The sequence below is a fragment of the Mugil cephalus genome, chromosome 17 (genome assembly GCF_022458985.1).
Source record: "Mugil cephalus isolate CIBA_MC_2020 chromosome 17, CIBA_Mcephalus_1.1, whole genome shotgun sequence".
Taxonomy (NCBI): Eukaryota; Metazoa; Chordata; class Actinopteri; order Mugiliformes; family Mugilidae; genus Mugil; species Mugil cephalus.
The window spans coordinates 12,612,206-12,755,576 of record NC_061786.1 but is presented as its reverse complement, the minus strand read 5'-3'; the positions used below and the strand labels follow the sequence as shown (position 1 = coordinate 12,755,576).

The following is a 143,371-nucleotide window of genomic DNA, read 5'->3' as shown; positions in this document are numbered from 1 at the left end:
TGTGTTGTATAATATGCTTTGCATCTTGTAGAGCACTATGTGACTTCAGTTTTGAAAGGAGCTGACGGTTTACTTGCTTTGATTTATCCTTATTCAATAAAGGAACGTCATGTTATTCTTTGACGTGTATTTATATTTCTATGGGATGTGTATTTTATATATAGTCTATGGGAAACTAAACTATCTGCTGATTGCAAATCATCTAAAATGATTGCAGTTAATCATCACAAATGTTTAAATAATGACAGTGGGTCTAGTTGAATGTGATAACAATGTGTAGTGGGCAGTGGAATAAATATTGGTTTCCATTTGTGGTGACTGCTGAGATAAGGGATGAGAATAAATAGATCCTGGAACTTAGCTTGGTCTGGAGCAGGCTAGCGCCACAGAATAAATCTCCATGGTAACAGACTTAGACTTTAATGATCCACGAGTGAAATTACTTTGTCACCGTAGTTTCATTGCACATAAAAGTAAACACTCATCACAAGAAAGATAAAATAAAATGAGATTAAAGTAAAATTAAAATAACTTAATTAGCAATATAAAATCAACAGTGTGATTAAAAAAAATACAAAATTAGCATTATGAACAAATATAAATAAGTAGTGGGCGAAACAGTGTCCAAGGTGATGTGGTTGTTTGGCCAGTTGCATAACAACAGCGGCATTGATCATGTTGCATGGTGTTTCCTTGTCCTTGTCGCTGACGGATGGATGTAAACGCCAACGGAGTGCGACCGCATCAAGAATCATGAAGCCGGACACAGACGTACTGTGGTCGGTATGGACCAGGTCTCCAAAGCATTTCTCATGGCACAGTCCCTCTGGGTCCCACCAAGCGCACACAGTCCACCCATTCTGCCGCCAAAGGCCTCACGTCCCCCGTGAATACAGACGGACGAACCTCCTTCTACGCTCCTCCACCTTCCCCTCCCTCCAACCCCAGCCTGGCATCCTGAGCACTTCTTCTGAAGTTCAGTGGGGAATCTCAGGCTCCACTGAACTCCACAGACAAAAACAAAAAGTCCAGAAAAAAAAAAACAGAATAAAAATGGCACAAAGAGACAAAAATGACTAAAAACGTGTATACCTATTTTTCTTTTCTTCATTATAACTTTATTGTATCATTATTTTTACACATTGTAAACAGTATGCGGTGTCTCAGCTGGGGGCGTTGCATTACATGATGGCGTCAGCTTAATCCCTTATCCTGGTTTTGTGCAACAGACCCCAGATAACAAATGGCAAGCAGTGCATTCACATAAACATCACACCAACAAATAAAAATCAATAGTTGATTTACAGATCAACAGTATTTTACTGCAATACTACAAATGTGTGTGTGATTTAATATATAATTCTTGATACAGTTTAGATTTGAGTAGAAGTAGCAACAAAGTCCAGATGAAACAATCAATTGACATCGACTTGTTTCTGTCCCTCATTATCCAACAAAATGAGTCATATTTATTACATTCTCTGTTTGTTCTAATGTCAAACAATATATTCACATGCACTTTTATATCACCCATATCGTAATACGTTTGGTTTTTTGCTCCTCTTGCAGATTTTATTATCAGAGCTTGTTTGTGGGTGGAAACAATTATCTTCCCATATGGACCCTGATTTTACCCCGAGGCTGAACTTGACCTCTCGTCTGCTAGCTTTTCTTCAAGGCAGTGTCATGGAATTATGGCACATGGTTATCCAAGTCTGCAAGGAGTTTCAGAGCCCTTCAGCTGATCAGAGTTCAATGTCCAAATCCAGTTAGAGGTTCAGAGACAGGCATAGGCTGGGGAGGAACAAGCCGAGGCTGTGGACTGTGAAGGCAGCCGAGTTCCTGACTTTGATGCGGCCTTCCACTGCAGGGTACACGCGCTTCATATCCGAGATGTAGTCGGACAATACAGAAATGTCCTTATCACCTACAAGAAATGGAGGAAATAGTTAACATATTTGGTGTTTTATGCAGAAGTCGAGGACAGATGTATGGGCATTTAAATTAGACAATAAGCAGAGAATTGTACTAATATTATAGAGAAGGTCATGCACAAAATAAATGATTGAGAAGCTGTATTTGAGCTAAACGCTAACATCTGCATGCAAACTGGTTCGCAATGATAACTAACATGCTGTCTCTCAGCAGGTATGCGACTCTGCCATATTAGTTTTGAGTGTCAATATTGCTAACATTTGCTAATTAGTATCAAATTAAGCTGGCATTAGTGCCTGTACCCAATGAATGCAAATCCATTTAAACAATGTTCTGATTCAAAGTCACAAGAAAGATCAGGGGAATCGCCAAAATGATACGACCATGAAAATCTGGTATCCAACTTAACGGAAATCTATTTTCTGCCGACTGTTTAGACATTTCAGTCTCGAGTGAAGGAGGATATTTTAACGTGACGTGCAGTGTCAGGTTTTATTTACAAGAATGCAAGAAGGAAGGAAGTCAGAGAACCAGCTTATTGTTGCAAATCTACAAGATTGATCAGTTAGGCTAGGTTTACTCCTCTACAAACTTCCAGTTTGTGGTGACTCTGTCTTCTACTCTGGTAGAAAGTGCAGTCACAGAGGTTGCAATCTGAATCACTGACTAAACGGAAAGGGCTGCCAAGCCTATTTTAAATAATTTTTTCTAAAAATAACAGTAAAGTACACAGCTTAATTATATCGCATTCCAACACAAAAGAAACGGCTCCCTTATGACCTTTTTAACTTTTTTTTCTGCCAAATCTAAAGAATAGGTTGAATCAGAAACACAATTAAGGCTGTTTGTTTGCTTAGCTAGAACGAGATAGTTTTCAAGTAACACACAGTGAGCCGTAACAGCAAATGAACTTTTCTCTCTGGTTATCTTGAAGCATATCAAAAATGATATCATGTCTGCCCACCCTTGTTGTGCTGCACCAACTCCTCCTTGACCATGCCATAGTTATCGCCTCCATTAACCATGTATGAAGGCATGACCACGGTGTACGTCTTCTGCAGGTCTAGTGGTTCATACTTCGGCACACGGCACTCAGTGCAGAGCATCGACAACGATACCACGCGCTGGTTCACTGGCTTGGAGATGTCAAACTCCACATGAATACCTGGAAGCAAAAGAATTACTCTTAGACAACTTTTGGGAGCTGGAGACCACGACCAGTCTGCATGGAGTAGCTTAGCATGAAGCCTGTGAAGCTAGCTCACAACTACCTGCACAAAATCTCTAAGTTGTCACGTTTTACACATTGCATCACAGCTTTGCCATTTTTCTGTAGCTCTTCTGAATGGTTGCTTGGCTCCTTATTAAACCTCACAGTCTTATTTTCCACTCCTGTGTTATTTTCCGTGTCACTTTGCCAATCACTGCAAATCAAGGAAGTTACAGGTGCTAGAAAAATGTTGCTGTTGGAGACAACCAGGCTAACTCTTTTCCTTTATTTCAGTCCCTGTGCTAAGATACGGTAAGATGAGCTAAGCTAAACTAAGCGAAGCCCTTGCTGGCAATGGTTTCAGAACTTACCCTCTATTTTTTTCATCTTAAGTTGCTGCTTTTAACTTTCCATGGGCATCAAGTCTACATCCTTTTAGAACAGCATGGAAATCATTTGACCCCTCAGTACTTTTTAATGCCCCAAATACAATCTTAAGCAAGCTTGTAAATGCTGGAACTAAACACAGCCACTGTCTATTCATGCAAGCGGTAAAAAAGTCAGCAGCCACAGTCTCTGCAGGTGAGTACGTAAGAATATTCTCTTCCAAAACTATTCCTTAAACACAAAACCTGAGCAAAGTAGAAGGCAATCAATGTGATTCTGTCTGTCTCTGGATTATCAAACAGCGTGTCGGTGTAGGAGCCAGGAGACGAACCTGAGACTTGAAGAAATTCCCCCGACTTGCTGCCATATCTGTGGACAGAGTGTTCGAATGCCTTTTTCACCGTCGATCCATTTATCTGGACCAAGTCGAAGGTTCCTCCGAACGGCAGCACGGTGAGGATCTCCTCCATCGTTACGGAACCTAGACAAGAAGGTAAATGCCAAAGAGAACTGAAGCCAGTGCAGAGTGCGATTAACAGTGAAGCAGTATTTCAGAATAGAAAACACAGAAGTACCGTTTTTGTAGCGCTCGTCTATCGCTGTCCTTATGGCCCCACTATTCAGCATACACATGCTAACGTGATTCCACCGCAGATCGCTTGAATACTTTGTATTATGATAAATCTGTCGATGAAAAGAGGAGATGTTATACGGCAGTAAAAAATCCCCTCCGTTGCCAACCTCCTTAAAATACCCGTATAATTTCCACCTTAGGGTGAACGCTGAAGGTGCTTGAGCATGACCCGACAAGAGATGACAACCATTGTGAGATTCCCCACCCCCCCTCTCAATGAGGAATGCACCGAGTTTGTGAACAACTATATTTTAACATCTGGGTAAACAGTAAAAGAATGAGTGAATGTTTGGATGTGTAACGTTTGGTGTAATTATTACCATAGCGTCACAGATTAGGTTTCCAAGGTTACACTCCCGAAATCGACACTCTTCGAATGTCCCGTTCAGGTAGACTAAGGTTTGTCCAATGTACTGCGATGAAAACTGAGTTACGTTTTTCCTCCACTTCTCGACTTCAGCAAGGACTCCAGGGTCTGAAAGTTAGAAGGATTGTAATGGAAAGTGAACATGCTGTGTTTTTATTATTTTTTTTTTTAATCACGCTGCAACATGATGAATCGTTTAGTCTCTGAATATTTTCAGGAATCCTGGCCACAGTTTATGTAAAAAAAAAAAATAATAAAAAAATCTAGAGCATGTTGTTGGAGAGAGATAGCCTGGGAGAGTGGTAACCCGTTGGACTCCAGGCTGAGCTCGTTTTAGCTTTCGTTTTAGACATCTCAGACATTTAAATCAGATATGTGGGAGTGTGTTTGGATCCAAAAAGTAAACCTTCCTTGGTTGACTGAATGGTGAACTTTTCGACTTGTGACACAGCTCTTGAAAAGTCAAATATATGACATGTGTAATTATTAAAGTGCGTCCTGTTACTGTGGTCTACCTTGAGCTATGCTGCTGTCCATTAGGATGGGGTTTCCAACTGCTTTTATCACATTACCAGCCTCATCAAAGGTGACTTTTAAGTATCCAAGATACTTCCCGAAGGCAAAGGCTTGGACCACGGGTACATCTCTGTTATCGTTAGACCTTACCCAAACTGGATATGGACCTTCTGCCTTTTCAGTGGATGGGGGCGTTCCTGCAGAGGAAACAAAAAGAAAACAAATGTGTAGGTTGCAGTGCACCGCTTCTCTTCCTCTTACAGCGAAGCTGCAGATAATTCGCGGCTTTGACCTGGCTTAAAAAAAACAAAACACTAAAAGAGATGGATGTAAATACCGGTGTAGAGGAACGTGTTGGTGTGTCCTCCAATAACAACATCAACTCCTCTCACGCGCCTGGCAATTTCTTGATCCACTTTAAAGCCGGAGTGTCCCAGGGCAATGATTTTATTGTAGCCCAGAGTCTTGAGCTTATCGACCTGAACCTGAAGCGACTCCACCTCATCCTCAAACTTCAGGTGCTGTCCTAACGCACGGGAGAGAGGAGTCCATATAGTCAGAAACTACACTCTCACTGTTGGATAAAGCTAAAACACTGGATAGCAACATAATACAGTTAAAAATAAAATCAGTTAAAAGTTTTAAAAAAAATCTCTATAGTGCATTTGAAAACATGTCTTGGACAAGCAAAGCTTTACCTCAACAGTGCGTGACCGTGTGCCAATTAAAAGGTTCAGTGACACGTCAAAAGATTGTGCATTTACCTGGCATGGATAAGAAGGGGGTCTCTGTTGTGGTGTAGCCAACCACGGCCACTTTCTCTGAGCCCACACTGAAGACTGTGTAGGGCTGATAGTAGCCACTAAGATTTGCAGCCAGGGTGTGGTCAGGTTTGATGTTGGAACTCACCACGTCGCACTTGACATTCTGGAGGAAGGGCTCGATCAGACCCTCCACTCCATTGTCAAACTCGTGGTTTCCAAAAGCCTACATTACAGCAAATAATAATAATGATAATTAACTCTATTTAATCAAAGAAAAACAACACTTCCCTTAAGCCTTAAACATTACGCTGGGGCGTAATGAGTAAATGCATGCAATGTCATTTTCTTCTGATTTCATTGATAAAAGCCATTATAGGATTCGACCAACACATTTTTACAAAATAAAATAAAATAAAAAATTCAGGTGAACCCAACTACTTCTTATTTTTTTAACTATATGTCAACTTTGATTACTCAAGAACAATACTACTTGCAACGATTCTAACTTTTGTGATAGAAACTTCAGAGTCTCGACCAAGACAATGCATGAGCTCCAAAATGTTCAAGAGCAGCATTCAGTTTACTTAAACAGACACAGCATATTCAGATGTGTGTGACTGCATTTAAAACAAACCCCACTGTTCCTTACCATGGCATCATAGCCAAGTTTGTTCATGAAATGTGCTGCTTCAGCGCCTTTATAGTAGTTGAACCAGATGGTTCCCTGGAATTGGTCCCCAGCATCCAGAAACAACACATTTTTCTCCTTTTTCCGAATCTCCGAGACTTTCGTGAACCTCCTTGCGACCCCGGCGAAGCAGCTACCCTGCTTTAGGCACTTTCCCGAGTCCTCGCTGGTCTCCTCGATGCGTGCGTGATTGTCGTTGGTGTGAAGTATTGTCACCTCGAAGGTCGACGCTGCGCTCCAGCAGCTTAAAAGCTGGACGAGGCCGAGCCAGCTCCGGAGAGCGCGCGGACGAGACCTGAAGCCCATCGTGTCGCTGTGCGTAAAAACGCACCAGTGGACAGGAATGTATAGCACATGAAAACGGAAGGCGTGCCCCCCTCCACCCTCAAGTGGGATGTGGTAAAGCACACAGGAAGATGTTGAGGTAACGCCAGATTAGGAAATTCCGACTAAACAGTCACACAAAGCCATTTAAGTCAAGAACTATATTTAAGGCTGGAAGATTGTTATTATCAGCGCCTGGGCCAAAATGTAAGTTAAAACACGAGCAAAACTGATTTCACTGAACGCAAAAGTTGTTTTTATGTGTTTATTACTTGCTCTAGTCAATTCGTGGTCAGTGACAATACTTATGATTTAAACTAATTTATAAAGTCTGTCCCAAAACCTATTATAATATCAGTAATAATGACGTTACAGCCTTATGCCAAAATTGATTATTTATTTATCTAATTTACTTCTTTTTTGAAAATGTATTAAAAAAATAAACTAAGAAATTCCATGTACATAAATATTCACAGCCTTTGCCATGAATTGACAACTGAGCTTGGGTGCACCCTGTTTCCACCGATCATCCATGAGATGTTTGTACAGCTTAATTGGAGTCCACGTGTGGTAGTTGATTGGACGAGATTTAAAAAGGCACACACCTGTCTAAATTAGGTCCCACAGTTGACAGTGCATGTCAGTAGTGATGGCCAATGGAGGCTGTGTTGAAGCCTCCACATGTAACTCTAAAAAGGGTTCAGTGCTCTATTAGGACATCTAGTGGACAATAAAATATAGTTCAATCCAAACGTGTCTATTATTTGTTCCTGCTTTGGGGACTGGATTTATGCGCACTTTCCTCTATTAAATACAACAATGTTTATGTTACAGCACTAACATCAACTGTTTTCCTTTGCTGTTAGTATCATGGTAGTGGTATAGACTATTTGTACTGAATGCAACAAACCAATCAAACCAATTCCCTCTCCACTCAGTTATTATTGACTTAGAAAACTCCAGCCAAGACAACCAAAGACAACCAAACCACTGACATGGTTTCGATACTGAATGAAGCAGCAAAGTGGTTCATGCATCATAAAACACGTGACCAAAACACCATAACCATACAAGCTATATACTGTCTACCAAACATATGTGTGATTGCAATAGACTAATGTATGGTTGCAAGTGGATGGTTTTTATTTGGGATGTCGTTTTGTAACCCTATATCCTCTTCACTTATATTATGTTATGAAATATTTAAATGGTGCTGCTACATTCATGGGATGTGTACTACAAATACAGACTGGTGTAATTTTTAACCTGGGACAGGTGCAAATACAGATTATATGATGAATTCTGGGGTTCATTTCAGGCTCTTTGTAGAGTTAAATGTGTCATATATAACTCTCTGAGGACAAATAGTCGATGTCAAAAAGGAAGTGTTGGTGAATTAATTCTGTGTCAGTGCAACACATATAAGTCCCTTTATTTCTACGTCGAGCTCTGAACCTGGATATGACACCACAGGCATTCATTTATTAGCCCCGCTCATTTATTGATTATATGCGTTTACTGATGAGAAAACATTGTTTGGTGAGTAAAAGTGATTTGTTTTTGGTGATGTCTGATGTTAATATTGACTGTTCGCATGACCCAGGGCTGTATCAGAACACCAAGCTAACGCTAACATTTGATTTCCCCATCCATGCTGAAGTCAGTAAACTCATGGACAATTACACGGTTAACATGGGTAGGTTATCACAGTTGTTACAGCTGATGATTAATTTTGAGCATAGCTCGATTAAGCTGTGCATGTAAACATACTGAATGAGTCCTACACTCAACAGGGGTGCTCTTACGTAAGCAGTGTTTTGCCTCATTCATTTACTAACGTCAGGGTGGAGGTCAATAAATAATAAGTTGTGTGTGTGTGTGTGTGTGTGTGTGTGTGTGTGTGTGTGTGTGTGTGTGCCGGTACACGTTGCATACAGAGCACAGAACTGAGATGGGATCAGGGGAAGCATTTGGAGACGCACGTTAATGCTAGGTCTGACCACACTTAAAGATGGTCACTTGCGATCCAATAGTCCAGAGCGGCTCTTAATGCAAGATCTGAAGAGGCCCTAAGGAGCGGATGACATTATGGAGGTCATGACTGAGTGGTGCTCGAAAACCTAGACAGGCACAGAGAGAACGTGCCTATTATTATAGAATAAAAATACTATAAGGGCCACTAACTACTGCCTGGCTGGGGGCTACACCGTAAGCATGAGCTTCAAGGGCGGCGATGGGTACGCTGTCTCTTCATTTAAGGTCTTCTGAACCGTTCTTTGTCTGACTCTTCGTCTAGGACCAATCTGCCTTGGGAAACCCTACCAGGAGCCAAATGCCCCGACAGCATAGCCCCTAGGGTCATTAGGGCAATCTCAAACTCCTCCACCACGATTAGGTGACGGTTCAAGGAGGAGAACATGCCTATTATGATATATAGTATAAAAATACTATAAGGGCCAGTGATGGCCTTCCACTGCACTGGCTGGGGGCTACACCGTAAGCACGAGCTTGGTGTCTTGAGGAGGCTGATACCTCCACCTGCAGCCACAGTGGGCTGATCATCTGGCTGTTGGGTTAAAACAGACCAGAGTTAGCGAAGGAGGTTGGACTGAAAGGTCCAACCTCTAAACTATTAGTGACAATGAGTAACAGGTCCTATATAAAAGCTCCTGCTGGTATTTTGATGATGTGATGATGACATCATCAGGAACAAGACCATATGTGGCTAATAGCCACGCCCATAAGGGGACATTGCTGTGTCATCATGACATCCCCGATGACGTCACGATGACATCATCAGGAACAAGAACAAATATTGCTAATAGCCACATCCCTTATTGGCATGTTCAGGTGTTTTGATTTTAAAGGTTTATTTGAACCTAGGCAATGTTATCAGAACTGGAGACAGCACTATGAGGTCTGTTTAAGGCAAAATCACTCAACGACTTCAGACCTGTTGAAAAAATGTGGCTTTGAGACACATTTCTTCTTGTTCCTGATGTCATCATAACATTGCTGTGACATCATCAAATTACCAGCAGGAGCTTTAACATGCGTCTCCGAGTGTTTCCCCTGATCCCATCTCAGTTTCGAGCTCCGTATGCAAATAAACCCCGACATCGTCTGGGGCCCAGTAGAATATTTTAAAATCTATTGTCTCTAATGGATCTCTACCGTTGCTCCAGAACCAAGAACAGCTCTGTTTTATGTGTGTGCGTCATGACTTGCAACACACACTCAACTTATTATTTATGACGTTAGTGAATGAATGAGGCAAAACGTTGCTTACACAGGAGCATCCCTGTTGAGTGTAGACAGTATTGTGTTTCTATGAGCAGGAATTCTACTATGACTGTGAGGCCAATAAAAAGAGTCAATAATAACACAGGAGTGTTAACATACCAACACTTCAAAAAGAGTCAAATTCACAGTCTGTGGTAGACACTTTAAAAGTGTTGGGATTCACTCTGATGGTGTTGATTTTGCTGTTTACATTGTTAAACAGTGTGCGCTTAAAGAACAGGAGGTTATTGTTAATGAGTTTTTATTAGGTTTTCAGACTACCCATCTAGTGTTCTGACATCTAACTATGTAACAAACTTATCTATTTCTCTCTGTAACTTACTATCTGTCTACAATGATTCTCCACAAAATACGCAATCAGACACACTACTAACTCTCAAAGGAACTCAGCAACGCTCAAACGCTTCAATGACGTTTGAAGCACTTGAACTGCTTCGAACATCACTCAAGTGCTTCAAACGTCGCGTGACCAAACCTTGCTTTGCATGTGTTGAAGCATGTGTTGAAGCCTCAGGTGTCAGACCACCATCACTGCATTTCAGAGCACAAACCAAGCATGAAGTCAAAGGAGTAGTCTGTAGACTTCTGAGACAGGATTGTCTTGAGGCACAAATCAAAATTCTCTGTCTGATGAGACAAAGATTGAACTCTTTGGATGAATAGCAGGCATCATGTTTGGAGGAAATCCAGGCACCACTCATCAGCAGTCCAATACCATCCATATATTGAAGCAAGGTGGTGGCAGCATCATGCTGTGGGGATGGTTTTCAGTGGCAGGAACCTGGGAGTTTAGTCAGGATAGAGAAAAAGATTAATGCAGTACCTGAATACAGTACAGAAAGGCACAAAAAAAATGTTTTTTTGTTGTTGTTGTTGTTTGTTTGTTTTACAAATACTTATTTCGAGTTTGACCGGGGATAATACATTATACAGATGATAAATTAGTATTGAAACGTCTGCAGTCAGGTTCTCTCATGTTAGCATTCTTCTGGTAGCTTGGTGAATCCGACTATTGTCTCCTGGTAAATGGTAAATGGTCTTTTTTTTATATAGCGTTTTTCTACCTATTGGTACTCAAAGCGCTTTAGAGTCACAGACACTTCTACCCATTTGCTCACACACTCGAGTCCAGCCTAAATCACCTATATTAACTGCATTAAAACATCAGTCAACATCCATAATTGTTATAATGGCAAATTAAAGAATACATATTTTTATACTTACATATCCCAAATTATATGTAAAATAAAATTATATAATATATAAAAAAATATGTAACTCAAATAATGGATTTTACACCTATTTTGAATTTTATTATAAATACAAATACTGGATGCTTTGCACACCCCTAGCACACAGCCAAGATACCAAAGGAGTAGCTTCAGGACAAATGGCTTTGCACCGACGCTTCCCACCCAACCTGAAGGAGCTCGAGAGGTTCTGCAAACCCATGTGGCATCATATTCATTAGGCTGTAATTGCTGCCAAAGATGCATCAACAAAGTATTGAGCAAAGGCTGTGAATTTTTTGTGAGTTTTTTATTTTTAATAAATTTACAAAAATCTGAAGGAAAATTAAAAAAAAAAAATCAAGTTGCCATCATTGGCTGTTGTGTGTGCAAGCAATGTGTAACACTGATCGCACGTCTATAAAGACACAAGTGGGCACCGTTCATCAAAACTTTGCTCCACAGTGCCTCTAGTGATGAAACCCTTAACAGCAGCTTGTAGAGTACACTAGACCGAGGCTCAAACGTGCATGTGATGTGCAAAAGCTCGCAGTGCTTGCCAGGACCGGCAGAGTTTGCATCTGGTGCAGTTTGACACAGATAGACACACACACACACACACACACATACATGCACAATGATGTTCATCCAACCTTTTGAGATGCACTAAATGCCGCCCTTTTCTTTCATCCTTCAGTCCTCCTGTTGAGGACAAAAAGCACTTTGTTGTATAGTCTTCACCACCTTCATGGAAGTGAGCCAGTAGATGATGTGCCCATGCACTCTCTGCAGTGCAGATCCCACCACAACCCTGCATTTGTACATTACATTACACTACAAAGCTTATAGGCTTCAATATTCAGATACTGCTGACAAGCTGATGAAGTTTCAGTGATGCTTGTTCTGAGCATGAACCCTGTGCCCGTCCTGCTCAGTAGCCTCTCCCTTTCACACCCCGTGAGGCATCACCCACACCAGCAGCAACGCGTGCTATTAGCACCTGTCTGCCCACTGTGGATTAAGCATGGTCACCTCCTCCTGCTATCACCTCGGGAAAAACATACAGTCACAAAATGTGACAGCTTGTACCTCCAGGAGGAGATAAATCTCATCTCACGCACTTATATTAGCAGGTCCCCGCCTCATATCTCTGAGCAGCATGTCAATTGCAATATTTGCAGTCTATACCGCCGGGTAATCTTCTTTTATTGTTAAAATGAGGCCATCTGCGATACTGTAGTTGCATGAGAGAGAATGATCTGCATTATACAACACGACCTCGGTGAGTGACACAATGGTATCACTGCAGCATCGTCACCGTGTCTTAATAAATCAATTCCACGCTTGCTTTTTCCTCCTCAAAACTGTGCACCGCTGCCAGCTTTTGAAAGTGCTGATAAAACTCCCCGCAGTGTGTTTCTCATGTGAACGTCTCGTTTCTAAATGGACTTGGCCACTTCTGCTCAGGCCAAGATGAGCTTGACCGCGGTAACACCAGCCCGCTATCAGTCAGCACTCATCGTCCCCACTTAGCTCATTTCCTGTCACGTGCCATCCTCCTGGGAAAGAGAAGCGGCTCCAGGGAGTTTTAATGCACGCGTTCTGCTTTCTCCCATGTGCTGCAATGCTCCACAAGTGAGCAGAGACTCCGTCGAATGTGCACAGCGTGGTCGCCCTGAAAACGGGGCAGAGGCCTCCAAAAAGCGGCACGACGCCCCAACGCAGTGGGGGCAATGGTGACTTCGTACGATAATCAGATTTGGAAAGTTAGAGCCCAGAAAGCCTCGGTTTGCAAATAGGAGGCCATATCTCGCCCGATAACATTTTTAGCCAGGGGCCTCTGAGAGCTTGTTGGCGGAGCAAAAGTCGAGCGGTCTCGTCAAAGCAGGGAGACGGGTGCTGTATGTCAACACGCGTCCTATATTTGATTCTCCTCTCATCTCATCTCCTACTACCACTTATCCTCACTAGAGTCGCGGGGGGTTCCTGGAACCTATCACAGCTGTAATCGGGCGAGAGGCGGGGTACACCCTGGACAGGTCGCCAGTCTATCACAGGGAAAACATGCAAATAAAATACATACAATAAAATACAGAACGTGCAAACTCCACAAGAAAGGCTCAAGCTGGACTCCAACCTGGACGTTCTTGCTGGGAGGCATCAGTGCTAACCACCGCCCACAATTAAGAGTCTAAACAGTTAAATATCTAATATATAGGAAGTTTACATGACTTGAAACAGCATGACAAAACAGCCTCTTTTAGATTGTCAAACCTTTTGTTTTATGTTTGATCAGTCCAGAAAATTACATCTGAATTAAGATTATGAAATGTGATCATTAAAAAGAAAAAAGTAAATATATGGTTTAAAGAATCAAATATCAGTATAAGTATTGACCTAAAATATATTACGCATTTTGCCAATTACAATTATTAAATATAAATTAAACTCTCACTGAATTTGTTTTGCATAATTGAATCTCAACTTGCAAAGTAACTGGTAATTGTTGCAGTCGTGTAAAATTAATATTTTTAATATGATATAAATAGTTTTCCATCACACCCACTAATACACGGGCACATAACATTTCATTAATTTATTTGTTCATGTTATTAAGGCTTATAATGCTTTATGTGATCTCTAATCAGTTTCTTATTACGCTGTAAATGACTTGGAGCATGTCAGGTCTAACGATGACAGACCTCCCTCTTTGAATCTGTAATATCCACTTAGGCTCAAACACGATTCCAAACGTGGCTGACCCAGCTGCTCAGCTTGCTCACTTCTCTCCCATTTTCCATCTCGCAGACACTCGGATAAGATGGAGCCGTTCCCCACGGCGCTGGGTTTGGGGTAGGTGGAGCGGGAGGGTTGAATGTCATAACAACAGGGGATCTGCCCTGATTTGGGTTTGCCCTATTTGGTCTCAGCCGATGCAGATGTCAGTTGTCAAGGAGAGAGGGGAGACGGCCACAATAACGAAAAGGTTGCCCCAAAAAAGATGTGTTTAAAGTTCTCTTGGTGAAATTTCAGACTATGAAAGTGCAACAACGCTTATAACTCGAGTACAGACTTAGACTTAGACGGACGTTAATGTCAACTGGGATCAAACTTTAAAGGTGCAATTTGGTAAAAAAAAAAAAAAAAAACACTAAAAAATTGAGTGAAATTATGGAACAAAAGTAAAAAACAGTATAATGCGTTGCAGAGATGTCCACTAAAGCTAAGAACTAATCATGCTAACTAGCTAGCGCCCACCTGCCACATCTTGTAATATTTTACCACAGGATTGGAAAGCAAATGCAACATCTCATCTGTCCTCAGTCATTAGACCAAGAAGTCAAACATCTTGTCAGTCATGTTAACTCTCATAATGTGTTAGAAAGCTGCCCACATCTTGTGTGTTGACGGGTCAAAACTGACCCATAATCCAGTCCAAAACTGTCAAAAAACAATCATCATTCATCATCCAATATTATTTTTCACCTCACATCTAACATGCTGTGCATTCATATCCATGTAAGCACTGTATTATATGTCATTTTTTGGCCCAATAGCCCTTTTATGTTTGACTGCACCACTCGTTCTCATGTAAAAGAGAGTGTAAATTGAGCCAAATTTGATCCACAGAGCGACCTTAGATATTTTCTGTGATCCATGGGCGCATGCGACACCACAGACGTCACTTTATTTTTTAGAGAAAAATGATGTTCTTGTGCTAAAATAACTGTCCCCGAGGACATCGTGAAGCCTTGTCTCTAATACAAAATAAGGGTGAAAAGACAGGACGGTGGTGACTAAAAGTGAAGTGTGATGGTAGAAGCTTTTGAAGCTACCTGAGGAGCAGGATGGAAGAGGGACATGGAGTCTGTTTGGGTCTGTTTTTTTGGATTACGTGAACATCTCTACTGTGCCTGTGCTTCCTCACACAGGACTACCCTACCCTCGGACAGTGGCCTGGTCCCTGAAGCAAGCTGAGATCACATATCACACGTAGCAGACCATCATGCAGGTTGGTCTCTTGACGATTTCTGTAGCTTTCCTGTGTGTCATAATGTGCCTGTTAAAGGAAAACACCTGTTGCTCTGATGTCCCTGTGCAATAGAAATTTAAATTTTAATTAAGAAACAAAACCATCATCTTTTAGATCTAGAGTCGCTCCTGCCTCCCACGTTGCCAATTTCACATTTTTCCATTAGCCAGGGCTGATTGGTTTTACATGGATTTGTTCCTGACTCTGATCAAATGTTTTTTACACAACTCTTTACAAGATGCTCATCTAAAGACGCACAATTTTTATTGTAAGGAAAAAAACATTGCTTACAGTTCACCTCACCTCTATGACAAATTTTAGTGTGTTTCGGCAGCTCATTGTTTTTGCTCCAGGTGTTCATTCGACAAATTTCCATGAAAATGGAAAATGAGGAGCCACATATTTCCCGAAGGAGTTGGTATAGACTAAACAGCTTAAAGGTAGAGAGAATTTTTATTTACTTTGACCGCATGGCTTAACCTGGAACACAAAGTGCAGCACAAACCTCAGACATCTGGTATTAGACACCAAATATTTCCTCCCATTGATGCTTCTCAGTCAATTTATTGTACAAATGTACATGAAATATGACAGAATTGAAAGTGAACATTTAAATCTTTTTATTTGCACGATGATTTGAGGATCACTGAAACGTTTTATTATCTTAAAGAAAGTGTGTTCCTAAAAATTATCCGCACTTGGCCTGACTGCCTGTATCACCTTTACGGCTTGCCTTATTACACGTCTAAAAATAGGACTTAGTGGGCCTTGTCAGACTGGAGGTCGCTGCTACTGTGCCGTGCAGCGGCGAGTTTGGAGACGAGAGAGGGGAACGGAGTCACAGAAAATCACCCCTCGACGCCGCCGACGGCGAACTGGGTCACGCTGGAGCTTTTCCCACAGAAAGCTAAAAGGAGGAAACAGAAATGAAACACCACTTCAGGACTTATTTAGTAGAGCCTGAAACACAAGTTTGTGCTTCCTCCTAATTTGCCCGTAGGTTTCTAAGCTTCCCTGCATATCTCAAGAGTGTGCTCCTTCTCCCTCGCGTGTTCCCGTCCTTTCATTGAATTCGAGGGTGTGAAAACACGTTTCTTAATTTATTTCGTGGGAACTGTGGTAAAGTTGGCTGTTTTGTGCCCCGTGCATTAGAGGTGCCAGACATTCGTGATCAGTCAAGGGGTACAATCACGAACACACAGGAGAGTCTGTCTCACCGAGCCCTGCCTGTGGTTACCCTCTGCTGAGCGCTGACACGGACGAGCGAGTGCTGCTTTTTTTCCCCAGCCTATATATGGAATTCTTAAAGCCTTAAACCGCACAGTTCGTACGCGGCTCTAAGCTGGGTATTCATTAAAATGCCAAGAGCTGTAGCAAAATATACAGCGTTATTAAGTTTGAGCACAAATTCAATAAAGCTTTCTTGCGACAGATGCAGTCAGTCCCCCCAGAAAGAATCCATGAATAGCATTAACGCAATTAGCCGGGTTCAGAGAAAAAGGTAATTGCTAACGTAGTTTACAGAGGTATTTGTGTATGGATTATGAGCGGGTGAAAGATGTATTCCTGAACTGTGTCACGTTCAGTCTCCTCAGAACATTCTGTTCACTGCTGCGTGAATTACCTTTTCAGCCTTTTAACTGTGGTTTAAAGAGAAAATTGTTCATTTCAGGGTCTGAAACACACCTTTATAGAATGTTGATGCAAACATCTGCACTTATTTACTATACTGGTTTAAAAGATAAGATAAAATAACTTCTATTTTTTATTATCATGTTTCACTACAGAGCCTTAATTCACCCTCTGACCAGCGGCGCATTATTTTTCTACCCCACTTGCTGGTTTTCTGCCATAGATCACTCTTCAAAACTCTTTAATACAGTACAAAGGACCTTTTATGGCCACCACCAAAAAGTCCTCCACTGTTCCACATCTGTCCTCAGAGCTGCGTCTGAGCCAGACATCCGGTCCCATTTGTGCCACATGTGATGCGGTGGAAGGGTTCCAAGATGATGATCTGCTGACAAGAACAGCTTACTGACCTATAATCTGAGAACACAGGACTATAACATGCGACCGGTCAGAAAGTAAGCCAGTTCTTACATCAAAACCACACAGGCTACAGTTTATACAATGCGTTTGTCGCCATTAAAACACTGAAACTCATCACTTTGTGGGTTTAATGCTACGCAAAAGATTTAAATTAGCAGAAAAAAGACCATTTAGGAAATATGCTTTTCATTGTTATGCCCCTCTGCACATCTACTGGGTAGGCTTGTGCTTAATGACCTTAACCAGCCACACCTGAGCAGACTGAATAAAAGGCCTCGTTGAGGAGGTGGAGAGGCTCACCGTCCTTCATCTGGTGGCTTTTTGTCTTTGTTTTTAATGGAATATCCCTTATTTTTGTGACTACCTTCCCACAGCTTTGTGGGTTATATTTATTGAAAGGCTCACATATTTGTTTCTGGGTGTGATTATGCTTCAAATCCTAAACTTATCTCTCCTTAAAAGTAATTAACCACTTAAACAAACTGAAAAAGTGTTTTGATACAAAAACTGATTGGAAAAAAAAAAAGATTAGATTTGTTTTAAAATATTAGCTCCAATCTTCCCTTAACCAAACCAGCTGAGACTCACAGACGTCAGTCAAATGGGAATCAGAAACCCGGTTGGCACGATGTCAAAGTCAATTTCAATTAAAAGTTTCTGCTGTAGGAAGGTGTGTGACTGCTAGAGATGCTGGAGATGAGAAAGTATATATAACAGCAAATTCATTACTTATGGTTGCTTGAGTTCCTCGGTTTGGAAAAGGGCGGCAGATTGCATAATTTATATCCTGTATACATTCTTACCAGGCTGAAAGTGATTTCACGAAATCGTCCAGCTGTTGGACGGGTTATTGCCCACAGCAGCCTTAGTCAGGGAGAAGAGTGCACCTGAGCTCTGATACGATGCACTGAATAAGAGCAAGAGGTTCAAACGCCGCCTCGTGTGTTACTGAGGCGGCCCGACGCCGATATCTTTGACAGCTGCTTTCACACATCAGACGTGACAAAAGTGTCAGGATTCACTGTGTGAACTCTACGTGTAAGTAAATCTTCCAACCATGAATTGACAAAAGTATCAACACCTCGTAACGTCATGTCTGATGCACCCATTTATAGCACGCCGTCTTAAAGGATTATAATATTCAATCAATGACCTTATCAAATGATTTTATAATGAATATAATAAATGTAATTTGACTGCAACACTCTGAAATGCCTGAACTGTCTTTTGTACAATAGTGACTTGATGATTTCATATCAGTTCGTACAGTTCAGGATTTGTCCGGAGCGGCAATTAAGCCCAGTCTTCTGTTTTTGTTTTCTCTCCTGATTACATTAAATTTGAGCTGGGGTGGGCATTGGTGTTTTGGTGTCACTCACTTGCCCCCACTTCACTCACGCTCTTTGCCTTTTTGAATTAGGCCCCTTGGGCACTTTGGGGCTAGAAAATGATGCCAACGCAGAGGTGCCAAAAGTTGCAGTTCCTCAAACGGCCACTCGAGGCATTCTGTCCAACTTTACAGCAGAGTGAAACATGTTTACAGTCTCACCTGAGCTCCCACTCACACACCACCTCTTTGTCCGTCATTGATTTAGGCTGAGGAAGCAATACAGGATGTTAGCCAGGATTCCCAATTGGACAAAGTCTGCACCAGTCTGGGGGCAGTCGGAGTGGGTGGTTGGCACAAAAATCTCTGTCACAGTCAATCAATACATGTTTGAATTTTTTGAGTTGAATCTGGACGCAGTTGAGTAGCGTGGACTGATTACCGACCCAACTGCCAACACGTGTTTCCACCAGCCAGAACCAGAAGACCACGAGGAGTAGTGGGCTGAACAGCGAAAGCAGGAGTGGTGACAAAGCAAACCTTGAGTTGAGATTAATCAGTTGGTGGCAGGAGCACGAGTGCCTGTGTTGTCGCCCTCGCAAAACTTTGCACTTGAGTTTGATGCATTCGGTTGGCTTTTGTTGATTTGACAAATCATGTAATCAGTGATTGTTCCTCAGGTGCAGTTGTTAGGTGTGTGATCCCCAGTCTTTCAGTCCTCATACAAAAATCTGCTGAAGCCAGTCTGCTAGTGTGTACTACTAGTCAAATCTATAAGTCAAAATCGTGTTTCCTATATAATGTTAATACTATGGCGGCCAGCCACAGTCCAATTTCCTCCGCCATGGCCTCTTGACAAATCAGCAATACTTTTGCACGTTTCAAACTACACTGAGCTGCCTCCACACACACCAGTCGCTCACCTTCTCTGTATTGAACCTCACAGAGGAAACACACAGACAACTTACTTAGCATGTGAAGCTATTTTTGTTGTTTACTAATAATGTTGCAGACACTTCTTAAAACTTTATGTCTTGGTTCTTTAGGCCATGAAGATTTACAGTTTAGAGGGAGTAGTTCAAAACCTGGAGGAAAATACCCCAGATGTAATGTGAACTAGCTTAACGTTATAATAGCTAGCAAAGTTAGATTGGACGTCAACTGTTTACTATAAAGTAGATTGGCCGTATCTCAACAGCGTATGTTTAGTATTCCTGCACATGAACTGATGCACTGATGAACACAAGCTACTGCTATTTTAAACACAATATCTGCGTGTTTGTGGAACTTTAAAGAAGGACTAATACAAATACATGCTCTTATTGTACGTGCAGACATTTCATATACAGTATAAATAGTTTTTTTTGTTAGCTATTAATTGTTTTAACAAAAAATAAATGCCAGGTTCCCATGAAATCTTGTGGCAAACACTAGACTGGGAAAGTTCTTGTGTAGTATGTCCCCGGCTTTAGGTGAAGTCACGTGCTTCCAAGATGGCGACAACCGCGTCACTCACATTGCGCTTCAAAACTTCCTGTTTTGAAGCGCCCTGTAGCAGCATCCAGTCAAATCACACTGTCTTATAAATCATTAAATCACTTATTAACTGTCTATAAACTGCTTAAAAATGGCACTGGACTGTGAAAGAAATGTGGTTGTCAGCGCCTTAATGTTTCTTGATGCAGTAGTATTAATAGCTTATTGAAAGGTTAGAGGTTCACGGTGTATCAGTAATGTCAAACACTGGCATTGCTATTAATTAAGCTATTAGTTTCCTTAAAATATTTACACAGGTGGTACCTTTATGTTACAGTGGCAACAGCATTGTGTAATGTAATCACTCTTTGTGGCGTTGAATATAGATGACAGATGAGAACCTCTGGGCGCTATGACCCAGCAGATAGCCTAATCTTCATGAAAGAGGTTAAAAAAAAAAAAGAAAAAAGAAAAAAAAAGGCTGTGATCAGTGGCGCTTGTTTGATGTCAGAGTCTGTATAAAACCGAGACTTTCGGTTGGCTCTCCATACATCCACAAGGGGCCCGAGGAGGCGCAGCTCTGGAGAACTTGTGCCCTACATGCGGATTATCTGTGGCATCTTCCCAGATGTTGGAGCATCAGGACGCACTGCTCAACGTTTTCACAGAAACCCTGTCTGTTCTCATGTGTTGAGCGCAATCCCACGTAGGACGTTTCGTTTATGGCTAAAAGACGGAAAAGTTTCAAGCCCTGCGATGAATGGAAATTTGCGTCCACATTTTCCCACCTGCGCGTTAAAACCTGCGTTTTTTTATATTGACCGGATGGCACGGATATTACGACGTTCGCGGAGGGGAAGGGTCCCTTAGATATCAGACATCAGAGTGTGAAATGAAACATGCCAAAAAGTGACCAAAAGTGATGGAGCTCTCCGGCCAAGTCGAGCCAACTCTGCCGCTGAACACCTCGAACGACAGTTTTGTCACAGGCGCACCAGCTGTGGATGAGAGCGCAGAAAGCCTCGCCTATCAGGTCAGCCTGGCTGTGGTTCTCTCCGTTATCACACTAGCCACCACTTTATCAAATGCCTTCGTCATTGCCATAATTTCACAATCTAAGAAACTGCAAACTCCCGCGAACTTTCTGATCGCCTCTCTGGCCGTCACCGACCTCCTGGTGTCTATTTTGGTGATGCCCATATGCGTCCTGTACACGGTGATCCACACCTGGACCCTCGGCCAGATCGTCTGCGACATCTGGCTGTCCTCGGACATAACGTGTTGCACCGCGTCCATCCTCCACCTGTGCGTAATCGCCTTGGATAGATACTGGGCCATCACGGACGCGGTGGAGTACTCGAAAAAGCGCACGACGGGACGCGCGGCCGGGATGGTGGCCACAGCCTGGGTCATCGCCATCTCCATCTCCCTGCCGCCTCTTTTCTGGAGGCAGGTGAAGGCGGAGGAGCTGACCAGCTGCAGCGTCAACACGGATCACATTTTCTACACCATCTACTCCACTTTCGGGGCTTTCTACATCCCCACATTGTTACTGATTGTCCTCTACGGACGGATATACGTGGAAGCTCGGAAGCGCATCTTGAAGCAGTCCCCCAAGAAAGTGGGGAAGAGACTCACCTCTGCGCACCTGGTCACCAACTCCCCCGGATCCGTGGCGTCCACAACCTCTATGCAGTGCGGGAGACACGACACCCCGTCCAGCGACACCGGGTCGTCAACAAGCGAGAACCAGGTGAAAGTCACGGTCTCGGATGCGCTTTTGGAGAAAAAGCGCATCTCAGCAGCCAGAGAGAGAAAGGCGACGAAGACTTTGGGGATAATCCTCGGCGCTTACATCGTTTGCTGGCTGCCGTTTTTCATTTACACCTTGCTGGTGGCCACGTGTGAGACGTGCTTTAACCCCGAGTTGTTTGACTTCTTCACCTGGCTGGGATATCTGAATTCCCTCATCAACCCGATCATATACACCATGTCCAACGAGGACTTCAAGAAAGCTTTTCACAAACTTATGCGCTTCAGATGCTGCAGGTCGTGAACTGTCCATTCGGGGTTCAGAAATATTTATTTCTATGTCTTTAATTATTTTTTCTTAAAACGTGTTCAATAAACGTGACAGTGTTGGGTAAAGACATGGAATATTTGCAGGTGTTTGCACAAATCCTGACACTTCTGCGCACGGAAAAAAAAATCATCTTTTATTTGGCTCAGTTAAAAAAAAGCAGTTTCAGTAAAATTCTTCTCCCACATTCGTAGGATTAAATAAATTGATAAAAAAAAATACATGGCATAATGAGGAAAAATGCATAAAACCCTTAAGCATGATAGCTTGAGCTCAATTGTGAATGTGTGTCATTTAAGATAATGATGGAGTAGAACCACTCACACTCACTGAGTACCTTGAACGTGAACTCATTTTGATTGGCATATCCAGCTTTGCAGGAGGAGGAAATGGTTTGTTGAGTGGTTCTCTATAGATAGTACAGAATGCAGAGCACAAGGAGTTATTCCCATGGTATAACTGACCCAATAAACAGAGTAAGCAGCAGGATTCATGTGAACATCTGTCACGAATGTATAAGTCATTAATATATATTGGGTGATCCAACATGTGTACAAATAAGAAGTCTTTTTTTTTTTTTACTCATGGAAAAATAAACATAGGTATATATTTTGATTATGACTGTAGACTGCTGCTATTCATGTCACCTTGTTCTAAAAGAGGCACATTCATGCGCTTGGAAAACAAAATCCAATGTCTGCTTGCAGAGCCGGGCACCGAGAAAAAAGATTCACACAACGTCAGCACGAAACAAAGAAACTGCAGCTGATATTTACCCAGCAGGGCCGTCCGCTCATGATAAGTTCAATTTTGCTGAACAAACATCGCCTCGTTTCGCTGTGCGCGCGCGGGTCTGTTTGCTGCTACATCAAATCTGTATCCACAGCATGTTGCATTCATGTGCCACATGGTTTGCCGCCTCGTGGTCGCAAGAGACGGGTTTGAAAACAAGAGTCTGGGCGTGCGGAGAATAACAGGGCAGGGGATTTGTTTCAGCTTTTGTGTGGAATAAAAATGCCTTGCTCTAGGAACTGATCTGTTCATGTTCAGAGACGCTGTGCAATAAAGGCTTTCAAGTGTTTGTCTGGTGTAATTGTTCTGTGTGAGTTTTGCAGCGAGTCATGATGAAGACCAGGAGCAAATGCAACCTGTTTTTTTTTTTTCAGTTTTGTTGGGATGTCAAAAGAACCACTGAGAGGTTAACATCAGGAGGTCAAAATAGAAACATCCTTGTCATTACAACACTTCCTCCTTTTGTGTGTGTTACCACTTCTCACTTTTGCTTGAACTATTCACCATCTTACTGCCCTTTCAGTATCCCTGCTGCCGCCCCCTGCAAACTGGGGACGACGCATCTGAGTTGTGTCAGCTCAATAAGTAATGAGAAAGAGAGCGGGCTATCCTTTTAAGTGTACTTCACATACAACGGCGGGGAGCACTCATATTGTCAGCCCGTATGGAAACACGCACACACCCTCACTTTCCGTATGTGAGTCTCCGTATGGTTTGCCACGCATGAACGACGATTGCACTTGACCAATTTAAATAATTTTCTACGTCAGTTACAGACATGTTAAAGTCTGAAGACGCGGTGATTTCTTCTGACACGATGCACACACATGCTGTACATGTTTAAATACACATAAACACACGCATCTTTTCTTGTGAGTGCGGCCTGTTAAATAAACCTCTAGTTTTGCAATAAAATAAAAGGAGAAGCTGTTTCCACATGGAGGTTTTGCTTGTGGCTGCATGGTCGTCGACCTGCAAACGTACATGTTAAACCAAAGCAGCGTGTCATGTCCTGGTGTTGCTATAGAGTATATAGCCGTTTGGATGCACTGCATGTGTGTCGCTTGGGCTATTTGCATTGCCATTTCTGTTACACAGGGGTCTTCAATGCTTTTCAGGCCAAGGACCCCCAAACTGATGGAGAGATTAAGTAGGGACCTCCTAACTGATATATGCGTTCTACATTAAACTCAGCCTAGTGCTATTTATAAATATACATTATTATCATTTTGCATTTAATTTTAAGCTATCCCTTGTTGCTTTACTACAATGTGTTGGATTCATGTTGATGCGAAATTAAATTAAATTAAATTTGTGGGGGAAATTAAAAAAAAAATATATAAAAAATACCTAATCAACCAAAGTTTTTTTGCCCCCCCCCCGCAGTACCTCCGCAGACCCCCTAGGGGTCACGGACCCCCCTGTTGAAGACCCATGCTTTTGCAGATAATGCAGGTTGTGTGATCTCCCGACTGCAGTAGGAGCTGTCATTTTTTTGTCTCCTTAAGTTACATTCTTATGCTTTCGTCAGATTCGAGATGGACAGTCAAACCTATTTTCAGAATCTATCTAACAGGACCTTCCTGCTGTCCAACCTGACAGTGGGCACGTTAGCCAGCCTGTCCTGGTGGATCAGTGTTAAGCTTGGGGTCTGATGCAGTGTCAAGAAACTGTCCTCGAGCAGAGAAGAGGAGCAGGCTATATAAATCTGGTAAGCAAACCTGACTCCTCACGCCTCCAGATTTATTTTCTCGTCGTTTATTCCTACCAATAACTTAAGCGACATCCTTTAATTATCAAAACAATTGTCATAATTCATCAGACTTCGGTGAGCTCACACATATCCCCCTGTAGCATATGCATGTACTGCAGATATCCTGAAAAACATGGAGAAACTGCTACAAAGCTGACTGATAATGAAGCAAATAAATCTTTAATGCTGGATGATTGTCGGCGTGTAACAAGCAGGGCTTTCGACTCCGCGTATGTGCGACTCTGCATGACTCATGCAGGTAACACCGCTGCTCCATCTGCAGAGTAGTACACATTATCCTCTTGTTGACACGGGATGATTGCACCGTGCAGGCAAATACATTAATTATACAAACCTTTTCTTTTTTCTTTTAGCCGAATGCACTGCATTGCTGTCTGTCTGCGGAGTGAAGGCCGCTGCTGATGTAACAGCCAGCAAGGCTGAGCACATGGATAATGAACCTATAAAGTATTCTTTCACTGAATGCAGTTTTGTTTAGCAGCTTTATTGTTTCACCTTTTCTGACGGAAGCCGGTCCGCGGCATTCGTCACCCGAAAAATGGAGGCGCAACGGGCCATCTGCTATTAATACATGACCTCACCGAGGTGATAACTATTTACCCTGGCAGGAAGGAAAACAAGTCAGCAAGTCATCTATTAGGCGACGTGGAAAGGTAAGGAGATTTTGGCAGAATAACAATTGGCATATTTGTTTGTCAGAAATCCTCACGTACAAAAGAAGGTTGAGCGTGGTTTATCCACTTACATGTAGGTTTGGATATTATACATTTTCCTGGATCAGTTGCAGGTTTTGCCTCTTTGTCAAACATCCGTGTCTGGTTAAAGTCTTGTAATTGCACAGACATTACAGCCAGAGTGGGTCTGAAAAAATCAAAACCCGCTGCCAGCACTACAAATCTGAGCCTCTTCAATTTGTGCATCGATATTGAGCTAAAATTGCAAAGGAGAGTCAAAGGTGAAGTCATTTACCGTCTTATTCATGCCCACAAACACTCCAGCTCATGTGTGGATCAAGATGGTGCGTGTTATTGGATGAGTACATGTCCTAAATCGCAGCCTTCACCCATGCGCGTTCTCTCATTGCTTTAGTCGATCCATGGCCACAAACATTTTCCTTGCCTTTCACCACAGTGGATTAGTTCAGAGTCTCACAATATTCTATATTAGTTTCTCCTCTACCTCACCCCCATGTCTGTTAATGTGTAGAACAAGCGAGAATCTGCATGTGGATGCTTTTAATAAGAAAAGTGGGTAAAATAATCCGTAGATCCGTTTGACTGGCCCTGTTTACGCATGTGGGAATGTTAGTGGTGGAGGTTGGTGAATCTATCACACTTAACAAGAGCTCTGGCTTGACAAGCAATATATCATCAAATTAGGTGTTCATACTGCTGAGCATTTGGTTGGTATATCCAGCTACACTGTGCGTGCATCACTGGTAATGGCTACTCAATTCCCAAAGGGAGAAGAGTGTCCTCTTTTTACAGACATGCTGGCCATGCAAAAAGTTTAAAACTTTTTTTTTTTTTAATGTTCAATCATTACTCAAGAAAAGCAGATTATCTTACTATATTCAATAGCTGTAATTAAAAAACTGCTAAATGGGGTTTCTCATGCAATTTTCAAAAAAAGTGACATTATCATACATTTTTAGACAAATATCGCTCAAAACAAATTACATTTTCTAGCACTAATAAAATATACATAATAAAATACACCTATTCACTTTCTACCCAAAATAGACTAGATGATTGTTACGACTTTTGTATCCATGAATAGACCCAACGCTAACACCTGATTAGCCTAGCTTAGCTTAAACCCTCTGGAGTGGGAACCATATTTTGCCATTTTTGACTATTATTGGTTTTACCCTTATGTTTAATCTTAAAAACGGTTTACATTGCTATGTCTTGTATCATTCTTTTCACCACAACCTCACCTGTGTCATTTTACAATTATTTTTTAATTTTGACAAAGTGTATTAACACATTGGACCTAAAACCACACTAAAACCATAAAATCCAAGTAGGAAAAAGTTAGATTTTTCACAGTGAAAACCACAAACATATTTAACAAAGCATTTTTGTAACTAAGAATGTAAATCTAAAGTGTAACTTCTGTACGTGTTTTTTTTTTTTTATTTATTTGCTTTTGAGCACTTGAAGCTGGAAGGCGATCTCTGCTAGCGTTATCACCGTTTCTCCCCTGCACCAGATGTGCATCAACATGACGGCACTATTGAGGAAAAACTGTGCGGTAAACTATTTCTAATAAGTGTAGTGTTACTTGGCCTAGCAACACAGTTTTAAAAAAAAGTATATAGTTTGAAGTTAGCACTTTCTACAAAAGTTGAAACGGAGATTCAGTGACACTGCGTCTTGCTGGTACATCGTCTTAAATTGGTCATGTGATTTGGTTGGTTTGTCGACTCAAGAGGGTTAAATTCAGAATGTCAAGCATGCCTGTGTTGTGTGATTTTATGAATTTTATGTGTGACTCATGCAAAAAAAAAAAAACAACAACAACAAAATACGTGGCAGTGCCAAAACTGCAGTTCCATGAACGGCCACTTGAGGGTGGCTCTGAAAGCGAGTCATTGCCTGTAGAACTCCATGTTAAAATTACCAAATTTTCAGCAGAAGTTAATATGTCCACAGACTGGCAAAATGAACATTTACATTTTCTAAATAACTTATAATTAAAACATAAAATAAAACGTAAATTCTATCCAGTGTTGCATAATTTAGAGCATGGCTGCTTTGAGTAACAGGTGGTTGTCACCTCTTATCTTTGGTGACTAGTACCAGAGCCTCCGACACTGGGCTTCAAAGCCAAAGTTCAAAAGCCCAGTTGGTGATGCCACAAAAGGTCTGTTTGTCTTTATACACATTCAATGTCTTGAACTCATTCAAGATTCAAACCATGTTAACTGTCACTTTCTCCTATTGCCACTAAGCTACATACATGTACAGACGTGATACAGAAAATACTGTTACTACAATTACTACCGCGGTACTTTCTCCTACATTATATTAAGACACAGAATACACAAAAGAATATACAAACAGAATGAATACTAGTGGAATATAGTGAGCAGAGGTGATATTCATAAGCTAACTGATAACCTTAACTAAAATGGTCTGTTGATGCACAACTTCTTGCAATTTTAAGATACGTTGCTGTACTCCTGCTCAGAGGTGAATCCGACTATACTTTATTCAGCCTTTGCTCAAAAAGCACATAGCAGAGACCTCTACCAGAGAGAAGATGTCAGTTCTTCATAAGTGGTTGTTTTATTCCTCCTTATTTCCCTCCTTCCTGTTCTCCAGTCTAAATTATATTAGAACCTGCTGATACATTACTTGGTATTAGAGTATTAGAGTCTGCTATAACATGTACAATTACATACGTGTTTGTTTTTGTTTTATATTTGCCTGCACTATTGCACCTTTTTGCAACACTGAATAAGAACACCACACTCCAATGGATTTCATCCAGAGCTCAGAAGAATACCAATGAGGGTTTCCCTTTACCTCTGGCGTAATTTACATATTGTCTATTAACCTTTTGATATTAAGCATGAGAAGGTGCATTGAGATGGAAACTTGACTAGCATGTTTGTAATTTCCTGTTTTCACAGGCAATAACAACACAAAATGTCAGTGGAGCTATTTGCATGAAATTTGCTTGACACAACCTAATTCAGACCCCCCCCTCCTCGCTCGTCTGTAAACCCTGAAGCCTCGTCTCACTCCAACTTTCTCCTCCCACAAGCCTGTAAATCAAGCTCCCTGGTCACATCAGATAATTTAACCCAGGTTTGGTATTTAAGGACTCAAAATAACAAATAAACTGCAAAGTTTCCTTTTTTTGCTTCAGTCAAAGAGCACAGTGGGCCAGTGACTCTGCCTCTGGAAGAGGAAATGAGACATAATTAAGATATTTAAACAGAGGAGGTCAACACAGACTAGCCGATTAGTCGGTTTGTCAACTTTGATGCTGAGCCGTGTCATCATGTCGACATGTCAGTGATCACAGGTGAGGAGCCCAGTGGGTCATTGCAGCAAACTAGAAGCGGTTCACCAAACGTGTGGAAATGCTTCACAAAAGATGAAGCCAACAAAAATGTGACAAATATGTAAGCCGGGCTCGACATATAACAAAGGTGCTACTGCAATGCACACTCATCTGACAATGCTGCATTGTTGGTGCAGTGTTGCAGTCTGTTTTTATAGAGGCTGCACACACCTGCAGCTCACAGTATGTAGCACACGAGCTGTCTGTTCCCAGCATATATATTTAGGTCAGTGATGCAGATTTCATTGTGGCAAAGCATTACTTTCTACTGCATTTTTATCAGTGACTTCATCAGCGACTAGCCGGTGTCGACTTGATTTCCATCACATAATAGTCAAATTCAAAAAATTTGACCTCCTGCAACACCCTAGAACATAGGTCTTCAACAGGGGGTCCGCAACCCCTAGGGGATCCGCGGAGGTACTGCAGGGCGGGACACAAAATCTTTGGTTGATTAGACATTTCAGATATATATTTTTTTAAATTTTCCCCCACATATTTAAATTTCTTTAAATACACATTAACATGAATCCAACGCATTTTAGAAAAGGGATAAATGGAATCAGAAGACGTCTTTCAGTTGTTTCACGCAGAGCACGACATTAGCCGAGACCTGTCAATCTAAGCCTCAGTAGGCCCCACCCCTATTGCTGCTGAGCCAACAATGAGGCCACATATTACAGACTGACTCTGTCCCTGCAATTAGTCAAGAGCCTCTTCAGTTGTGAGGGGGAATCCATGTTGCAATATTAGCAAGAGAGAAGCTAATAGTGCAGCTTGCACGGCCACCATACTGTTGCATGTTTAAAATTTAAAAAATGAATATTTGAACCTGCGTACTAATTGGATGTCTTAATGCTGAATGCAAAATGATGATAATTATGTATACCGGGCTTAATATAGAAAACCTATAGACAGTAGAGGTTCCCTACTTAATCAGTTTGGGGTCCTTGGCCTGAAAAAACGTTGGAAGACTCATGACCTAGAACATGCCTAACTAAAATAGCTTTTATAAATAAAGCTTTTAATATCCACAACACTGGATAGAATGTGTTGCTAACAAACAAACCATCTTAAATTTGTGGCTCCAAAATCATAGCATTTGAAGATGGGGTCACAAGGCTGCGTTCGAACAATCAAAAATCATTTTAAAACAGGAGGTGTTTCAGAAGACATCTGTTACAGTTTATTTAACCAGAATAAAACTCACTAATATTAAACATCTACCAACATCTATCTACTACAACAAGTTACATTAGCAGCTTTTTAAAGTCGACCTAAACAGGTTTTGTTGATAATCTCATGTCAATGAAACTAAAAATGAGGGGTTGTAAAGCTAATTTCAATTAATAATTGTATTTTATTACGGTTTCTGTCCTTTAATGTGTTAAAATATTAGCAAATATTTGATCTGACTCTACAGGGATCCTGGATTCATTCCTGTACTACATGTATTTTAAGATAGAATTTAAAAATGACAGAAAAAAAACTTGACAAATAATAATACTATGGCATGAATACACTGGAGCAATAGTAAAAGTAGAAAGTTTTATGTTGTTTTTACAGTTCCCTGACTAATACAGTTAAATTTGTATTAGTTATGTCTAACTGGCTTCTCCCGGTGTTGCCACTAATCACTAAATGAAGCATGAGTCTCGCCTGTCAGTGTGAAATCGTCTGGGAAATCCTGTATCTGTTTAAGACGAGGCAGGTACTCACAGCGTCATTAAATCTGGAGTTCAGACTGCGGCGGCTGTGTCTGAACCCGAGACTCAAACTAAGCCCCAACACACACTCAATTAACCACAGCAGCACCTCTGACTCGTAATCATCCATTATAAAAGCTGTCAAAACAGGATGTGGATGCAGTGTAGTTTGTTTGGTGATCTTTCCTCCCATTCCAGAGAGTTCATGATTGTAGATGCCAAACATCTAAAATGTGTCAGTTCAGTTTGGAGGTGCAGGTCCTTCCTGATTATGGACCGTGAAGCCACGTATATTTTTATAGCCCATGCTTAGAATCTGACTGGCCAACCCCAATGCTTGTCCTTAACATATTTTCTGACTATGACGGGTTGGTATGTAACTGATTTGACGTGAGTGAAGCTGGAGGAACATGTAGGTCAACAGGAAAAGGACCTAAAAATCAAGTGGAAGTAAATATAACAGCTTGAGGTCAACATATTCTGTGACACTGGATTGAATGGTTCTGGTTATCGTCCAGAGCTCATGGCTGCCAGCTCTGGGATGATTGACCAGTAAAGTCACAGCTGTGATTTAAAAAAAAAAAAAAAAAAAAAAAAAAAAAGTGAATAACTGGGGTCAATTTCTCCCAGAGGTCTATATTTCCCACAAAGCTCCACTCTCTGGGAAATTAGCATGCTGCCATGAACTTTAAATGTTAAGTTAAAGGTGAGCATTTAGGTCACCCCATCATTTTTCTTTCTTTCTTTCTTTTTTTAATCTGAAAAATTTTACATGAATAAGGAATGCCACCTTTCTGCACACGGTGTTCACATGCAGGCAGGCATAAATCAGGGCATCTTCAGACAAAGCGAGCGCTCTCTAATCTTAGCAAAGCTCCGCCTTACGTGATTAAAAATGTCCGATCCACTTAATCTCGACACAAAAACATCCACAAATGGGCACAGATAACCTTTCTTACATCCCGCGCGTGCTTATGTACGTTGACTGGCGTGAAAACCTGACACATTAGCCTCTAAATTAGTTTTGGTCAAGCCTGTCGAAACCCGGAACTCTACTCCGACATATGTATTGATTCAGTTTTGATCGGGTTTATATTCTGCCGTTGATTTAGTCGCGGTTTCCGAGCTGCCTCTGTGCCCCTGCTGTTGGCTGTGAGCAGGTGTGGATTAATATGCTGGGACAGAAATGCATCCCCGTTGGGCTGTCAATTGGCCTGACCTCCTTCTCTCTGCTCCTCACCCTCGACCCCGACTCTCCATGATTCTTCTGGTTTATCGGGGCTACATCTCGTCTCCCTCACCCTCTATCTTTTCTTTACTCTCATTCTCTTTCGCCCACTTCATTTGTCTATGTCATCTTCCTCCCCATCACTGTCTGTCCCGCTGCGTGACTCCCTAGCTTTCAGGTGAAATGAAACCTGCCCACTGGGAACATGATAGACGGGCTCCATTTTATTGGATTCCAGGAGTCACAGTTCCATCTCCCTTCTGCCAGCATGGGAACGCAGCCTTTTATCTCTTCAGCCCGGCCAGCTGGAGGAAAGCCTCCTGGGTTTCTGCACCGGCACCTCATCCGGAGAACAAAGACGTAAGAGATAAATCTCTAGACTTGCACCTGTCAACTTTAGGGAACACAGTGAGGTATCCCTCTGAAGGCCACAAGTCCTTTTAAGCTCTCATTACACTTGACATATTTAATAGATCTCACCTCAGAGTGAGCTCACTCAGGAGTTTCATCACGTATCACGAGAAGATGACTCGGCCGTTATTGTTAATATCATTGTCTTTTGAGGACTGCATCAGCACTTTTTTACGTAGTCAGTTTGAATGCAATTTTAAGGCCTGTAAGTGAGGTAAAAATTCCGCCGGGAAACCTTTGAACCTGGCAGCTGTGAGGGGGACTGTAGTACACTGAGGTGCTGCTGTAAAAAGCAAAGGGTAAAGTGTATCTCTGCCTGTGGAAACCGACTAGCCGGATGAGACAAGGAGTGAGGCGTTGGATGAGTAGGGTGAACGACTAATATACCGAAGATACAATATTGCACATTTCTGTTGTCAATGTGAATTTACATTGGTTTGGCAAAATTCCATCAAAATGCGTTATCATGGAAAGGGACTGGTTTTTACTTGGAGCAAATGGTTGCAAAAGATTCAGCACCCTTGAAAACCCCCAGTTAGACATACCACAAGCTAATATTGGAATTTTCTTTTCTTTTTTTCTTTTTTTTTCATATTTTTCGCTTGGACACCTTAACTTTGACTGTCTCTCAGGAACTTTGTCCAAGGATTTTGATTTGCATAAATTGAATAGTGTTGACAGATGTTCATAAAATCTTGCTAACTTTCCCTAACTAATTCATGTGGATCTTAGATCTTAAGTTCACAGAGGCCTCTCCTTTCTACCCATAGGCCCCCACTAACAGGGGTGGGGTCGTCTGTTGCCAGACACCCCTCTGTGATGAGTCACAACTGTTTTTTGGTGGCACAAGGACAGGATGACACAATATTAGGCAGGTGGTCATAATGTTACGCCTGATTGGGGGCTATGTGTTGGTGTCCAAATGTCTATGGAGCTCACTGTATAAGTGCTAACTTTCTCAAATCAAAATGCCAGAGTATGTGATCTCGTTCTTTCTCATCGTTTTGAGCTGTTAACACCTAAAACTGCATCTTGTTACTAACAATTTCTGCTGTTATTGTTAGAATAACAGAATCACTGAACTCTGGTGCAATAAATGTAATTTTAGACTCTTTAAGGGAAAACATCAAACTAAATAATTTTCATGCTGTAATTTCATACACTAATCCCATGTTTAATACATGAAGTAGTACATACATAAAATATAATATACACAGTAATGTCAACATTAAATACAATGAATTCTACCAGAGTAAAATGTTGGTAGTAATGTTTAGCTAGTCTGCGTTAGCAAGAGCTTAGCTTGTTTTTGCCCAACATGGTTTGGTTTGCTTATCGTCTCATTGTAGATAATACCAAAGCAACTTATCAAAAATATAGAAATGTGTCTTTAGTCAGGGGTTAACACGTACAAAAATTAAGTGAATTTAGTTTTAGACGTAGCTACATTAAGTTAGCACACTCGTCTCCACTGCTAACTACCTTATTCATAATCTGCTTTCACGTTGTCTGCATTTTTGTAACAATCTCAAAAAAATTTCATGGCACATTTACGCATTATTAAACTGATGGCAAAAGTTCAAACCATTTTTTTCCTCTTGTGTGGCCCCTTACTTAGGGTTTTGTTAATTACAACTAGCCTCTTATGCAACAGTAAACTTCACCATGTCTCCGTCTGAAACTGGTAAACCGGTTTATTATTTTCCATCTCTTTGACAACAATATCAAAACTGCACGCATTTATTTGCATCCTATTCTCTTCTATTGCATTACTCCGGACACAGCAGTGAGTGAGCAAGACATTCATTCTTGTCACATTTCTATTTGGTGCTTGTATTCTCAATTGCATCAGTCGCTGTCCAGAGTCATTCTCAGCCACCACTTTACATTTTTATAGTCTAAGCATTTAAGGAGAAACATTATTATTTGCTTGATTTATTCATGTTAACGCTGGCTTTAGCCCGTTTACTACATATTCAACACCCTTTTATTACTGTAATTTCCCAAATCAAAGCGTGTTATGTATTCCAGAGAGAATCCGGTTTCCATTAGCCCTTCTAGGAAGTCATGCCATCACTGCACGCCATTATCATGGCAGAGTGATGCGAGGCGTCTACTTTGCCAAAAGAAAAAAGTGCTTGCTGTGATTTCCAGCATGGTTCAAGCCTAACAAGCCTCTGGGGGTCATCTGTTAGCATCACAGGACCATCAGAGAGTGCGTTATGGTAGCCAAGGACAAGAGGACACTGACTATGTACTTTAATCACAGCATCATCAGTTTCAGTCTCGGACCTTCGGCGCATCTAATCCCCTCTCTCTCTTCAAATATTTTCTCTTAGCTTAGCATTTGGAACTTCTTAGTAAAAGCAGAAAATGTTGAAAAGGGATTTAATTTTGCATTGCACGCTCGCTTACATTGGGAATCCGTTACGAAATGAATCGTATGAGAGGAAACGCTGTAACGCCTTGCTCCAGATTATTATATTATCATAGATTATTTTCAGCATGCACTTCTTTCAGAATAATTTCATGAACACCATCCAATTAAATGTTTTAGCCATGAGAAGTAACTGATTATTCCGCATCGTTCTAAATATTTCTTTTACCGAGTGCTTAGAAAACAGAGTGGGTCATGGGATTTTGGTAAAAGTAGATTTGGAAATAAGAGGTTTATTTCTGGATAACTTATTTGTGAATCTGCAGAGTCTCAGCATACTTTTCCTTCTTGCTGACCCCAAATAGTTGAGGTTTTGCCTCCTGCTGGGACTGTTTAATATGCTGCCCTCTGTTGGTGTTTCACGTAGTAAATACTATGTGTGGAGTACAGGCCACACACTGGAATCTTTTAATATGAGCAGGGGTGTAGGTAAGTCAGGTCCTCCTACAGGGTGTATCACCCACTCCAGTCTCGTTGGGATTTCTATTATTGTTTTCTCCTATGGGTCCAGACTTATGGGACACCCTGTGGTGTAATGGCCACCTCGACTGCTTCAGAATAGTAATGAAATGTATAACATTGGCAGGTAAAGCTTTGGAGATTTATTAAACCTGTTAAATAATGCTTTGATGTTACGTGTCAGGCACAGTTTCTGATCCTGTAGGTGTTGATTCAACAATTGGATTCTACCTGGGGAGTCTGGGGGTGGCTACTGATTGGTTGGTTTGGCTCCAGATCGTCAGAATTACAATCCAGGGCCAACATTAAAACGGACCCAGCCATAGGATCCACTCTCTGCTGCTTGCTCTGCTTGTTATTACTCAACCAAACCGCTGCCTATTTTGATCCCTGTACCCTACTTGTTGTGTCGACCTATGAGTTCCATTTATGTTAGTTGACTGATGGAGAAGATTAAGTAGGTTCCCCCTACCTACTATATGTGTTCTATGGTAAACTTGGCATAGTGCTATCTATACACATACATTATTACTATTGGCATTTTGCATTCAATGTTAAGCTATTCAAATAATTCACAGGTCCAAACATGTGCAACAGTAGGATGGCAGTAGGGGAAAATTTTAAAAATGTATAAAAAATGTCTGATCAACTTAATACTTTAGCTAACTCAGACAAACAACCATTCACACTCACCTAGGGTCAGACACACTGTGCCGCAGTATAATATAATATTATATATATATATATATACACACGCACAGTGTAATATATATAAGTATTTTTGCATTTCAGATTTTTTTTCCTGATATAATATATTTTTATATTTTCCAAAATATCAATACTGCTTTGATATCCAGTCATATTTCTTATATATACATATATATGTATATATATTATTAAATTTCTTAGTTGACCGTGGTTTAGGCCTTGGCAAGAAGGCTATGATGGATACCAAAAATGAAATCGAATTTTCACTTTTTTTTCAAATTCATAAGAAATAATGCACCAAGGATATGTTACAGCTAATACATATCCAAATGTTTAGCCACGAAAACAAGCCGACCTTTAACGTTCACCGTCCACACAGCTTCCCCCTCATGAGCCGACGTTCATCCTAGATTATGTAAGAACATCAATGAACTTCTGTACCAGGTCAGAGAGCTGACATTAGCACTTGGTACAGACTGTGGAACTTTCACTGCTGCAGGTCCATAGTGGAGTAGATCACAGTGATAATCAGCCCAGAGTGGATTTTCCCAAAGAGGAGTGTTACGACAAACGTGACTCTAATATTAGACCGCTAGCCTCGAGGCACTCATCTTCTCCGCTCTCTGAGGGAAGGTTAAAAACCAGGACCTAGTGGAAATAAGTCACACAGGTTTTATATGTTACGAATCTGTACGAACCTGTGAAACTGCTACTGAACACAAAAATTCAATCATGCAGAAATGATGCATTATGCCAATACAGAGACTTCAAGGGAAAACATCAAACTAAATATTTTTATTCTGTAATTTCATACAATAATCCCGTATTTAATACATTAATTAGTACATAAAATATAATACACAATACATTAGATTTAACAATATCATTAAATACCACGAATTCCACTAAAGCAAAGCGTTAACGGTTAGCTAGTGTGCGTTAGCAAGAGTTTAGCTTGTTTTTGCCTAACATGGTTTGGTTTATTTATTGTCTCATTTTAGACAATACTAAAGCAACTCATCAAAAATACAGGAACATGTCTTTAGTCACGGTTAACAATAACAAAAACTAAGTGAATTTAGTTTTAGATGTAGCTATGTCAAGTTACCATGCCAGTCTCCACTTGTGGTTTTGTAATCTACTTTAGCGTTGTCTGCATTTTTGCAAAAATCTCAAAGATTTTTCATGGAAAGTATTTATACATGGCACGTTCACACGTAATTAAACTGATGGCAAAAGTTCAAACCATTTTTTTTCTTGTGTGGCCTCGTGTTGTGCTCTCACGTCTTGGTCGCTCACATTCAGAGGTTAAATTTAGTTTGAGAGCATTTACTAAAGGTTGTGATCAAATCAAATATCAAATGCTGTGATAATTAATGAATTAATTAATTTACTTTTTTTCCCCCTGTGGATTCTTTAATTTTAGTTTTTGTTTAGATATGGGGAAATATTTGTAATATAAAACTTGCCATCACAGCTTGAAAGACAAAATTGTGGTCCTGGACATAACACTACATAGATAGCTATGCAACACATTGTGTGCACATCCATGTATTCAAATGTACACCTTTGCGAAAGCAACAAATAATGGATCCAACAGCAGAGCTGTGTTTTGCTGTTTCAGTCTCTGCCAGCCACAGACGTCCTGGTTCTCTTGCTAATGAAATAACCCTTTCTGACAGATGGCAAGTACCACTTTCCCACCGTTGAATAATTTAAAGTGACCTCTCTAATTGGACAATGATTCAAGTCATCAGCCAGTGGGAGAAGGTCAAGCTTGTCTGATATAAGACCCTGGTTGGTTTGTTTATCTTGGGAAAAATATCAAAGGACTCATGAATACAGAGCAAAGCTAAAAATCAAAAAAATACATTATTCATTTACAGGCCTTTGTTACAAGATTAGATTGCTTTTATGCAAAAATAATGGTTTATTTATTTATTTTACAATATTGATGCATTGGTGTCGGTTTATTTTAGAATTGAACTTTAACTCATGTGTTAAAGTTTTTCCTAATCCTCACTGTGAACCGTACATCTTTGGCTTGAGCTTCACTGGGAGCTGATTCGTGACCCTGACCGTAATCCTGAAGGATTTGGGTCATGGTCATAAATGGAAAAGATATACTGGAACTGCTGGGTTTCATTACACAACACATACAAACAGCATTTGTGTGCAGCGGACTCAGCAGTGTGTTATTTGATGCAGAGCTTCTATTTTTGGAGACAAAATTTTGTATGGAAACAATTTAAATGGGGGTATTCTGTTGATCTAGTATTTTTAGAAGTAACTTATGTGGCGCGGTAGAGCACTGCTATTGCAGAAGACGGTAATTATCATCATCCTGACCGCTGACCATTGATTCCTGTGAATATTATTTCCTACATAATAATCATAGTTTGGAATGGTCCACAAACTTAAAGCTTGGCAACATAGGTTGTCGTAAAATCTCAGCGTCTCACTCGAAAGGTATGATCATTGAACTCTGCAGCTCCATTCAGACAAAAAAAAAAAGAGCATGAGAAAAAGCTGAACTTTTCTTTGTGAGGTTTCCAGAAACACATCTCCAAATAAACTCTTCTGTTGTTCCACATCTGGCAGTTGTGTAAATAAGCCTTTATTCGCTGATGAATTTGCCATAAACACTTTCTGATGTGGTGCAATTTCAAATTAGTTCTGCTTCTAGAGGAAGTGTGCCCCTAGCAGGACAAAAAAATAAAAGAATACTGCTTTAAAATGTGCCACTCTAAAGTTGAGCAATAAAATCACAAAACCACCTGAATGGATTAGGAATATCCTGAAGAGGCTTTACCGCAGGAAATTGCTAACAACCAATTTGCTTCAGCTAATCCTCTTCACAGAGGGTGGAGGCTAACACGGATACACCCCAATACACCACTCTGCTGTTTCTAATGACTTCTTTTGGTTGCAACCACGTCTTGAAGGAGACTGCTTTATTCTTTGGTCAAGGAGAAGAAGAGAAATGTACATAGTGTAAGTGGAATAGCTTGTTTTCTATCATGCAGAATTAGGGAGGAGGAAGATCAAATAAGAAGTAGGTAGGAGGTAGGATAGGTGCAAACATTGGTCTTTACAGGCAGAGGAGCAGACTTAAAGGCTGAACTTGGATGTGCAGCTACAAAAAGAATGAAGTTCACTGTTTGGCCGGTGAACGGGACAGCAACAAAACTGCAATCCTGACCTCTCCCGACGTCCAAAATCACTGGCCTGAGAGGCACAGATTTGCTGTGGGCGCCCCAGAGGGAAGGGCTCTAGACTGAGGCAGAATAGAGGAAGAGTTAGCCAGTGTGACAGTGGCATGTAGAGGGGGACAAGAACACACAAAGAGGCTCGGTGTCAGCCATCAAGCTGCGGCCACTGTGTGGAGTAGTTATCCGGTCTTGGCCAAGTTTGTCCAGATGAGAGTCCAGAAGGTGACTAACAGGATGAGGCCTGGCGGCCATGTGGTCCCGCAGGGATTACAAGCAGCAAGAAGAAGGTAAAGAGATTAGGCTCAAAACAGGAGCCTGCTTTTTTAACCTCGTCATTGTTGTCACACTGACAGCGTAGGAGGAAGCTCCTGAGCCAAAATTCCATCTCCTGCGCTCCTTCCCTACCTTCCCACTGCTCATTCATCCATACGGCCACGCCTGTCATCTGCAGGACATCCAGGAACTAGCCACTTGGGAAACTGACCAGGAACTACAAGTATAGGATTGGATTGGAATCCCTGATTTGATGCCGTTAAGAGCTTGCCAGCACGCATGAAGAGGCTTGTGCACACTCTGCTAATGGACTTAAGATAAAGAGACTCTGGATTTTATTGTTGTGGTTGCTCGCAACTATCTCTTCACAAATGACAACTTCAGGCTTGAACAACACATAAATTAGCCCATCATGCTTTTGAAGTCGGGACTATTCCTCACTTTGTGTCTGTTTACGCTGCAAGCAAGTCAAATCAAAGGTAAGGATCCCATAGAGTATGTGTTATAGGTTTATGTTTTTCTTTCATACAGCACATTTCAATGGTTGCATGTGAGGGTGCCATAGAGAACAGTCCCTTGTTATTTTTAATTAGCTTTCCTCATCACATCGGCCTCACAAGTGACATAAATTTGGAAAATGAAAGAGAAAATTACACTATTTTGCCATATATTTTTAAGAGTTGACCTTCTTCAGGAGCAACTGTGTTTTCCAGTTTGAAGTGAATGTGTCTCTCCAATCTAAGGAACTCCTTTGTAGACTTCATGTAGATTCCAAGTCACCTTTATGATCAGGAATACTCGTTTAAATGATGTACAAAAGATGTTCTCATAATTTCACCGGAGATAACATTTTTTTTTGCCGGCACTGGGTGTCTCGTCCGGTGTGATGTGCCCGGGTGTGCTCATTATCCTGCAGGAAACAAAAGCCATTCTGTTCCTAGTGTCGCAGGACGCTAATCTTTTCTGGCTTGTAATTCTGCTGCGAGGCCTTTTTGCCGCAGCACCAGGCATTAAGGCCCGCTTCAACACTCCCTCCTCTCTGGCAGGGCCCTCGTGTCTGTGCATGTGCGAGTCAGGCTTCGGGCTTACAGAACCAAAAAAACAAAAAAAACAATTCAAATGCCTTCTCAGTAGTGTGTTTCTTAATAATGACGCACACGATTTGACAAAATGTCAGGCTTCCCCTTAACCTGCTGAAAGGTTTGGAAAACATTTCTCTGAATGGGTCTGCCTAGCAGCCACTAAACCGGGGGGACGTTTACCCACAAAGCTACAGATCACAACGTGAATGCCCACGCATTCTTTGCATGTGCTTGATGTCTGGCCAAATTTGGATTAGAGGAAAACAATATTATTCATTGTTGAGGTTATTATTTATGTATAGTACGGTTTTTATGCGAAACATCAATGGACAGCTTTGTCTGCGGCCTTTTTATTTCTGAAGTTTTATTCTAATTCCTCAGTAATGCCTACTGAAACATTCGTACTTTACATATAGGTGTCTCTTCAAAACATTATAAGCTTCACAAACATCATTAGTAAAGCAGCTATTCTGTCACAACACATTTTCTATGTGAAGTCAACGTAACACTGAGATCAACACAAAAATCATTTACTTGGGGTTTTCTTTGCAGGATTTAGTCAGTTAACGCTACAACATCACACATGTAACATCTATTTTTAAACAGGTGAATGCTACGGATAAAATATTGCTCTGTTAAAGCTTAATTAAAAATAACTTGGAAGATCCTTTTAGATATTTTCTGTTAAAATTTGTCATTATTATTGTTGTTATAGCCATGTACAATATCCTCACTATAAATTTGTCGTGTAGTAAGTTGTTTTTAACATTTTATAATCACCCTACCATCTCATAACAGATCAAGATCGGCCAATAGCGCAGGTTAAATGTCAATTTTCTGCTAATATGTTGCTGTTTTCGTTGGTGGTCTCGTTCTGCATTTGAAGACAAAAAGGGTGCTCACATATGAGGAAAAAGTTTCCGTAACTTTATCAGGGATAAGCATCGAAAGGACAAGCAGGCATATACTCGAGTAAAGTGGGTCCTTAAAAGAGGTCAGCAAAACTGAAGTCCACCCCGAAATTAGGGTAAAGGCACAAGACTCTAACTGAAATGATTAGCAAAATAAGACTCAAGGGATCATGCAGTATATACTGAGTGAGATTTGTAAACACAGACATAACTGAAATTCAATGCAAATAAATACTAGGCGTGATCTTTTTCTTGTGCATCTGTATCTGACTAACATTCATTATTACACAGGATGAGATGTTATAATCCTTTGTGCCAAGATCAGAGGAAAAACACATTTAAAAGCCCAGCCCAAGTGAAAAAAACGACCAGCAGGCTAGCTGTAAGCTAGCAAATAGCAACCAACAAGAAAACACCAGCTAACTAGCTTAGCCAACAGTACGAAGTGATGGGATATGTGACTACATGTCAACCAACACTTCTCGCTTGTGCCAAGATTCGGGGCAAGACACATTTGGAAGGCCAGTCCCTCAAGAGGGTTTAACAGTGAGTTCCAGTGTCCTGGTGTCACCCCCACTCCATGCAGCCACCACACAACCGTGTGACTTTCAACCAAGAGAAAGTAATACTCAGCTACATATTTTGCCAAAATTGCAACATAGCCGAGAACTTAAAGACATGCAACTTACTGTATCTAAATGAACAATGTAAGTAGTTGAATGTACCAGATGTACACCACAGTGTCAAAATGCTACATTAAGCTTATAAGCTAAACTTTTATATCAAGCGTGTTTTTTTACTTATATTTTTACTCAGTTGTGTGGCCGTAAATAACAAGAGGACACATCACAGGTGCAGGACTAAAGGAGAATCTCAGTATCAAAGTATTTTATTGATGATCCCCGAGCAACACTTGCATCAACAGGGTACAGTCTGTAGATGTTTTCAGCTGACAACATGCTCCCGCTAGGTCTTTTTTGTTCTTTATCCAGTCGAATGTGGGCCAGTTTTGCAGTTTTATAAAGAGGCAGACACATCCTGGCCCTGTTGTTTATTGCCCTAGAACTGCAGCATATTTAGCTAAAAGCTCTGTGTCAAATACTATTGCAACAGTAATCATATTATTTACAGTTACTTGCTCTTTTTAGTTTTCTGTTTCATTCTGTGTCCTAATCCCAACGAGGCACCATTTATTATTTGGGTCCGTAACCTCTAGTGTGTGTTTTGGGGCTCATAAATCCTGGCTTATTGTCTTAAGAAGTCCTCTGAGGTTTACCACCTGGCATCACAATGAGTGCCTTTCTTCTAAACTAGCTGTATTCGGCGGTGAACGAGTGTTGATGGGCACACTGGCTTTTGTAATAATGGAGAACTACCAGTCTGACTGACCTTTGCTAAGGTGATAAAATGAGGGCAGTTTCCTTGATCCTGTGTGCAGCATCTCCACGATTTGATTTTTGGAAACAGTCATGCCTGCTTTTGAACACGTATTTCCTTAATACAAAGGTGTGTATTTCTGCTCATTCACCAGAATACTGCCCAGTAAAAAGCCATTCTTACCTGTTACACATCTCTAGTTTTCTGCCATTCTTAATAATATCCACACACACTAACAGGATTTCTTTGTCCTAAACGGTCCTAAATAAAGAACCTCCATGTATAATATACTCCTCCCAGGAAAGCTGTTGCTGTTTATAAGCAGTGGCAAAACAAGCAGTAGTTACAGTAAGAGACCTGGACAATTGCCATGAGGCACCTTGCTGGATTTAGTATCAGTCAAACTGGGTAATCCTCTGCGGGTGTAAGTGTTAACTGCCTGATTTCCGATAGTACGAGACAAACAAAGGTTATTATCTAAATCGACACTCCAGTAACTCAGCATTTCACTTGTATGAATCTGTGAGGGTGGCAAGAGACAACAAAGTACACACTAAAGTGTAAGTTTAAGGAAGCTCAAGACAAAACCATTCCACGTAATTTATGCGCAGTGTGTCGCTAACTACAGAGCATTTAGTACACGGAGAGCAATTTTGTCTCGTCACCCCTCAGTTGTTAATTACGCCAATCATCACTTCGTACTGCTGAGTGAGAAGCCTCACGGTAACAGCTACTTATCATGGAGTGTTTAATTATTCATGTGTGGTGCGTTTTATGCGTGACGAGTAAAAAATAAATAAATAAATAAATAAATCCTGTCTAACTTTGTAACGCTGACGCTCTTGCAGACCTTCGTGACAATGGCTTTTCTGGACTCAGGGATGTGAGGTACCGGCACTTCCTAGAAGCCTCTAGGCCGATCAGGCATGCAACCAACGTCAGAGGAGAGCAGGATGGCCGTCGGACGAAGAGGTCGGCGGTCTTAACCACGGGTGTCAAAGTGTGTCCTCAGGAGACAATGAAAGCAGTCATTGGTAGCCACCGGGCCTATTACAAGCTCAGAGGTAAGAGATAATGTGGTAAGATTTTGAGGAATATCATTATGACCACGTCTCCCTTGTGCATCCTAAACAGTTGTGACTCATCAGAGAATGGACATGGACCTTCTGAGGGTGTCCTGTGGTGTCTGGCAACAGAATGTAATTAGTGGGGGTCTTTGGGTCCTATTGGTTGAGGGGAGGGACCTCTGTGTTCCAGTGTATCCCACAGATTCTTGATCAGTTTGGGATCCCAAAGATTTTGAGGCCATGTCAAACACCTTGCGCTGTTTTTTGAGTTGTTCCTAAACCACTCGATTGGTCCCATCTAAGAGTGTCATTGCTATGGGGTGGGGGTGCCTGGTCTGGTCTAGGTGGGTGGTACATGTCTAAGTAACATCCACACAAATGACAGGTCCAAACGTTTCCTGGAAGAACATTGCATTGTCACAAGATGGTCAAAAGAAGTCTTCTTTGATGTTTTCTGGAGCATTTTGCAAAGATTATAAAATGAGTTTAATTCACTCAAACATGTGTGGTTCTCTAAACCTTATCAACGAATGCAAACACACGACTATAGCTGACGTGGATGTTTATTTTAATTATTTAAAGCGTGGCACAGATGGAAACGCTGAAGCCTTTTGAAGACACAAGGTTTAATGAATTCATATGCAAGCATCCCTTGAACGAGAGGCATGGACTGTGGGTGATTTAAGACGCTAAGATTGCCACCTCGGCTGTTATAATTGGTTTGTAATACAAACTGTTCCGTGGCAGCTGCTGTGGCATATGATTTTAAAATGAGGCGGATTAATTAATTTGGTGTATTGGAGGTAATCACATCGCTCCAGAAATGAGTTTGTTGAAAAATAAATTTCCCACAGGCATCAAGATATTGGACAATGTGTTTGCTTGTTTCACCCACGGAGGCAGATAAATACATACTGTAGCTTTGGGGTTCTTTCTGCTGATGAATTTAAACACACAAGTTCACATTTATGAGCAAAAAATGAGCAATATTACTTCTTTGTACTGTCCCCATTACATCCGTTACTGCATTCAGTGCTGCGTTTTGGGAGTATGTATGAGTCATATGTATGATGTATAGTGTGCCGTGAATTTGTTTTTCCAAGGGAGTAAAAAGCCAATTACGATCCCTGAATTATTACTTACTCTGACCCGCAGGGATGCCACAATCGATATCAACAATTCTCTTTATTCTCAGTTACTTGACTTCTTCATACTGAATACTGCGTTCAAGGAAAGTGCATCACAGATTTAAATACGCAGAATAAAAGGGGCAACAAGGACTGGCAGGGGTCATCACGGCCACAAAAATGAATTGTCATGCAAATATTCTGTGCAGACCGCACTGAATATGATTTGCAAGAATAGGTGCGAAGAGCACTAAAGAACAAGATCTCCGCAGGCATACCTCTGCACCTTTAAGACAAATGAATACCGTGCACAACCCAAAGGCACCTTCACTGCCACTGCAAGGCCAGCGGAGGTCCAGAGCGACACATCGGCGATGCACTTTCCTTGAACACCAGTGTAATTTTCATCCAGTCTGTCCCAGTTTCATCTACATAAAGCACTTCTAATAACCTTTCCTTTTTCTTTGTCTGTTTCACACGAGATTAGATGGCATGTCACGTACAGACCCATTGCTACTTCTGATGCATTTTTCTGAAAAACCTATCTTCAGTTTGCCAAGAAGCGATTTGGGAGGCATTTCGAATCTTCTTGGACAGAGTCCCAAACTCAGAGGAGTACAGAGCCTGGGTTTACACCTGCCAACATGAAAACCTGTGCATGGACGACCTGGCCCAGAATTTCAGCAGCTCTCAGGAGCACCTTGACATGGTGGCCAGGGTGAGCCACCGCCATAACAAAACCTCTACAAGTCCACTTTACATTAAACTGTAATGGCTTATACCTTTTGTTTTTTTCTTCCCAGAGAGTAGCTGAGGAGTCTGGAAGTGAAGGGTAGGCACAAACTCACCTCTGTAATTTGGATGCACATGTGAATTTCCTCTATGTGATTATGCACTGTTGTGCTTTGATGGAAGGCTGAAGTAAACTTTCTCCACCATAGTCAAATAATAATATTTGTCATCTATTCCATGTCCTCTAAATCTTACTCTAACTGGATTATTTATTAAAAAGAAGATTCCTAACAATCAATATTCTTTCATTTTCAGGATTGAAGCTGGAACCATAGAACCAGACAGGGAATGTAAGCTCGACACATGAATGTCAATACTGTTCAACTAAAGCTGTTAAAGGCCTCCATGAACTCCAAAGGTGTTGCATTGTACCTCATAATATTAATAAGCTGCTGTTTCTCTCAGGCACCTGGACTCCTCCTTTCATTCTGCTTCCAACCGAGACAGACGTGGTCAGTCAACTGTCAATCGTTTTAAGCTTCAATGCCCCATTTCACACCTTTAAATGTGCATTGGAATGCATAAACATGTAAAATCAACCTTGTTTGCCAGATTGAAGAGGATCCCAACATGATAAAAGAGAACTATGAGGAATACATTGTGGAGTTCAGCGTCACCATTGTGGACCGGACGTACAGCGAACTGCTCAGCGACCCCGAGGCTCCGCAGTTCAGCGACGCGACGAGAGAGCTCACAGACAAGGTGAGGTTTTACCTTTCCAACAAAACTTTCCAACCTTGGCAAACAAACGCCTGTTCCGCCATCATCCTGCATCCTCTTCTCAAACAAAATCTTCTTAGTCTCAACAATCCCCTCAAACCTCGAAAGCCTTTCTTGATGGCAGCGTCGGTGACGAGAAAAGGAAGATGACCAGCTTCTATTTTATTATATCATTAGGTGTAAATCTCTCAATATCCCATCAAGTGGCTTAAGTTAAGGCCGCTAAATGACTGTCAGCTTGGAATAGTGTGATCTAATCATATAGATTATCTCTAAGTAAGAAGGCGCTGACAGACACTTTAACCACAGCTCTTAAGAATGACTTTTGATGGTGTAAATGGCCGAAAGCAGAGCACCTGCTGATGGTGACGATTACGTATTGAGATCAATTACCTGAAAAAAAGACATGTTAGACATTTGCTGTTAATGTTATTGTGCAATGAAAACATTCAGTATGTCCAAAAAAAATCCTGTATTATGATTAGTGACACCCCAGATCTTATTTTATTCAGATGGTTTCTACCTAAGATGTAGGAATAACGCAGAACATAAAATCTTTTTAATTTACAAAGAGGTTCTAATACTTCTTTCATTTATTCTGACTTTATTTTCTTTCCATAGATGCTTCATGTGTTCAAAAAAGTTCCAGGATTCAAAGACATCCGTGTTCTGGGCTTTCGGTGGGTTTTTATTAAATACTTGGCACAATTTATTTGCTTGGCAATGGTGCATGATTTAGCTAAAATGCAAAACAGTAAAAAATAAAAGAGCATGAATTTCTTGTTTCTTTCTCCCTGAAATTACTTTTATTGAAGCAATTCATTGCTCCTGTCACAAGAGAAACTATGACATCCCCCAAAGTATTGTCTTTCTGTGTGCAGCTCAGAGATTTCTGCCTGAGTTAACATCCATTACCAGTGCAGTCTGTCTGCTGTGACGGTTTCTGACATGATTTGTTGTGTTGATCAGATCGGAGGACGTGTCTGTGCGCTACGCTGTTGTCTTTAATGGAGAAACGGAGCTCAACGATGAACCCGAGGGTTTGGAGGCGGCAGACACGGAGAATGGCGAGGACATCAATGCTCCTAAGCTCAAGTACATAATCGTGAAGGCCTTAAAAGAGGAGCCCTCGCTGCCTCTGGATATAGAGACGCTCAGCTTTGAGGCTGGTAAGCAAAATATCATACTCGCATTCAACTGAACAGACACAAAAGTGTGCTGAAAGTGGGAGTTTAAAGGTGTACAGGTGTTCTAACTCTTCCTTTGCAGTAAACACAGTTTATCCGGTTGCGGAGCTCGGCATGAACCATCTTGAGACAGTAGTATCGGACACTATGCCGGCACCGACAGAGGACAGCACTCCCACCCAAAGGTTCTTCCCCACCGTGGCTGTGATTGGGAACTCGTTAGAAGCCTATACCATCGAAGCGGAAACACACACCTTCGTGCCTTTTATCCCCAACGTCACGCCAGAAGCCACATCGGCTGCGGAGAATCCTCTAATGGCGGCAGTAGAGGAGGAGGAGGAGTCTGCACAAGAATCTGCCGAGGAGGCCGAAGACGTTCTGCCACCAGAAGAGGAAGCAGAGGCAGAGGTGGAGGACATACCACCGACTGAACAAGACGAAGGAAGTAAGGCTGAAACTGAGGATCAGGTGACAGACGGTGAGTCTGGTTCAATGTGGTTTATAAAGCAGGATGTTAGGCAGAAATACGTTTTAGTGTTCAAAGCTTTATCGATCAACCCAACATCCGGCTGTGACACGGACACCATTTACAGCTATTGACAGGGAAAACCTCAACCTCAACTTAGCCGACTAACTGGTTTCAATGCCTTGATTCGACTGACGGGAAGTGGTGATTAAAGCGGTCGCAGGATGAGCCGCTGTTATTACTTTGAGACCCAAGACACAAGATACAACAGCTCAAGTGGGTACATGTAAATAAAACAGTTGACATAAGGACATAAGAACCAAAGACGACAAAAGTTATATGTTAATATAATAACGCAAACTCTGTGGATGGCCTTTTATTTAATAAATCACCACATCCACATTTATTTGTGATTACTAGGTGACTTTGTTTGTAGTTTCATTTCATTTCAATTTCACCTTTTTCACTGTAACATTTTGAATCCTTTTCCCACATCTGAGAGAAACTTGGTCACAAATAAACAGTACGCCAACTTTTGCTCAGCCACAAACCTCTCATAAACATTCAGATCTCACAGGAAACGGGATTGGCGGAAGAGGTAGACTTGGTAGGTTGGTGTCACACATGGAGATGCTCCCTGCTGGGCCAGTACGTCCTATTAAAACCCAATAACAAGCAGCAGCCTGCCCATGGTCAACTCACTACTAACTCCTGCTGTGCAGACGAACTTTGTCAAACTAGCAGAACTCCATTTTAAATTCTGTGGAGTTTTCATTAAAACCAGCTCAACCTTTGGTATTTACCTCTGTGCGGTAAATGATTAGCTTAGGTTAGCGCAAAATCTAGCTAGCGTATCTTATGCTGACTTATTAACACATTACACATTATTTATTTAATTTGTGCATGGACAATAATGTTCAATATGAGATTTTAGGGGAAGTTTAAACGTAGTTTTGTTTTTCATAATAACACATTACTTTCCAAATTGAGGAGTGTCTTTGCTAGCTACCTTAATACCTCTACAAAACTCTACAAAATGATTGCACAAACATTGTTAGCAAAGAGAGGTTTAAGTATATACTCTATTCTTTGTAAAACCATAAACTGATGTTACTGTATGTGGTACGTATTATATGTTGTTGCTACATGCCTCCAGTACATAAATGGCTAATAAATGCTAGGCTAATTACTTCAAAAGGGAAAACATGGAGTCGGTGGTAAAATGGGTGAATGGAGGTCAACAACAACAACAACTGAAAACAGAATAAATGTGGTTGACATGTCCTTGAACAATCAGTCAAAGGCATAAAGATATAATATTTGTAACATATCATGATGACTGAGTGTCCTGTTGTACTGCAGACATACCTGCATGTAGCAGTTAGGGTACATATATTACAATATAACTCCTTCTACTTATAAATTCTTTGTTTTATTTTACAAGAACCTAAACCAGCTGAGGAATATCCAGACAATGAAGACCTTTCTGTGGCAACTCCAGACTCCCAACCTCAACCAGTGCTTACTGATGCACCTGCTGAGATTACCGTTGACCTACCACAGTCTACAGAACCCACAGTTCCAGAGGTATCCGTCACGGAAGCAGCAATCCCAGTTCCCACCCCATCATCGAAAGAAAACCCAGTTCAAGCCATTGAACCAGAAGATGATGAGGAGCCACTGCCAGACCCAGTGGAACGCGAAGAAGGCCCACAGGATAGTAATGATTCGAGTGGAGTGGCCCCGGGAACAGTGGACCTTCCTGCTGATACATCCGTCATTCAACAGGATGCAGGGCCAAGTCGAAACGCAACAGAGATGGAACTGACCGACCAAGAAAATGGCAGTGGATTCGCTTCTGAGTACGATGAACGCCCGTATGAATCCACGGCCGCCCCAGCCATGAGACAAGCCAGCACACCTCTGATGGCAACAGTGGCTAAAAACAAAGAGTTAGTGGTTTTCTTTAGCTTAAGGGTCACCAACATGATGTTTTCTGATGACCTGTTCAACAAGAGCTCCCCTGAATATAAGTCACTGGAGAATACGTTTCTTGAACTGGTAGGTACACAAGCTTTTGTTCTGGATATCATGCTTCTCCATGCTTCGTTGTCATACTTGCTTTTGTAAGTCACAAGCAGTTAATATGTGACACATTTGTGCAATGTTTATTGTTATGTTTTGGTTTTAGATCAAATCTTATAAGATAATAAAAAAAATGTACTATTTACTACTTCTATTTAAGAAATGGCCCCAATTTGGTGTCCCAAATTCTGTTGTCCTGCACATGTGAGGATGCACTATGCAAGCCTTAACCTTAACGTCGTTTTATTTAAAACATAAAGATATTTTTTGATCAATACATTTTATTTTTTATGAACAATCGCCAAATTCCAGGTCAAATCTGCAGTATCTCATGCTTTCATTTCAGAGGAGCCATTCTGTCAGCAGTATAAAGATGGTGAAATTATTCTGTTTCACTTAGACACAGCACTCTGGGTCCAGACACTCGCCAAACCCTGGAGCTTCCAGTAAATCTGGGCCTGGGAGACAGACGACTTTAGCCTCCATACCGGTATTTTTTATTTAAAATTTCCATATTGGAACTTCTATCTAAAATGCCTCAGAGAGAGCACGATCTTTTCGCTTCTCTTACTAACCTTTTCCGAATGCAGTATCTAATACATTCTGAGAGCACCAACATTTCTAACATTTCCAAAATGCTCCGCTTTAGTTGTTTTTTTTTTTTTTTTTAGGTTTGCTTTCATCTTTTCATTAATCAGTAGGACATCTAATGCTTATTGGTTTTTATCTGTGAGTCTGGATGTAATGTTGGCATGGTCTTTGTGTGTTTTGCCTTAATGTTCTGAATTATGTTACAGTTTTTGTGTTTTCATGCCCTGTCTAGATTATTTTAGGGCTAAAATCAGATGCAGTCGTTGTTTTTTCAATCCGTGTCAATTAGTGTCCGAAATGATGAAATCCGATAGAAATTAGGAGAAAAACAAATTTTTATTTCAAATTCAGCAACGTCCACTAGTTGTCCATTTTGTGTGTGTGTGCTGAATGTGTAAAAAAGTGGCTCAATGCACACAACACTGCTTGTATCCAGCTGCAATAAGCAAGTTTTGAGTATTGACTTCCAGAGGTTGTGTGCTGATCCTTGGAAACCATCTCGCCATCTGATTGTTAGCATCTTTACTTGTTGTGTTCATGCATTTTGAGGGCGCTTTGAGGGAGCTTTTTCTTTTGTAATTTTTGTATGTGCTATGCCCTGTTTGCCTCTATAAGTAAACCAAAAAAAAATAGTCAGCAAGAAATCAAACGCGCATATTATTCCTTTAAAGGAGTTAAGCATTGTACAGTTAAAACTTCTGCTGTGGTGTACTATAAATGTTGCTATGTATCACAATGTAGCAAGCGCTTGTGACTATGTGTCAGACTATAAAATTAATATTTACGTGCACGTTGTTTTCTTCTTGAAAAGTCCATATAGGCTGATTATTTTTCCCCAAAATGTGCAGAATTGATTTTTGTGCACCTGTTGGTCATACTTTGTTGCACGTCTGGTGCCTTCAAGACAAACATGCAGAGTGAATGAATGAATAAATTCATTCATGTGGGGCAAAACAATCTGATAATGTTCTTAGCAGACATAATACAAACATTACACAGATTTCAGCGTTTTGCGGCCGCTAAAAGTGTGCTGCCTTGCACACAGTTGAGAGTAAAGTAGTCTGAATCATGAGACCTGGGTCTGCCTTAGTCATTGGTTTGTGACTGGAAGTAAGAAGCTTTGAGTAATTCTGGTCAGTTCCAGCACCACACAGAGTGAGCTATTAATGGTTAAATCTGCTTAGTGGAACGTCAGTCAAGTTTGTGTTTGCATGCAAGCTGCAGCAGCTGAATGGGTTACTTGGTTTAATAGTCTGTATATGTACAACTATATAATATATAGGGAATGGGAGCAATTGTGTGTAAGGAAAGCGTACATTTCTCTGTTTTTGCAAGAAGGGCGTTTCAGTTTGTATTAGTTGCAGGCATGCAGAACATCATGTCTCTTTCACGCTGCACCTGTTAGCCTGCATCAAAGAAAGACGCATCACTTGACATTCCCATTTAGTTTCAAGGCTTACCCCCAGGTTGACAGAGGGGACATATTTTTAGGTTTGCTCAGAGGTGCCCTGCAGTGTGTGTTACGTAAAAGGCCTCAAACCGAGGAGATGCATCGATATAAATTGGATTTTGGGCTTCGACGCAATGTCAAGGAGCAGAGGGAATGTGAGCTACTGGGGCAAGTGGATAAATGGGATATGGTATATAATAGCCATTTCTATACACTTGATCTTTTAAAGTCGAAACAGGACAAAATGTTTTGACACAGACTTCACCGAGTCAGGGAATAGAATGAAGTACAATACAAATCACACTCAAGGACAGACATTACAGGCAAATAAATGCAATGATGACAATAACTCTCCATCTCCAATCTTTAATGGTTGCCCAAACTGTGGTTTCTGCAGTTCTCCCTATTAATTGATTTATTTAGCTTCCTGGCAAAGCTAATGGTGTCACACGTTTGAACTGGTAAGTATTTACTGTATACTATCTATTGTCAGTAACCCATTAGGAATCAGCAATAAATCTTCCTTTAAATGGGCTTTTTAAGAAAAGAAGGAACGCTCTGAAACATACATTTCAGACCTATATAAGGTGGTTCATATATCACTGAAAAATGGGTGAAGGTATACCGAATACATGTCAAATATTATACATTATGCAGCCCATTTAAATGGACATAGTCTAATGTGTTGGTGGATACTGAAGCCCATTTGTGACGGTGTATATTTACTGTCTCTCATATATTTATATATATGTGTGTGTGAACCATTAGCCTACAGTAGCTTGCAATTCCCCTGTTTTCTTCTGCCACACTCCTCCATTACTCCTGTACCTACTGGTTTGTGAAGCAACCAATAAAAATTGGACATGGAGGTTGGAACGACTTTCTGCAATAAATCTGAAAAAAATATTTCATGGCAGCCTTATATTTCACTTATTTCACTTTAGCGAAAGGGACATTTCACTGGCTTTTCCAGAACAAGAACCAGTAGATACATGTGTAACCATAGAGAAGCAAATGTGATGCTGTAAAAAGTAGGAAATGATGGATGTGTTTGTGCCATTTTTTTTTTGTGCCATTTCTGCAAAGGTTTAGTATATAAAGGCAACGAAGGGTTCTATAGACGCCTTCGTGGCCTTACATCACTGTGATGTCACAATGTTAGCTGGAGGCAGGACAGAGGGAAGCTTGAGGCGAACACTGTCACTTTCATTTGTGAAAATGTCATCTTTATCACACTGCCAGTCGTAGACAACTTTGGTTTGGCTTTGCCGATTAAAAGAAAAGACTGGAGTGAGACAATCAACAACGCACACACTTGTTATCAGATAAGATTAATGTGTTATGGACATATCTGTTTCTGCCAGGATAACATTATGCGTGAGACTAAATTGTGACTGAAATTATGCTAAATTAATACTTATTTAGGGGATTCTTGTTACACATTAATGCTAATGCATTAATGCTAATGCTACTGCTAGCTAACGCAATGTTAGTTGTGTCTTTCAGGCGTGTCCAGGCAGAAGTTGCTTTTGCTACAGTGGCGTCACTTACATCTTGTAATGTCTTTGTAGGAGAGACTTCACTTCACTTACAAGTTATTTGTATGCCTTCAACTTTTATTTCATGTAGATGCTGGGTTTGTCAGTTAGGTCCATGTAAATGTCTGGCCATTGCATGGTGGGTAGTCCTGTCAAATCGTCCATCACTCACTGGATGGATGATTACTTTTTACTTTATGACAAATTACTTAAAGTTAGTCATTATTAGGGGAATTCTTGTTACATATTAATGCCAATGCTAACCGCAAGCTAACATAACTTTAGTTGTGTGTTTCACGGGTGTCCAAGCACAAGTTGCTTTTACTACTTTACCCGCAGTGTTTCCACTTACTTCTTGCAATATCTTTGTTGGAAAGACTTCACTTGGTAAAGACAGACCAGACTTCATCCCCTCTGTGTCCTCCTTTGGTCAAATCGTCCATCCAGTGAGTTGGAGTGTAGGGGTCGGTGAATATAGTCCTATCAGTCAGTCAACTTTTTGAAATAGCACAGTCTCGGGAGTGAGCATATTAGTATATTCTCTAAAATATGCATTTTCCTTGTCCATTCTTGACAAAACAGTCCATTGAAATATGCTAACCGCCATTTACAGACTATAGTGTTTGAGATGTGATGCATCCAGTTAAGCCCCGCCCATCAAAAAAACATCGCATTCAGTGCATTTACATGCAGAACTTAATTCAGCTATGCTTAAAATTCGACTTTCTCACTACAGTCCTTGTCCCAGTTTACATGCAGCGCAAGAAAATCGAATAACTTTTCCACACTAGGTGGCGATGCGTGTCTTTTCAGCGGGATAATACCATAATACGGCCCGATTTCCGGGTTGTCCTATTACGTCATATAATAAACAAGAGTCGTTCATATGGCGGACCGGCATTTCAAACAACAACCAGACGAATAATAGTATTTTTTTTTTAAATCTTATACGTAATGTTCGCGCTACTTCTGGTGCAGGTAAGATCCGCGCTATCCCTCAGACGGTTCTTCTAGTGGCTTTGTTTCTCTTCTTTCTTGGACGATTTTGTTCCGGGGTCACACGACAACGCAGTGGTGGTGGAGCATGCGCACACGCATCATCCAATTGAAAACTCCCGATTCCAATCGCATGAGTGTCTCAATCGGATATTGAGATCTCCGATTTTAAGTAACATGTTTGCATGCACTTAAGTTCTCCTGTTATAGTCCGATTAAGGCAATAATTAGTTTTTTTTCACATGCATGTAAACGCACTGATTGTTTACAAACCGTGAAGGGGTCTGTAGTATCTCTGAATTCAGCATTCTGACTCCGCAGAGGATTGTTGTGAAAGAATGAAAGAATTTGACCTTGTGTGCCAGTTCTGCCAATTGGGACAGATTGGTAATCTGCAGTGGACATGTATAACTTCCACAATGAGACAAATGTACGACCAAACACCAAGCCGTGCGTCCAGTTGTATAGAAGCTGCTGCTCATTTTATTCAGGATGTTAAACCCTCTTGTAGTTCGACTCTCCCCTGGGAGACTGTTCGCTATAGGGAACTAGCCCTCAGTAAAGTGTTTGTCAGTAATAAGTGAAGTAACCCAATCACAGCAGAGCTCCTTAAGGCCTCCTTATCTCTCGCTCGACAGCCAGCCCTGCTAAGGCATCGTTATCTCTCCCTCTCACACTGTGGTAGGTGATGTCGGCCCCCATCTGTAGTGAACATGGTGGCTGGAAGCAGCGCGGTTCAGATCGATGGACATCGGCGCAGTTCCATTATACGAGCTGTTTGACTTCCCCTCCACCTAAATTGCACCACCGTCCTCAGGAATCTGTCTTAATAGATTGGTTTCTCGGTTATCTGAGCTGCAAGTCTGAGTGAAAAGTTAAGCTTAAGTTAAAATGTGGCTGTGGAGATATGTTTTTTTTTTCTTTTTAAAGCAGGTGTTCCTCTGCAACAGAGAAGCAGGGAAGTGCAGTCTGTACGAAAGTCGCAATTTTTCAGCCATTTATATTTATGAGCTACTTTAACACATTTTTCTGTTATGTAATTCTTTTAATTTGCGATTTAAATACAGCATCAAGGTAAATCATGTTCGCCACAGCAGCGTCAGACGGTGCAGAGATGGCAGTCAGTGCCAGCTTGAAATATCCTTTTCTAAATAAGGATTATATTTTGATGTTTTCAGTTATTAAAACCAGTAAAAACAGATACATGAATTAGCTTCGTCTCAGGCTCATCTCTGCAGCTAGTGTATAGCCAGACTGTACTTTGTTTCACCCCTAAAAGCTTCCAAATCTACTAAACTTGAAAAATAGTCAAATGTACTGATCACTCACTGTAAGGTACGGTGGTGTAAGGCGCTGTATATAATAGATTTCAGTTGGAGCTGAGAGAGTTTTATTTGCCATGCAAGTATTTCTTAAACTCCTGATCTTTTCTGGTGTTTTCTCCAGCTCCTCTGTGATTGCTGTGAGCCCATTCCGTGTTCATGTGCTTATAAACCCAACCCCAATTCAAGTTCTGTGTCTGATTACCCACCCTCGCATCAAAATTTAATTATGAACTATTCATAGCGCTCGCGCAGTAAAATGTGACCCGAATGTTTAAAAATCAGCCGTGAAATGACGTCCCCGGGTTTTTGTTGTTTTGTCAGGATTTAGAGTGTTCTCTGCTCCACCTGGTCGTCTCCTCAGGATGATGCAGATCTTTACTGACACATGACGCTGACATGCATCCGGCTTTAATTTAATTAACCTAAATATCAGTGATGAAATCAGTCTTTGTTTTTGCAGTTCCTTTTCAGCTATGTACAAGCAGCCAACCAGTGTGTTTCTCTCACTGATCCACTAACTGCTCTAATCACTAAGGAATTTAAAATCGAAAGGTAAAACTGAAATTGCTCACGAACTGATCAGCCTTCTCTTTCATTCCCCACAGCTTTTGCCATATTTACAGTCCAATTTGACTGGGTTTAAGCAGCTGGAAATTCTAAACTTCAGGAACGGAAGCGTCGTGGTGAACAGCAGGATGAAACTGGACAAGCCGGTACCTTATAATGTCACGGAGGCGGTTCACTGTGTGCTCGAGGACTTCTGCAACGCAGCATCCAAACGGCTCGACATCGAGATTGACAGTCGCTCCTTGGAGGTCGAGCCAGGTGAGGTGCCCTTGCTTTACACTGAATGATCACTGTCTGGTCCAGAAAACATTCGGCCGTAGTGATTTTCTTTCCCTCTGCTCTATTATTGAATGACCTTAGATGTGTGCGCCTTCGAGCGAAAAGCGCAGCCACATTTGAGTCCCCTGTTGGATAAGTGAAATATTGCCATTCTGGAAGATGTGATTGCAGGATGTAGGCACCCGCATGAAGAGGAGAAAAAAAAAATCCATAGTCCATGCTTGAAGTGAATTATGCTCATCCATGCCACAAGGTCGTAGTGCCTGTCCCCAGCTCACACCTGCACCGTGCAGCCTGTTTGCGGCCTGTAAATCTAATGTATATGTTTGGGTTGGAGGAGCTCACGACTGCACGTGGCCTCACTATTAACACACCTTACTGAAGGCAGACACAGCCAGTCACATCAATCAAAACGCCCTTGACTGCATTCGTGTTAATGCTCTTTCATCTCTCTTTTTCTCCTGTTGCTCTCTTCTGGCCCTGGGCTCTCCCCGTTTGCTTCAGCTGACCAAGCAGATCCCTGCAAGTTCCTGGCGTGCAATGAGTTCTCGCGCTGCGTGGTGAACAGCTGGACCGAAGAAGCCGAGTGCTTGTGTGATCCTGGGTACAGCACCGTGGACGGCCTGCCCTGTCAGAGCACCTGTGCGCTGCAGCCGAACTACTGCCTGAACGGGGGCCAGTGTGAAATAATCCCAGGGCACGGAGCCACCTGCAGGTACACATGAGCTGATGGGTGAAAGGCAGTGACCTTGGACGGGATGTCATTGCAAACTGTTTTAAAAGCATATCTTATTGTTTTTGCTTTTTTTTCCTGTCTGCAAGCAATTACTTTTCGTGTCATAATTTGCAGAAACCTAAGAATGGTCATCCACCATGTTTTTGCTTTTTATTTTTTTTCCAACGATCCAAGAGAGTTGACTACTGAGAAACAGTGCATTCTCAAAATACACTCACTTGCTACTTAATTAGGTACACCTGGTACCTGATTGCTTGTTAACACAAATAGCTAATCAGCCAATCACATGGCTGCAGTTCAGTGCATTTAGGCATGTAGGGGTGATCAAGACAACTTGCTGAGTATTTCAGAAACTGCTGATCTACTGGGATTTTCATGCACGACCATCTCTTGAGTTTACAGAGGATGGTCCAAAAAAGAGAAAATATCCAGTGAGCTGCAGTTGTGTGGATGAAAATGCCTTGTTGATGTGAGAGGTCAGAGGAGAATGGGCAGACTGGTTGGAGGTGATAGAAAGGCAACAGTAACTCAAATAACCACTTGTTACAACTGAGGAATGTAGAATACCATCTCTGAACGCACAACACATCCAACCTTGAAGAAGACAGCCTACAACAGCAGAAGACCACACTGGGTGCCACACCTGTCGGCTAAGAACAGGAAACTGGAAAAACATTTCCTGGTCTGACAAGTCTTGATTGCAGCTCCGGCAGGGTCAGAATTTGACGTAAACAACATTAAAGTGCAGATCCATCCTGCCTTGTATCAACGGTTCACAAATTGAGCATGGTTTAAATGCCACAGCCTACCTGAGTATTGTTGCTGGCCATGTCCATCCCTTTATGACCACACTAGACCCATCTTCTGATCTTCTAGCTACTTCCAGCAGGATTATACACCATGTCACAAAGCTCATATCATCTCAAACTAGTTTCTTGAACATGACAATGAGTTCACTGTACTCCAATGGCCTCCACAGTCCACATCATAGCAGTATGGACCAAAATCTCTGAGGAATATTTCCAACACTTTGTTGAAAGTATGCCACAAAGAATTAAGGCAGTTCTGAAGTCAAAAGGGGGTCCAACCTTTTACTAGCAAGGTGTGCCTAATAAAGTGGCCGGTGAGTGCACGTTATCATAACCAGATCGAACTGAAAGAAATGAGTCGCTAATCACAAAACTGTACGGAGGAGCGTATTTATGTATCAATGTAGCCAACTAGCAATTGGAGCCAACTCTTAAATCTTACATGTCGGCATACACGGTAGTCTCAAAGCTAATGTATAGTATATGGATGTTCCTTTGAAGTGGCTTTGTGCACATGCGTATTCACAGTTTTAATTTAGGAGGTTTGGTGAAAGGTTAAAGGTCACCATGACCCCACAAACCATGTCTTTGGTCATAACTTCAGTGAACGCATATCCTTGGAGGAGTTTCCTTAACTTTGGCACAAATATTCAGTTAGACTCAAGTATGAACTCAGTCATGTTTGGTGGTCAAATTTTGCCCAACAAAACACCTGTTTGGCTCTGACTCATCTTTCCAATGCAAAATCTCAGGAACATATTCACAGAATTTCTTTAAACTTGCTTCAAACGTCCATTTGCCCCCAAGGAGGAATTGATTAGAATTTGGTTGTGAAAGATCAAAGATCACCATGACCTTACAAAACATATTTTTTAATCATAACCAACAAACACAATATCTGTCTTCACATTTAGCATAAATATTCACTTGGACTCAAGTCTCAAACAACTGAAATTTGTCAGTGAAAGGTAGCTGTGGTCCAACAAAACACATCCTCGACTCAACTTTTCAATGCAAAAGTCCAGGAAGACCTTTATGTAATGGCGTTAAATTTGGTACAAACTTCCTCTCGGAGGAATGGATCAGCATTTGGTCAAAAGTCAAAGGTCACCATGATGATACAAAACATCTTTTTGGTCCCAACTTGAATTGTTGGCGTAATATCTCAGGGGCAACTTTACAGAATTTCTTCAGATTTGGCACAAATGTCTTCTCAGACTCTTCAACTGGTTGGAATGTATTGGTGAAAGGTCAAAGATCACAGTGACCTTACAAAATATGTTTTTGGCCACAACTCCAGTGAATGGAATATCTCTCTGAAGTATTCAGTTAGGCAAAAGCTTTCTCAAATTCTCAAAAGTCTTCACTGCACATATTATGTGACTCTGGTCCAGATGGTGGAGGCATTACCGCCTTATCAAGGTGCTACATGTAGTTCAACCTATTATCTGTTCTGTTTCAGGTGCCCTGTAGGTAAATACTGGCACTACCATGGAGAACGCTGTCACGAGCTGGTGTCGATGCCTGTTGACCCTCAGCTCATTGTGATCTGCCTCGTGGGGAGCCTCTGCCTCGTCTGTGCCGTCATTGGCATTTTAATATTCATAAACAAGAAATGCGTAAGAACCAGGAAGGCTGTAACGTTGGTGTAAGTATACTTATGTAACTTGTACAACGTTTGCTGCCCTTACGCCAGCATTTGTGTTCACCATCTGATCTCCTCCACACCATCAGGCACACCCTCGCTCCGTATGCCTTTGAGAATACTTTGAGGGTGAACCCGGTATTTGAGAATGACGATGGGGTCTTAACTCAAGTGTCCACATTACCATGTTCTTCAAGTTCTGCCTCCTCCCAGTCCCAACACTCTGAGCAAGAACATTTTGCCTCAATCGAAAACATACGTCTCAGTATCGAGGTACACCGTCTGTGCCTAACAAATGACTAAACCACTAACCTCAAACCTTAGGCTGACATAGGCTAATCTGCTCTAACAAACTACAATATTTTTCTTGCTCACAAGCAAGATGAACAGATGAACTATTTGTGTGGATGGTCTTGAGTATCTTCAGCCGTTTCATAATCAAATACACTTGTGCTGTGCAGTAGTCGCTGGAGGTAGAGTCTCCTGCAGTTTTTGGGGAGTGCTTGCTTTCACTTGAATGCCCCCCGGTTCAATAATACATTAACGAAGCGCACTGTAAACATTGTCCCTGTCTACTCTCTGTCTCCACAGATCCCCAGACAACTCTACACAACAAGATCAGAAAAGTTAGTCTCAGAAATGGTGGATTTTCACCACTGTATACCACACAATGAGGTAAGGACCGGAGTAAACCTCAAGCTCATTTAAAGATGCATAGTTCATGCATAGTGGTCACTGTATTGGACAGCTACTCAAGAGCAGTTTTTTGTATTAAGTGTTGTAAGTGCATATCAACCAACACAGTGAACGTTTGTCCATCGCTCTATACACTGCCACCCATCGGCCAGTTGGTGGAAGTGCAGTATTTTTTTTATTCAAAATCAAGATGGCCGACAGAGAGCCAGCAATGCCAAGTACCTCAGGAATTTTGTGTAAATACTCCCATAGCAGGGCTAAACGAAAAAATGCTGGCATCAAGTAACATCCAAGAATTAATAGAATTGTTAAACTTTCTGAATATTTATTTTGTTCTAGGAGAAATTTGTCATTAATCATGTGAGTGGACAATTTTGTAACATCATGAAAAATTGGTTCCTGAAAAAAACATGCACACAGGGAGAAAATCTTGACTGAGGTTCTCATAATCCATGCATGAACAGGCTAAGACATGCAATAGTTTTAAGGCCATTTGGCTTTAAATGTTCAATACCTTTATGAGCATTCAATAACTTTAACATGAACTGTTTTACAGATCTATGACATATGCCAAAGGTAAAACATCTTTATGTGGAGCTGTTGTTGATTTTTCACTCACAAACCGAATCATTGGTGCATCATTTATGCATTTAACGTAGTACCAGAAATATGTCCTTAAAAGGATTTAAAACTTTAACCTCATAGCGTTTCAAACTTGTAGCTTGGATTAATGTTTCTGCAGCTTTATTATCACATGCAAGATGATGATTTATACGCAGCAAAGGCTTTCTTTTTATTCCTATTCTTTCTCTTGTCTCTTCTAGACGTGGCAGCTACCAAATGAATACAGAACATGTTGTCTTTTAAGGGCATCAGATAACGAGTGTTTCGAGGTGACGGTTCTCTAATGACACGGCGTTCGTCTGCGGAGCCGCCAGCACAGACATGAGTCACGGGCAAAACAGAGACTGATGTCGCTGGATGTTGGTGTCATGTACAGATGCAGATACAGTAGACCAGTGAGTTCATAGTGATCAAAGCGTCTCGTTAGACAGAGAGCTATGGATATGAAGGTGGACTTAGGCTGTGTTTAAGTGGAACCTAATATTTATTTGATAATGGTAGGAACATTTCCTGTATAGCCTTGGCAAAAGGTTGTTCTTTCCTCACAATGAGGTATTTATTATTGACACACTGATACACTCGGCGGTATCCCGTGTTTAGGGTTAGGGTTTAATACTGTTTGTTCTAATGTCGTTCTGTAACACTGTTGGGTCCCAAAAAGAGAATGAATGTATAAGCTGTTGACTTCTGACACTGTTTATAGAACTACTTGCATCCATCTGACCTTTTCACAACAACTTTCAATCACTAATCATTTGTGTATTGACAATTGGACTTCTTTTCTTTTTTTTTTTTTTTTTTTTTACATTTTACATTTAAACAAGACAATAAAATGTTTTTTTTTGCATCAAGAAAATAAGTGTTTTCTTTGTTTTGGCTGAGACTAAATGCTGCTGTCAAATATCTTGGGGTGAAATAAGGTAAAAGACACGGGTTGGAAGTCAAATAAAGGACGGGTCTGTTTGTGTTTATTAATATTTATGACGGAGCGATAATGGAAATTCACTGTACTAGCTGAAAATTATACAATATGAGGGAAATGGGCAGTAAACCGTCTATTTCAGTTTGTTATTGTTAATGTCATAACAAAAGCAGAAGTTTTAATCCTGTCGATCAGCTAACTTAAGCTCAGTGATGACATCTGCAGTACATTAGTCCTTGGAGTTTAATTAATCTACACACTAATCTTATAAGCTCATGTTTGCATTAAGATGGCAGATCCCTTTACACAGCACTGACCTCCTAGCTCCCTTGTAAAGTGTATATTCAAAAGGAAAAAAAAAGCAATCAAGAACAATCCGGGAATGTGTTTATTTTCTCCAGTATTCCAGTGCAAAGGCCGACATACAACAGAAGATTAAGAAACGCCTTAGTCCTACTACAACATTCTTCAGAAAAATACGACCAAATGAGATGACTGAAATGTTCCTCCACTAAACGAGCACAAGAGTCAAGTAATCCGCTTAAGAAAATCTTACATGGACAAACACACTTTAACACACACGCGCAAATGACATTATGGTCTGTAAAACAAACCCCAAACCCACAAAACTGCAACCGTGAAAATGTTCCCCTCTCCCATAGCACATGAGCAACGATACAAAAACTTTTTCAAGGGTCGAGAGGGCTGTGAACAAAAGATACAACGAATGACATAAGCTGTTTTATGGGCTCTGCTGAAAAGGACCTAAGAATTAGCCAGCTTTTTTTTTTCATCTTAGTTTGAATGTCTATTCACAATTATTGTATTTGAATACTTTATTTTAATCAAATATTTTTTTTTGTCATCTCATATAAGCTGCCTATATGTGAAAAATATAATTAGTCCTTATCACATCAGATATATTTATAGTCACTAAATGATAATTAGTTGTGTTATTCATAAAAACAAACCACAAAGCGTAACTTTATGACATGACAGGACAGTTAACAGCATCTCTGTATAATGCATCGTCCCTTTAGCAGATCACAGCTGCTAAGGCTATGAACCAAGGCTTTCGTGGTGTGGTGATATTGCTTAAGTTAAGGCCTCATATTCCATTAATGCATACACTGAGAAGAAGGCTAAACGCAAATGCTAACCCTACACCAACAAGGTGTTACACTGCAAAATGTAAAGATATTTAAAAAACTGAAAATAAACAACATACAAGGGATTATGGAGAAAACCTTGGTGCCTACAGGAGGGTTGGGAGAATCTTTGTCTGTGGATACACGCGACAGGTACGAGGTGCTGCAGCTCTTGAATGTGCATGTTTGTGTTGTGTAGTGTTTCAGCATGCAGAGCCGACGCTTGCGCCCTTATCTCGTGCGCCCTTATCTCGTGCGCCCTTATCTCATGCGCCCTTATCTCGTGCGCCCTTGGTTCACTTGAGCAGACTCTGGAGCATGGCGGTAGCGTACGTCGGACGGGCCTGCTTGTTCTCGATGGCTTTCTTCAAGTACTGGATTCCATCGCAGCGCTCCCAGATTTCCTCAAACTGCCTGGGGAGGATCTCCGCCCCTCTCTTCCTGGTCAGACCCGTCTCCTCCAGACTCAGCTCACACATCTCCATGTCGTCTTTGCCTGAGCGTGACAGAGGAACGACACACACGCTCAGCAGGTGTTGAAAATATTAACATATAATGTTAATTAAGAGGTGTTCGCTCACCTGCGACCAACACGATGGGCTGCTTGTCCGGGTGAAGCTCCATCTGCCTGGCTATCCAGGGCCCATCAAAGTGGGCGTACCACCAGCCCTTCTTTTTGTTCTGGGGGTCCTTGTACTGGTCGGCGGGCCGGATGAAAGGAATGCGGAAATAGCGCTGCTGCCGGTTCATGGCCACTTCCTGATGCTGCGCCGTCATCGGAGGAGCTGGGTTCTGTTCAGCTGCACAGGAAGCAGAGTGCGATCATTAAAATATGATTTAAAACATATATATACGCTACAGACCAAAAGTTTGGAAGCAAGGTATACTTTGCAACAAAATAAAGAATATAGAGTAACTTATCAGAAGACATTTTAACTATAATTATCAGAGTTTTTCTTGCTTAGACTTTTTTCTGCCTTAGCAACAGCATGGCATGTATGAGGTATTCATTCAACAAAGGATGTGTGTATGCAGACTCTGAAAAGCCATAGAGTTAAAGTGAATAATGCAAACTGTGATTTGTTTTTTTACTTTCGCACTGAAGTTGTGACTCTTGCAAATCTTCTTGGCCCTAAAACATGAGCCCTACGATGCTCGTTTGCAGAGCAGCACTGCTGGGAACATCCACAACAAAGCCTCTGTTATTTGAGATGAAACCTTACGATAACTTTGCTAAGAACAGAAAACAAAGGAGGAGGCTTTCACAATATCCGACATCAAAAAAGACCCAGGAAATGTCCAAGTAAATACCATGTAGAAAAGGCAGGTAAAGTAGCTTTTAGATGATAAAAATGGCCTCGGTAAGACCCCTGCTGCTTCACTACGGGCCAAGAACAGGATCCAAATACAGTAGAAGGCAGCTAAAGTACAGCCTTCAATAGCTATAATATCAAAGGAGAAAGGCAAGTAAATATAGCGAAAGCAGAAGTAACATCTAATGTCCCCGTTGCCCATCAAGCCTAATGTTTTTTTTCTTTTTTATATATATATAATGAAAAAGAAATGGAGCGCACCAGTGAGCTTTCAAGCAGCTACATAACATTTGTGTGTCTGTGTGTGCTTGTGGCAGAAAGTATGCTTGGTTGAGCCCAGAATGAAATGTGCAAAGCAAAAGCTGTCATACCAGCAGCCACCGAGCCTAACAAGGCATGGCTGGCAGTTACCTGCTAATTAGGACAAATATTTCTGACAGAGTCAGACAGAGGGAGGCTGAATTTTTTTCTCCTGAGCGTTTCGTCGGCTAATTGAATGTTGGAAAACACGGGCAGGATATTTGCGTGCAGGACATTAATACCTGCCAACGAAGGCAGAGAGAGGCTGAAGACCTGCCACTAGAAACATTATGTGCCTGCAGCGAGGTGTGGATGCCTATTTACTGTTCATGTGCAGATTTGGACTTTATTCGTACGAGAGAAATGTGGAGGACGATACTTGACTCACCGTAGTCAGTGACAGATTTAGGAGCCCGCTGATCACTCCCGTCGTCGTTACGTTTCTTGTTCTTGGACTTCCACGCATGGTAGACCTTCAGGCGACGGTGGAACTCCTCTCTGCAGGCGGCCAGCAGCTCGATATCTGTCCACACAGCATGACATAAGTAAGAAACCACTGCGAGCACAAACTGATGGCACCACAGTGACGGTGATACACGTATGACCTATCACTTCTGTCCTACATGTCCCACTGGCTGGTTATGTTACTACATTACTTTTGTTTTACAGCACACAATATCTAGTATTTTACGACAGAGATGATTAATCTCATATGCAGAAAGGAAGACTTATTTTATATATATATTTAAAAGAAAAACTGCTTTAAAGGTGAATTCCAGCCATTTTGTAATGAGCTTCTAATATCAAGATGTAATCATACAATGTCACAAGACATTCTCAGTATCTGCGTACGTCAAAAAACACTTCCAATAGTTTTATCACGATGTTAATCAGTGACTTAATCAGATGTGTGGTGAGAGATGTGTTGAGCTCGACTTCTCGTCTAGTCTGTTACTGTAATGTTGCTTGTCTTGAAGTAATATTATTTCAAATATATGGTTTTGTTCGATAAAAATTCTCTCTCTCTCTCTCTCTCTTTTTTTTTTTTTACTTCAGATTAAGGTCAGCTTTTAAAAGCTATGGGGTTCCACGGGGGGCGGATTTGAACGACCATCCCATTTTTGACTGGATATGGAGTTCACCTCAACAAATAATGACGTATATCTACGACAAATTTAATTGATGTACCCACTCCTGGGATGAAGGCCTGGGATAGAGATATGACTGGATTGGGGCGGGATTTGGACTGAAAAAACAATTTGGTATAATGTTTCGAAAAACCCAAACCACCAATATATACATCTAAAATTTTGTCATAGAGCATATTTAGCATCTAATGGGGCTGGCTCCTGACCCATATTGTTCGTCCTGCCCTCATGGAGCCATTGTCTCCATCTTATTTGGGAATGTCCAGGGGTTGCTGAATTCTGGGAGAAGGTGACTGAAACTACATCAATGCTGCTACAGTTTCTAACAGATCCTGCAATAAATGTTTTAAACGATGACACCCAGCTGTCTCTTACTGAAAAAAACATGTAAAATCTGGTTGATTAGCTTAACTGCAGCCAAAAAGCCCAACGATAGAGACCCCCTCATGACGCTCCCAGGGCTCACTGGCTTCTGAACATTTCGTATTTGATTCCCTCCAAAGAATAACTCTCCAAGGATACAGTGTTTTTTAGCGAACAAGATGCTACAATCAGTTAAGACTTCAGGTTTTTGGTAACACCACCCAACACTATCGAATCCACAAATTAGCCAGATGTCCTTGGAATCCCACAGGGGATATCTGGAGTGTCTAGCGGTGATCACGATACTGTATACAGTGGCAATTATGGAGGCACCGGCAAGCCAGCCAGCAGAAAGGCATCTGCTTTTCATGCTGACTGATGAGAGGTTTGGCTGGGAACGACTAGGGAAGAGCAGAAGTCAGCCATCCTCTATGATGGGCGATAATTTCCCCTCTCCACCACTGAAACACATGAGCCACAGCAGCTGTGGGAACATCCTCACATCTCTGTACAGCTGCAGTCTCAGCTTTTTAACAGCCACTTTGGCAACTGCAAAAAAAAAAAAAAAAAGACTGAGTGTGTACGAAAAGCATGTGCTTAGTGTTGCGTGCTTTCAGCTATTAGAAGTGGCAAAACATGAGCTGATGCCGAACGTCTTGGTGTGGGGAGCTGAAAACCGTAAATTAATTCGATGCGGAGGTGAAAAGAGGTGTACCATGAATTTCAGAAAGAGTTTCAACGCTAGGATCTGCTTGTAACGTTTCGCTCCAGAGCACAGGCGCTCTGTTGTGTTGGCGGAGGCGACATGGCGCTGAAGCGGTGGCGTGTTTGTGACTTCTCACCACAGGAAGTGTTGATGACATCTCGCAGCTCAGCATACTTCCACTTGCTGAGGTCGTACTTTTTCACACCAGCGGCAGCTTTGGTGGCCTGCACCTGAGGGCCCCTGTGGCAAAGGACGAATGAGCGTGGGTGACAGAGAAACAAAAAGACGCTGAGTGTGCAGACAGTTGAGTGTGACAAGGTGGGAGCGTCGAATTTTAGGAGATTGAGCTTTTGCGACTTCAACGCTGAATATGATTAGTAAGTTTCACGTTTCAGGGAGGAAACAAATCCGGAATCTACACAATAACTAACATCAGAGGACTACGTAATGTGGTATTATCATTTTCAAGCACAGTGATAAGTATTAGAAAAAAAGTGAATTTAACAAGACTCTCACAATCTACTCAATCTATTCATCTAACATTAACCCATAAATAGGAAGTGTCCTGTAAAGAGCAAATATGATACGCTGATATTAGTTGGCTTTGACGAGTCTGGACGAGTCTCTTGCGTAGTAAACTAAAAAATAACACAACAAGCCGACAGTTTGATAAGTTGAGGGTTATAAGGAGAATCTACACATCCTAACTTTTACTGTAAACATGATGAATGGGCGTGGATGGGCCCACATATTTTATATATAAATGGCATGAATATTAGTGGAATGCTATTTTTTATTTCATCACTGTCATGGTTTGGAATTTAGTGTGTTTTCTGTGACCCTCTTTGGTTTTCCTTGTGTTCCCAGATGTTGTTTTTTAAAGTTCTTCGTTCCTGTGTTTCCTCCCTTTGATTGTTGGATTGGTTTCTCCTTGTGTGCGCCGCCCTCATCGGTTTCACCTGTGTCTCCTTAACCTCTCTGGCCATGTGAGTGTATAAAGAGCCTCTCTTGTTGTTCCCCATCAAGTTGTCAGTGATGTTACTCTGATTGTCTTGCTGGTCAGTTCCTTGTGCGTCCTCATGTTTTGTCCTGTTTTTGACGTCGTGTTTTTTGATATCCTGCCTTTAGTGTTTTGTGTTAGGGTCCCACTTCACCAGAAACTGTGACAATAGGCATTTTAGTAGGGATAGGGTTCGTATTGAGGGATATCATGTTTTTTTTTTTTGGAATGCAGTAGGTCCTATCTCAGTGTATCCCCACTAGCTGAAGGCCAGTGTGCTGAGGAATTGAAGAGCAGACTCCTGCACAAAGCTCTTCTGATGTTACGACTTGCTACGTACTAGTTTACTTCTGCTGGCACTTGGAAGTTTTCTCAGCTCGTGTTACAGCTGAAAACAAGGGCGAGACGATTTAATAAATAAATGTCATTAATGGCACTTGATGGAGTTTCAGCAACTTAACTGACTGCTGCAGAGCTCTGAGCTCATGTCTTCAGCCTCCCTGCTGAGCTGAGGCTGCTAATTGAATAATACACAGGATTTAGCCTCCTCTATTTACAGTTGGCATAGCTGCTAATGTCTCTAAGTAGAGGATTGCTCGTCTACCAGTCATTAGCTAGATTACCACTACCATTTATATTTCAGACTGACTGGAAGTGACTTGGACTCATTGTTTTTCTAGCTGTAACATGGAGTCAGTCTGTTAATGGTGATAAACTGGAGAAGAAGCTGTACTTTTATTGCAGGGATGGAAACTAGAAAGGGCTTTGCCTTTTGCAGCAGGTAAATGGGAAATGAATGACTGGAGGAAAAAGAAGATGGAGGGAAGCCAGAGTCTTTTAGTCCTTCCTTAGCTATTACACCTGCAGCTTATTTCTACCGCACAGCATCTTTAATGTACATAAGCTCTATGCTTGGCACACACAATAAACATGTTTTGCAGCAGACCTGCCTCTGTTGGCTTTAAAGACACAGGGTAACAAATGAAAACATATTAAGAGCTTTAGTTTAGAAGTAAGTGTGTCATTGGTAGATATGACAATGAGAATCATTAAACATTCAGTAGCTGCAGTAAAGAGTAGAAACACTTTTCTCAGTCACTGGCTAAATGTCACTCATGATTTCACAACTGAAAGGAAAGAAGTTCTGTCTGCTTTCTGCTAACAACCCCACAGTGCTGTGACTTTTAAGTTAAAAACTGCATCTTGTAATCATCAACTGTGTGAAATCCACATTTTCAGTTTTTTTTTAATGAAAGTAAATGAGGAATTTCATTTGGATACAGTTTGTTTTGTTTGCACTGATCACAAAAAATGTTACCAAGACACTTGTTGATGAGGGAACACAACTCTCTGTAATAAGTGTAAATAGGATGTGTCTGATAATACACTTCTGAGGTGTTTTGATACAAATAATAATGAAACATTCTTTGCCTTCACCCTTTTTGTCATTTCTGTTAAGAAAAACATTAATATAACTGTTGTTAGGAATAGGAATATGTTAAAACATCAGAAAGACACTTAGTAATTAGACACTGATTTCACTAGAGATTTAAGAGACTTGCAGTAGAATAAGTTAACAGGCTATCATGTAATCACCTTCTAAGCTCTACCTGTAACTAGAGGTAAACATGTCAATTTAGATAAAATACGCAAACACAGAGAGAGAAACAGATGGTGTGTGTGTGATATCTATGCACCAGCACCACAAAGGCTGCAGACTCACTTTAACTGCTGCAGAGCCAATTAACATCAGAATGAAAAAATATCACAGACTCACACATTCTCATCCACTTCTTATTTTGGTTTGTTGTGAAATGCTATTTTTTTTTTTTTTTTTTTTTTTTTCTGAACCATATCTCAGAGTGAGGTTGTGCAACATACAGGAACACATAGAGATCACTGATATCTGACAGGAAATTAGTTGAGGATCAGATTGTAGTGGTGGCTTTGCATCGCTGCTATACTCTTGAAACTATTTCAAGCAACTGAGAGATTTAGGACTACAGCGGGGATTAAGAGAGTAAGGGGAGTGAGTGGCTACGCTTGCTGTCAGATGTACTTGGTGTACTGATATCTTACATGGCCCTGGCTGAGGACGAAGAGATAGGAAGATCTGCAAAAGACTCATCGCTGAGAGAAAACACAGCAAGAGGAAAAAAAGGCAGTTACGCACGCATGCACAACGAGGTGGATGCTTATTGACTGTGCACTGCTCACACGTGTCGCGCCAAGGTGTGCGCTGCCTTTGCCTGTACGATACCTGCGCAGGCTTGGATCTATCTGTCCTTCCTCTGTGATGAGCTCGGCCTCGCTCTGAGCGATCCTCATGGCTAACTCCCTGTCCCTTCGCTCCTGCTCCAGTACGGTGGCGCGCTGGACCTGCTCCTCGCGCTCCAGAGCCAACTGGACTTCAAGCTCCGCCTGTGAACACACACACACACAACAAAGCATTTCCCTCCTTAATGCGACTGCATCAAGTCTACATAAACCTCGTTCGAATCAAAACACAAGTGCTGCTTTGTGTGCCAGACGGTTCATAACAAATAAAGAGCTGCTGTGTGGCCAAGCCTGATTAGACCTATTTATCCAGTTTGTTGGGCTGCTAATAAAGATTTACTGGCCATTTGTCTAGACACAGTAGGGCGGGAAAGGTACAGCAGAAAAAGCTTCAACAACAACGGCAAGATTTTAAATTTAATAGGATTAACCCAATTTCTGGAGCCCTTTTTTTTATGTTTTCCATGCCTATTGATTCAGTTATATAGAGTCTGAATCGAAGACAGGAAGACAGCACTTGACGATCCTTCTACATAGCAGATAATAGCAGAGAACATGGGGCGAATGACACTAAAGTCACCCCCATGAAAAGTTTACTGGTACGGTTTGTGTCTTGACTTTGCAAAATAGTCTCCTGAGGACTTGTGGCGTACGGCAGCCTGCTGAATAAAAAGTTCCTGGTTATAAAGGATGAGATGTACGAGTAACAGATGGATGATTCAACGCAGCAAGTTAAATGTAGAACAGGAAGAACTGAATAAAGATGATAAAATGTAGATGAGATTAAGAGGCGTGGTGGTGAAATGAAAGATAAGTTTACTGAGGAGAAACTTAGCAGAGAGCGACCCCAGCAGAACAAATTAATTTTATATATATTCCTTCCTGGTCTTCTAATTTTTTCAACAGGAGTGCATCAAGGCTTTCTTAGATCGTGTCTTAAGGAGATGTGCACCTGCATGGCCTTCTCTTCCTCCTCTCTCTTTTTTCTGTCCTCCTCCTCCTGTTTTCTTTTGTGCTCCATCTCTGATTTCCTGAAATGGTAAAACAAAGGGAGACGAACATTTGTACCAAGGCTGTTCAGCGCTGACGCAGCAGCTGGTGACACCGTCTCCATCGCCACTCACATCCGTCTGTCCTCTTCCTCCTGTTTGCGTCGCTGCTCTTCCTTCTCCCTGCTCTTCCTCTCTTTATCCATCTCCTCCTCGATGCGTTTCAGCCGCTCGCCCTCTTCCTCCTCCCGCTTCTTCTTCTGCATGGAGGAGAGGAGCTGCTCCGAGCGTTTCACCAGTCCCTGGTACTCTGTGTCAATCTCCTTCCAGGTCATTGTTGTGGCCTAAAAGTCAAACAAATATTTAAGACGGGTCAGGGTTTGTTTTTAGAGGCTTGCTCTAAAAACTGACGGGATGCTGTTCAGAGTTTGTTAAAACACCGTTGAGCCCTGTGCTAACTTTCAAGGAACTCTCTGGAACTCTGAGTTCAATTCACATTTCTCTGCACACACTCCTGTGTTTCCGTGCCACAACCTTCCCACGTGGCGAGAAGGAAGACACCGGCTGACACTGTGTCTGTCACTGCCACATCACGGGACGCAGTGCTCAATGCTCCGCATGCTCGGCTGACAATCATAGGCAGGAGAAGAGGTCACTGTATCGTGAAGATTCATTAGTGAGAGTCTCTAGCGGTGACGCGGCAAGGGAAGATGACAAGGTCTTGTCCCCGACGTATGGGGGTCTGAATGACAGCCACTGGCATCTCATGCATTATTCAGTCAGAGACGCCGTGCCAGGAGCGATTTCTAAGCATTTAAAAAGTGTTGACAGCGGGGATGCTAATAGGCTAACAGACGAATATCAGGAGCAGCGGAGGGGAGGCTGATTAGGAATGAGCGGGGACAAAGGGCCAAGAGACGCAGGTCTTTTGGTGTCAATCACAATTTCTTTTGAAGCTTACGTGCGCTCTGATCACACTTGTTTACTGTGTACAGGTGATTACGGAGTAAAAAAGAGAAAATCAACACTAATGGAGAATTCAGACCAAAGTCTGAATGTGAGTTTGGGATGTTTTGCTGTATCTAGAGGGTGCAATAAGATGGGTGCTTATTGCACAGGGAGAGCTGGGATTCCTCTAACCAAGTATGATCATTTAGCAAAACAACCTCGCTAAATTAAATTATTGGAGAGGAGAGGATTCTGCTTCACCCAGCTCTTCTTTTTTATCCGGAGGTGATTGAAAAAATTGATTCGGCGAGAAAGAATGAGAAAAGGGCACTGCAGTCTGACAAAAGGCCATAGTGTACTTCACCAGGATGAGCTCTTTGTTTTCAAGTCAGATAGTGCTGCAGGTGTTAAGGCAGGTAAACTTATAAATATGAAATTGTGAAGCAAGGTTTGTGTCCTGAAAATTTTACCTGGTTAAAAAAATCAGAAAAACTTAACTTTCCATATATAATGCATCACCGTTCAGATGGAAAGGTGTATTGAATCTGTAAGAGACATCAATGTCTCACCTTTATCTTTGCTAACAGAGCGTCTACGGAGGCGGCCAGCTCCTGAACTTGTTTGGCCATCTCCTGTTTGCCCTCCTTCAGCCCGTTCACCACCTCATTGAACCGTTCCATGTGTTTCTTTAGGTGTCGAACCTTCACCATGCCGTCAACTCTGTGAGAGGAGAGGAAATGCAAACATTTGTCACCAGTTTTTATTTGCTGTATCCTCCAAATCCTTTTTTTTTTTAACCTATTGAAGTTGTCTGAAGTTCTCTCTCTGATTTCTATCTAGACATGTGTGAATGCTGGTATAAAACGCATCTCCCCGACAGGACACCACTCACAGTCATAATCTAATTCTACAAAACTATCTGAAATCCCATTATCTGAAAGATTGCGTTCACTGAAGCTATTCTTCCGAAGGCAACCCAAAACAGCAAGACACGTTGCATTTCCCAAAGCAGTACAGCGAGACTTCATTTCTCCACAGACTACAGATGACTTTCTAAATTGATTTGAACTTGTAAAATGCATGATGTGGAAAAACCATCAAAACCCACCCAGCGTAAATCAGCTTAAAAAAACAACACAGAAAGGCTATTAAAAGTAAAGCCAGAGCAAAGGGCACAGAAAAACAGAAAGACGTCTCCTTTTGCGTGAGAAGGAATATACATGTGTTTTCGTGTGGGCTGAGCACTAGAAAGAGGAGGAGACTCACCGTGGTTTATGCTTCTTCTTACACAACCACATGCGGACCGTCTTTTGAATCTTAATGCAGGCCAAAGCTCTGTACCTCATCTTGTTCCTGACTGGAAAAAAAATGAAACAAATTAAAGTGTAAAATGACTTTTTCATGAAGGACATGCACACACAAATACTGCGCAACCTGAATGGCTACATTCCTAAATTCATTTGCATGCTTGTTTGCTCTTAAGGTCGTAGAGATTGCGTCTTGAAAACAGGTATTCAGTGGACACGGTTTTGCAAGATTCAATCAAAATTTAAGATGTGATATTAAAAACTACCATTTAAAAAAAAAAAGCCACTGTTTACCTGGGAAGTTAAAGCTAAAATTAGGATGTAAATGCTGGTAAACCAATATATTAACTGATATAATAGGTACTATTTATCAGGCATGCACAAATAGGTATATATGCTGTGCACAGTCTCTCACATGCGATAATAAGGTACTGAAGTAATAAATGACCGGGAGCTGGGGCATAAATTTGCTCAGGTCTATGATACAGTGTGTGGCTATGCAGAGGTAAAACTGTATTCATTTTCTCTGAGCGCTTGTCCTCAAGCGGGGAGAAAAGTGGGGGCTGGAGCCTGTCCTTAGGCGAGAGGTGGGGTACATCCATGATGGGTCGCCAGTCTATCACAAGGCTAATGCTAAGAGACATGTGTCTCTTGCACATGCATGCACACCTATGGTGGACTGTAGAAAGAAGCTGGAGTACCAGGAACGAACCCTCTGCAAACACGGGGAGAACATGGAAACTGTGCACAGGAAGGCCTCTGACTTCCTATCCTATGGTACTATCAAATGGTTGAATATAGCACCGTAATTACAGTATATCTACTGTAGTGCTAAAACCTAAAAGGAAGTTTAACCATGCATGTGTCCAAATAAGATGGCAAAGCACTAAACAAGTTAGTCAAAAAATGTCTGTGTGAGGTCGGTGTGTGTGAGGTTGTTTGAGCTGTGTTGGTGGATTGAACCTACGTTTGATGACGGACAGGCAGCACCACTGCACCTTTTTCCAGAGGCTACACACCAACCACTGGTTGACTTTCTTCAGCAGCTCTGCGAGGTGGTCTGGATCGGACTTCATGATCTGGTCAAACTCAGCAAACTGGTACGCGCACACACAGTCACACACATCAAGCTAGGTACCTTGTAGTTCAGTGCATGACAGTAGTGTATTATACACAGCAAGACTTAAACACAACGACCATCAACGACAACATTGTACCTTTCCGGGCCGGAAGAATACTTTGGTCAGTCCAAACTTGAAGTCATTATCGTTTAGTCCCAGGGCTTTGAATAAAGCCTAGAGAGGAAGAGATTTACACTGAGCAACGCAGTAATGTTACAGTTTAAACCACTAAACTGTTTATGGTTGTTAATCATTTCCCAAATGGGTCATTATAGCTTCAGGTGTTTCTTTTGCACTGAATACATTACACAACTAATAAGTTTTTTTTTTTTTTTTTTTTAAATAGATTAGCTCGTTATTTAAACCCAACAGCACACATTTATTTAATTATGTAAACTCCACCTTGCAGAAGAGTCTTGGATTTAGCCGTGTAAGTTTATCCGGCATGTACTGCTTGTACATGTTGTAGAGCTCATGGAAAGGGGCCCTGGAGGGAAACCCGCCCTGCATCAGGTCCAGCACAGACACCATCCCTAATCGAGGGAGACACAAAAATAAATAAGAAATAGCCTTGACACAGAAATGCTATTTTGAAGAAAAATAATGCCTCTGTCTGTTGTGTGCACACATTTATGAGAACACATCCTTTTCTACACAAGAGGGGCAACGTAGCAGAAACACTGTAAAGTACAGCAATGACGGAGTGCACTGTTTCTAAAACATATAAAACCAGTTTTATGATTTTATAAGCAATACAGAGCAGATACAAGAGGTATTACTGTCATCTCCAAAATTGGAGGTGAGGCAAAATTATTTCTGTTTTATGGGACGGGATACAGTGCAACATGAAATATAATGTAATAAAAAGTCAAATGCCTTCCAAGGCTTTTCCACATAGGGCTGTTATACAGTAGTACAGCCTTTCCTTTAAAGACATTACATTTTTGAGGAAAACAAAACCCAATTCAAGCAGACTAAACCTGTTTAAACCATGATCATCATTACTGTACTGGTTCTACCTGAGCACTGCAGCTGTGAGAGAATCAGTGCCCCTTCAAACTGATGGCTGACCATCTTCAGGTTGGGTTTTACGCAGCGGATGAAACTTGAGCCCTGCACACACACACAAATAAATAAGGGAAAATGTGTCTTCACAGTCTTCTGCAACCATTTTTCTAATTGGCATCTGAATAAAACATGCGCGTCATGTATGTAGTGGTGCTGGAATAAATACGCTGCTGTTGTATAGGCTGATTTGTGTTATACTCCAAATTAAAATTTTACTCACAGTGCTGCGAAGCTTCTCCAGCAGCAGGTTCAGCTGGGTCTGGGTGTACAAGCAGGCAAAAACAAAAAAGTGTTTAAATATTAGTTTTTGTAATGAAGATAGAATAGGTGAGATATTTCAAATGAGGTGCACGTCCTGGTCAACATGCGAGGGTTAGAGATAGTCAAAGAGGCGCATGCTCACAACCAGGCATAAACAGGAACGTATAAAGGAAACACTATTTCCTTAAATAATTAAATAAATGGATTAATATGGCTAAAAATGTTGAGGTAGATTGTATTTATTTAATCCTACACACGTTTCAAATGAAAACAGATGTGTTTGTGCCTTATTGAAACACAAACACACACTATCTGTGCGCTGGAGTCCATGTCAAATGAATTGGTGTGGAAAGTAAAGCTGCATAGAGATGCATTAATACTACTTATTCAACAGAAGACAGAAAGCCATTAATCTGAGTGGCAGATAGAAAAGAGCAGTTGAATTGCTCGCTCTGCTGCTACACAAGACATGCAGCTGAAAGTTGTGTACTCGTGGCTCATTCAACACACTTCTGTGAGGAAGCCTGCGTGTCTCATCCTTTCTCTGTCTTGCTTTTTCACTTGCCCTGTTCTCTAACTCCTTGCTATTATACCTGGAGTTGGTTTTATCCAGCTTTATCCACCAATGAAGGGTTTCTCAGAGGGAGAGAGGTGGGAGATTGAAAGGGAATCTAAGAGGGAGGGGAACCCTGAATGAGGACGGCAAACAGGGATGGGAAGCAGAGTGGAAATGAGAAAAGTTACAGAAAAGGTCTGGAGAGTTAAGTTTGAAAAGTATTTCTATGCTTTACCCAGAACTTAGTGCATTTTAAACTGTAAAGTGGAGATAAAACTACTTCCTCACTAATAAAATTGGACAAAACATGGTGTTTAAAATGAAATCATTTGCATGTTTGTTACATCCTGATGAAGGCCAAACACATTGGCCTAATAAAGTTCATCCATATAAGTACAAGTGCTGCTGGAGTCTTGACCTTTCTACCACGTCTGTGACAATAAAAGGCATCAGCAATAACATAAGATTTATTATTATTATATTATACTGAAAATATGGAGACTGTATACAGGTTTAACTCACTCTAGAATCTTTCTCTTGGTCTGAAATAACTTGGCTCTGACCTTGAACTTGTTGCCGACGCTGATGAAGCCGAGTTTGCCCGCCTTCTGTCTGGAGTCCTTGGATGTGTTGGAGTTCTCAAACAGCTCTCGAACAAATTTGTCTTTGGATTCACACACTAAGCTCTCCAAGGACATGTGCAGGGCGTCGTTGTTCTTCTCCACGAACCGAGTCTGTGGACATGCGCGTGAATACGGGAGAATTTATGCAGCAGCAGACATTTACACATAATTCACATGATGTTGGACAATAAACATGTCATAGCTAAACGTTTAGAAAATAAAAAATGTTTTTTTTTTTCCAGTATTTTCTGACATTTTGTCGATCAAACAAAGAATAGAGAATTCAAAAAATGATGAATCAGTCACTTAACGTTGAAAATAATTGCAAACAGCAAGCTAATGCATCATGTGACAAAATATAATAAGATCTATGGTAAGAATTACTGTTTCGTAGCAGACTGCTCCGGCAAAGTGTCTGACGATAAAACCCTCGTCATCCCGGAGATTCCTGTGAACGGTCAGCTTTGACTTCCGGGGAACCTGAGAGAGAGGAACAACACAAATCATGCAGTAGTTTATTTATTTCACTCTTAACTAGACATCATGTAATAAATACATATGCAAAGTCAAAAATGTTCTTTCAGGTTATTTGTAGTTATTTGATTTGTTTACAGGCATTAACTAGTTTGGCTCACGCATTGGAAAAAACTGCCAGAAAAAAATCGATTATTCCTGAGAATATAGCATAATAAGAACTTTAAGCTCCATTAGCTTCATCAGTGAGGAGAGCCATAACAAATGACCCCGTGAAAAGTGCGCAGTATATTTGTTCGGTCATATTGAGGCACATTAGATCCTGTTTTCACTCTATTAAACGTGCGTAATGGTGTTCGCTGGAGTAACCGCAGCCAGTCACGTCTTATCTCCAGCTCGAATTTGTGTCAAGGCCACGTTTCTAAAGGGATTTTACGCTCGCAGAGATACAAGCAGAGTGGAAAACAACAGCCACGAAGACAGCGACAGGGGGAGGGACTGTGCGCCATTCACAAAACCGCTGCATCAAACAGGAAGAGTAAACAAGAGTAAAGAGAAAGTCTAAGAAGTCTAATAAAATAGCCTGGTGCACAAAGAAAGAGAACAAAAGAGGGAGAGAGAAGGAGCAGAGGGGAAAGTGAACAGATGCGAGGTCTGACCGTGAGTCTGAAGTGGTCCTTATGTTTGCTGTGAACAGCCATTGCAAAGTGCTGGTCGCTGGGCTGAGGGAGACGGTTCTCCTCATCCAAAATGTCCAGGACTCCCACCAGCTTTGCTTCCACAAGATCTGTTAATAACAGATATTTACCCATCAGTCACAGCATTCATATTTGTCTTTAAGTCCAGCACCAACACACATAACTTGTTATTCACCGCAAGCCTTTCTGTGCTTTTTAGAAACAACAACTCCCTGTCGAGTATTTATTGAGAGAATAAGTATTTCCCTTATGACACAGAAGTGTGAATAGGAGATTTATTGGAAATTTCCACTGCGCACTCTTCCTGAATGTGAATATTCAAAAGACAAAACGTGTTCATCAGGATGCTCATTTAGCCACGTGCATGAATTATTCATACGATATGCTGTATTTGGAAAAAATAAACTAATAGCCAAGGACCTTAGACAAAATTTGCATGAACAAGCACCTGTGCATAAATCGTGAAGATTGATGAGTGAATTAATGGCCAGCCCAAACGGTCATTTGCAAGTCATAAATGTTATTCACGGCTGTCAGTTAACCTCGCACCTGAATAATCACAGCCTTTGAAATACAAATCAAAATGCTTCACCTTGATACGGGCACTACTTCATCCCATTCATTCGAGGATTCATTCGAGGGCAGGGGGGGTGGGGGGACAACAGGACGCCGGATCTCCAGCTTCTCGTGACACATAAAGAGGCCGCTAAACCCACATACGCTCGTTGCGCTTGCTCCCCTCGTACGCGCGAATGTGCCAGCTTCGAAAGTAATGAGAAGTCTGTATTTTTGTGCCCCTGACAGGTGTATTTTCTCTGACGTGGAGCCCAAAGGAATGAGTGAGGTGATACTCCAAGTGCAACAACCTCAGTAGGTTTGCAGTGTGTGGGCTGTACATCCAGGGTCATCACATTCTACATTTTGGCGCACAAGCAATTCTTGACCGTAATGACGCCACCGGCGTGTCAGTCTAACAGTCCCACAGTTTTTGATTTTGGCCGTTTGAAACCAACAAGCCGGCCATCCCATGACGTTGAAAACGAGATTTTGTCAAAGGAGTGAACCAGATGAGATATTCTCTATTTTTTTTTAGCGACATTCTCAGGGAAATAACGCATTTTTAAGAAGGTAAAGACACTCGACGTGACCCGTGGAGGGAAAACTGACACTCACCTATGCAGTCCTGGTTGTCAACGTAATGCACCTCGTTCACTCCGAGCCCTTCCCTTTGATAGAGCTCTTGCTCCTGAAAAGAAACGACCAAACGTCAAAAACTCTAAGCGCTAAAAAGAACTTCCTGAAAACGTCCTGGTATGAGAGTTTATTTCAATGTGTTCAAAAACCCGCCCTTACAATAATGAAAAACAACCAAAAAAAACAACAAGCCGACAACAAGCGGCTCGGATAATGAGAAAGGGGCTAAAACCAGAATTGTGGCGGATTAATTGGGAGACCTTGGAATGGAATAACGTTAAGAGATCACAAGAGAGAAACAAGCCTCATCACGTCCCTTGAGAAATTAGCATTCTAATGAGAGAGCGTGCACAGGAGATGGAGGGATATTATAAGTGAGAAAACAAAGACGGGGAGACAGAGAAGCTTAGAGTGCCAGCCACCTCTTCCCTGGCTCATGAAAAAGTCAGTAGGCCTGACTTGCCAGTCACATTATGTGGCAGGTTTCCCGAGGTAAAGGCAGAGACCTCCGCGAATCACCTCAGTCCACGCGTCGCTCACTCACCTCCTTGAGGATGCGCTCGTTGAAGAACTGCTGCAGCTTCTCGTTGCAGTAATTGATACAGAACTGCTCGAAGCTGTTGTGCTCAAAATACTCTGAGAGGAGGAAAACGAGAGGAAACACACATTTCAATTAATTCCCCAAAATGAAAGATTTTTGCAAAGCCCGTGTTAATTATGGCAGTGGGGGGAAAATAATTTCTCAAGCGACAGTCGCGGTAATGAAGTGTGTATATGCATTAGGGTACTTAAATTAAGAAACATGCTGCACAGACAAGTGTCTCTTTAGCCGAATGGATTCTAAACGCAGTAATGAGAAAAAAAAGAAAAAACTCCTGATATGAGAATACTGCAGTGAATCTGGGACGTTGCACAAACAAACAAATTATAGATTACACGCATTGTTTATTTGAAACCTCCACGCCGTATCACACGCTAACTGCAGTTCATTACCGAACCCGGCGATGTCCAACACCCCGATGAAGTTGGAGGAAGCCTCGAAAGGGAAACACTGGTTCACTCGCTTGACCACGTGATCGAAGAGGCGGCTGTACACGGCCTTGGCCAGGGCATCGCGGGCATTGTTCGCTTGTTCCACCTTCAGAGGCACCCTGGAGGGGGACGCACAAAGTGGGGCAGTGAGGGACGGTCCGAATCTGGGACATGCCAGCCCCTTATTTAACCTCCGTCCTTTTATTCATTTATTTATTTTTTTTAAATCAACCCAATTATCGAGCGGCAGCAAAACGTTCTCTTGACGTGACGCTTTTTGCGGCGCGGCGCTACCTCCCTCCTGGTCTCTACAGCCGGCAGGCTTGGTGATTGTTATAAACTGAGCGTTTCCACGTTGAAGAGAATGTATTAAAGCTGAAACGTGAACCTTGAACTCTACCGGGCTCTCTAATGGCACTTAAACACAATTTATGATTGAATTATTTAAAGAGGTTGACTGATCGGACAAAGTGCAGCTCCACGGTGGCCGAGGGTTCAACTCGGCTGCCCCAGCTGGGACGCAGTTGAATTTAAAATTATAAGGAGGTTTTGCTAAGATATATCTCCACCCATTATTTTCTTTTGATATTCCACCCACACAGGTGTTGAAACCCCCCCTCATCCATTATAAAGCGCACTAGTCCACCTATAGCACCGCTGAGGAAGTCTGTTCTGCTGGAGAACGCCATCGTCTAAATGCAAAGACAACACGTAGGATCCAGTTAATCTCAGTGACAGGCACTTTTATTTGCTGCAGTGTTTCATATTCACACTAGTTAAGAGACTCAGTCATCCCTGATAACATTGCATCCACCACCCCCGCTGTTGCCCTCGACCTCCCGTGGGTACAGTGGATTTGTCTGAAGCTTTAATGACAAAGCCGGTCCCCTTCGCTCCACCTGCTCCCCAGACGCCAAGCCTCTACTGTACTGCAGCCATGCTCCCCTGCCTCCTCAGATACAGTATACATTATTTATGCGGAGAAAACACTTCCAGGCCAGGCCCGCATCTGGCCCTCTTGAAATATTTATCTGCCAAACCTGGCCCCATCACTCAAACATCATATCACCAGCAAAGCACACACCATATTCTACTCTGAACATTTTTGACCTTAAAAAAAAAAATCAATCAATAGAAGTGTACTCAAACAAACTTTTCCAAGTTGTACCACTTTGAATGTTGAGTTTCTTAGCAGGGGTTGGAATAACATCAGGTTTAAGCACTGGGGTATGTGCCTTTCCAGTGACTAATCTGACTCGGCATATTTGAGCTACTTTCAGATCCATTGCAAATTTACTGCCTTCAATATTGAGTTCACCTGACAAGATCTTTTGGCATGCATTGAAAAATGTGGATAATTTCGTCTCCACGAAGACAACATCAGAGAAAGTTTCAGGCGCCGGGAGCTCGAGGCTCCGTCTTACTTGATAACTGTTCCTTTGGCGCCCCCTGCTGTAGTGAGCATGACCCTCGTGGTGAGGCTGACTCGCAGATCGTCCTGATCCAGGCCCAACAAATCTGCACAGTACTCGAGAGTCTGGTCCGACTGATTCTGTAGGATGCAACCTCCTAAAAACACGCAAAGACACACACGCCTTAAAAAACGTTTCGCACGACGAGATGCGAAAGATAAAAACAATTTCCACCAACAAACACTCATCAGAATTTATCAGAAGCTTTTATCACATACCTGGAATATATAAGTAAATTAATAGCACCGCTTCCTAACATTGAACGTAAGGGAACAGATGGTTTAATGAGGGGTGTATGTAAATTGGCGAGTAAGAAGCTGCCCCAAAGAAAGGTTTGCATTTCCTAATCCATGTAACGAGCAAGAAAAAATTTGCATAGGCTTATATATAAACATATATATGCAATTTTCTTTCGATGCAAAACCTTTACATGTGATGTTTAGTAGTATGCGATGTGAATACCTTCGACAAATATGTTATATGGATTTTACTGTTTTATGAGTTAATCTCTTGATTATTTTTCCCATCAATAGACTGATGGTTTTTTCAAATGTCTGGAAACACTCGAGAATGCCTTCACTCATTCTCTACACGTTAATCAAAAACGCTGATTGGTTTAATCGACTGTACTGTATTAATGCTGTTGTTATGTTCTGTGTGCGTAAATTTATAACTGGTAAAATAGGTAGTTACTAAATGAGACACATAAATGTAGGAAGCTGCACGAAAAGGAAACACTCAAGTAAAAAACTATTAGCTCTAATTTGAACTTGTACTTGAGTAAACATACTTACATTCCACCAGTTCATTAAATATTTTTACAAATAATTTCAAGGAGTACTTATTTTTTTGTAGTTCTTTCTACACTTTACCTGAAAAGATAAAGAGTCTTCAGTGCGACACGTATAAATACAATTACAAAAAGAAATTTAAAAAATGCACCTCACAGATAAATCGTGTGTGCACTACATTTGTAATTGTAAATCTAACCTGAAGAGCTTCCTGTTTCTTCAAAGTCAATGTTGCCCAGATGCAGAACGCCAGCGACGACCCTGAACAGGTCCAGCTTCTCCGTGTCGTTCAGACCGATCTTCTTCATGGCCACGCACATCCTGTTGAAGTCACCCTGGTCATCGAGGAGAGGGTCCTTCAGAGCGCCCATCTTTACATGCTGCACGAGACACAGAGCGTTAGAAACCATTATGACACGTCGCTGGGCTTAGATTCAATTCAAATCAAGATTTACTCAAACGTCATATGTTCAATCACTTGTGAACTCTTTTATATTTGATCATTTCTATAAAAATTCTATAATTTGGCATTTTAATATTGAGTAAATCTGATCCGGATGTAAACTAGGCTAACACTAAACTAAAAAGCCACAAGTAATAGATCATTCAAAGAAACAACTAAATATTTCACAATAATGTTTTAAGAGCCACCACCAGCAGCACACAGGGAGCACACTACTCTATGAGCCAAGGCTGATTGTCTCCAATTGCCTTGATAACTTCTGAATGAATATACTGAAACAGCAGAGCCAAGAAATATCCAGCGCTGGCATGAGAAACAGGAACCGGAGTCAGGACTGGAGATTAACTATATAGCAGTAATGAACAAGGGCTGCACAATTATGACTCAGTTTACACTATTGCACTATAACATTAGCTGCTATTGTTTGGATGGCAACAGATTATTTTAATTAAGATATTCAAAACTAGCGAGCATTCAAAATAAAATATTAAACATCCACTTTTTAAAATAGAAGATAATTATGCAGCCCTGAACCGTATAAAAAAAAGTTGTCTGTTTCTATTTAATTAAAGGCCTACTCCATATCCCCAAAACAAACCCAAACCATGCATGCACATGCAGACAAACAGAAAGCTCTGTTCTGGACAGCAGCACGTAAATCTTAGGAGCTTCAGCGTTAAGAAAAAGAAAAGAGTGGGGAACCCAAAGCCCTGAGTAAAAAAGAAACATCACCTTATTGTCCTATAAATAACACAGACATGTGGTGGGAAAGACAAATGTACAATGACTCAATTAGCAACATGTGACACAAACTTTTACTTACAAATGTAGAGACGGCTTCCATCATTAAATTACTAAAACAGTAGATTTTGTGAGTACAAACAGGAGGCATGTTAAAGACAGACGTTGTGAATTTAATTTAACATTTAATATATGACGCGCAAAACGATAATTAACATAAACGGATATTGTTGTAGAAGATTAACAGTCTCTCAGTACAAAAGCAGGCAAACACACACACACGTTATTATTGGCTCTTTGTCTGCTACTATTAAACCCGATTTCCTTGAACTTTGAACATCAAACAAATAAGATATTATTCAAGCGTCTGAAACAAGAAGTGAAATGAACATGTATAATTAGTCCCCGAGAGAGCGCCACGTCACACTCATTCATCTAATTGTTTCATGATATTAACTGCACGTCTCCTGCAGGCTTTGCATTTCAACCAGACACTGCTCTTTTTCAAGCCATGCATAATTTATCAAATAAACAAACCTGAACTATTTTCTTGGCATGAAAGGTTGTTATTGTCATTTCACCTTGGCAGCTGATTTTCTTGAATATGATTATTTCTTTTTTTTATCATTGTCGCTGCACAAAAGTGTTCTATTTCAACACGTTATGTGACTTCCTTTATTAGTATTAGCATTTGCCACTGTACAGGAACTTTACCATGAGGTAGGCAAATATAACACACGCAATAAAATGAAATTCAAATGGATTCCCTTGAAGTAATAAAATCACATTTGGAATTAGGAGAATTAAGCCACGAGAGAAGGGGACATTACCTCAGGACTCTTGCGGTTCTGCATGATTTGTTTATCGGAGTCCTTGCTGGCAAAGTATCTGGTGCATCCTCGGTTCAGGTACTGCAAACAAAAAAAAAAAAAAAAAAGAGGAATCAACTTAGAAGCATTTAAACATATTTAGCATTTTGATTAATTCAATTCACTCGTGGTGGCAAACCTCCTGTGGATATTTGTATTGATTTTCATTATCGAAAAGGCTCACTCTGTTGTCTTTTAATATTGCTCCACCGCTGACTAGGAGTGAAACGCGCGGTGTAATTGCCTCTGTTGATGTGGGTGTCACCTCGGGGACCCGAGATATGATGATAAACATCTAAAGGAACAGCTTGAACCGCTTGTTGTTCTCTTAAGTGTTATATTGCAGATCTTGTAGAGGAAAATAAAGGTTGGGGTACACACCTTTATGCCCCCTGACTTTTCCCCCGCTGGGTGGATAATTGTATTCAAAAGAGAAAGAATTCAATTGTGAAATACTTTGTCTCCGAGGCGATCGTGAATTCACTTGGGAGAAGTTTGGGATTTGTGTGACGATGTTGCTAAAAATAAGCATATGTGACACCTAGTGGGCTTCCACAGAAGTGCCATGAAAATACAGCAAAATGCAAATTTCACTTCTCTCTAAACCCACTGACCCTGAAACTGTCAGGAGAGTCCAGGTGCAGTTTCTTCTTCAGGTCATCGGTGGCGCCGGCACACAGCCTGTAGAAGATGTGGTAGTTCCTCTCGTCGTTACTTTGCATGCAAATCCTTGACTTCTCCAACAAGTAGTGTGAGACGAAACCGCCCACGACTGCATTCTGGAGGCACGAGAGAAAATTAAAATCTTAAACGCAGATTTCTGCAGGTTGTAAAAACAAACTAACACCAAATCCCTCATGATTCCCTACCTTGTCATTGAAGTGGATTTCTACGAACTTCCCAAAGCGACTGCTGTTGTTGTTCCGGACTGTTTTTGCATTTCCGAAGGCCTCGAGAAGGGGATTCGCTGAGGTTTGAAAACAGGACAAACACAGTCAACATCGCCCGGTCTCCAAACAATTCATTAATTACTGATGATGAGTTTTCAGTTTGATCGTGTTTTACCTTCTACAATTCTCTCGTCAATATCCTGACCACTTCCGTATGTTGTAGTCAGGTATCTGCAGGGCGGGAAGGAAAGAACGGATGAAACAAAAAGACATTCAACACAATCTACACTTGACACAGTTTAACAATCACCACAGCTTTGATTAGACACAAAAACAAAGCACCTTGACTGTCACTCTCATTTTTGTACAGAGTGACCCTTTTGTTAGCCACACTGTTACAGATTCATGTGTATTTTAATTCTTCCTTCCGTGTATTTTCTCTTCCTCAACCGTGCTTCTGTAAAGTTTATGCGTTGCTTTGTGTTCAGCCAAATTGCACATATTTTAAACTCCAGTGAAGCGCACGGGGGAAGGACTGAAGGTGCAGACAGCGGGGACATGATGGACTCATACCTGAGAACAAACTTGGTGTTTTCCGTCTTTCCAGCACCAGATTCACCAGAAACTATGATGGACTGGCTCATCTTTAAGACCTTCATGTCCCTGTACGCCTTGTCCGCTAAAACAAAAAAATAATAACACACAATACTTCACCTGTTTGGCATAATCATAGATCAAATGATTTACGGTGACATTTTTCAAAGTAGTTAACAATTGCTGTAAAGCATAACAATATGACAATGAAGGAGTTTATGTATATTGGAATTACTGACAAAGGTAGTGCCTTAAAATAAGAGATAAAGATGACATCAATAAACAGGTTAATGGTTATTTTTAAGTAGCTGATCTAAGATCTCACCTATAGCATAGACATGAGGCGGCAGGGTTCCCAGTGACTTCCCTTGGTACAACTTGATGGCTTCTGGGCCGTACAGTTTCGGTATGTCATAGTAAGGGTTCACGGCTATCAAGATATTAGCCACATACGTCTGCGCGAGAGAGAAATGCAAGCGCAGGTCAGGGTCACCGCATTTGAAAAGAGCCTCCAACACATATACATTATTGAACGATGAAACACAACGGAGGCTGGTGGGACACACCCCAACTTATCTACCAGCTGTCCCTCATTTCCTGAGTGACTGAGGTCAGGTTTGCCAGTCTGAGCCTTTTCTAGCTTCCATTCCCTCTTTACCACCTGGTACTTTTCCCCCAGGGGAAACAAAGACAGGGATCCCTTCTTTCTCTCCCCCAACCCGCTACTGTGTCTCCGTATGATGCAACAGCACTGCAATGTCTTTAAGCCACTGGAGAGCATATATGTGAGGGATATTTATGTGTGTGCTACGGCAGATATAAAAAAAACAAAAACTTACATAGATGTGGTCTTTATTGTACCGAACTCTAACATTGTTGAGAAGAGTGGCTTCGTTCAAGTACATGAGGGAACCTACAACAACAAAAAAAACAGAAGGGACAAAAAAAACAATTAAAACAGAAGAATAATTTAAGAATTATATTATTTATTTATTTTTGTCATTAAAGACTTACAGTTGTCATCTACATGTTTGTTGACGTCATCCTCTGCTGGGAAGACTTGGCTCATCGGAGCAAGAAACGTCTGCAACACGAACAGCTACAATGTCATTTCAAGTCTCCGCTAATCCCCCGCCAGCATTATGTACAAGATTATTCCTTGTTTACTTCGCTTAAGCATCACGACACAAAACAAATGTTTGTCATAATCCTAAAACGAAGACGCGTATTACACTTCATAAACGGCTAAAGCGAGCATGTAGAGCCGCGGAACGTCTGTCATGCTTCAGGATCACAGTAATGATGTTCGAAGCGACATGTTCCCGGGCTAAATTAGTTACTGATATTCCCGCTGTATTGTTTAAGAGTCTGAGTTAATGGAAATAAACTCAATGGAACAAGTCGCCTGTGAGAGAAACAAGGGGAGACATGGCAGGGTAATGAATAATTTGGTGGGGGAGCAACAGGATCGGAACACCTGACTGACTGAGTAAGCGAGCGGTGTGTAGTTGGCGGAGAGGAGGCGATGGCGGAGCTCTGTGCGGATCCCGTAAGTCGCCGTATGACTAGAACAGTGTCTCTTCATATGTCAACGGGCTTTGGGGGTCGACTGATTGTGGCACTTGTAAAAAAAAAAAACAAATCAAAAACAAAAAACTATTTATTCATGTGAGAGCGATCCGTGCCGTGCCGCGATGCACAGTTTATCAGTTTATTACAACAAACAGTCATTAAGCATAAACAGAATGTGCTTTGTGTGCCCGCTGCAGGATCTTGGCACAGGCTCAGTTGTCCACATTAACAACCATGTGGAAAATCACTAACCAATAAAGATGACAGAAAAAGACGGGTTGCCAGGCTGAGGGTTGTATACAGAGCAGTAAAAAAAAAAACAATCAATGGGCCTTTGATTCACCCAGTGAATGGGAGAGAGGTTTTACATCTTGCAACAAGGAATAAACTGATGCTGTTCATTGGAAGCTTGTAAAAGATACAAATTGACTCACATCCATCTATTTTTAAAGAATACTCCTATTGGAAGGAAGCTGTGTCTTTGTTTTAGCCGAGGTAAACACAAATTTGCGTGGAACGGCAACGCAAACTGCAGCACAGAAGCACGTACAGTCCCTAGAAAGGGTTCAAACCTTTCTGCGTGGAGTTTGCATGTTCTCCCTGAGTCTGCCGTGGGTTCGCTCCAGGTACTTCAGCTTCCTCCCACCCTCCAAAGACATGCTTGTTGGGTTCATTAGTGATTCTAAATTGGCCGTGGGTGTTCAGGGTTCAGGGATGTCTAGGGTGTACCCTGCCTCTTGCCCGATGGCTCCAGCCACCCCACGACCCTCGCGATGACAAGCGGACAAACAAACAAAAACTATCCTCGACACTCCTTTGTTTTGGATGTAAGCACTCAAAAGTTATCGACTTATTTTTATATATTATTGTATATAGATAACTATATAGTAACAGGTTGCCATTGTAGTGTTGACTTGAGATGTACCACATAATATATGACTGCACCGGTAAGAGATGCACAAGTATAAATAATAACATTAATGATGGCAGAATTCCATTTAGCTGAATGAAAATCTCGGAATTGTTCGCAGACGCTCTTAATCACGTTACGTCATGGCTTTGGTAAGGTATTATTAAAAGAACAGAACAGAATCAGTAATAATATTTTTACTAATTAATATACTCCTACAATTCAAAAGACTTCATTAAGAAAACCTTATAATGCGTGCTACGTCACTTCCTGGTTCACCAGAGCGACCACTGCCTGTCATAACGAGCGCAGCGCTGTGAGACCGGGTCCATGCAGTAACTGTGGTGAGAACTCCTCAAACAAAACAAAAGCCACGGCTACAGTGGACGTCTGCTGTAAATGTCAGAGGCTTTCCAGGGACACGTGACGGCTCAGGTGTAACAGGTGGCCTTTACCTCCTAATGAGCAGCTCTCCCTCTGGGCAACGCTATCAGCACACCTGCTGCCGCTCTTTATTTATTCATGTCTCAGTACATGTGGTCTCTCATGTTTCTCACATTTTTACACACTGTCGTACCAGCGCTCTTTTCTGCCTAAACTCGGGCGGACTGAGTCAAAATGACAGGAAACTATTCCGCTCCGAACACAGAATTTGTCTCCAGGAAAATCCTGCTCGTGCGCATTTGCATACATGGCGGTGATCCGTCTGGGATTTACGTCAACAACAGCCAAATTATGTGACTGTGCAATTTATAACTCCACTAAGGAAAACAGGGATCAGTCCTACCCTAGCGCCTCACTTATTATTAGTTTCTTCTATAGTTGCCTCAACATTTACTGTAAAGTGCATGTTTAAGTTAAGTTATGCATGTCTGTGTGCGATGACCCACCTTGCCCCTCTGGTTCAGCGGCTCTATGGTGAGCGCGTCGGCTCCTATGTCAACGATGGTGCCCAGCTGGAACCCGTCGGTGGGGTGGGGCGCCCACACTGGCTTCCCGTCCTCCATGGCTCACCTCCAGTCAGCAAGGCCACACTGCTGTGAGGAGAAGAGGGGCAGAGGCAGAGGCAGAGCACATGCTGTATGCGCATTAAAATAGATATGCAAAGTACAATACACTGCTTTGCATTGTGGCTTAAGTACTCCAAACAAACAGAGTCTGTTGCTACCTTTCTGTCTAGAAATAAATCAGGTATCCGACAGGCAGACGCTGGGTCAGCACTGTGAATTTAAAGACTTAAAGAATAAACTTTAATATTCTCTGAGGGCGATCTGTTAGTCACTGTATTGTTTTTTTCTTGTCCACCTAATCCTGTTTTTGTTAAGGTTCTTCAACTGTAATAGTCTTTGCTAAACTTCACACCGCGACTATGTCAAAATAGCTAAGTACGACATATACAAGCCCTTTAGAAAACTGAAGTACAGTGAAGTACAGGTTAAAGCGATCTTTGGAGGCAATCCTCAGTCGTTTTTGTACATGCCTTAAATCTGACCAGCTGCTCCTGTCTGCTTCACTTTCTATTAACTTGTTATTCCTTCTACTGATCTCGTAAGAGAGGATTTCCCACTGCGCCGGGGCTCTGGTCTCCTGGGGGATTCCCGAAATCTCCAGCCAGTACAAAACTGCCCCAAGAAACCTGAACAGTCCGATTAAACAATCCAGATACTTAGCCAGACAGCTAAGTATGAGAGAACGCTATTGAGACTTGTCGTTTGCAACGTGCCACTGGTTAGTCTGTGCATGTGTATAGTGTAGTTAAATTTAATAAATCACAATCATAGCCATCTTTTAAATGCTGTAGCCGAGTGTTATTCAGAGTCAACAACTATTTTCCTGCAGGCTATTTTCTTTTGTCAAGATTCACGTATTCAGTATTGACATCTGCAGTTGTATTTTGGCAGATGCTACTACTGAGACTACAACCAAGAAGAATGTTCCTGTGTGAGTCTGTTGATCTTCAGTCAAATGTGCAAACCTTGGTTTCAACCTCGGGTTAATCCAGCAGCCTCAGAGTTGCTCAAAGCAAAAGTGCTGACGTTATGCGAGAGTATCCAATAAGCTCTAAGGATTGAGGTCAAATGTCAAAGAGGAAACTGCTGACACACACTTCAACACTGACTCAAGGTTCACCAGGTAAACTGACTCAGTGTTATGTCGGGTATTAATTATTATCTCCATTTCTTTTTTTGTTTTTCTACATTAAGCATTAACTACAAATTATTCAATGTTACTTTCCATTAGGTAACATTAATCATCCTGACACACTTTGACTTTCTCAAACACCATGATGGAAAATATTGTTCTATGTTTGATTCTGGAGTCTGTATCGTCTTTCTTCTTGAGCCAAGCAGACAGATCCCTGCATGTGTCAAGCTTCAAACTGACTTCTGATGCCGTTTTTGTACTGTGCGAAACATCTACTGTACGGTACGTCTGGCTACTTCCCATTAGTTCCAGGATTTTGTAACACAAGACTCAGGTGGTAAGGACATTAAAATGAAAATATACTGCATGTCACAGTACACAGACAGTCGCTATCTTGCGAAGACTAACACACTAAATAAAAAGACATTTTTTCGTTACTGCTGCCTCCGACAGTGAATTGACAAATTGCCTGTTTTTAGCTGTTCATTGCTGTTTCCCATCTATTAAAAGCCCAACAGTCTTGTGTTTACAATAGATGTCTTTACTCAAAGTAGGCCAGCAGACAAGCAAGGGGACGATGTCACATATCAAAGGGCCGGCCCACCACCAAGGCCAAGTCTGGAACAAAAAGAACTAAAACTTTTCACTGAGTGTACAGCTTCAATCTGTTGGATTCATAATATGGAAGAAAAATCATATCTAATGACGGAAGCTTCTTGAACTTTGGTAAAGAAATACATGCAAAGCGCCAGGATGCTATGAGCAATCATTCTAGGTCAATCAGAAAAGGCCCTTTCTGTATCTATTTGCACATGCAAAATTGCAGCCAACTAACAATTTCATTATCAAACATTAAAACCTTAGAGTTGTAACTGGTGAATTTACAGAACACATGCGTGAATTGAAAGCAAACAAGAGCAGGCGAAGAGACGCCAGAAGGAAAGAGGATAAGATTGCTTTTCCAGTCTGTTATCTTCAACAAGTGTGAGATCAAGGCTGGGGGTGGGGGGTGGGGGGTCCTCAAGTCAGGACTGTTTTTGTTAGATGACTGATAAGCACAAAGTTGTCCCACAGTTTCTTACTTCAGTCCAGAATATTGCTCGGTTGAAAACTACATCACCACCATGGATATCTATGTTATACTGCGCAGACAGTCACATCTCACCATCCAGACTATCTTGTATATCACTTAAGGAGATGACCCTCCACCTAAAAGTCTGCATCAGGAGGCAAAGCCATCGCCGGCCGCTCTCAACAAAACTGAGGCCCGTCCCTCGTGAGCAACTTTGACTCTGCAGCCTGATTAAATCCTCTTAGCATCTGACCCTAATCCAGACACACGGGGAAGAGGTGAGGAAATGCAAGTGCGATCCCTAGCCAAACAAATAAAAGTCAGTGATCAGTTAGGACGTGATGCAAATCAGACGGGTGCCAAGGAAAACGTACAGTACCCAGACGCAGACAGACACACATGAATGGACCCTGGCTGAGAGTTAAAGCAGGACATGCAAAAATAAAACACGCCTCTTGTTTCCTGCCTCTTGCTTCCTGTTCTCAACCAGGGAAGAGGGACGTGGAAAAAGCTCTGGACGCTGACAACAGGGCAACAGGAAGAGAGATGTACACAACCGTTCAGAGATATAGATTAAAAAACACAAACACACGTAGAAGACTGTTTATAAACAGACGGAAACAAAAAAAAGTTATTTCGTTGGTCCTGTACAGACATCTTAAACATGACAAAACTTTACAAAGGGTAAAATTTATTGGAATTGTCTCTCTGGTTTAAAGGAGGTTACTGTGCTAAGACCCTTACAATTAGGTGAACTTGTATCGTCAACATGAGCACATTACAAGACCGTTGTGGTGCTAAAGAAAAAGAAGAACTTTTTAAAGTCATTGCACACATGTTACAAGGAAATTTAGTTTGACAGCTTGAAGTTTGACAGCTATAGAAGCAGCTTGAGGACAGTTTTTTATGAATATATAATATATTATATAAAAAAAATCTCTATGGAAATATAAAGTAGATAATAAAATCTCTTGGTGTCTATGAAATCTACAACATAAATAAGCAGTAGTGGTTGAGATGGCATGTCTTCTGCACACTACAGTTTTACAAATAAAGGTAGGACAAAATTATAGACAGCATACGACTACCGCAAAACCACACAAAGTACTATTTGGTAAAAAGTGGGGAAAAAAAGAAGTCACACTTACGACTTGTAACCTTCAGACGGTCAAATTTGCGTTCAGGAGTACGATTTTGACTGAAATGAACCTCATGCGGGAGTACGCCTGCCGCTCGTCCAGCTCTCTCGGTCGTTCTTCGCGCAGCGGGACGGGGCGGATGAGAGCAGGCTGAGCACCGGTGACGTCACCGTGACAGTAAAGTACCGAAGGTGCGTTGAGGTGTCGCTCGTAACATGTCCTGTCAGGTAGCTGTTTCAATAATCAGCAGCACTAAAGACAGTGTTCCACAGACGTTTATATATATATATATATATAATAATGATTGTTATATTTCATATCACATTTAGCCCGCTGTAAACAATACAATAAAACGGACTTTAGTTAGACTTAGACTTAGAAGACGCTAATGGACCACAAGGGCAATTGCTCAGTTGCTTAGTTACACATAAAAGAAACACTAACCTCAAGTAAAAAGATAGATAAACTAAAAATAAAAAGTAAAATATACGTAATATCTAGTAAAATGTTGTTTTTATTATTATTATTATTATTATTGTTATAATAGAGCAAGGTTTGAAGAATTATGTTAGGACCTAAGAAGTGTGTCATCGCATGCACTTAAGACGGTGAAAAGAATAATTAACATCTCTTAATTGTGGGCTAATTCATTATTTTTTTCTTTCATCTTCTCAAACTGGACTTAAAGGACCGACTAAGAGCACCTGACTGCTCCGCCGGCTGCAATGAAAAGACCGCAAATGTTTGCCTTGAGAGCCATGAATATTTCAAAGGTTGGTAATCCAAAACTTTTGGGGGGATTTTTGAAGGAGACACCCAATCCACAGTTGAAACACCGGCTGCCACTGGGTTTCTAAATCTAATTAGGACACGTGATACTCCACTGCACTGGGCCATATCTGATTACTGACTCTAGATGACAGGATGTAAATACTAACGTGATATTTCTTATTGTCTGCAAGTTAAAAACTCGGTAATCCTCAGTAATTCACAAAAAAAAAGGCAAGCAATGCACGGCCATCAGGTGAAACAAGTTTTAGTTTTGCGTGCACATTGTCCAAACAAAAATCAGAACCATATTTTATAGCAGTGACCATGTGGTATGCGAGTTTATAGGAAAGAGAACTTGATAGGCATGATACATTTTACATCTAAGGTCCAGACCAACAGTTCACGTCGAGGTCTACTACTGCGCTGGCTTGGACAATGGCTCCCTCATGTGGTCTCACTGGGGAGAAACATGTCTGCGCGTATGCAACCCAATCCCAAACCAATCACTAAACAGCTCACTTACAGGAAGAAAGAGAAGTGTAAAGAGTGCAGAAGGGTTTGACTGAAGAGGGGATCATCATTAAGAACCAGTGCACTCAGGGGAAAAGACTGTGGCGGAAAAGTCATATACAAAATTGAGCAAAAGTCTTCTATTAAAAAACTACAGAGTACTACAGATTCAGCTTCTGCATACTAAAGTATAAGGCTCTTTCCCTTAACACTTTGGACTACACTACATGCACATAAACCCAGTGTGATCTGAGGAAGAAATAATTGTTTCAATAAAATTATAATAAAGTTCTCAAAGTGGAAAAATATCCTGCTTTTACTTCTGAAATATGTATCTCTATTGTATCACTAATCCTGTGAATTGTTTATTTTAATGTATCTGAATTATTCATTTTTTTTTTAATATTCATATTTAAGAACTTACAGGCACAAACACAAATTTCATTTTAAAAGAAAAAGGAGAGTAAGAATATTATTAAAAGATGGCATTTAGCATCTGTGCCACTTTAAAACATTTTATCTTTTGTGAAAGAATTCATGCAAAGAGAAGCGCAGGGAATACTGCAGTCACTTGTTACCACGAATGCTGAAATTAATTTGTTCTTCTAATTATCTGATAGCGTCATAAAGTTGAGTCAGTGCATTTATCAGGCCCCCCTGCTGTCAATCACTGCGCCGCTTTCCCAGCCAATTATCTGCCGGGGCCCCCGACTGCTTTGGACCTTATCTGCAGCAGTGTTTATAAATGTCCTATCACACACATTCTGTGGAGGAACATGAAATGTCTCTGTAGGACCACCAGTGCTCAAAGCTCCCGCAAAGCTTTGCAAAGTTGGTAATTCTTTTTACTTCTGTCTGGAAAATATTCCTACAGGTAGGTGGTCTCGACACTGGAATGGACTTTTCAGCTAAAGCTTGTTTTGCTTTTACATACAGTATTCCTTATATGATGCTAAGATTAGTACGGTGTTGGTGTGTGTTTATGTTAAATATGATTTTATATCGAAAGGATATGTATAAATCAGTTAAACCAGTATCTTGGGTTTCAAATGTGTAAGCAATTGTGTTGAAAAAGGAGTAATATCTACAGATTTTATTTGATATTTGTGAAATAAATTAATAAATAAATGTTACATGCACTGAAACAGGTCTTAATTAAACTGAACTGACTTAGGGCATGAGGGCGTGCTCTCTCAGGAATTTTGTAGCTTCTCTGATTGGAAAAACTAGATGCTGTGAATAATTGATTCATATTTGGAAACAAAGCTTCCACTGTATACTGAATAGTTCTTAATATTTTGCTAGTCTGTTTGTCCAGTATAGGCTACCGTCCAGCTCATGTGGAAGAATGGCAGGAGATAAACTGTTACTACCGGTGATACTGATGTCTGTGATGATGGATTTGCTACCAATACGTACATCGTATGGACAACAGTTGGCAGACGATTCGTGCACAGTTCAGATCCTTGTCCCCGGACTCAAAGGCATGTTATTCTCCCTGCTTTTTCTTTTATAAGACACAACATGTTAAAACAAGAAAATGAGAATATGACTTTTTTTTTTTTGTCTTCTTCTGCAAAAGGAGAACCAGGAGAAAAAGGGCAAAAAGGTGCACCAGGGAGACCGGGAAGAGTTGGCCCTCCAGGAGAGATTGGTATACTTCTTGCCGAAACTGATATTGCACAGTGTTTTTATTTTGTTTTTTGAGCAACTCCTTAAAAATAATTGCTGCATGAATAATATAATATTAGGCTTAAATATCTACCTCTCCCCATTTTCTCATCACTTCCACTCGAATAACACAGCAAAAACTGGGGCAAAGATCACATTTCTCGGGCTGATAACGCGCCGTTACATCACTAGCGGGCCATCCAGAGATGGCCGAGTGTTTACATTCGGGAGAGAGAGGTTGGAGGAGAGCTGTTTTGTGGAATCCAGAGCTGTGGACGTGTTTACTGAAGAATTTAATGAGGAGTGGAGCGGGCGCTCAAACGGAGACAACGCAGATTTATCATTTTGATTTATGTCAAATTAAAAACAGATTGCACGGTAACAAGATATACCTGGTACATTCCTTTTTTTTTTTTAGGCCAACCTGGGCTTAAAGGAGAGAAAGGCATTATGGGACGTTTCGGGAAAGTTGGCCCCAGTGGAGTGAAAGGTGCAGAAATTAGAAGTGGTGTACTTCACACAAACTTTTTAATTAATGTAAATTATTAAAAGTATGTCTTAAGGTTGATGAGTAATTACATTTCTGTCTCAGGGGTCAAGGGGGACATGGGCGATCCGGGTCCGAGGGGCCCCAACGGAGAGCCAGGTGAGATATTACACCATTGTATTCAGATTAGTGCAGGATTAGACTGACAATATGGTGGAATTTGTAAATTAATTCAATCAGCCTCTGGGAAATCCCCCACATTTTTTTTTTCTTTGCCTTATCAGGTGTTCCATGTGAGTGCACACCAATGAGAAAGCTGATTGGAGAAATGGACATTCTCGTGACCCAGCTTTCCTCTGAACTAAAATTCATTAAAAATGGTATGATCTTTGCATTCTTTGAAAAAAAAACACACACACTTGACTTGATTTACTATTAGTATTTGTGTGCATTTTTGCCTCTGTTCCTTGTAGAACTGCATATGGAGGGCATGTCAATGTGAAATTTATAGAAATACAAGTGCTCATTTTTCAGCACTGCCCTCCCCCGCAGCTGTTGCTGGCATAAAAGAGACAGACAGTAAGGTGTATCTGTTGGTGAAGGAGGAGAAGCGCTACACCGATGCGGAGGCCTACTGTCAGACCAGGGGAGGGCACCTGGCCATGCCCAAGGATGAGGGAGCCAACGCGGCCATAGCGGGATACATAACGGAAGCGGGCCTGAACCGAGTCTACGTCGGCATTAACGACCTGGAGCGGGAGGGCGATTTCACCTACGTCGACCGCTCTCCCATGACCACTTTCAGCAAATGGAGAAAAGGGGAGCCCAACAACGCCTACGATGATGAGGACTGCGCTGAGATGGTGGCCTCCGGGGAGTGGACCGATGTGGCGTGCCATCCCACCATGTATTTTGTTTGTGAATTTGACAAAGACAGTGTCTGAGCTCAGTCCGTGTGAAGCTACATGAATGAATAACTCAGCAAAAGTATTGTTCAGATTGTATCCTCCGTCTGTAAATAGGACAACAAAAGTGACAAGAGTATATTTTTCACTATTTTCTTTCGCCTTGTGAGTTCATAAGCTGTTTATTTTCCAAACTGACAAAACAACCTTGCTTTTATTAACAGCTTTCCACCGTAATCTCATATTCTGAGATTCATTAATGTGTCCAACAGCAGACCAAGACTGCGTGTTGATTTTTTATGTTATGCAAACTATCCAACGAGCAACGTCTGCAACATTGCTGTTGGCAAACCAGGCAACTTAGCAGAGGGCTGTAGATTATGCATGAAAGTATACAATTATAAGACAGGTTCTTATTTATCAGAATTACATAATGAAGCATGCATTCTACATTCATATTCATGTAATAAGTTATGTGGCTGTTAATAAAAATTCACAAATAATTTAAAAAATGTTGTCCGTACATTACTTTCTGCCTCTGGGATTACTGCACTTATTTGCTGCAGCAGTTAAATCCAATTTTGGAAGACAGTCTCCACATAGTGGAGAGAGGCTGCACTGCGCTGTAATACTTTCTTACACCAGAGTTTGTGGTTGCTCCACAGGCCTTTGTCACAGACAGGACACTTTTTGAATTGTCACAGAGGCAAAAGCTTACTTTTAAATTGTGCCATCATTATATATTATTATGTCCCATGTATTATTTTCACCTATGCTTTTCCTACAACTGACTAAAGTGCTGAGTATATTTTACATCTACTACGTGAAAGGTTAAAGCCACAAATCTACAAACACCACCACCAAAAACACAAAACAAGAAGAAAAAAAGCTATGTTCCACTATAGTATGCAAAGGTCCTTTGCATCTTAACGGAGAACAAAGTCTGTGCCTCATGTATAATCTAGAGAGCAGCCCAATTACATCCGAGTCACCTTACATCTGTTCAACATTCACTCTCTGGCCTGTTGTAGGTTTAAACACTGCATGCTTACTGTGATTACGTACTGTACTGTAATGTGTGAGAGTTTGGGTGGCACTGACCTTTGAGGGTGTCAAAGGAATCACCCATTGCTTTTCCCTGGTTCTCCACTTGAAAAGACATGGCAGAACTAGGATGTTTTTAAAGGATATGATTAAGTAAAATGTCTGGATGGTATGTGGACCAATAGCAGTGTTTTTTATGTACTTTGCTAAATTAATACTGACAGTTTTACTGTGAAAATGCGCTTATTTAAAAATAATGCATCGCCTGAACCCAAGAGAATTTACAACAACAGATCACACATTGTACCAATATGACAGCACAATGTTTGCTGAATGACAAAAACAAGACATTACAGAGTGTAGATTAGTCTGACATTTTTCTCTTTGAATATCCTCTATGGTTTACAGTTGCATGATTAATAGAAGGTGTCTTGCAGCTCTGACAGCTATTGTTTTTAGGATGGGCAGGCTGGCAGAGATGATATCCTTTTGCAACCCACTAAGAAGAGGAATTTGAATATGCATGACGCATTTCACCTAATAAAACAGAGCACCAGTCCCTTAAGAAATGAATAATTAATGCTGAGATGAATTATGCATTTAATTGACCAAGAGTTGTCTGGCATAAACCAATTAAGTGCCATTGTTGGTGCAATCTCTGGTTACCTTTGTGGTAAGCAGTTAGGGCAGTTCTGTCTAACAGCGAACGGGGAGGCAATCTGTCGTGAAAAGAGACGTGCAAATGGGAGATATGGGCCACCATGCATCTGACGTTATATCCATATCCTGCATAGAAATATCTTTTTGTACTGCAGTAATGAGTATTAGCGAGTGCCTGTATTAGAAGGACCTGCATTTTCACGGGATGGGTTGAATGGTGTTAGATACAAAGAGAAAGTGTTAGAAATAAATGTAAATAGTTTCTTTTCCCCTCTCCACAGTATTTCTTAGTAATACACTGTAATATAGACTATGTATATAGACTCTAGAGGCTGAGAAACGTTGTATACTATGAGATCATCTGCATATATGATGACAATAACAATAATTACCAGGTCACATTATCCCTTACATATATATACTGTATATATAAATACACAGAAATGTTTCAATTCTGTCTTAAAAGAAATATTTCCATAACAGTAGACAAAATTCTGGCTGAAGATGACCCAGTACATTATGTACCTCAATTTCTTGTCAGATATGTATGTACCAAAGCTTGTTGGAGCAAATTTGTAACCTGTATGGTCAAATATATTCATTGACAGTTAAAAATTGTATTGTGCTCACACTGTAAAGCAAAACTCACCCCATGTTCCAGCTATTATTCATAGTCTACAATACAAAGAAATGTAGATTAAAAACTGGGGAAACAGAGGGTATGCATTGATGTCACTGCCGCCTTGGAACACACTCCCTGAGCGGCAAAAACATGGTTAAATGTAGCAGTAAATACATCGAGACCAGGAAAAATGGGGATTATCAGATCAAATTAAGAACAATTTGACTTGAAAGTGATCCATATTAACTGGTGTGGATCTGGAAAAGTGGACTAACCTCAGTTTCAGTTAGTTTAAGGTAGTTTTAGGTCATTTCATTATGATAATTGTAGCATGCCAACGCCAAAACATCAACATCAACAAACTTATCTGGCAACCCTCCAGAACTAATTTAAGAAGTAACTTAACGTGTGACTTCATTGAATAAATTAATATTACCTGACACTAAATGTGTCTGTGTCTGGATTCCAGTTGTTTCTTCTAATGCAGCCATCCATTTATTTCTCTTTTCTTTGGCAAATCTGTAAAAACATGTCTCTGACTGCTTTTCAAATTTGTCGGTACAGTCAATCACACAACAGCTCTTCATCTTTTTTTTTTTTTAAACTGAAAAATTAATTTTAAAATTTAGATTCTGTTAAACCTATGATTCAAACCAATGCTGATAATCCTCATGTTCAGCTGTCAGTTTTTGCCACTCAGCGGCCGTAACCATGGAGACTTCGCTTGTTGTGACGTCACGTGCATACCCCAACGTAGAAAAAAACAAAACAAAAACAACAAAAGGTAAGAAATATATTGAATGGAATGTTCGCAAGCGTTTCCAAGGTATTACAAGAGTTTCCAACGGTTGCCCTGGAAACACTTTAGATTCAAACATTTACTGCACGAAAGAAGGAAGTGGCCCAGAAAAAAAACAATAAGAGCGGCGGTGTGTAAGTGTCTTGATGCTACACCTCCCATGTGGAAGAATTGGTTTACATATCAGATGTTATATCCAGTTACGTCTCCGGAGGCTCACTACAGCTGCCTGTGACACATTTACTTTTGACACCAAAAGCCACCACTGTGCATGTGCGTGTGTGTTGTTTAGCTAACGTGAGCATGCCTAGCACATCAGGGAGAGGTGACCTGCCGCAGACCAAAACAATAATAGTCTACAGGAACGGAGATGCCTTCTTCCCCGGGAGGAAGGTTGTGGTGAATCCCAGGCAGGTGCCGACCTTTGACAACTTTTTGACCTCTTTGACCAAAGGGATTGAAGCTCCGTTTGGTGCCGTGAGGAAGCTGTACACGCCGAGAAAGGGCAACAAAGTGCAGCACTTGGATGACTTAAAGCACGGGAGTGTGTATGTTGCGGCTGGAAATGAGCACTTTAAAAAGCTGAAGTGAGTGTCATGTTCTCAGGTGTGTATCTGGTCTGACTGTGGGTGGGTTTGTAATGTAAGTGGAAGCTTTTACCAAGGATGAGTCACCATATGTGGCTTGTATGTTTTTTTTTTCTTCTTCAGGTAAAAGATTTTCAGCTTTCTTTCTTCTTTTACTGAGTGATAAACAAGTTCTATCTTCTGTGTTACGCTAACAAATGCTTAAAGGTTGAATCTCTTACATTTAGTCCAAACGCTGCTTTCTGTGTGGTTCAATGGGATGTCCCAGTGACATAATATTACATCAGTGTAGCTGGCGTAATGTCAACTTTTTTTTTCTGTTAAACTAGTTTTGTTCTACGTGCTTTATTAAATTAGTTTTAATCACATCTAGAGATACCTTCTATATCTTTGTAGACTATCAGTTAGATATATAGATACACCAGTCAGGATTAACATTACGACCATTTACAGGAGAAGTAAATAACGTTGACCATCTTTTGATAATACAAGCCAAAGGCCCCAACTAACAACATTCTGAAGGCTCTCGTCCATTCTCAGAACTGCTCCGGCGGAAAAGTGGTCAAAATGTTATACCTGTTCGGTGATTGTTTCCATATAGCACCCGAAACCTCCTTTGAAACACCCTTGATTGTTTTAATGCCTTTCAGCTACTCTGAGATAACAACCAAGAAGCCACAGAGTAGGAAAACACAACAGGTATGACTAGTTTCTTGCGTTTTTGACCCCAAAAGTCAAGCTTTTATTTTCTACGTGCTGTGCCATTTCGTGTTTGACCAAAAGTCACGTTGAGACCAAAGTCCAAAGTGGCCATACCATAGTACACTGAAAAATGCTTCATTATCCTTTGCAAAACTCCCAGATCCTTCCAGTTGTCCACAGCAAAATAATGGTTTCTGCTCGCTGGAAGAGAACTACCGACGAGTCCTGCACAATAAAGTGAGTATTGATTTTAAACCAGACACGATGCAAAAAGAATAATCTTCACTTGTTGTGTTGTGGGAATGAAAGAAACATTTATTTCTTTTCTCAACGATCTTTGTTTCACAGCGTCTTCACCAACGGAGACGTGCTGGTTCCTCCGGCTCGCATACGCATCCCCAAGTACACTCTCAGGAGCTGGGAAAACGTCTTGGCCATGGTGACTGAGAAAGTGCGACTTCGCACCGGCGCTGTTTTCAGGTAACACGAGACTGTGAGTTTTTTGGTTTGTACACTGACAACAAATGCAAGCAAAGGTGTAATCAGCTGAAAATTAAACATGACTCTAATGAATCAACCAGTATTTGATCTACATCAGTAACACTTATAATAGGTTCAGTTGAAGCACTCACTAGATGTTGCTACAGTTTGTGGTATTTCTTTATTTGAGTTTCCAGGCTCTGCACATTAGACGGAAGGCCTCTCTGCGGCCCCTTTGAACTCCAGAACAACCAGCGTTATGTTGCAGTCGGTGCAGAAAAGTTTAAAGCTCTCCCATATGAGCAGTGCGTCCCTTGCAGGGATTTAGTCAGAGAAAACAACATGACCGAAAGGTACGGATAAATTAAACACCAGATTCTTATTTTGTTGTGAACAGAAAAGAGAAAGATGTGTTTGTCAATATTGGTTTTCCTTTTCTTCCCCGCAGCCAGGACATCCTGCCTGCTATTAGAAACCAAAGACATTCAAAGGATGTGGTGAGTTTACGCCGTTTTCCTCGAGTTGGATGCTCTTTGCCAGCTGGCTGTTCACTCTCTCATGTCATGCTTAACATTTTATTCTATAAATTCCCTCTAGTTTATTGCTGTAGCACCTCGGCAGAATCGCTGTTGAACAGCGTATCTTTGCACACACAGCGTTTCAATTAACATTTCCCACGTGAGAGACTTGTTGTGGGGGCGCAATTCGTTATGAAACAGCGCTATCATCAATCACTGTCTGCAGGAGGCATTGAGTTACCGTAGCTTTCCACTTTGATGGGTAATCCCCACAGAGACAGGCTGGCCCACTTGATCAAGTGCAGTGAGCCTCACAGACAGATCATATGCACCAGGGGGACTTCACTCACTGAAAAAAAAAAAAAAAAAAAAAAAAAAAATCTCTCATTCAAACCAGAACCGGGACAATTTGTTTTGTGATTAAGTAGACAGTAAAATGCTTTGAATCCATATGAGGATTGCGCCGGTGCGGGCGCCGTGAGATGAACACCGAATCACACGGTGAAGATGAGAACATGCTCACTCAGCAGGTTGAGGTGGAGATGGGGGCCTCCTCGGAGAGATGCCTCCGACATCTGATTTTTCTAACCATGAAAGATGACAATGCTGTGGCAGATGCCAATTTTCTTTAGATGGAGAAAAATGTCCCCCGCCTTATCTCTGGCTGCATCTGTGGTTGACTACCTCGAGATGAATATTTATTAGTAATACATTAGAATGCTTTAAAATCCCGCTGCTTTGCTAAGAACTCGTCATCTTAACAGAAATCCAGGGGTAAAACATGAGAGGAAAATGACATCAGACTTTGTTTAACTGATGCATCACCGACCGTCGTCTTTGCCATTTCACTTGGCGCCATGAGGTGGAGACAGAGACAGGAGTATGGAGTGTGTTTTTGCATCCACCGGCTCATTGTAGTATTAGTCATTCGCTAGACATGATGCTGCCGCATTTTACTTCCCCTACCTCTGTCTCTGATCCCTCATGAATCTGTAAACACGATGTGACCAGTTAATAAGGAGCTTTCAGAGGGGAAAGATGCATGTGACAAAAATCACCCCCTCCGCCTTGATCTGTCAGCTGTTTAGCCCGGCGATTACGCATACATTTATAGGGTCGCGTCCATCATTAATTTCAGTTTGACCTCACAAAACAACAGCAGTCCGGTTTCAAATGCCTATAAAAGGATCCTTTAAAAGGTGCCCAGTGAGGCTGTGTAAAATGTAACCTTGCTCGTGCAACCTCGGTGTATGGGAACGGTGTCTGTCCCGTCCTGGTCTGGTGTGCAGCGGCGGCGGCGCCGGAGCGTTTCTGCACCACTGAATGGGACATCTGGTCTGGAGCAGCCAGCGACTAAATTGACGGCTCTGCAGAGTGCAATACTGAAACTCTCCTGCGTTGCACCGCGCTCCCCCGTTGGAAGCGGAGCGTATATGCTGAGTTAGGTGTTCGCAGACATGATGAGGTAGAAACTTTTGAGGTAGACATAGCATAAAGAGAAGATTAATAGGGTTGGGGGGGGGTTGCCAAAAAAAAAAAAAAAAAAAAGAGGGAGGAAAAGAGAATAATCGTGCGCATCAAGCTACGCGCTTTCACATTGTGGTGATCATAATGAGCTGTACTTCACACGGAGCGTCCTGCGAGAAGAGCTCTGAAAGGCTGCCTGAACCTTTAATAGCTGCACTCGGGCTGACATCAGTGATGATTTGCCGCCGCTCCCCCGCTTCCCTGCTTTTCACGGATGATCTCATTGGTTAGAGGAAGCAGCAGTGCCTCGAGGAAAACTTTACCCCCTTCGCTGCTGCCAGCGTGTCTGCTCACTGAGGACCCGGCCCTGGGAGTGGCTCCTACTGATACCACAGCCAGTGAGGCTGGAGGCTGGTCAGTGCAATTGTTCGGGAGCCCCTTTTTCCCCTGGCTATCATATCGCACTGTCCTCTTGTTGACTCCTGTTCCCTGCCACTTGAGAGGGCCACAGATTACTTGCCACTCGGCCCCCCCCGAGCCCCCTTCAACACTAACCCTGGCGCTCCGTTTCTCTGTCTCTCTGCCTCTCTCCGGGGCCTCCTGATACACACAGTTGTCTGCTCCCACAGGACATGGTACTGTAGATATGTAATGTAGAACGAGAGGCTGGATGACCTCAGCTTTTCCACTGCTGCGTTTCCAGCTGTACTGTACTCTCCCGGCTCAGCGGCACCCTCCCCGTCCTCCGCTGTTCTCCTCCTCCTCCTCCTCCTCCTCCTCCTCCTCCTCCTCCGCGCCCTCCTCACCACCCTCCCTCAGCGAGACAGTTCTGATTCAGCTTTGTTGATTTAAATATCATCTATTTGCATCTCACCGCCGACAAGGAAAAACAAGCTATTCAATTTTTGATCGGCCAGATGGATCTGGATTCCGAACTCCGTCGTGAACTTGCTGCGCGCGTCGGCTGAGGTGACGGAATTAACAGCTTACCGATGTCACAGCGCTTTGTCGCCTCTTTTTTTTTGGCTCTGATCTCATGTGGCCGTGGACACTCCGGTGCTGGGATGTGAACTCCGTTTCAACTCTCTCTCCTTCAGCGAAACGCACCGAGAAAACTTCACTCCCCTATCGCTGCTTTAGTCTGAACTCCCTCGGCCCGCAAACGGCGGTAGAAATTAAAAAGAATACCAACAGACTTTGCCTCTGCATTAAAGAAAGCAAACAAGTGAAGAAACAACACTGCCATATTCCCCCGACTCTGTGTTAGTGAGCTTGCAAACACCATTGCCAGAAGTGTATTCTGGTGGAAGCCTGAGATCACTACACTATCCCCCGAGCCAGCCCAGGGATCCTGCAGTAAAGAGCACTGTAGCTGAAAAGAAACATTAAGTCTGCTCCCTCACCCGCTCTGTGTGTCTGTGTCTCTCAGTCTCTGTAAGGGAGACATATCTTACCTTGCTACCTACAGAGAGGATGAGGAGACGGTGAGGAGAAAATTGCCTTTTGCGGAAGCATTAATTCAGATGTGTACCCTGCTGTCTGAACATCACACTGAACTCTCCCCACTGCTCTCCCTCTTTCTTCCTCTCCTCTTCCCCTCTCGCCCCCTTCGCTCTCCCACCACGCAGCCGAGCCCCAGACCTCTCTCTTTTTTTTTCTTTTTTTCTTTTTTCCTCCCCTTCTCCATCAATAACCTTCTGCCGTCTGCCGCCGAGGAATAAGTTATTCCCTGCAACTCCCTCCCTTTCCCTTTAAGCTTGTTTGGATTTTCATTGTTTGATCTGGCTTGATAAATAAGACAAATGCAGTTAGAAATTCATGGCTGCCCCATTTCATCAATAAATGATTAGTTTGCCACGCTCCCTGGTGATTGATAGGTTGCGCACGGGATGTATTGGAACCAGATGAATTCAATACAGTAGGAGTCGCGGGGGAGCTGCAAAACATATCAGCTCGTGAAAAATTGAGGTCAACGGAAAATGTGAAAAAAAAAAAGAAGAAGAAGAAGAGGAAAGAGAGGAGAAACAAGTTTTCTCTGTCATGTTTCTTTTTTTCCCTCTTCCTCTTTACAAAACAAAAAGTCAATCATGAATCACGGGGAAAATCTGAGGAAATATGCCGTAAAGCGTGCCCCTGATTTCTCCTCTCTTTTGTCTCTCTGTGTAGTTAGCTCGTACGGGCTGGAGAGAGGACCTTGAGCACACAGCCAGGGGCCAGATGAAGAAACACACAGGCAAGGCAGAGAGAATCAAACAACAGAGGCAGGTGTCCAGAAACCCAGTTCTCTTCTCGACAGGGGGTAAGCAGGGCACACTCTCTCTCTCCCTCTTTCTCTTTCTTTCTTTCTCCAGCAGCCACATCTCTTTTTTCTGCATCATCTTCTTTCTCGCTATAGTGATAGAAAGAAACCTGTTGCCCTTTGAAGACAAATGCACATCTATATGCATAAGTCTGGTTTACAGCGCGTGTGCATGTGCACAGGCGTTGATTTCACGTGGGAGTGTGCAACACTTTACCATTACATTCCTCCGTGCGTAAAGAGATATGAGCCCAGTGTGCGTTGGGAATACATAAAATCCACCACTTGGCAGGTGAAGGAGGTTTCTTTGGATTCTCGACTTGTACGGTAAAGTCCAGACAGAACACAGCTCCCTGCTTTTTTTAAAGTAACTCCTTTGTGTGGATGTTAAACAGAACGCAGACAAGGGGGTGTAAGCCACAAAAGAATTGAACGCCTATTATTATTAATTATCACCGACACAGGATCATAAGTTGGTTTCACATTCACAGATCAACTCGAAACCACTGACAGGAGAAGGAAATAACATTGAGCATCTTGTGACAATTCAGTGTTCTGCTGGGAAACCTTAGGACCTTCGCATTCACGTGGATGTTGCTTAGACATGCACCACCCACCTAGACCAGACGAGGCACCCCAAAGCAATGACACTGACACTTTTGATGGTTTCTTGATGACAGCAGCCATCCCCTGACACAGGCCTGGCCACCAAATTCACTAGATCCCAAACTGTTCAAGTATCTACGGGATTCACTGGAACAAGCCTCATCCACAGAGTCCCCTCCGTAACCAATAGAACCAAAGGGAAATCTACTAACAACACTCTGTGGCCAGACACCTCAATAGGTCCATGTCCATTCTGTGATGAGTCAGAAAGCACAAAGGAGACCTACACAATATTAGAAAGGTGGTCATGATGTTATGTCTGATCGGCAGTGGTTTGCTACACAGAAGCATCTGCAAAGTCGTCTTTGGAAATGGGAACTTTCACAAATGTACCCGGCAGGTGATCGGATCAACCGTCTGTCTATCAGCATCAAAAGGCTGGCTAAACACTGTGTTCAGGCCAACAACATGGTCCCTGAGATGTGTACATTCGGGTTGCAACCGCCACCCTCTTCCAAGCTGCATTCGTAGTGTCAATGTCTACACCAAACAAAATGGGCAGAGTCAAATAGTATTCATCAAAAAGATGATGTTTTTGCATATTCTGCCATTTTTCGGACAGACTAATCCGGATATTTTGGATGGAGAAGTAGAGTTGGTGAAACACTTCACTGCATCATTGGAGTACTGAAAAAAACAAACACTGTAGCTTCATGAACTCGGACTGTCTGCTTCAACGTGCCTCTGGATCAGGGACTTTATTACCAGCAGAATTCACCACCAGTAGGTGGTGAGAAATGGGGACTCGTCCACACTGGTCCTGAACACAGTATTGCCGCAGGGCTGTGTGCTGTGCCCAGCTCTCTTCACACTGTTCACATGTGACCGCTGTGGCATCCATCCCACAAACACAATTGTGAAATTTGCTGATGACCCCGCAGTGGTGGGTCTCATCTCGGGCAATGATGAGACCCATTACAGACGGGAGATCCAGCACCTAACAAAGTGGTGCTCAGACAACAACCTTGGTTTGAACTCCAGTAAGACCAGGGGAGTCTTTGTGGACTGCAGGAGGTCCAGAAGGACAGAGCATGCTCCTCTCCTCATACAAGGGGAAGTGGTCGAGCGTCTCAGTGACATCAAATTCCTGGGCATCCACATCACATCTGACCTGACCTGGTCTGTGAACACTGCACATCTGGTGAAGAAGGACGACAGAGGCTCTTCTTCCTCAGGAAGCTGAAGAGGACGGATAGATAGTGTGGACAGTTACCAAGTTGATAGTCATGTTGGTTTTGACTTGAAAAATATATATATATTTTTTTTTTTACAAATCAGTTTTGTAATTCATTGCATGATCCTAGAGGTTCAAAACATTATTTGTCTCTATCCACTGACTTCAATTAAGTGACGCTGTGTCTTTATAGCTTGAAGACTGGCAAGATGCATATAATCTAGTGGTGTCAAGTAGATCCTGCAAAGTAAGCAAAATAAATCCTATACCCCATATAACATTTTGTCTGGTATGATTGCATGTACTGTAGATAACGTTACTGTCACCGTGGGAAGCATGCCATCCCTTCCTATGTTGCAACTAACCTGACATGGTTTTTAACTTTCACCCGTTGGGACCAGAGTGCGTTTTCCTACCTACGCTTAAGAATAATTTCTCTTATATGGTTTTCTCCCACATCATCTTCTAAAAGAATTTGCCTATGCCTGATCCCTTTTGTATCATATGCGAGAAATATAACCATAGGTCAACCTTGACTGAAAAAGAATAATAAAACTTTTTCTAATTGCCGCTTTGGGCTAAACCTGGGAACCGAATGCATTTTTCTATACATTGTTTCTGTGTCTTAACTGTGATTAATCTACTATGCAAGGCTATCTATTATTTAAATTAAATTACTTAAGGCAGCTGAAGTAGATTCAAGCCCAATTGTGTGTTTCATTATTCACATTCCACTCCGTATCAGATCCAGCAGTCGCAGACAAAAGGGAATTTGTTTACAAGGGAAAAACAGTGTGACGTTACCATATGAGCCGTTCCCCCACATGCATCAAGAGCAACCTGTCACTGTCGAGATCTAACCCCGGACCGAAAGTTCACGCTGGCTGGCCATATTTGTGGCAGGGCAGCTGTGGCTTTCTGTGGCCCTTTCGTCTGTGGGACCGCTCTAAATAAATAAATGGCTTGACAGCAACATTGATCTCTTGTGAAGTTGAACAGGGGAGGAAAAGGGAGAGGACAGGAGGGCAGTGAGGGATGGAGAGGTACAGAGAGAAAGAGAGCGTGCAGGAGAATGAGCCGGCGACTGCCAGCAGATGAGGTAATTGTGATTAATCACTTTTCTCAGAGGGCAGTGTGTTCAATGCACAAAACAAAAGGAGCGAGATGGCGGGAGCAGCGGAGGTGCAGGAAGACCGCCAGTTGAAAGTGGACCTGCCGATTGATCAGGTAAAACGCAATCCCATGCTGCACTGCAGCCTGACGAGGTCTTTAGCATAGAGTCTTTGAAAACCTCGGCCTGTTTATCAGTCAGGAAGTAAGAATTGATTCATCACAATGTCACTGTAGATAAGCCTACAGTCCGCATCTTTGCAGCAAATCTAAAAGTTGATAAAGGGTTAGATGAAAAAAAAAATGTCGGCACACATTAGGCTACTCTCCCGTTTTCCTTGCATCAAACTTTTTTTTTTTTTTTTACCTTTTGCGTGTTTCTCAGCTTCAAACAGAATTGAGAATCAACTCCTAGCGTACAATTACATTCTCTGCTCAGAATGAGGCTCATGAATGTTCAGTAGAACAAGCTACATAAATATATAAATATTGAAAAATCAATACTGCAGTAGAGTACAGTGTAAGCCAAAGGGGATCTTGGTCTTTTTTTTTTTGTTGTTGTTCGTTTTTTTTTCTTTTTCTTTTTTTTTTTGCTCACTCGCTGCAGGTTGAGGCCAAGATAGTTGAAGAGGAGTGTGAAGACGGGAGTTGTTCTGTGAGTTTCTGCAAGGCCTCCCTCCATGATTCAGATGCTCTGCACAGGTCTTCGTCTCAAGCTTCCGGGAAGGAAGTACGTATGTTTTTTCATAAGTTACTATTTTGCCTCCATTTCATTTTCAGCTCATTATTATGCCCAATTTTCTCATTTGCTTTTGGATTAGGTGAAATAAGAAAGGTTCAGTTCTCATTTCCACGAGAGCGTCGCGTAGATCTGTATCCAGCAGCTACTTCTCATCTGATACGTGTGTGTAACCTGTTTACTCTCTACCTCCGTGGTTCTTTCTGTGAATTGTATATTTACCAGCACAGCTTTTCTGCAGGGCAATGTGAGTCAATAAAGGGCGCAAGAGGCAGTACAAGTACTGCAGACGCAGGAATAAAGACACCTGAGCCCCAGGTACAACTGTACGCAGTGTGATTGTTGAGGGCTCAGTTGCAGTCGCAGGGACTCTGCAGTAGATCACAGCATCATGCATATGCAGAGGCCCATAAAAATATGTGGCTGTGTTTGATGTCTGTCCTTTACTCCGGTTATTATGCGCATTCGCCGTGATGAAGTGGGACTGAGCTGTGTATACAGATGTTTTTGCATGGATCCGTGGTTCCCAGAAATTACACTCATTTAAATACACTTATTTTGCCCTAATAATCCTCCAGGGACAGCGATATGAAGCCGTGTAACTGTGATGAATGCGCACAATAGTTGGGTGATATTACTATTCCCGGCAATTTCATTCGGGTTTGAAATGAGAAGATATTGAGCCTTATTTAAGCAATCAATAACCTTGAACATTTCGTTTTAATGAAAACTATAATTTCAAGCAGTGGCAATTACACCATAGGGGAATGTTTTGGTGTGGTGATGATTTTGCTGCCGTATGCACTTTTGCAATAAAGATATTCTTATCGGGATAATTATTGACTTCGGAGGGCCAGTTATGACCTTGGCTAAAGACCTCATCAATAGCTTAATTCATTACTTATCGCTTTTTGTCTTACGCGAATGTTGCTGATTCAGATTGCCTATGGATTGCAAGGAGTGACCATTAGATAATGGGAAATAATAATAATAATAATGATAATAATAATAATAATAATAATAATCTCTGTCCAGACTACTTTTTGCAATAATCACATTGGAAAACAGTTTTTGATTTCACTGAAGAAAGACAGTTGGATTTACACCAAAGTGTTGGTTTGTTTTATACTCCTTCATGTTTCATCAAGGATCATAGTGTATCTAAATGTTGTTGTCAGACCAGAGGTAGTGGTTCTGCAGGTGAGACGTTCCTAACTTAAAGTCTAATCACCTTTCACGCGCACTCTCGTCTTTTCCCTTTGAGGCCAAACAGACTGTCGCTGTCTCGTTGTCGGCAACCTCATCATTTAAAGGGCTGTGAATAATAATGAGGCATAACTGCGCCGCTATGACTCATACTTTGAGCTGAGTTCAGACAGATTTCCTCCCACTCCGGCGCTCATATGTGCTTGTGAAATGCCCCGCGCGCTCCGTATACGTGCGCGCATATAGTAGATATTGATGACCAAATTCAATTACATGATTACATTTTCAGCTGAAGCTTTAAATGATTTATTGCATTGGATTTAAATAGCGAATACATTTGCAGACAGTGCACCGGTGAGGCGGAGGTGGTGTGCGCGCGTGCAATATTGACCTGAGTGGTCCGGGCCAAATAAAGAATAACGAGATTCAGCATCTCTGCCAAGTGGAGATGTCCGCTGAGAGTGAAAGCAGGCGGCCTCGGTGGTGGAGAACAAAGAATGACGAGCTAAAGCTTGATGCACATTTATCAAAGCTTTTCTTTTAATGACTTGACTGACTTTTGTTGGGCTCTGTGAAGGTTTCCTTTAGAGTGCACTCCGTTAGGGAGCTGATTGATTTCATGACGCCGCGCTCCGTCTGTGCTGCGGATGTCACGCAGTCTGAAGAGACGCGGACAAGGGTAGATGTGTGCTCACCGGTGTGGCATTGTGTTTACCACTATCATTTGTTTTGATTTAACAATATCGGCTGATTTATCAACTAGTCAGCTAAGCATTTTTTCTTAATTAATATTGTTAGAAATGCCAATACGACGAGGGATGTTTGATCAATCGTCTTCCTCTTCGTAAGAATTTTGTGATAAAAAATCGAATCGTTATTGACCCCCTCATTGATCCATTCCTTTTCTTTTCCAATGCAAGTCCATTTCATTTGTCTTTCATCTGTTTTTCCATGCTCCTATTCCCCGAAGCTTAGGTTAGCCATTTCAAAGGCCTCAGTCTATCCATGCAAGGTCAACTATAATCAACTCTAGACAATGTCACCGCCTTGCTTTTCCAGAGAGCGAGGCAGAGGAAGACGACTCCTCTGGGCTTTTAAGGACCTGCTGCATTATACCATTCAATTACTGTTCATTAGACAGTGTACAGCCATTAATCAGACGGAGATGTTCTGCTAGTCCTCAGCGGGGACAATGAACTGGGGAAATTTATTCCGGCTTCCTGTATGGGCCACTGTTTAGCGGTTTTGGAGCGCGCTGGAGCTTCCAGTGCAGAGACACCCTAGACTGAGCTGGCGCTCAAGTGAAGTTCCTCACTTCCCGCGGCCTCATCTTTGAATTTTAAGAAACATAGGCTTTGTCAGAGATTTACTGCATATGTGGGAGAGTATTACGAATCTGATATATCACTGGAAGGGCTGAGAGACGACAGATTTACTGATTAGAGGTGCATATGCATTGGATGTGACTAGATGATGATATGAGAAACTGATTTATGTTTTCCAGGAGGCTAAAGAGAAGGAGGAGTCTTCCAGGCTCGGCAGAATGCGGTCACGGATGTCCCGGTTTTTCAAGGGTAGGCTCATCAAAGCGTAAAGCCCGGTAGTAGCTCACTGGCAGCACCAGCGGCGGCCCCCGCGTTCCCCTCCGAAGCACCTAATGCAACCATAAAGACGCCGCTAATACACTCTGCATTACCAGTGCCTCCCTCGCATCGCGTGTCACCGGATCCGCGACTATACCTCTCAACATCTGGGAGAGCTTTATGCCGTGCTTTATAGAGACCATCTGGTTGAGTGTTTTTTTTTTTTTTTTTTTTTTCCCCCACTTCCCCAATCTCAGATGACTTATTCTAGTATTAAAGGCACCTGCACATCAAGGTGTGTCATGCTGAGAGCTTGGAATTGTTCCCCGCTCTTTATATTTCTCATGTTGTTTGCAATTTGGAAGCACTTGAGCAAGAATATAAGGATGTGCGCTACGTTGCAATGGAAATATATTTTTTTCCCCCTTCGTCTTTTAAGTAGATGTAGTTGTTATTATTGATCCAGAGAAGAAGAAAATAAGTGCTATGGACTTTTGATTACAGGGAGAACGGATAACAACCCAAACTGAAGCAATGATGTAAACTTCACACTCTCCTTTGCTGGGGAATGTGCCTTTCAGTTGGCTCAGGCAATTTCATTCTAATTGCCTACAAAACATAGGCTTCGGGTGTGAGGCCCGTTCAGTGGTTTCCCAACATCCTCTATTGTCCCTTGTGAAAATTCCAATGGAGGCTAAATGGAACGGGATGTGGATCCCTGCAGGTGGTTATCAGTGTCTGCCCTTCAATCTGAGGCCGGCTCCGTCGGAGTGACACCAGGAAAATCACTGCATCCTGCGCTAACAGCAGGCGCCCCAACTCACTCACGCGTCATCCATGCTATCAACAAAGCACATAACTGCACTCACATGCACTCGCACATATGCGGCTATCTACTATAACAGACAGCGGCCCATATTAAATGTTTCTCTCCTACAGCTGCCCGTGACGTTTGCGTACACACACACGCGCATTCTCTTTCAGTTATCTTCACATTGATGGTAGTAGAGGTCGAGATGCAGACTTATGCTCTCCAGTGCCAGCTATGATTTCCCTGCAGAATATCAATAGGCACTGCAGGGGGCATTTGAAATAAATCACAACACATTATTGCTCGCCGACTCCAGACCCGCGCACTCATTTTTTTTTTTTTCTGTCCCTGTGACATTATATTGTTGTTGCTGTTTATGAATGGTTCTGCATCATTCATACCTCATACTCTGGAGCTGTCACAGTGGATCTGCAGATGACACGGGTGCAAAGCGTAACTGGAGAACTCAGAGGCGTAGTGGAGGGGAGTGGGATGTGAAAGGAAAATGCAAGTTATCTCTAACAGAATCAAACCCGCCCGCCACCTGCTTTGCATCAAAACGTCAATATCTGGGACAGGTTTTCCTCCTTGAGAGGAATTTTTCAGCCGAGTGAAAATAGGAGGCCCCTTTTTTTTTTTTTTTGAAAAGCGAGCCTACCTTCAAAATGTTTACCCTGCCTCTTTCATGCACTTCGTACACATCTCGACTCCCGCGTTACTGAAAAGCAAGTGATACTAGCAGGTTCCGTTTGGCACCGAGATTCTCCTTCAAAAGTTATTGGCACCACGTACAATGTCCTCGTAATTTATGAGAACGGTGAGGGTCTCTGACAGAAGTTGTAAAACATGTTGACTGATCGGGAGGATGTGAGGTGGGTGCAGCCGCGGCATATTGTTGCCTGTATGCGCGCTCGGCGCGCGGGGAGTTGCGCGGCGTGCTCTGTCACAGATAAATTACTCCTCACAGTCAAATTAAGTTGCTGTAAATCACCCCGCGGACCCGGGACTAGTCCTGAGTGACGACCTTTACGCCTATTTGACTTTAACTCTTATTTATGTTAATCACATCTGTATTATATCGGCAGTAAAATTGTGTCGTATTCCTAAAGGTCATTGTTTTGCAGATGAGCGCATGACGGCGGCTAAGATCACACTGTTTATGTCCTGCTTGTTGCTGCACACTTAGATGTTTAGACATAAACAGATTTCCCTTTATATCCTGTCTTTTTTTTTTTTTTCTGTTTTACAGAAATGGAACATTAATGTTGCTTTTCATGGTCTGCTTGTTTCGGATTGAAAAAGGTATGTACCAAGCACGTAATATCATTTAACATCTCATCGCCGTAAAACATAATGCAGTCCTGTAGAGCTCGCTATAGAGCACAGTAGTGTTCATTAATCAAATGAATATGAAGCCGCAAAGAGCTCCTCAATAGTTATGAGACCTTAGCAGTCGCACGTTCCATGTACAGTATGTTAGCCCACTACAACGCTTATAATACAACGTTCATCCTGGAGTTTTTATCCAGGCAAATGCTATCCATCACCAACAGACGACGAGAGCCGTTGTTAACTACAGTCAAGTTAAAGGAAAATGTATGCCCTTCTTCTCATTCATCATACACATGTCACGAGAGGCCTTCAAGAGGCTGGTCCTCCTTTTTCTTCGCCACTCGCATGGCGAGAAATAATAAGTTCCAAAGGCCGCGTGTTGAAAATCAGCCATTGTGATGTGAAGGAGGCGTCTGCGTGTGATCTTCTCTGCACTGGAGATGACAGTTCTCTGTGAAGTGCACCACTGCCCAGTTACACATTAGCTTTGATTGCCGGTTTGTTCTGTGCGTATAGCCCATAGCTTTGAACTGCGTCTCAAGATGAAAGCCAACCTTGTCCACAGTGTGTCCACTGTAGACTGCTGCTGTTGCTTATTTGCTTCAGGCACCATCAAGGGCTTTTGGATGAGTCTTTTTTTTTTTTTTATATAGTTCTTTACCATGCCGAGATGGGCATTATGTATAATTTATCATACTCTCTGTCTCGACTCTGTTTTAATTGAATGCCTTTTCTGACTTTCTGCAACATATACTGACTGTGGTTACTGTACAATATTGTATTATATTGTGCTGTATTGTCGTTTTAGTTTCTCGTGTTCAGACCTAAGGTTAAAAGATGTTATTATTACTTGGGCAGTTTCAGCGACCGACTCTCGCCTTCTTCAGAAGCGTCACACTGTCGTATTGTTTATTGTGTCCGTAGACTTTGATATTAGCGCTCCCCGTGGTGACAGCATTACCATTCAGCGCCTATTCTTTCTCCCTTGCCCTCCCTCTCAGAGTCCCAATCACTGCATCAGACTGCTGAGGACCAGACGTCCTCGCCGTCTTCCGTCTCCACGAGCCAGCTGCTCATGTATAAGATGAAACAGTGTTATAAAGCAAATAAAAATGTCTTGCCTCTTGACAGCGCCACTATGAATATATGGCCTCTTATTTCACTGAATATATTGCATAATTATGTATGGTTATGAATATTGCATGGAGCCTCACACTGAGCACATGGTAAGATGCCTAATTGCGGAGTTTAATTATTAAGAAGCAAAGGTCCTGAGCGGGTTTTGTGAGAAGCACTTTTGATAAATTATTTTTTGCAGTTTTCAGATGAATTATTTTTGGCCGGCTCGTGTCTAATCAGCAGGCGTAGTGGACGGTGTAACTGCTCTTGAGAGAGACTTATCTTCCCATGGAGAGGAATTACTATGCTGATTAAATCCACTGAAATCAGCTAATAACTTAATGATATTGGAGTGGATGGGAAAGGAGAAAAAAAAGAAAGAAAAAAGAATCATTTCATCTCCTGGTGGCGATTGGAAGAACACAAGGCCGCTGCCGCCGCTGACCTCGAGGCGCAGCTTTCATATTTGCGTGTAGCATGAGGGGGCGTGATGGTATGTGCTGAAGCGAGCCTCGTTTTAAACGCAGTGTCGCAGTGCTTTACTTTAAACTTCACACAAAGCACTTCAAGGAAAAAGTCCAGAGAGGCTGACTAAACAAGGAATAATAAACTAGATCTCCCTCAAGTACTGACAAAGCCACTGGGCACGGCCGCTTGTATAACTACAGCCGCTTGTGCCACCGCCACTTCTTCCTCTCCAGCATAACAACTGAGACGCCCACACAATAATAATATTCCTCCCCTCGTTATGTATTCCGTTCATATGCACTTAGTGTGCAGAGGAGTTGACCTCGCTTTTTACGGCGCGAGAGAAAATTCGAAATGAATAAAACAGGCTTCTCGGCGTGTTGCTTCAAATATGGAACTGTTGCACATGATGTATCCCTCCATAAAAGCTAATGGCTGTAATGCAGACAATAAGAATCATTGACCCACTTAATCGGAGTTCCGTATCACGCTGTGACAGTGCGAAATTTAGTTCAACTGCCCGGGATCAAGCGCGGGGTAATAGAGGAGCTCCCTCCCTTCGCCTCTTGCAAAATGCATGGCGGTCTAGCACTTACCAAATGCAGCCGGCGCTGCTTCTTCTCGGGGGCCGGCGCGAATATGTGAAATCGCTGATTTATATTGATGTGAAGATCGCAAACCGGCGTGTGCGGTGGCGGGTTTGTTTGGGAGGCTCCCGCGGAGGGCATGGGCCCCGGCCATCTGTCAATAACACGTCAGTCATCTCGCGCGGCGGGGCACTCTGACCGGCTCTCGCGCTTCGGTGGGCAGCTGAGCAATTGTTCTCGCCTTGCGCTACTGTAAATCAACAGTTCTGCTTTGGACGGTGCTTGCTTTCGGGTCCGTTTGAGTCAGGGGTCCGCGGAAGCATTCCGTCCTCATGCTGTGATATAATTGCAGTGATTATAAATGATGGATTAGCGTAGAAGCGGCTCACTCCGCAGCACTTAGAGCTGACGTACTGTACACCCTGCACATGTTACACCTCCCTTATTTTTAAGCCAGGTGATTTGACTCCAAGTATATGGAAGAAGCAGGGCAACGCTACGACTGCACTGCGTCACGAGCTAATGGGTAGCTGTTGTGCGATTCATTGCCTTGCTCAAGGGCGCGCAGCAGCTGTTCCAGAAGTTTTTGCAGCACTTTCCCGCCGCGGGCCGAATGAGACAAAGGCGTCCACAAGCTCTCGTGCCTCTAAGTGAAATGAAAATTGTCGAAGGTCATTTCATACAGAGGCTCCGCAGACCCACACTGAGCCTCCTATCAGACGAGATGGACAGGTGGTGTTATAAAAAGACCTTTTCACAACTGACATCATCCGGAGCCACCAGGAGGCCACTTTTCCCTCCCCTCTCTGTTCCAGCCTGGTAGCCACCCTCTGTCGGAGGCTAATGGCTGGAAGCACTGCTAAAAGCTCTCAGTGTGATAAGGTAATGTGGAGTCAGAGAGAGAGAGAGGGAGAAAAGGGGGGAGACGGGGAGAAAAAGAGGGCCGCATCAGTGGGACCGTATATTCTGATTATACAAGGATGAGGAAATGGTCTAAAAATAAAAACAAATGGGGAGCGCGAGATGATATCACCGAGGCCGGATTGCTGATGGCAGTGTTTTTGAGTCATAACCAGATGTTTATGGAGCAGAGACGGTGGAGGGAGCTCAGACTCACCGCTGCCGCCCTCTCCGCTGATGTCATGCCTAATAAAATAAAAGGGATGCGACGTTCTGTTTTGCAAATACGTAAGTGAATTATGTATATAAGAACATTGCTTAACTTTGAATTTTTTATTCTCCTGAGGTGCAGAGTGTTGAATTGTAGTAATCCAGCCATGCTTTTATCTGATTTAGCTGGTAAAAGCTTAAAGCTGTTGTTATTCTGTTAATGTGCGTGGTGTTAATGTCCACTCCAGGCTTTTTTTTTTTTTTTTTTTTTAAGCCTATACAGGATTTAAATGATCCTATCAGTCTGGATTACTGTCATATCAAACACCAACTCTGTGAATATTGTACATATGTCAGCATATTTGCTTTTCTGTTTTTTTTTCTCTTTCTCTGCTGTGTCCTTTTCTGTCCCTGCTCTCTCCCTCTTTCTCTATCCCTCCTTTCTTTATCTGTTCCCAGACTGGCTGTCTTTAGTAAGATGGATGTGTGCATTCCCAGGGCAGATGGCTGTGTTGTTACTCCGTGCACCCGGCTCACACTTTAACACCCGGCCTTGTCTGGCCTGACGGGCCATTGCCTGGGGAAAGAACTCTACTACTGCTACTACAACTACAACTACAGCGTACATGTGTGTTGTGCAGCTGACTGCATGGGTGCTCACACTTTTTTTTTTTTTTTTTTTTTTTTTGGGGTGTAGACCTTAGTGGGCTGTGCGCCAAATGCACAGATGGGTTTGCTCTCTACGGATCCCTGTTTTGTCAGTGGAAAGCTGTAGGATGTGTTTATATTATTTCTGAGAACATGCTAATTAACATTGTGAGAATTGTATTTTCTCAGCATTTATTTACAGATATGCTGACATGTACTTATTTCCCATATATCTGTACACACACACACACACACACACAGACACACACATATACATATACATACAGTTATAGTTACCTGCCTGAGTCAACGAAGTTGATTGAAGATGGATAGATGAACTTCTTTTTGGTTTAATAACTTGATTTGATGTTAAAATTCACTCGTGTCATGTTCATTGTGTCAACATGTGGCTTCCACCCGTGCAGTAGCATCTTAACATGTAAACACTGGCCTCAGAGACCAAATAATGGTTGACCGCACTCTTTCTGTGATCTCTACAAATCCCTACATACATAAAGGTTTTAACACTTTGTCACCGGCTTAATGGAAATATCTGAACCAAATAAAAAAAAAAAACTCTGAATGCATCGATTCTTTTTGTCATCTCTTGTCCCAGACTTTAATGTATGTATTTATGTCAAATGAAATGCCTAACCTTTCGGTTTAAATTTCAAAAGTTAGTTTTTACGCATACCGTGCAGAATTAACAAACGGTGTCCTGTAGCTAGCTGCAACAGTGTTGTTGTGTGTTGAATGTATGTCACTTCACATGTTGATCTGGTATCGTATCCTAGCAACAACCAGTCTCTGCTGCTGTTTAGCCTGTTGTTCATTGGACAGATGTGTCTTTTACATGTACATATGTAGATTATAATCGATTATCAGCTCACCTAGAGTGCTTCTTTTCCTTTTTTTATGAGTCACACAGTCTGAAACTTCATTCCTTTACTTCTTTGCCACTTGCTCTCTTGCACACTTTACAGTAAATGAGAATTCAGATTGGTTTCCGACAAGGAACCCGTGTTGCCGCACGCTCCTAACTACCTCTGATTGTGCGCCGTTTTTTGCATGATAGCAACCTGCAGCCCTTTTTGATTCATTCATCCCATTTCATTGCCATGATAAACTTTTATAACAGCTATCATTTATCGGCAGCATGTGTGCACCTCTTTAGGATATCTGCTCTTGATTTCTGCACGGTGATCCGAGGACGATAAATCACTCGGTACATATAAATTACATCAGTGGTATGGGGCCTTTTGTGCGCCGCGCATATGTAAATCTGGCCGCGGATGTTCAGCTGAACGAAATTGCAGTCTTTGTCTACCCTCTAACCATACAATTTCTTTCATTTCAATCTCAGCACGCGGTTGGAATATTGTCCCTTAGCCGCTGCCACCATATGAAATGAACGCGCTGCCCCAAAGTTGAGGGCCATAATTGATTAAAAACCATAATGTTTTGCCTCAGAGTAGTCGGCGATAAGAATATCTGTGATGTGTGAGTGAGTGCGTAGGTGTCCTCCGTGTGTGTTTGTGTACGTATCAGTGTGTCTAGTGGCCTGTGCGAGCAGGACAGGACATCAAAGTCATGTGCGCCGTTGCTCCATTTCATCCTGGCTAATGAAGAAGCTGTGAGTGTGCTTGTGGGGGTCACAGTGGAAGCAAGCGCAGCGAGGTCACTTCAAAGGCGGGATAATGACGGATTAAGTCTAAATCATGGCCATGCTTTAGTCGCCGTCTCACATCCAGCCTGTCTCTTTGCATTTTATTAACAAATCATCGCAATATGAGCTGGTAAAATGTGCCTGCCTTAATTTCCCTTGTCCATCTTCTGCTCGGAGCAAATCCCCTACATCCAGATTAGGCGGTCGTGGTGGGCCGAGTGGTGGGCCTTTTTATAAACCCTTGATGGTGATGAAATATTCTTTCATTAGTGTCCATCTACGTCCCCGTGTATTCATGTTTTAATGAACTGCTCTCTCTCTGCGGTTCCTTATTGCTTTGTGTTGTGTCCATGACAGTGATACAGCTTTTCATCTGTGGCGGCCCCGCAGCCTGCAAGTCATATTTCATCCTCGGCTAATTTTGCTCGGGATTCAAAATTAACCGCCACACCGCCCGCAGAACCTAGCTCTCAGCTGACAGGACACAGGTAAACCTAAAGAGCCGCGACGCTTCGGGCCCTTCAAACCACTGCGCATTTGGACCAGAAGCGGTGATATCGGAGGGTGATCCTCCAAGATTATCGAGCTCTTAGCGCTCTCATATCTTACGAGATGGCGCGTGAATAGATGTGTTTTACTGCTGTTCATCTTGTTCAGTGTGTAACCCTTGCAATCTTTGACCTGCCGCGGTTGTGGAGTTACAGGTAAGCACGAAGCACTTTGGGAAGTCTAAGTGCTGCTGGAGTGATTTATCCTCCTCTAGACCCATCAAGAGCCCTAGAACACTCTGACACTCTCAACAACGTGCCTCCAGTGCTCATAATTAAGGGCACCCACTGCAGGCTGATAACCACCGAAATGTTTGTTGATGATGGAGGGGAAATATTTAATAAATTCCAGCTTTCGAATGTGTTTAAACTACTGCCAGTGAAGACCCAGATTTTAATCATTAATTCTTTTGACGGTCGCCTTTAACAGGATGATTTTCTTAGTTTTTACAACACCCCTAAAACTCATCTTCATCAAGACTACTGTATGTCCTGTGTTTTTATGTCATGTTCTGGTATTGAAATAAATAAATAAATAAAACATGCACGCATAAAAAGGGTCCTGACATGCGAAGTAAACGCTGTATCCTGATTGCGCGGTACATCTTTTCATCAGCCGACTCCTGCCCACTTCAAGGATACACGCAAAAACACAAATCCGATATTCTGTTCCGACTTAGGTTAACCAAACAAGCAATTTGGAGGGCTCGGGGGGGAAATTGCAGCGGGCAAAAATCCACAAGAACCCATTAATGGATACTGTAAATAACTGTGTTTTGCAGCTTCTATCCAGTCCGTCTCGCATATTGAGGCATACATCAACGGGGGTGTTTGTAACAAGCGTTGGCCTGTGGTGCAATTATTTCCAACCATAAACAACAATAATGGAGAAAAAAAAACAACTAAAATTGCCCTCTTACTTACTTTTTTTATTTTTTGTGTACAAACTTTATTCAAAGGCAAAACAGGAACAGAAGCCACCAGGGGGTAAAAACAAATACGACAAAAACAGTAAAGAAAAACACGAATAATCATACAAATAAATATATGAATAAATAAATAAACTTTCTCTAAGGAAACGACCTTGTATCTCACCTTCTCTCTAATGTCGTCTGCGTCGTTGCGCGTCAGGTGCTGCGCAATGGCCACCGGATGTAGGAAGCACAAGCTAATCTGAACCGGTGCGGAGTGAGCGACGTGTTCAGTAATTTGTTTAGTAACACACGCCAAAAAAAAATCTAAACAAAAAGTCACTGTCATATAAAACGTAACAAGACGGGTAACAATGGTGCACGTGAAAAAGTCTGGTTTTGGATTTGAACCTTTTGTACGGACGTCAAGTTCCGGTTTGGATTTGGATTAGCCGCGGACATTCCGCAAGAAGCAGCTACTCAGCAAGGTAAGGAATATAACAAATAAAGTCTCTGCGCGGCAGATATCTTGACATGTCATAATAAGTGTTAAAGGAAAAAAAAAAAGGTGCGTGTTAACTTGCTTTGACCCAGTTCCGTTGAGTGTCCCAGTAACATCCCACCGGACCACAGTGCGCAAAAACACGCATTCCTTCCTTAAGTGCGATGCAAACGTCATGAATCCACCTGGGCTTTCTCTTGCTGTGACAAGTCGAGATGTCTGACATAAATATTTTCATGTGGTTCATTCACTTCGTCCTACTGGGCCGCTGTGCCATGTTCTGAGTGGCCCTCCTACAATATTCAGATGAACTGTTTTGTGACAAAATACTTCCAAAGCAAGGTCAGCGCCACTCTAGTCAAACACTCTACTGTATGCTTGTATTTATAATGCACATCATGCACATGTTGGAGCTAATACTTCGCGGACTATTGCTGGAGCCGAAACTGGGTTGTCCAGCTGCTGTCCAGAGAGGTAGTCGGCTGAGCCGCAGAGCCTTCTTTGCTGGAGGCTCAGTGGCAGCTCCCATTTCACCTGGGTTCTCCGATGTTTAATTGGCCTCATTATGTGATTAACTTGGCAAATTTACCCCTCACCCCCGAGGCACATCTTTGATCACTGGCAGACCACAAACCTTCCCAAAGTCACTCCATCACCGAAACCACAATGTCAGCGTTTAGGCTGGGCCGTCACATTGCACCGGGGAAGTTTTCATTTTCCAGCAGAGATGTGTTTGCCTACATTAACCTCTACACCTTTGACTCACCGCGGTGCTTTTAAAATGCAGTAATATATTCTAGGGTGATTAGCAATATATCATTGTTTCCTCAGAACTGCTCCGTGTGCACATTTGTTTCCTTGCTGCGCTCCGTGAGCTTAGCATGATTTTTGCAAGCTATGTAAATTGTTTGGTGCGGCGCCGGTGGTGTTTGATGTTTGCATCCAGCCCCTTAGCCCCGCACTTTCAAAATGTGCGCGATATGAATCCGCGTGCATAGCATAGCAGTGCGGCAGATGGTCCATTTTCAGCGCATTAGATGGATTTAGGTGTTGCCTTTACCTCTTAAATCAAGCCCCGACCATGGCATGAGCGAAAAAAAGCGGTAGATTGTCCCATCCAGCAAAACTGAATCTAATATTTGGAGAGCTCCAGTTGTTTGTTTGTGGGTTTATAGATATTGGTTTCATCTCGTGCACGTCCTCGGAGAATAGCATGGAAAATGAAAGGAAGATGAAAAACAAAGTCTATGATGTTAATCTGTCCTGTCATCACCGAGATCTGGCAGGTCCTTTGTGGGCCCGCTGACAGTCGGTTGAAATGGCCCGTAAAGTGCCAATTTTGCCGCACCACGTGCTATTCGAGGCGAAGTCATAGGTTTCCTTCCTTTGCTCCGTATCCAGTGGCGGCGGCGGCGTGGCTCGTGTGTGCGTGCGTCCGTCCGTGCTCGGGGGGTTGAGGAGGAGCAGGGAGGAGAAGAGAAGTTTACAAATGGGATCCATCATTTTTCATGCACAGGGGTGACATCCCTCCGTCAGCCAATTTCGCTCCGATAGCCCAGTCCCTTGGTCCATTGATATCTGCATTAGGGACCTTTGTTAAAGGTCTCATCTAAATGCATTGAAAAACGCCTTGCTCCCTCTGTGTATGCCCCGCTGTTCCGAGTGTGTGCGTGCACGCGTGCCGCCTGTGCAAAGATTTGCCGACTTGGCTTTGTCTACATTAAGGTTAGTCTTTGTGGCAAAGCAATGTGGTGTCGCTGAACCTGGAAAGGGAAAAACAACTTCTGAGAGAAGCGTCAACAAAAGCCACTAAATCCAGCTGCTCAGAGTGTTCCTCCGGAGCTGTGGCGAAGAGCGTTTTCTCACTCCTTGGCTGTGTTCCTGTCTGCGGCGTAATAAATTTAACATCCAAGTGCACGCCGAAAGAACGGAACGCGACCTTTGACCCCCCTTTTCAAGAACGGGGCGCGAAGCCTCGTGAAGGAGCTGGTTTTAGATTGATATAAATATGACAGTGGCTTCTGTATGAAGTAGGCCCATTAACCAAAACACTTCAGAGACCCTTCATTTCATCCCACTAAAAACACCAGCCCTTCATGTACTGCGTTTATGCAGTCCCGCCGACCTGACTGTACATCCCTTGCTACCATTAAGAAGATTTAATTTGCTATTCCTGTCCGTCTATTTTACAGAGCCGCGGTGCCGTACGGCGGAGGCGCCGAGGGGCTAATGTCGCTGTCAATCCGCCGTCCCCTCGGCTACAATCTCATGGCTTAATTTCTACACGGATCCAAGTACCCTCGAGCCTTAAGAGGTCTCATTCTCGCACTTGAATCGAAATTGCCCCAAACTCTCCCGTCCGGCAATTTCAAAACACTTTGCTTATAAGCAATGCTGCACTTTGAGCGATTTCAGCCGGGTGCCCGAACCATCTCGTAAAAAAAAAGGCGAGCTGCGCGCCCAGCTAATCTAGTGTTTCATTAATACATTTGATATAAATGTATGTCGAGCGTTTCATTTTGCTGCCTTTAGGTAGTTAGGCTATATCTCCTGGCACTCTCCTAAGATATATTAAGAATAGTAATTAATAAACTGGATAATCTGAAATTGACTAATAATTTGGTGCTTGAGGACATCCCCGCAGTGCGGTCCCATAGGGATTCCATTAAAAGTCCTGCTGACTATAATCTATAGTTGTGCAGTTGTTCTATAGGAGTCAAACCGTGTGGTGTTGACCTTGCAACAATATTTAAATCCACTTTCAAATGACTTTGAAGGGAATCGTTTGTGTTAAGTTTGCAGGCCCCGTGGTCCGCCTCGATAACGACTCCCAACGTGAATGATATTCTGTCCCTGAATGTTTACGACGGGAATTGGACTGGGAGCATCTGTCACTGCCTGTCACGCGTTTGAAGAGAAAATATAAGTGTTTGACACGCGCTATTACTGTTTTTTGTTCTCGTCCCGTTTTCAGACGTGGACGTATTGAGAGAGAGAGAGAGATGGAGAGAGAGAGGTCTGTGTGAATGGACTTCAGAATGAGCTGTTTAGCTTTCTTATTAAAGTGGGATTAATAACACAGGGACCTTAACCCTCGCTTGAATTATACTTGAATTAAAGGGACCCATTCTTAATGCTCACGGTGATGCTCTCTCTCCTCCGGAAACCTATCGCCGCCGTTCTCCTTTTTTTTTTTTTGTTATCATGTGAGGCGGAAATGTCAGTGCCAGCTCAAACAGGCCCGGCCAAAGCGCCCAAACATGGCGAGATTGGATGCGAAATCAGAGCAAGGGTCACTGACAAAAGAAATTGGGTTTTATGCAGAGCGTGCCTCAATACACAACACTCCCAAACCAAAGGTAGGAGCAAAGCCCTTACCAGCTATTTTCAACCCATCATTATTTCTCATAAATCCCAAACTAGCCGGGACCAGTGCCTTTGACAGCATGACTGATGAGTTTGCCGTCGTGAATGTCAAAAGAAATGGTCTCCTGCACCTTATCTCCCCCTATTTCTCATTGTGAGTGAGACTTGGGGGTTTTTATGGAGAAAAGCCACGGCCGTTGTGATGAGCATTACCCAGTGATAATGAAGGGCAACGCTGCTGTACTGTCAGCCTCTCCAGACAGGCAGGCTGGGGGCCCCGGCGGCCGCCGGGAGAGACGTCCATTCATGCTTTCATGTGCCCTTACGTCTTTATCTGGAGACCAGGATAAATGAGCATATTTATATATTTACACTATGTCAGCGCCGTGATTGCCTTATCTGCTGCTGCTGCCTTCATTCACGGAGGGAAATGTCAAGAGGTAATCAAGTCAAATGTGTCTTTTGTCACAGTGCTATTCATGGATCTCAAATTGTATATTGCGAACGCGTGGGTGGATGTGTCTGTGAGATGCTCCTTTCTGACGTGTTTGTGAAGGTTCTCAGTCAGAACCCAGGTTCTTCCTGACATGTTTGATTTGGCCATCTGAGTTGCCACGCCGTTTGATTATTCATATGATCCACCTTTAAGCCACATATAGTTCCATACATAATGGAAATAAAATGCATACTTAATGTGTCTCACTCCTCGATGAACAATTACGGTTTGTTTGAGTGCATTCGAAATTCAACCAAACCTCAGAAGTATTTTTTTCTTTTACTGTATGTTTTTAAAATGGAGTGGGGCAGAAAAAATAAAAAATCCTCAGTCTTGTTTTCAATTCCCAGACGCGAGCCACATATCCCACCGAGGCTTACGTTGAGGGCTTTTTAGTGATCCCGCCTGTAACTTGGCATGCGAACCTGCCAGCGCCGACGAACGGATAATGAGGTCGGACCCAGGTCTGAGCGGGGACCGTCAGGCAGGAAGCTGCATATTTATGACGGCTTTAAGGAGCATTTATTGCCTCGTTTCCATCAGAACATTGTCTGCAGAGACCTGACAGCTTTCCGTAGAGATTAGTCTCAGATACCCCCTGTTTGGTAATGGCAGTCTGTCCGGATCCCTCTCTCCGTTGGCCCGCTTCGGTTTACTTTATTAATTTTCTTTGCGAGCCTTTCCTGTCTTTTCTCACCCTTATACTTCCATTTCCTCACTTCCCCTCCTTTCTCCTCTTATTTTCTCTCCCCTCCTTCTCTCTCAGAAGTTTCCCACACTTGGTGTCACTTCATGTCCTCTGGTTACACTGATACAAATCAGGGTTAAAACATTTGTTTACTGTGAGGCTGAGGAAAGGGGGAGTTGGAGTGTGTGTGTGTGTGTGGGAGAGAGAGAGAGAGTGCTTTGCTAAATGTCAAGGATGATGAGGTGGGTCAGGCTGACAGTGCTGCCGCGATTACGGCCGCCTTCGCACGGCATCATCACAAACCCTGACAACCACGCGCCGACTGCGCGATTTATGCTCGGGAGAACCGAGTCCTCACCGAGAAATTAAATCCGCGCGTTATCTTCGGGAACATCCGTCCTCTTTTCCCGCCCAATACCAATGGCAGCAGCCGAGGAACGCGTGGTGTCAAAACTGGGCCGTCCAGACCGAAGAATAATAATGGATTCTGGCGATTCTGGAGGAATCGCTCCCGTCTTTCCGGGGGAAAAACCGGCATCCACGAAAAGGCCTCTCTCGTCGTCTCGCCGTCGATGCCTGCCTCGTTCAATAGTTAACCAGCCTTGTAGGTGCGAGCGGGGTTTTGAAAAATGGCTTGGAAAAGTTTGATGAATTTTTTAATGACTCGTAACCGCGGAGAAGCAAGCAGGTTGTCAGCGGTTCGGGGCTTGCGATATGACAAGCCCCGGGTGCGCTCACGCCTCCGCGTCACGCCCGCGTGTTTGCCCGAGCGCCTCGCGTATGAGCTGTATGATTCTTTCATGAGCTGTGTGGTGGCTGGCCTTTCATAGGCGCGCTCTCATTGAGCACTTAATCAATACCTGTCATCTTGGACTCATCCTCTAAAGTGGGCCCCTGTTCTTTCGCCTGCCCCGTAATCCATCTCCATACAGCCATTTGAATTTGTATTACCCACCGAGTGGACCTTCTTCACTATCAGAAGACTTAACAGATTGTTTAAGGACCCTCAGTACTATTTTCATAAGTGCGAGGCCTGCTATATAAAAATCTATACAAGGGCCTGAGGACCCGCGGCACTGTGGCGATCAGCGTAAGCCGGGAACGTGTCGAGAATCTTAGATTCCGAACGGCAATTTCAGTGTCTCCGTTTTTTTTTCCTGATTGTTTTGTTAAAGCTGTTTTTATTGCCGTTGCTCAGCTCTTCTATCTGTCTATTTGCTTTGGGTTTAAGGAGTCACCAAAGGTAATTTGTAGTATTTCCCCCCCGCCCCCGCGAGAGGATATGATGAGGCACTTCTGACGCCGCCCGACTGCTACGGGCTCGAGAACGGGAGACTCTCTTTGGATTCTGCATGAGTGCGGCCTCCAAGTCGCTGGCAGCTCCTCGTGATTGTACTTTTGCGAGTCTATCTGCAAAGACTAATAGTGCTCTGTGTGCAACGGGAGAGCAATTGTAGTCTGTGAGTTTATCTGAAGTAAACATTGATGGTATTGGAAGCACAGAGACGTTGTGCATTAAAGTGCCCTCCCCCTCCCTCCCTCCTCCCTCCCTCCTCCCCGCTCAACTTCTGTGTTCCGTCCCCGCAGCTCAGCCTTCGCAGAAACAAAATGTGCAGCGATCCATGCGCTTAACACAGTTAAGAAAATAGTTTTCGAAAATTGGACCTTGAAGAATTCAAACTGGGTGAGTAATTGGAGGTCAATAGAAAGCAATGCTGCACGACAGAGCTGAACCCGCGGAGAGGGGCGAGCGAGCGAGGGGGAGACGGAGAGGAGGAAGGCAGAGAGAGAGAGAGAGAGAGAGAGGAGCCAGCGGAGTGTCAATCAGCCGGCGTTTTGCCCGCGTTGCCCCTTAATTTAATCACTGTTTAATTACTGCTGTCCCCTGAGGGGCGCTCGGCTAGGTTCAGTTACTGAGCTTTCTCCCTTCCTCTGCCTCCATCTCTGGGTGCGTATTTAGCCCACGGACAGTCTCTCTCTAAAGCAGGCCACTCTCTCAGAAGCCTCAGCAGTATTTCAACCTTACCTCGGGGCCCCTCGCGCAAATCTGCTGATGATAATGTCAAGGGCGAGCACATATGCATATGTGTGATGAAAGGTGCCTGCGGGAGGAGAGACACCACAAACAGACAAGTTTATCCGGCCGAGCAAGGACAGCTGGGAATAACTTGAACCATCCTCCCGCTGCCCGCTCCTCCAGGACCGCCTCCTCCAAAGCAGAAATGATGGTCAGGTTTGCGCATGTAATGCTCGATGGCGCTGCGCAATGTGTACCGCCATGTCTGCGGCCAAGCACGGAGCAAATATGTTGCGGTTTCTCTGGATTACCGGCAGCCCACCGCCGCAGATCCTACACGGGGACGGCGTCTGGGGGGAATAACTCGGAGTTTAGCTCTTAAGCTACAGCAATCAATATGAATTTAGCATGGTAATGATCAGGTGCAGAGGGGTCGCAGGCCTCCCCCCCCCCCCCCCTCCTTCTCTTTTCCCCGGTATCCGCCCGCGCCGTCCGCGGCTCCCAGAGGCCCGTGGCTAACGCGGCTAAGGCTCGGCGCCGCACACCAGAACCTCGGCCGGGGATTACGGCGCGGAAACGGACAAACGTTTCCGTCTCAAAGTCTTAGCGACGGGCGCGCGCGGCGGCCTCAGCCAATAATGAAGCCACTCGCGGCACACGCTCAAACGCGGGCACACACACACACGCGCTTTATAACGGCCGCCGAGACTCGGCCGTTCCCTTCCCGGAGAAGGTGTTTTACACCGTGTTAAGGATGTAATGGGACAAATAGAGACGACGTGATGAGGAGGTGTGCATATGTGCGACTGATAGATGAGACGCCGTCTCTCAGGAGTGTCCGCGATGATGACTGCCGCCAGGGGAGGAGAGTTGAGACAGTTGTGGCTCCTGGGTATTCAGATTGGAGTGTTGACAGGTTTATTATTGAAGTTTGTCCCCCCCCCCACACACACCCCCACCCCACTTTCCCTTTTCTTCCACTGAGCCGAAAGGCGTCGGCGTGTGATAGCCACCGTCTTCGTCTGTAGCTTCCTCCTTGACGTACGAGTCGGCTGTTCCTACACCAGCTGGTCTCTTGCCACTCTGGCAGGCATTCCGAGGCGTCGGGAGGAGACGCGCCGAGACGACAGTGACATAGATTAATTAAGTGTCACTCCGTACTCCCAACTTGTAAATGATTTGTCTGCGAGATTCAGCCTTGATTGCCGGGACCAAACCGAAAAAAAGGGCCGGAGTGGATCGCGCCCGGCCGTTAATCCTTTTCGAGTGGCCTCGTTCGCGTCGGGGCAGGATGCGCCGCGGCCCCGGCGACCCGCTGCCTCTGACGTTAATAAAGACGGAACATGTACAGGAAATTAAGCTCTCACATTCCCGTTGTAATGAGATCGTATCCATCATGATACTGTTTACCCCCACAATCAGATAAAATGACCGAATTGAAGTTCAATCAGGGCCTCATGCAATGCCATCGCCGTAACCTGTCGGCATTACTCTTCTAAATGGATGGAAAAGTGAATGGGATTTAAATGAAGACTCTATATGTTAATGGGCAGGGTTTAGCTCCCGCCGCGATCCACTTCCTACAGAGGCAGAGGAGGAGGAGGAGGAGGAGGAGGAGACGGAAGGAGAGGGGGAGGGATGGGGAAAAAAAAGAAAAAAAAACAACTAAAAATCGTGGAAGCGGCACTGAAGATGAATGTCAGTCGAGTGTTGTTGTGTTACACATGTTTCTAATCTCCATCTTCTTGCTTTAAAAATGCAAAGGAGGGGGAACATGAACATGCTGACCTCAGTTAAGTGTCTCTGCATCCCGGTCGGCCACAAGAGGGAAGCAGCTAGTTACAGAGACGGGCCACAGGTTCATAATCACACTGGAGAGATGTGAGATACATTAACTAAAAGGTATTATCATCCGCCGTGCATTTATAGATCAGTGGATTTTTTTTTTATTTTTTTTTTTTTCATTACGCGAGCCTATGATCTTTGGCAGAGAAGAGAGGAAAGCTCTGTGGAGGTAAGGAGATGAGGCAATGCGGAATTTAATGGTATTGGCTTTTATAGGTAATAAGGGGCCACTGATCAAAGGTTCACAATACTCGAAAGCAGCTAGGTTGCACTCAGAAGGGGGACCAAGTGCTCTCCAGCCAGGCTGAGCAAATTGCCAGATCAGCTCATCAGAATTCAACTGGAAGATGTAAGTTAGTGGAGACTAATTGAAGACAGATTTAAGGGGCATCCATCTGGATGTGGCAACACTCCTCTCTCCTGCTCTCCTTCGTAATTTCTGGTGAATATTAATAGTGTTTTTCATATAATGGTGTGTATGCAAAGAGAGGGAGGGGGGGGGTGAACATACAGGGGGAAATTACTCAAAGGATATCTCAAGCAGGCCATCCATTTACTTGCCCTCTTCCCTCCTCTCCGGCGTGCGGAGCAGGGCAGGGCGGTGGTGGTCTAGGAGGCGCGCACTTGTGGAAAACACTGCATGTGGGATGTTATCAGCACCTGCTCAACACGGGCATATGAGCCAATTAAACGCGCGCGTGGGTGTATGTTGTGTCCTCCGCCGCCTGATTAGAATCACAATCCCCGGCCGTGTGGTCCTGCTTGACCTGACTCGCGTTCCGATTGAATATTCTCCGGAAAAATGGCGGTTCGGTTAATGAACAGCCCGACGCACCGCCTGATCAAGCAGCGGGCCGCGATGGATGCGGCCGCAGATTAATGAAGTCTCGGAGATAAGAGAGGGCAGAATTTGCACAAGGCTCTCAGGACGGATTAATTGCGGTGTAAGCAGTGTAAACGCTTCTGAATGATTGTACATAGAAAGTATGCATTTAATGAATGAAACGTTTATTTCACGCCACTTTTTACCTGGCGTGATGTTTGACGTGAAGCTGAACTATAACGGAGAGCGTTCACATCTCTCAAGTCATAAATCTGCCCCCCCCCCCCCCCCCCCCCCCCCCCCCCCCCCCCCCACCAACGTGGTCCGTGTTTGCAGTTGGATATTTTATTCCGCGACCTCCCCGACATCGTTCCTTCCTCGCGCTTTTACAACGGCTCCCAGCCTGACAGTGGAAACACCGGGGCAAAGAACAACGTCAATATGGCATTCACAACTGCTGTTATTTCCCCCAGGACCTGGGATCACACATTCGAAGGAATCCCCCCGGGGACGTATTTAGAAAACGGACCGATCAAAACTGCTTGTAACTCAAAGCCCGCTGTCACACAGCTGCTTTTAAGAGACTTTAAAGATGGAGAAGGGGGAAAGATAAAGGGAGGAAAACGGACAAATGCGAAGATTCCAGTTGCCAGAATCAGCTACTTTATTTCATTTTGTTGGGGCCAGAAATATAACAATAAGGAAAATGTTATTCTGAAAGGACCCGCGTTTGCTTTTTGGCAGCATAATCCCTTTTCACCATTGCGGAAAAGCCGAAAGTGTCTTAAGAGAAAATGATAAATCCAAAAAGCTGTCATCATCGTGGTGAATCCATTTACGTTATGATTACTGTCCCAGATGTTAGTGATGGTGGAAGCTACGAGGAGGAGTGTTCTATTAGTCCCTAAAGCCTGACAGCCATAATACATTTCCTATTTTACAACCTAACTTCCTCTTACTCCACAAGGAGGCATTTTCACTCTGCTGCCTCTGATATGTCTGACTGCTTAGAAGCTGTAGCAAGGATGAGAATAAAATCGACCAAATATATATATATATATATAAAAAAACTCCTGTCCCACTGTAGAGTCTCTTATTTCCACTCCCGTGGCAAACACATGCCACAGCTCGATGCAGATTGCCTGTGGAGATTCAGCGTCTTTGCGCAGAATAATGGCGTATCTGGAATTACTGGCGCCGGGACGGTGTGCAGGGCCACGGGCGCTTGAGGAGAAATGATACAACAGTGATAGCGATTGCTGTAATGACAGAGAACCTAACCAGACATTTTTCATAAATGGGAAACTCGCGCCCGAAAAGAATCAGGGATGGCGGCGTGCGAAACAATTTCGAAGAAGGCGCTCTCTGTGCCAAATTGCTGCATCATGGACGCGCGGGGGACGTTTTAAGGTAATCGAGTTCATGTCTGGGTGGAAACAGTCAGTCCATTTAAGCTCGGAGCGACTCCTGTTGATAGACAAGTGGAAGTTTGAGCAAGTTTTTATGCGGCTGAATTATTATTATTTTTTGATTGATGCGTTTCCATTCTGACACACTGCACTGCTGAGGCTGGAATAAATTGACTAATTCTTACATATATTCTACACTTGCTGTATATGAAGGCGCTCTTTCAGTGCCACTTTCTTCTCATATATGCAAAATGGAAGTTCTAACCTGAGGGTATGACAATATGATTAGAATGGGAAGTCATTCGCCCTCCACCCTTACGGCCACAGTGATAAAAATATAAGAAAGTGATTAGGGGGGTAGAAAAAGCTTTGATTCATTTATATTTCATACCATATGAAAAAGTAATCTGACCTATAGACACTGAGGCTCATAGTGGATATGAAAGTAAGGGACATTGGTATGAGACTGCTTAATTTCAGCAGAATTACTGCATTATTTACGTCATTAGAAACCAGGCTCATGGTATAACCCGTAGTCGGAGGGGGGGGACAAATGCACTAATACAAGCTTGAGATGAAAATAAGGTGACAGCACGGGCACTTTACAAAGGGACATTTTAAATCAGCCTGATAAGTCGGGCATAATGTGATTATATTAGGCAGTATATATGGATATATCGGGTAAAATGATATGCTGCTAGTGTGGGATCACATTAAATATTGCCTGAGAGTTTGACATCAGTGGGACATTGCTTGAACTCCATACATTATTAGTGTTGTCTGTATTATTTTCCACCACTGTAGCCTTGTAATTAGCAACTTGTGTTTTACCAACACCCTTTTCACTCCGCATTTGTGTCATCAAAGGTTTCAGGATTTGTGATCACAACACTTTAGAGTTCCATCTTTTTATTAGAAAGCTACTTACACATCCGACAGATGTGGAGAAATATTTTCTGTTTCCGACCACCTGGTGAGTGTAAGTCTGACACATTGTCTACGCAGAAAGTGCATGTTTTCAGAGCAGCGGCAACAGCTCCTCCGTCTGTGTCCACAGCAGAGGTGCTGAACTTTTGGTTAACTTAATATCGGCTCTACTTTTAGCTTCGTTTTTGGTCTCCACCAAGTACCAAGACAAATATCTTGCTCTTTAGTGCCATTACATTGTTTCCCAAGTGTTTTTTTGTGATGTTTTGTGTTTTTTTTTTTTTGGGTAGTAAATTCTAACGTCTTAATAAAAGCACATAATTATGCCAATTTACACAGTATATTAAGTATATGGAGTGTCTGCACGTAGAAAGATCATGCGTTTTCTATCAGTGCGTCATTAGCGACATTGGCGACAAATAGCAACAAATACTGCAGCAGCAAGTCTGTGCAGTTCATGTACAGGGATACTAAACATAATTCTGTTGAGATGTGACATTGTATGACACATGTATGTAAGATTAAATAAAGTGTCGTTGAATAAAACAAATTTATAGAAAAAGAGTGGACTTTCGATTTTGTTTTGCTAGCTAGCATGTATATTATATGTATGTTTAGCTAGTTCACATCATGTCTGGAGTCTTTTACTCTGGGTTTTCTCTCTCTTAAAATATCTGTAAGATTCTTTCAGGAGCAATAGAACAACAACGCAAGCACAACATAGTTTGAAACGTGCACTGCGTAAACTGGCTAGGTGCTAATGTACTGTTATAACGTGCTCATTCAGGATGCAGCTTTAATCACGGAGGAACTATAGTCTTGTGATGCCTCCGTGGTTTGATCATAATTAGAGTTGTGTAGCTCTTTCCATATTGCAGCCGTCTTGCCCCCCATTCACATTCTGCTCTGCGCCACCAAACCAAGGTGAAGGTGGATACCGACATGCATTAACTTTGACCCTGCCCAAACATTTACATACACCAAACACAATCCACCTCTGTTGATGCCCCCATAAACATGACACATGTGCGATGTGCCTGTCACACGCGGGGGCCGTGTCACCGTGACCGTGGGACACTTGCGCGCGGAGCCCGTACGCCGACGTGCAATTTTGCGTACACGCGCGAGGTGGGAGTGCATGGGGGGGTGTGGAGGTGGAGGGTGGAGGGTTCGCCTTTTCGGCTTTTTGATGAGTGCGAATGCGTGGGCGCATTTGTGCTGCCTCACTTTGACAGCGCTGGTCTCGCTCCATCCTGCGGGTCAGCTGGGGTTTAATTGTCCGCCTTAAATATTCATGGGCACATTGAGTAGATAAATGAAGGTATAAGCACACTGTAAAATTTTCAATAGGTCAGGTGTCACTGACTTCACCGGATACAATTTACTGTACGATCTGACTTTTGCTGTAATGCCAATTAATATGTTAAGAGCATGAAAAGAAACCCTAATGGCATTTTCCATTTATGCATTATGAAGTAATCCACACTGAGATGGATACCTAAAGGACTAAAGGTGCAGCGCAATAAAAAGGTGCGCTTTATGAGGCTGTTTTATATAGATATGAATCTATATAATTCTAACATACACTCTCACCTTTGATGCTACCCGTCATTACTTTTTACCTGAGCATGTGCTCCCTCTTGATAAACCTGAGCAGAATGGTCAAATTATTTTATACCTCATCATTATGCTCGACAAAAGTGGACAGAAGTGATGAAAGCATCTGCACCACAGTCTGACTGCGCTCTCTCAGACTTAGTTATAATGTGTTTCTTCAGAGTGGAGGTAGGAATATGATTAGATTAAATTCACTTGCACTGCAGTAGCTCTGCAGTAGAATAGTTGTAGTGACTCTGTGGTGTTTGCATATATTTAATTAGTTAGTTCCAGTAGTAAATGGAAACAGCTTGGTTTCCCCATTTGACGGAATAGTAAAATGCACTAAAAAATTACTCTCCACATACATTGCGTGTTCGTGTGAAAGCGGAATAAATGGAATATTTGGGTCCCGTATGAAGTCACGTATGAAGCTAACGGCGAAGCGCCAGAAACTGAAATTCTTCATATGGCCTCAACCGAGTCGGCCTCCAAAAGCGAGTCGGTCCCCACAGACCTCCATGTTAATGTGCTCAACTTTACAGCAGAAATAAACATGTTTACAGCCTGGTACAAAAAAAAAAGAAGAAGTTTTTGTTCTCTACAGCCACTCTATTCTCCATTCATTCACTTCAAAGCTGCAGCTTCAAAGCCAAAAAAAAAAAAAAAAAAAAACCCACCCTATGCGTGCTGAGGGCCGATTCTAGGATCTCAGACCTTCAGGGGTGCTCATGTGAATGTCATACACATACGGTGCAAATGATGCATTAACACAACAGCGCGTAAGCACGGCGTAAAACTTTTTGAAACCCTGCTGCTCGGGCTCGGTCGTGTCCACGCTGCCGTTTCCGCCTCTCCGTGTGCCGCTCTCCGGTCTGATCTCACCTCCTGTGACCTCCTATCTTCCCTCTCGTACTATAAATGATTGAAAGCATAAATGGTTAACTTGGAAAACGGTTTGATGAATTCATGGCGTCCACTCACGTAGGTGTGCTTCTGGAAAGCGCACATGGCACACATCCATGAAATGCATGTCCAATTATGTTGTGATCTTCCTTTTGTTTTGTTTTTTTGGACTGCACCATTATTGTTTTTCTTGTTTCTTCACCCTCTCTCGTACGCTCTCTGTCATCTCTTCACAAACAGAAGCGTTCACTCTTTAGTAGGAAATCCTAACAAATGTTTTCTCTTGATTTATATGCATTTAAACGTAGTTACTGACATACAAATGAATGTATGCCTAAAAAAAAGAGAGAATCACTAGTTTGAAATGGCCTTGTAGCTGCTAAGACGTAGGAATTATCTTTTTGGCACCGCTACAAAAGTGGTCTTTTCCCAAATTAGTCACCTTAGCAACAAAATCGATGTAGCCAACTTAATGTAAGTCAGCCACCCAGCTGTCCCCCTCTTGCCAAGGTTAGCATCCCCTCATAGTCCGCGCTTCCATCCTTCTCCTTAATGGCTTATTTGATGATAATTAACCCTGAATCCTACAGAGACAGGCCGGTGAGAGATTGATGGCCTCGTCGGCCTGCAACACCTGTTCCGCTACGAGGCTCACAGTTACCAAACCATGGCCAAATATGACTGCCCCGGAGCCCCGCATGTTAATGTCAAAGACAAACACGGGTCCTCCCCAGTGGCCTGGGTGTTCTGTATAGGGCAACATTGTGACCACAACCTCTGATTACACTCATTATTCCACTCCAGGCTGGCTCCTCCAAGGGGGGCATCCCGCGGTCCCTTTTGTCCCAATTAGCTACGGTGTCCCTTTTAAAAAAAAAAAAAAAAAAAAAAAAAAACTCCATTCATCTCCAGATGCACATCTTCTTGCATGCAGATACTCTTGACTCGCTGGAAAGCACACTTCACCAGGCCGGCCCTTTCATCCGAGCATCCATTTATAGGGAGGAAACAAGTGCACATCTGGGAATCTTGCAACACATGGGAAGTGTGTAATTGACAGTCGGAGTGAAATAAAGTGGACGTTCTTTCGTTCTGACAGCGGTTGCTGTTTTGCAAACCCACGGTCGATATGAAAATTTTCTGCCCCCTCACATGTGCGCGGAACCACAGCGGTGATGAAATAAGCCGACGCGTGGATCAAACCGTTTCTTTTTATTATCGTTTTATTTTTTGTTTTTTACTTTTTGTTACATTTCTGCTGTGAATGCAGATCATCATACCAGCGCTGAGTGGCACTTCCAGGCTCCGCACATGTGCTTACTATTACCACGAGCAGATGTTATTTCTCTCTCTCTCTTTTTTTTTTTCCACATTATTTGAGATGCTCCTCTTTCCTGTAGATGGAAGCTCTGGTCTTCTTCTCAACGTGTTGGGGTGAAGCATGGGCCTCTGTCATGTTTGCTGCAGAGGGGGAGTTGGGAGTGGAAGGGGGCGGGGGAGGCGGCGGGGCGGGGGGGGATAATTTAATGCAGAAAAGTGTTTAATTTTTCATAAACAGAGGAACCACCGAATGCACACAACTAACAATGTACCCCAAAGCAGATGTAGAGCGTTTTTAATTTATGGAGAACTGAGCGAAATGGGCAGATGGAGCAAGAGGAGGTGGAGGCATGCTGAGGGACTCCACTTTTCTCTCTTCTCACCTCACAAACAAGAGAAGCCTGTGAGCGTGTGCCACAACACACACAAACATACTCCCACACAAACCCGCTCAAAGAAACGGGCGCGCGCGCGAACGCCGGGCGGGCGCCACACCCGCCTCCCCCTCGCCATTAGCCGCACGCTTCCCGCCGCCGTCATTTCCACGACAGATGCGTGAGCGCGCGCACACGCACACACACTCTTTATACCCCCCCCTACTTTTTTTTTTTTTTTTTTTTAGAGCAATCACTCTTTCCTCTGCAAACCACAACAAAACTCACATGGATGTGTCCTCCTCCCACACACAAGCTCGCGCGCAAACCAAAAACGACTCCGCCGCCATCAGGCCCTCGCAGACGCGCAGGCAGCGAAGTCCTCTGGGTTCCACCGGACCCGACTGAGAACACCCAGTAATGAAATGCCTGGTGCGCAGTACAGAGTCGGCGGCAAAGAAGACAGACTCGTTTCTGGCGGGGCCATATGCAGGTATGAATATGCATGGGAATCTGTCATACAGGCAACAAGCGCTACATATATATGATGCCAAAGGTCACCAGTGTGAAGAGTGGAATTAGCTCTCTGTTGGGCATGGGGAGACATGTAAGCCTATGTTTGGGAGGCGTGGGCAGACTGTGAATCATGCTAATGTGCGGGCGCAGTCCTTGGCTCACTTTTAGAGGACAGCGTTGATTGAGAAGTTCGGCCGCTCGGAGTGATCCGTTTTCATTAGAGGCGGAGGGAAGAATGGGGAAGTCGGTGATGCGGATGCACCGAGGCTTCTGGAGATGCAACGGTCCACTAACGGGCGTGTAGTGCATTTTTTTGTCTACTACTTGTCCGAGTACCCTATTTTTTCTTCCAAGAGGCTCAGTTCAACAGACAGACCTTAGTTTAGGGACATTTACAGACAGTACATATTAAGTTTTGGTTCAAGTTGAGAAGATCTCAATAGTTCAGGGGGACTGTACACGTAAATGAACAAACTTTCTAGCTTTTCCGGAGCTTTGGAGAAAGTCCTGTTCCCATAGAACGTAGTGTTCGTCTAGGGGTAAAAAAAAGACGGAGTGACCATGAAGCACCATGTAGATGAGCTCAAAACAAAAAGTTATTGCAGAACATTTTCTTTTTCTTTTTATGTAATTGGCATATGTGTGGAGGCAGTAGGATATCCGTCGGACGAGGACTGTAAAACTTTCCATATGCACAAGTGTGTGGGAGTACAACCGGCGCACTTGTCTCCCAAAATGAACACTGAGGCCAAAGAGAAGTTGCGCAAAGAGGTCACACATCTGCACACCCTTAATAACTCTCAAAAACGATGCAATTTCACCAAGTACACAAAAATCTTCGTCTCTTCTTCTGCTTGCACGCCCCCATTTTAATTTCTTGTCACGCTAATGTATGACACAACCAATCGGACAATCCAATACACAAAATTTAGGTATATGACTTTATGTTACATTTTATCCATGTAGCTTTCTATTGTATAAATAGACTGAAAACCCCAGGCATTGTGAAGCTGTACTGTAAAGTTCTGGGACCTTGATGAAAAAGATAATTGAAGGTACATGGTTTTTAATCTACTTGACTGACTCCGGTATCTGCACTGCGATGAAATGTTGCCAGTCACCCTGCCGCAGCCCGAGTAGTTTTGCTTTATCTCAGCATCTTTTTCGGTTTCTATTACTAGAGTTTGATTGCACAACCTCTCTCCCGGGCTTTGCCACTTGACATGGTTTTGTTAGAGAGGGATTCAGCCTCGCTGTGGCTGCTTTTCATCTCTCTCAACTGACTCGTCAGTTTGTCTCCGAACCCAAATTCTTCTAGTAAAAGATGAGGGAGGGGAGGGAGGGGAGTAGATGTGTTGTGTGAGCCCGGCTGCAGTTCCAACAAGCGCAACTATCTTCGGCTTGTTAACTATTTATCCGCGGTGACATTAGACCGGCATTATGCTTCACCAAAACACATGTGTCCCCAGGCATGGCCCAGACGGCCTCACTGTCCCGCAGTCTTTCTGCTGTAAATTCCCCACTTAAAATTTCATGATCTCCGCTCGGCAGGATACCACTTCCATCATGAAAGAGTTCTCAAACCTAATAACCGTTACTACTCTGGCGGAGCCATCAAAAACCTATTTGTTTCAACAAAAGCTCTCTCCCCCATGCAATGCTGCTGGGTAATAATGCCAGATAGGTTTTAAGGGCAATGAATTGTGGAATTACCATTTTCTCCTTTCTCTCTTTTCTTTCTTTCTTTCTTTTCACTCTCTCCATCTCTCTCTCTCTCTTTCTCTGTGTGTGTGTCTCTCTGGATCATTATATTAAACACTTAATTATTCATTGGTAATGCCTGTCATAGTGAAATATTGTTCTCTGCCAATCTGAATGCATCATACTGCCTCGGCCTGCCTCTCTTCCCGAGGTTAATGGCACAACCCTCACTTGCATTAGCTTGGCTAAATGCAGTGCACCTCATAAGTCAAAGTTCCCTAAGTGAGTGGAGAAGTCATCACCTCAAGCGCTCCCTTTTTCTTTCTCCTTCAGCATGTGGGTCAGTGAGATCATCTTCCACACAGGAACCGCTGGCTCCGTGTACGCGCACACACACACACACACACACACACATACGAGAGCACCCACTTGTCCACATCGGATCTTTATTGTTCCCTCTGAAGGATGGTTCGGGCTTGATAGAGGGGTTACATCTGGAAGGTGCCTGCCATCGGGGCTTTTAAAGGTGAGGGGTGAATGGATCGCTATTCATGCAGTGTACTCACGGGCTGAACGGCATCCATCGAAGGAGGCCCCTATAGGGTACGGACTGTTATGACTAAATTATGACACTGACATTAGTCATTCCCTGCCACATGTTCAATTTGGACGGACATAAACAGTATTAAACAGATTACAGGAGATAGTGGTGACAAGGATCTCTCAGGTCCGATTTGAAGACAAAGCACCCTGCCTGCGTTAATACACTCTGGCACGCAATATTTTCCACGGCGAATATGCAGCGCTAACAAAAAGGGTAGTTTTGTGCACTTAAGCAAATTGCGCGTTGATTATATCAGCCTGATATTGCTAAAATGAAATTAATTTTATCACTGGTTAACAGGGTATTACAAGTAATAAGGAATCCTTCCGGGGGTTAAAAAATGAAGCAAACACTTAGTTGTGTGCCAATAAGGGGGAAACGCTGACACATGGGTAAACATTCCACCAGCATCGCAGCTTTTTTCTCTGTGGCACATAAAATGAATACCAAAAACAATTAATTTTATTTGATGGGAGGTCAATCTGTTTTCACCCTTTGCTGAACGAAGTGACGGGGAGAACCGGGCGAAGGGGTGGCGGAGATTAATACTTTGTCTTAAAAGCAAATATGGATCATTATTTTACGGCGTCCTATTGCCTGGTTAAACATGTATGACTAGATGTCAGCACATTATAAAAGGTGCTAGTGGGAAAAAAAATAAAAAATAAATCCCTTGCCGCCTTAGTGCTGGCAAATATCGCAAGTATGAAAAGAAAGTTGTTGGCAAAGGTCGAGGTCTTTCCCTGCAGCCTGAGTACACCCTCAAATGGCGATAACGAGTATAACGTGCAGAAAATCTGCAGGAACTGTAAATAACTTGCCCGCGCTGAATTGTTTTCTCCGCGTTTGGCTTTGCCGTAGAAAAGCGTTTGACTTGAGAGATTAGACTGAACGCATCTTCCCAGATCGTTTCCAGCGGAGCAGCTCTGCGCTTTTGCTTTCATACTTCTAGATGATCATTAAAACGGCGAAGCGAGGGATGAGGGAAAAGTCTCCAGGGGCCGGCGAGGACTCCGTAGCCGTTTCCTTTAAATGATTTGTTTGTTATTAGTTAATGACTCCCGAAGTCCGACAGCACATTTGAGTGATGAAATTCCTGACCTTCGCTTCACAGTTGACTCTCCTCACTGTAGAGCTCATTAGTGAACCATCTAATCTCATTAGACGATGCCGGGTTACGATGGCACGGCGACAGAGTATCCAGCCTCTCCGTTCGGTTTTGGACCAGGAGCAGAAACAGGTGTGGGAGCAGGCGCGTGAGTCTGGGACAGGCGGAGTCCTCGCTAACCCTTCTGTTCTAATTGCCGCGGATGCCAGTATGCACACTATCCGCTGCCTTTCATAACAGTTGGTGTTTGGCAAGGGCCTTTTATGTTGATTTTAGCTGTTGCTTTGCTACTTATTGAGTCTTTGTCAAAGGAATGCTTTTGCATCCTCAGTTGAACTGAAATGTGTGCATGCGTGTCCCCCATGGACGTGCACGCCAGCTGCCCCGTGACACGT

The 143,371-nt window shown here is 42.6% G+C and overlaps 6 protein-coding genes across 25 annotated transcripts; 4 read left to right on the top strand and 2 right to left on the bottom strand.

Moving 5' to 3' along the window:
- Positions 1-1,095: 1,095 nt before the first annotated feature.
- LOC125023215 (snake venom 5'-nucleotidase-like) lies at positions 1,096-6,887 on the bottom strand. Its single transcript, XM_047610318.1, has 9 exons — positions 6,463-6,887; positions 5,814-6,036; positions 5,387-5,575; positions 5,049-5,246; positions 4,487-4,641; positions 4,108-4,216; positions 3,864-4,013; positions 2,900-3,100; positions 1,096-1,927 (listed from the first exon to the last, which is right to left on the bottom strand). The coding sequence occupies exons 1-9, from the start codon at positions 6,805-6,807 to the stop codon at positions 1,770-1,772; spliced, it is 1,728 nt and encodes a 575-aa protein (XP_047466274.1). The 5' UTR covers positions 6,808-6,887; the 3' UTR covers positions 1,096-1,769.
- Positions 6,888-20,545: 13,658 nt separating this feature from the next.
- htr1b (5-hydroxytryptamine (serotonin) receptor 1B) lies at positions 20,546-22,940 on the top strand. The gene has a single exon (XM_047611337.1). It carries the CDS (start codon positions 21,168-21,170, stop codon positions 22,299-22,301), a length of 1,134 nt encoding a protein of 377 aa, XP_047467293.1. The 5' UTR covers positions 20,546-21,167; the 3' UTR covers positions 22,302-22,940.
- A 15,907-nt stretch (positions 22,941-38,847) lies between these two features.
- On the top strand, positions 38,848-62,289 carry impg1b (interphotoreceptor matrix proteoglycan 1b). 6 transcript variants are annotated; one of them, XM_047611383.1, is made up of 19 exons: positions 38,848-39,881; positions 43,621-43,836; positions 45,518-45,684; positions 45,770-45,798; positions 46,014-46,048; positions 46,164-46,210; positions 46,311-46,460; positions 47,100-47,158; positions 47,448-47,647; positions 47,748-48,143; positions 49,576-50,192; positions 50,617-50,706; positions 56,722-56,941; positions 57,467-57,677; positions 59,970-60,155; positions 60,242-60,425; positions 60,744-60,827; positions 61,405-61,424; positions 61,673-62,289. In XM_047611383.1, exons 1-19 carry the CDS (start codon positions 39,815-39,817, stop codon positions 61,713-61,715), a joined length of 3,021 nt encoding a protein of 1,006 aa, XP_047467339.1. In that variant the 5' UTR covers positions 38,848-39,814; the 3' UTR covers positions 61,716-62,289. The 6 variants fall into 6 exon arrangements, 5 of the variants coding, with proteins under 5 accessions (XP_047467339.1, XP_047467338.1, XP_047467337.1 ...); XR_007114671.1 differs by lacking the exon at positions 60,242-60,425; XM_047611382.1 differs by lacking the exon at positions 61,405-61,424 and having other exon boundaries at positions 57,479-57,677.
- Positions 62,290-62,764: 475 nt separating this feature from the next.
- On the bottom strand, positions 62,765-93,712 carry myo6b (myosin VIb). 5 transcript variants are annotated; one of them, XM_047611377.1, is made up of 34 exons: positions 93,588-93,712; positions 90,113-90,259; positions 87,755-87,824; positions 87,580-87,653; positions 87,066-87,195; positions 86,720-86,825; positions 86,322-86,377; positions 86,126-86,223; positions 85,871-86,035; positions 85,218-85,298; positions 84,379-84,387; positions 83,383-83,563; positions 82,345-82,489; positions 80,882-81,039; positions 80,433-80,524; positions 79,868-79,940; positions 78,656-78,783; positions 77,907-78,002; positions 77,463-77,633; positions 76,303-76,341; positions 76,034-76,127; positions 75,417-75,547; positions 75,111-75,188; positions 74,861-74,990; positions 73,853-73,943; positions 73,156-73,306; positions 71,774-71,982; positions 71,602-71,680; positions 70,633-70,793; positions 70,452-70,502; positions 67,509-67,612; positions 65,544-65,678; positions 64,124-64,342; positions 62,765-64,038 (listed from the first exon to the last, which is right to left on the bottom strand). In XM_047611377.1, the coding sequence occupies exons 2-34, from the start codon at positions 90,227-90,229 to the stop codon at positions 63,839-63,841; spliced, it is 3,822 nt and encodes a 1,273-aa protein (XP_047467333.1). In that variant the 5' UTR covers positions 90,230-90,259; positions 93,588-93,712; the 3' UTR covers positions 62,765-63,838. The 5 variants fall into 5 exon arrangements, with proteins under 5 accessions (XP_047467333.1, XP_047467332.1, XP_047467335.1 ...); XM_047611376.1 differs by having other exon boundaries at positions 90,113-90,256; positions 93,588-93,700; XM_047611379.1 differs by lacking the exon at positions 70,452-70,502 and having other exon boundaries at positions 90,113-90,256; positions 93,588-93,700.
- A 1,876-nt stretch (positions 93,713-95,588) lies between these two features.
- Positions 95,589-98,434, top strand: colec11 (collectin sub-family member 11). Of its 4 annotated transcripts, none has more exons than XM_047611417.1 (7): positions 95,589-95,733; positions 96,165-96,343; positions 96,442-96,513; positions 96,949-97,020; positions 97,123-97,176; positions 97,302-97,397; positions 97,570-98,434. In XM_047611417.1, the coding sequence occupies exons 2-7, from the start codon at positions 96,208-96,210 to the stop codon at positions 97,959-97,961; spliced, it is 822 nt and encodes a 273-aa protein (XP_047467373.1). In that variant the 5' UTR covers positions 95,589-95,733; positions 96,165-96,207; the 3' UTR covers positions 97,962-98,434. The 4 variants fall into 4 exon arrangements, with proteins under 4 accessions (XP_047467373.1, XP_047467370.1, XP_047467371.1 ...); XM_047611414.1 differs by having other exon boundaries at positions 97,552-98,434; XM_047611415.1 differs by having other exon boundaries at positions 95,599-95,733; positions 96,178-96,343; positions 97,552-98,434.
- A 2,714-nt stretch (positions 98,435-101,148) lies between these two features.
- On the top strand, positions 101,149-120,203 carry LOC125023879 (doublecortin domain-containing protein 2). 8 transcript variants are annotated; one of them, XM_047611430.1, is made up of 12 exons: positions 101,188-101,634; positions 102,285-102,333; positions 102,497-102,573; positions 102,685-102,816; positions 103,014-103,169; positions 103,265-103,313; positions 106,968-107,100; positions 110,067-110,167; positions 110,658-110,780; positions 113,500-113,569; positions 115,639-115,691; positions 119,465-120,203. In XM_047611430.1, exons 1-11 carry the CDS (start codon positions 101,351-101,353, stop codon positions 115,650-115,652), a joined length of 1,188 nt encoding a protein of 395 aa, XP_047467386.1. In that variant the 5' UTR covers positions 101,188-101,350; the 3' UTR covers positions 115,653-115,691; positions 119,465-120,203. The 8 variants fall into 8 exon arrangements, with proteins under 8 accessions (XP_047467384.1, XP_047467386.1, XP_047467385.1 ...); XM_047611429.1 differs by lacking the exon at positions 119,465-120,203 and adding an exon at positions 116,723-116,857; XM_047611428.1 differs by lacking the exons at positions 115,639-115,691; positions 119,465-120,203 and adding an exon at positions 101,149-101,181 and having other exon boundaries at positions 101,340-101,634; positions 113,500-113,589.
- Positions 120,204-143,371: the final 23,168 nt, after the last annotated feature.

What these genes read in the sequence shown, in the direction of transcription:
- htr1b (XM_047611337.1), top strand. Translation starts at nt 21,168, where the DNA reads ATGGAGCTCTCCGGCCAAGTCGAGCCAACTCTGCCGCTGAACACCTCG.
- impg1b (XM_047611381.1), top strand. Translation starts at nt 39,815, where the DNA reads ATGCTTTTGAAGTCGGGACTATTCCTCACTTTGTGTCTGTTTACGCTG. An exon ending in CATAGAACCAGACAGGGAAT is followed by an intron (nt 46,049 to 46,163) that starts GTAAGCTCGACA and finishes TGTTTCTCTCAG; the next exon opens with GCACCTGGACTCCTCCTTTC. An exon ending in CGAGAGAGCTCACAGACAAG is followed by an intron (nt 46,461 to 47,099) that starts GTGAGGTTTTAC and finishes TTCTTTCCATAG; the next exon opens with ATGCTTCATGTGTTCAAAAA.
- myo6b (XM_047611377.1), bottom strand. Translation starts at nt 90,229, where the DNA reads ATGGAGGACGGGAAGCCAGTGTGGGCGCCCCACCCCACCGACGGGTTC. An exon ending in TGACGAGAGAATTGTAGAAG is followed by an intron (nt 86,224 to 86,321) that starts GTAAAACACGAT and finishes TTCAAACCTCAG; the next exon opens with CGAATCCCCTTCTCGAGGCC. An exon ending in TATTCTTCCGGCCCGGAAAG is followed by an intron (nt 74,991 to 75,110) that starts GTACAATGTTGT and finishes TGCGCGTACCAG; the next exon opens with TTTGCTGAGTTTGACCAGAT.
- LOC125023879 (XM_047611428.1), top strand. Translation starts at nt 101,351, where the DNA reads ATGCCTAGCACATCAGGGAGAGGTGACCTGCCGCAGACCAAAACAATA. An exon ending in GAGCACTTTAAAAAGCTGAA is followed by an intron (nt 101,635 to 102,284) that starts GTGAGTGTCATG and finishes AATGCCTTTCAG; the next exon opens with CTACTCTGAGATAACAACCA. An exon ending in CTCAAGCTTCCGGGAAGGAA is followed by an intron (nt 110,781 to 113,499) that starts GTACGTATGTTT and finishes TATGTTTTCCAG; the next exon opens with GAGGCTAAAGAGAAGGAGGA.
- LOC125023215 (XM_047610318.1), bottom strand. Translation starts at nt 6,807, where the DNA reads ATGGGCTTCAGGTCTCGTCCGCGCGCTCTCCGGAGCTGGCTCGGCCTC. An exon ending in GGACAGCAGCATAGCTCAAG is followed by an intron (nt 4,642 to 5,048) that starts GTAGACCACAGT and finishes TCTAACTTTCAG; the next exon opens with ACCCTGGAGTCCTTGCTGAA. An exon ending in GTTGGTGCAGCACAACAAGG is followed by an intron (nt 1,928 to 2,899) that starts GTGGGCAGACAT and finishes CATTTCTTGTAG; the next exon opens with GTGATAAGGACATTTCTGTA.
- colec11 (XM_047611414.1), top strand. Translation starts at nt 96,208, where the DNA reads ATGGCAGGAGATAAACTGTTACTACCGGTGATACTGATGTCTGTGATG. An exon ending in TGGCCCCAGTGGAGTGAAAG is followed by an intron (nt 97,021 to 97,122) that starts GTGCAGAAATTA and finishes TTTCTGTCTCAG; the next exon opens with GGGTCAAGGGGGACATGGGC. An exon ending in GGGCCCCAACGGAGAGCCAG is followed by an intron (nt 97,177 to 97,301) that starts GTGAGATATTAC and finishes TTGCCTTATCAG; the next exon opens with GTGTTCCATGTGAGTGCACA.